Source organism: Oryctolagus cuniculus, chromosome 10 (assembly GCF_051225735.1).
Source record: "Oryctolagus cuniculus isolate XC-2025 breed Fujian yellow rabbit chromosome 10, ASM5122573v1, whole genome shotgun sequence".
Classification (NCBI taxonomy): Eukaryota; Metazoa; Chordata; class Mammalia; order Lagomorpha; family Leporidae; genus Oryctolagus; species Oryctolagus cuniculus.
The window spans coordinates 113702952-113845012 of NC_142876.1; the positions used below are offsets into that span (position 1 = coordinate 113702952).

Here is a 142061-nt window from a genome sequence, read left to right on the forward strand (position 1 = left end):
TGATTTTATGTAATTTTTAGTTATATAAATTCTGAAAAAATGATATATTTTCTTATGTAGCTGCAAAATCCTGATAAATTTATGGATACATAGAGTGCAATTATTTTTGATGAATTCAAGTGAAAATTTCAAGTGTAAAGAGTATGTACATACATAATGTATGGCCTTCAGCTGTAGCTTAACATGTGACCCCCCAATTATCTACAAATGTAGGTAAGCATATTATTTATTAAAAACACTTTAGGTGAAAGAGTATTAGATAATTGCATGAAATGGATAACCTGCCGTTGCCGTCCCTGTGAGGTTCTCCTGCTGAGCTCACCTTGAGAGAGCACCGTCCTCTCATAATTTGCCAGCTCTGTCGCTGTGTGGAGGAGCAGTGGTATGTGAACAGCACAGTAGCAGGCACTGAACACCTTCTGTTCCACAGTGTCATCTTTTTCCATTCCCAAGCATGTTGAAAGAGCAGGAATATGTTCATATTCTAAGGGAACAATTCCTTTTTTAAAAGATTTTATTTATTTATTTGAGAGGTAGAGTTACAAAGGAGAGGAGGGAGAGACAGAAAGGTCCTCAATCCACTGGTACACTCACCAGATGGCCCCAACGGCCGGAGCTGAGCCGATTGAAGCCAGGAGTCAGGAGTTTCTTCCAGTTTATCCCACATGGGTGCAGGGTCCCAAGCATTTGGGACATCTGCTGCTTTCCCAGGCTATAAGTAGAGAGCCAGATTGGAACAGGAGCAGCTGTGACAAAACCAGTGCCCATGTAGGATGCCGGCACTCATGCAGATGCATAGCCTACTATACCACAGCACCAGCCCCAGATAATTCTTTTTCACAGAGTTAATGCATGAACACTCCCTCCACCTCCACCAAACAGGTAGTTCTCCATAGGACCCTGAGCTTTCTGTCCTCCTCATGTGAGGAGGGGCATGGGAAGTAAGCTTTAAGTTTGTCTGGGATACCTTGTTCATGGCCTGCCTGTGGGATGCTGTCCCTGTGCAGTACAGCTCATTACTTGGATCAAGCCTTATAAATATGTGGCATAGAATATTGAAAAAAATCCCCACTGTGCATTTCCACAGAATTGTCATAAGAAAATCAAAAATATCAGACTGTTTCCTCTGCAACATATTAGAGTATTGTGGTTCTCTATCACAAGTTGATAAGGAGAAGCTGAACTACTTAGGCCACGTGATTCTTTAGCATTTAAGAATGCAGTGAGATTCACCAGTGCTATGGCTCACTTGGTTAATCCTGTGCCTGCAGCGCCGGCACCCCGGGTTCTAGTCCCGGTTGGGGTGCCGGTTTCTATGCCGGTTGCTCCTCTTCCAGTCCAGCTCTCGGCTGTGGCCCAGGAAGGCAGTGGAGGATGGCCCAAGTGCTTGGGCACCTGTACCTGCATGGGACACCTGGAGGAAGCTCCTGGCTCCTGGCTTCGGATTGGTGTAGCTCTGTCTGTGGTGGCCATTTGGGGAATGAAGACCTTTTTCTCTGTCTGTCTCTCTCACTGTCTAAGTCTATCTGTCAAAATCAATACTGACGCCATAAATAAGAGTGTCAATTTGTTAGTCAACAACAGGAGTCACTGTGCACTTACTCCTCATGTAGGATCTCTGTCCTTAATGTGTTGTTCAATGTGAATTAAGGCTATAGCTAGTACTGAAACAGTATTTTACACTTTATGTTCTGTGTGGGTGCAAACTGTTGAAAGCTTTACTTGATATATACTAAATCGATCTTCTGTATATAAAGATAATTGAAAACAAATCTGGATGTGAATGGAATGGGAGAGGGAGCGGGAGATGGGAGGGTTGTGAGTGGGAGGGAAGTTTCAGGGGTGGAGGGAAGCCATTGCAATCCATAAGCTGTACCTGGAAATTTATATTTATTAAATAAAAGTTAAAAAATTCTTAAAAAATTTGTGGTCCTCACTGAGTTTGAGTCTGGCTTGCAGGAGTGATGGGAGTGAGGGCACCCATGCACCTCATGTAGCACTCCCCCTCTCTATCAACTTGCCTGGACACCTTGCCAAGGCAGGGTATCCATCAACCTCTATGATTAAGGCAGCTGACTGTGGGAAGATCATGGTTCTTTCTGTGGACAGGGGAAACTAATGTAGATTGCCTGTTCCTGTGACTGTGGAATTCTGTGTGATAGGGTGTGCAGTCGGCTGTGGATGGGTCTTTGGGCAAACACCAAGTCTGAGTTCAGAGCTCAGGGTTCCACACTGAGATTGAGACGTGCGTGGATCCATTGTTCAGTTCATTCATCTGAATGGGGGAGGTGCCTAGGCACTGTGGGTTCACCATGGGTGGTTGGATCACCTTGGCAGAGAGGAGCTGACGCTGTGTCCAGTGACATGATCCTACCCTCCCCTCTGCTGACTGTACCTGGATGTCACCCTGGGTGTTTACCCCAATCTTGATCACTGGCTGGAGCCCCCTGGTCCAGCTGGACATCCACTGAAGGAGCAAACACTCCACAGAGGCATAATTCAAAGATAGAAGCCATCAGAGGAGAAAACCCACAGGTGGATCTACAAACGTTTAAAAATAAGCATAGAATCGCAAGAAACATGGAAAAGGATGAAAGCAGGACTCTCCTAAAGGAAAACAAGAAGACTTCCGTATTAGAATGTGAAGACAACAAGATGGGTCAACTGCCTGAAAAGGTATTCAAAAGCATGATAAGTTTTCTCAAAGACCTGGAGAAGCAAACAGAACTAAAGGAAACCACACATCACACAAATGAAAAAATTCTGATGGGCAATGGAGATATAGAAGAAAATTGTAACAAATATTGAAGATGGAGAATTCAGCATGTCAAATAAGTAGAATGGAAAGTCTTAACAGCAGCATTGGTGAGACAGAAAACAATTTATAGAAAGGAATTTTTAGATGCAATACATTCCATTCAAAAATCAAAGGATATTCTTCTCATATCTAGAAAAAGAACTACTAAAATTGATGTGGTAGCACAAAGACCCAAATTGCTAAAGGAGTCTTAAATAACAAAAAACATAGCTGGAGGCATCACAATAGTGTATTTCAAGACATACTACAGGATACTTATAATCAAGAGCCTGGTACTGGCACAAAAATACACACGTAGACCAAAGGAACAGAATATTCACATGGCTATAAGCACCTAATCTTTGACAAAGGGGCTAAAATCAACCCCTGGGTTATGATATCTTTGCCAACAAACCCTGCTGGGAACATTGTATTTCCATGTGCAGAAGTAGGTAACAAGATCCCTGCCTTGCACCTTAGACAAAAATAAATGCACAGTGGATCAAGAATCTTAATCTATGGCCTAATACCTTCAAATTACTAAAGGAAAAATCAGGAAAACTCTGCAAGACATTGGGATAGGCAAATACTTCTTGGAAATGACCCCAGAAGCACAGGCAAGCAAAGCCAACATAGACAAATGGATTACATCAACCTAGGAGGCCTCTGCATTGCAAAGCAAACACTCAACAGAGTGAAGAGGCAGCTGACCGAATGGTAGAAAATACTTGCAGAGTATGAATCTGATGAAAGTGACACCCAGGATCTATAAGGAGCTAAAGAAACTTCACAAGCACAAATCAAACAATCCAGTTAAGAAATGGGCAAAGGAAATGGACAGGCATTTTTCAAAGTTTCAAGTTCAAATGGCCGATAGACACAAGAAAAACTGCTCAGGATCACTAGTCATCAACATGAACACCACAATGAGGTTTCACCTCACTCAAGCTAAAATGGCTCTCATCCAAAAATCAGAAACACTAAATGCTAGGAAACGTGTGGGGGGAGGAAGATATGCTAATATACCTTTTGGTGGGAAAATGAACTAGTGCAACCCTTTTAGAAGACAGCATGAAGACTTCTCAGAAATCTGAAAATAGCTCTACCATCCATCCCACTCCTGGGAACTTACCCAAACGAAATGAAATCAACATATGAAAAGAATTACCTTTATCCTTGTGTTTATTACAGCTCAGTTTACCATAGCTAAGCTGTGCAGTCATGTAGATGTCCATAAGTAATGACTGAAAGAAAATGTGGTATATATGCACACTTTGTAATACTAGTTAGTCATAAAAAGAATGAAATCTTTTGTAAGCAAATAGATGCATTGGGAAACCATTATACTTATTGAAATGATCCAGTTCCAAAAAGAAATACCATGTTTCCTTTGATATGTGGTAGTAAATACAGAATTATATATGAATAATAAAATAGTATAGGAGTAAAATGGATATATTGTGATTGGATTGTTTATCTTAGCCCTTGTTTATACTCCTATGGAAGCATGGTTTTTCTACTTTTTACTTGTTCTAGAAAATGGTTAGTGATGCATTAAGCCTGTGATTACAGAGCACACTCAATTTGTTATTGCAAAAATCGATGAATAAAAAGGAAGTAAGGAATGGGAGGGGATTGAGGGAGGGAGAGAGTGTGATGGAAGGATGGTTATTTTAGAATTAATATATGTTAGACTGATCTTCTGTATATAAAGAGAATCGAAAATGAATCTTGATGTGAATGGAAGGGGAGAGGGAGTGGGAAAGGGGAGGGTTGCGGGTGAGAGGGACGTTATGGGGGGGAGCCATTGTAATTCATAAGCTGTACTTTGGAAATTTACATTCATTAAATAAAAGTTTAAAAAAAAAGAATTGTACCTATGAAATAAATTAATTCTTTTCTTAAAATCAATACAGAGACTATGCAGGAACTCAATCTAAATTTTGGAAATTTTCCAATTTTCTGGAGTAGAATTTGTATAGTAGTCTTTTTAAAAGTTAATATTTTCTGAAAGTATCTTTCAAATAATGACTTCATCTTCTCAATTCGTACATTCAGCAAGATCAGGTTTTAGCCTGTGATGTACTCATGAGAAAATGGGACAGTGTTTGTAAGATTGTCTACCTGTCTCCGTATTTTAGAGGTTCTGTGCTATCATTAAGCACATAACTTTGATAGTTTGCTATATCATTGCTGTACTTAACATGTCACCTATGTACTGTGTATCTATTTCTCCTAAGTTAGGCAAAATATACTGAGGGTGTTTTATGATAACATTTAATGATGTAAAATTTTAATATAACACAATAAAAGATTGTAATGGAAATTAAAACTCTTGTTTTCTTATGTATTTGAAACATGAGGATTCCTTTTATGTTATTTGAAATATGAATACCTTAAAAAACATTGAAAGATGATTTAAAAAATTTGAACTCCATGTATGTGAAGTGTATTTATATTTTTCACTAAAATGGGTATTCTGAAGAAAGACTACGCTTAGATTTCAAAATGCTTTGTCTGTCAAAAAACCTTATCTTTTAATTCCATGTTACTTGAACTCTTTGAAGTACTCTTGTGCAGGCCTTTCTTTAATTCAGTTCTTTAAAAACACAAGTAAACCTTTTTCATTCGAGTACATAATAGTGTAAAGATGATATGCTAGTTGGTTTCATCAGTTGTAAATTGTGATTGATGGATGTGTATGTCTAGCATTTCTCAGGGGTGTGTGTAAGAACAGGCAGGATGCACGACACCACAGACTTGGTATCATATCAGGAAATAAATTTTAGGTGGATCATTCTTCAAAAACATAGGAAGTCTTATTTTCCTATAGGTAAAATCCCCAAGAAAGAGCTTGAAACTTCCTTTTTTCTCAGAGTGTTGATAAGGAAAAGGACACATTTGGATGCATCCAGAGAAGCCACTGAAGTGTCTCCATGGAGGATCAGAGAGACACCTGAAGATAGGAGTGCACTCCCCCAGCTGTCTCCACACTGTGCTGGGTACACACTGCTCCTGTAAATATAGCTAATACGTATTTCTGTGTTGGTATTTGATTAGAAAACCTGTAAGACTTGAACATTCCACAAGAGAAACTCAAAGAAATGCTCTTAGCAAGTTCTCCCCAGCTGTGCCTGCTCACAGAGAATCCTGAGCAGCACAGCATAGTGTAGGAGAGTAGAGCATGTAGTGAACTCTTGTTATAAGGAGGATGAGCCGGAGACCCTCGTCCCGCACAGCTCCTAGGGGTCACAGTGCTGACACGGCACCTGCTCTCCTGTTGCACCAAGCCCAAATATCCATTTCAACACCAGAGAGAGCAACCTGCCCACACATAGACTTTTGAGGTTCAGAATATAGTGACTTGAACCCAGGCAAATCATGTGGAATAAGGTTCTGAAGAGTTCTCTGGTCACACCATACGAGTTAAAGAAAAGGCAAAGTGGCAGGTTTGGAGAACAAAAACACACGGAATAAGAGATAGAATGGGAAATCAGTGTTTCATTGAAAACTCACCACCGGGAGTTTTTAGAACTGGTCGTGAAGGCTGATGTTCCTTCAGGAGCAAATGAAACCATGAAGACTCCCTGTGCCACCCCAGTGAAGGAGGCAGTCCCCTCTGCTCCTGGCTTTGGATCAGCGTGGCACGCCGGCCGTAGTGGCCATTTGGGGGGGGTGAACCAATGGAAGGAAGACCTTTCTCTCTCTCTTTCACTGTCCACAACTCTACCTGTCATATAAAAAAAGAATACACCTGAAACAGTTGTCAGGGCAGAGTTGGCAGTGGTTATAGGAGTAAGAAAACCCTCAGCAGACCCCAGTGCAAGCTTTGTGCTTAAGAAATGGAGGGGGACAGAGACCGGGTGAGGAGGGAAGGGCATCTGTGTTCTGTCATTTGGATCATAAGCAGAGTCCTGCAACTCTCTCAGGACTGACGTGATGGATAAACACTGGAGTGTATGTCCAGCACGTTGTCATGTGCCTTGCATATTGAGAGAGCATGTCATTTTTGATCATTACCATGTAGGTCACCCACATCATCACAGCCAGCATAAGCTCTGGTCGGTGACACTGACCATACACAGGTCATGTACATCAAGGACTCCATGTGTACTGAGGAACACGTTCAATTTGAGTACATGAAGAATTATGAAATGGTCAGCAGAGGCAAACTTGTCACCAAAGAGATGTTAGAGCTGTGTACAGAGATTCTGTGACATAGACAAATTCCACCAGAATGAAGAGAAATCTAGGAAATTGTTAAGTAATTGAATGGCAGCATTTTCACAAAAAGCTCTGGGTGGGATTACATGTTGGTAAGGTCCAGCTCAGGATGCTTGCTCACTCTTGGATATAAATGGTGCCAATATTCGATGTGCAGTCTGAGAAAAATCAAGGGCACAGTAATTATCTTCATTCCAAAACAAAGCACAGGAGTATCCATGGGCTCTATCACTAAATAATTGCAGTGTCACACATGCCAGCCAGATAGTCCTGAGTCAGATTCCCTGATCAACCAACAGTGACGAGCAGCCCAATTTCCTGTCTGAACAGAGGAGCTGTCATTTATGATCACACCACATTCGTTTCTTTCTAACAAGCAGCAGTGATTATTTAACGTTTGTTTTAATAAATGCATGATAGGTGTAGACATGCACAATATTGCCTGCATCATCAATATCTTAGTTTGGGGTATAAAACACAAGTCCAGTCACTGACTTCATGGTATCTAAAATTTATTCTAGTATTTCTTCCTAATGGTTTCCAGAATAAATATCAGTGAAGGTTCCAGTTTATTTTATAAAATATCAATACACAAAGGCTGGAGAAAAATTTGGTCCTTCCCTACAGATGGTTGGCAAAGCACTGGCCTGGCATTGGATTAGAGGGCAACATTAGAGGATATGTTTTCATGATCTAGAGTGTGCAAATTTAATACTTCCTAAAATGACTCAATATTTCTACTAGATGATTCCTAAATTAGAAGATAGGAAAGATAAAGTCTCATCACTGTCTCTCCATGTCCTTTGTTTCAGTGTAACATCAGCCTCACTTCCCCATCATCTGTTTGGCATTTGCCCACAGCCTCAGAGCTGACTCCATCGATTTTACATCTGTGCCACAGGAGCAGGATAAGAAGGGTCTGCATGAGAACATACTGCAGCCATTGTGCAGGAAAGAGAGGGTTAACTTTCCATGACGTTGCCTCATCTGAAAGTTTTATTTTTTTAAGGCAGACTTTAACAGGTAGTTTAAAATGATACTTCAGTGACAATAGGTCTGATCTGATTTCACCATCATTTAAAAAAATCATCTATTATTTTTCACTTTATGTTTCTGTGTGGGAGCAAACTGTTGAAATCCTTACTTAAGGTATACTAAGCTGATCTTCTGTATATTAAGATAATTGAAAATGAATCTTGATGTGAATGGAAGGGGAGAGGGAGTGGGAAAGGGGAGGGTTGTGGGTGGGAGGGCCGGCATGGGGGGGGAAGCCATTGTAACCCATGAGTCGTACTTTGGAAATTTATATTCATTAAATAAAAGATAAAAAAAAAGTACAAAGCTGATAAGATTGAATGAAAATGTAGAATTGAACTCATTCCGTCATAGGTGAATGTGTGGTTGTGAATCAGTGCAATTTTAGTCTAAAATAGTGAGAAAATGTGTGCTTTTAGAGTTGACCAAGCCGATGAAAGTAATTTCATCAAAAAGGAAGAGAAGCTAAAATTGATTAGTTTACTGTTTTATATGCCAAATGAAATACTTTCGTGGGTTGCCATATTCAAAGACCAAATATCCTGAGAAGCCCGTTTCCCTATTGTATTAACAGAGAACAGTCCTGAGCTGTGGAGGTCTGTTGGAGCCCACGTCTCTTCTGAGGCTGCCACCAACCTCCCCGTAGTCCCCATTCGTCCCCATTCACCCCCTTCCTCGGAAGCCCCCTGCCCTAATGGCCCATCTGTGGAATAAAGAGCCACTTACCCAGGGTGACAGCTGGGGGATTCCATGCATCTGAGAGCACCCTGCAGAGTTTTAAGGAAAAGACTCTCTGAGCTCATCTCTCTGTGGATTGTCATTGGGGTGTCTGGGGAAAGGGGACAGATCCCACTGGGGACCACAGAACACACAGTCCCCAGTGGAACATGTCACCTGTCTCTGCATGTTCCTTTGTTAACTCCTGGGTAACAGTAATGTGGGGAGAGCTGAGCTCCAAACTTTGCTGTGAGTTCCCTGACACTTGAATGAGGGTCAGAAGGGCCCAGCCCTGTCGACAACACCATGTTCTCTCATCTTTATCTTGGGAGCACAGTCATCCTGACAAGTTCCACATTGTGCAGTACCTCTGCTTTGGGCTAAGGGAGTCCTGGTGCCTTATTGAGTTCCCCAAGGCTGAGGGTCCTCCTCCTGAGTGAGGGGCAGCCTGGACCTGTCATCCACCCCCTTCACAGCACCTGGTGTCCATGTGGCATAAGTCATACAGTCCGTGATCTCTAAGCTCTTAGTTTTGGTTTCAAGCTCTGTCTCAGATTAAATGAGAAGTGAAAATCTTAGGCCACCACCACCCATGTAGGAGACGTACAAGAAGCCCCTGTCTCCTTGCTTCTGCTTGGTCCAGCCCTGGCTTTTGTGGCCACTTGGGGAGTAAACCCTGGACTTGAAAGATTTCTGTCTTGGCAGGTGCCGCGGCTCACTTGGCTAATCCTCCGCCTATGGCGCCGGCACCCCAGTTTCTAGTACCGGTTGGGGTGCCGGATTCTGTCCCGGTTGCTCCTCTTCCAGTCCAGCTCTCTGCTGTGGCCCAGGAAGTCAGTGGAGGATGGTCCAAGTGCTTGGGTCCTGCACTCGCATGGGAGAGCAGGAGGAAGCACCTGGCTCCTGGCTTTGATTCAGTGCAGTGTGCCGGCTGGCGTGGCCATTTGGGGGGTGAACCAATGGAAGGAATACCTTTCTCTCTGTCTCTCTCTCTGTCTCACTGTCTAACTCTGCCTGTCAAACAAACAAAAAAGATTTCTATCTCTCCCTTTGTAACTGCCTTTCAAAGAAATAACTCTTTTATTTTTATTTATGTATTTTTCACAGGCAGAGTGGACAGGGAGTGAGAGAGACAGAGAGAAAGGTCTTCCTTTTCCATTGGTTCACCCCCTAATGGTTAGCGCTGTGCAGCCAGCATGCTGCGGCCGGCACACCATGCTGATCTGAAGCCAGGAGCCAGGTGTTTCCCCTGGTCTTCCATGTGGGTGCAGGGCCCAAGCACTTGGGCCATCCTCAACTGCACTCCTGGGCCACAGCAGAAAGCTGCACTGGAAGAGGGGCAGCTGGGCCAGAATCCAGTGCCCTGACCAGGATTAGAACCCGGTGTGCTGGTGCCGCAAGCAGGGGATTAGCCTATTGAGCCATGGTGCCAGCCAAGTACATCTTTTATTTTTACAAAGATCTACCCTGTTACTCAGTTTCAAGTGCACAGTGTAGTTTTAACTGCAGTCACCATGCTGTATGGGGGATCCTGGGACTCATCTGAGAAACCTCCATACCCCTTGGCCAGCATTTCCCCTTTCAGCCCCACTGCTCCCTCCAGAAACCACCCTTACTCTCCGTGCTTTTTTCAGTTCAAATTTATTGTATTCTACAAAAATGTGAAATTGCTCTAAATGATGTTTCTATATCTAATTATTTTTATTTTTATTGGAAAGGGAAGGAAGCAGAAAATGGAGATAGAAACAGAGATTAAAAAAGAGTTATTATGTCTACTGGCTCATGTCTCGGACAGCAGCCAGGTGGTGTCTGGAACTCAGTCTAGGTTTGCCTCGTGGATGGTGGCAGCCCAGTTTCTAAACCGTTCATTGACTACCCTCTGAGGTAGGGAGTAGCAGGAAGCTGGAACAGGAAGCCGAGCCAGGACTTGGATGCAGACCCTGTGGTAAGCAGTTTGTGAGTCATGAGCAGCGTCAACTACAGCAGCAGGTGTTGCCCCTGGACTGTGTTTTTTATTCCTGGAAATGGCTTATTTCACTCTGCACAGTGTCCTCCAGGCTCAGTTGTTATAAATGGCAGTGTATGTGTGTGTGCGTGTGTGTGTGCGTGTGTGTGTGCAAAATTCAAAAAGTTCATTAAAAAAGTTTAGTTGTTTTGGCAAAACATACTTGGAACCCTCTACTTTGTTCATAATGTGCTCTTTCCCCATTTTCCAAGAATGTTTGAAACACCCCTTATAATACTGCTCTGAGCATCCAGGCCCACCTTTTGATTGAACCTCTCTTCAGTTTCTGTAAGTGGACACCTAGAAGTGGGACCATCAAGTCACAGACTGTCAGATGCTTTTCTGACAACGGGAAGCTGAGTTTTCCAGGGCGCCTGCATTTGACTCCCCATCAATCCTACGGTAGTTCCAGTTCGCTTGCATCCTTGACAGCAACCATCTCTCTGATGTTCAGGGTCATCTGAGGAGTTGTGAACTGGTATCTCATACGGTTTTTACTTCAGATTTTCTGATGGTTGTTGGTATTGAATGTTTTTATGAGACTACTGTTCACTTGCATGCTGTCTTTTTTTTTTAACTTTTATTTAATGAATATAAATTTCCAAAGTACGGCATATGGATTACAATGGCTTCCCCCCCATAACGTCCCTCCCACCCGCAAGCCTCCCCTTTCCCACTCCCTCTCCCCTTCCATTCACATGAGGATTCATTTTGGATTCTCTTTATATACAGAAGATCAATTTAGCATACATTAAGTAAAGATTTCAATAGTTTGCAACCACACAGAAACATAAAGTGAAAAATAATAGATGATTTTTTAAATGATGATGAAATCAGATCATGTCGCTCCCCGTCTTCGTGGAGGAACGACACAGGACCCTGCGTTGTTTTTTCGTCTGCTCGGCCCTTCCCGGGTTTGCTGCTGGTTCTTCCCGGGTTGGCTACCATCCCTTCCACCTCCGTGGAAGGGCGGTTCCCCCTGCCACATTCCCCACTTCCGCGGGGGAGCGGCACAGCGCCGGCCGGCTCTCTCGGGGGCTGCACAGGTGTTCCCCTTAGATGTTCCTGGTGCATGTTGTCTCTCTCCTCCTTTATAGTCCTCTTCCACCAATCCCAACTCTGCTACCCACACGCTGAGTACGATGCTCTCCTCCAATCAGGAGCAGGTCCTGCAGCTTGTCAAGTTGGTGAGAGGCAGCTGGGTAGAAGCTGTTTCCTCCTCTCCCAGTGCCATATTGTGGGAGAGCAGATGCATAGAATAAGTCTTAATTCCAGTAACTTAGTCTAGTCCGAGTTGCTCCCCACAGATCAGACCTATTGTCATGTTTAATCCCAGTGAGAGTCAAGTTGGGAATTGATAATTTTTTCTTTTTTTTTTTTACAGAAGATCAGTTTAGTATACATTAAGTAAAGATTTCAACACTTTGCACCCCCATAGAAACACAAAGTGAAATATACTGTTTGAGTACTCGTTATAGCATTAAGTCTCAATTTACAGCACATTAAGGACAGAGATCCTACATGAGGAGTTAGTGCACAGTGACTCCTGTTGTTGATTTTACAAATTGACACTCCTGTTTATGGTATCAGTAATCTCCGTCTGCACCAGTCATGAGTTTCCAAGGCTATGGAAGCCGCTTGAGTTCTCCGACTCTTATCTTGTTCAGACAAGGTCATAGTCAAAGTGGAGGTTCTCTCCTCCCTTCAGAGAAAGGTACCTCCTTCTTTGAAGACCTGTTCTTTCCACTGGGATCTCACTCACAGAGATCTTTCATTTAGGTTTTTTTTTTTTTTTTTTTTTTTTTTTTTTTTTGCCAGAGTGTCTTGGCTTTCCATGCCTGAAATACTCTCATGGGCTTTTCAGCCAGATTGGAATGCCTTTAGGGCTGATTCTGAGGCCAGAGTGCTGTTTAGGACATCCGCCATTCTATGAGTCTGCTGAGTATCTCGCTTCCCATGCATGCTGTCTTTAGAGAAATATCGTATCTGGAATAGACTGCAGGTCCCTGCTCCCCCAGATTCATATGCTGACATCTGAACCATGGCTGCGTAGTAAGAGGTAGGTGTCAGGCACATCACCAGGTCCTTAGGGTGGAGCCAGAGTGAATGGGGTCAGTGCCCTTGTGCAGGGACCTTGGAGAGCTGCCTGAGCTCCTCTGCCAGGTGACGCAGTGAGAAGGCAGCTGTGCGTGAAGCAGACACTCAGTCTCCTGACACCTGGACCTTGGACATCTCCATCTCCAGGAATGTGAGAAATACTTGTCTATAAGCCACCCAGTCTGTGGGGTTATTGATGGCAGCAAGAGTAGACTAAGGTGAGATTCTCTGCTGTGTCTTTGATAAAGTGTGTTCATGTCTTGGGTACAGTCCCATAAGTGGGATTGCTGTATCCTATGAAAAGTCTGTTTTTAGTTTTTAAAGACATCTTCATACTGTTTTCCACAGTGGCCACACTAATTTCCATTGCTGGGCATGTATATGGTGTTCTCCTCATTCCACATTCTCGCTAGCATTTGTTTCTCTCTTTCATTTGGATCTCAGCCATTCTGACAGGGGCGAGGTGATATATCATTTTGGTTTTGATTTGTATTTCCATGTTGGGCAGTGATGTTGGCCAGTTGTATTTCTCCTTTTGATACTGTGTATTTAGGTTCTTTGCCCATTTCTTTACTGGACTGGTTGTTTTTTTGTTGCTCATATATTTTAGATATTGATCTTTGTTGGATTGGTGGTTTGCTAATAATTTTCCCATTTTGTTGATGTCTCTTTATTGATCACTTCCTTTGCTGTACAGGAGCTTCTGAGTTTGATGTAATGCAGTTTGTTTAGCTTTGCCTTTGCTGTCTGCTTTGAGGGTCTTTTCCAAGAAATCATCACCTACCCTAGTGTCTTGAGGGCTTCTCCTAAATTTTCTCCCAGAAACTTGATAATCTATGTCTTATATTTACACTTTTGATCCATCTTGAATTGATTTTTATATATGGTGAGAGGTCAGGATCTAATTTCATTTTTCTATATATGTACATAAAGGTTTGTCAGCACTCTTTTTTGAAGAGATTATCAGTTGGTTGTATGTACATGAATTTATTTCTGGGATCTCTGCTTTGTTCCACTGATAGGTATCAGTTTTATGCCTGTACCATGCTGTTGTAAATACTATGGCTTTGTAGTGTGCTTGGAAGTCAGGTATTGTGATGCCTCCAGCTTGAATTTTTGCTAAGGATCACACTGGCTATTCTGAGTATGTGTGATTCTATATGAAATTTAGGATTACCTTTTCTTACCTGCTATGCCACAGTGCTGGCCCTTAGGATTACTTTGTCTAATACTATAAATAATGTTATTGATGTTTTGATAGGGATTGTGTTGAATCTGTAGATCATTTTAGGCAATGTAGAGGCTTTATTAAAACCATTTCTTTTTATGTCCTTGCTGATTTCATGAGAGAGATTGATTGATTGATTGATTGAGATTGATCTCCCATTGAGTGGCTCACTCTGCAGTTGGCTGCAGTGGCCAGAGCTGTGCTGATCTGAAGGCAGGAGCCAGGAGCTTCCTCTGGGTCTCATGGGGGTGCAGGGGCCCCAGGACCTGGCTCATCTTCCACTGTTTTCCCAGACCATAGCAGAGAGCTGGATCAGAAGTGGTGCAAGCATGATTCGAACTGGTGCCCATATGGTATGCCGGCACTGCAGGCTGTGGCTTTACCAACTATGCCACAGGACCAGGACCCCTAATTGCTCTTTGCAAAACTTGTGCTACTATATTGAATTATATTGGTAAAAGTGGACATCCTTGTCTTGTTCTAACTCTGGGAGAAAATGCTTTCAGCTTTTCCCCATTTAGTAAATTGGCTGTTGGATTATATATATATATATATCCTTTATAGTTTTGAGGTTTATTCTTTCTGTACATAATTTTCAGAGGGATTTTATCATGAAGGCGTGTTAAATCTTATCATATGCTTTTTCTCCCATCTATTGAGATGAACAAATGTTTTTCGATATTCATTCTGTTGATACAATTTAGATGTTAATTGATTTGTGAGTGTTGAACCACCTTCGAATCTCTGGGATAAATCTCACTTGAGAATTAATTGTGATCTTTTTGATGTGGTTTTGGATTTGATTTGCTGGTATTTTCTTGAGAATCTTTGCATCTGGGTTCATCAAGGATAAAGCTCTATAGTTGCCTTTTTCTGTTTTGTCTTTGACTTTGGTATATATCTATGATTGTGATATCCCCTTGCTGAACTGAACCTTTTTTCCAAATATGTCCTTATTGTCTATTTTTATAATTTTGATGTACAGCCCGTTTTATAGCCTTTCACTTTGAGTTTATATGTGTATCTGAAATGAAGAATTTCTCATTATGCTGGTCTGGTGGTGGTGAATTGTCTGCTTTTGCTTAACTTGAAAATACCATTTTTTTTCCTTCATATTTAAAAAAGAGTATTCCTATAGGGAGACCAAATTGCATGTATTTATAGGTACCATCCTAAGAATACAACAATGCTTTGCTCCTTTGCTCTCTCCCTCCCTCAAGAACCTTCATTTCTTTCTTTTTTTTCTTTAATTTTTACTGAAACACTATTTTTAATTTACTTTATAAATCTTTGTTAAGAATTCATAAAATAATATGAAGAAAAAAAGATAAAAAATAAAGATAACCACAGTGTTTCTTGACAGTCAATACAAGTCATCCCTTCTTGAAGTGTGAATTTCACTTCTAGAAATTTTATTTGAAGTGCTCTATTAGTTCTCACAGATCATCTCGAACATATGGTATTTGTTCCTTTGAGATTTGCTTATCTTATTGGCTTGTCTTATGTATGATATTTTCCAGATTCATCCATTTTGTTGCAAATGACCAGATTTCATTTTTTTGTATTGCTGTGTAGTATTCCATAGTTTACATATCCTATAATTTCATTGCCCATTCTTCGGTTGATGGGCATTTGGGTTGATTCCATGTGTTAGTTATTGTGAATTGAGCTGCAATATACATGGAGGTGCAGATAGCTCTTTGGCTTAGTGATTTCATTTCCCTTGGGTAAATTCCCAAGGGTGGGATGGCTGGGTCATATGCTAGGTCTGTCTTCAGATCTTTGAGTTACCTCCATGCTGTCTTCCATGATGGCTTTACCAGTTCACATTCCCATCAACAGTGGTTTAGGGTACCTTTTCCCCCACATCCTCATCAGCATTTCTTGTTTGTTGATTTCTGTCAGGTTGATTTGTCCATTGCTGAACATGGAGTATTGAAGTCCCCCATTACTACTGTATTGGAGTATAAGTCTCCCTTTAAATCCCTTAACATTTATTTTGAGTAGCCAGGTGCCCTGTAATTAAGTGCATATACATTTATAATAGTTAGATTTCACTCTTGAATTGATCCGTTAATCATTATATAGTGCCCTTCTTTATCTCTTTGAACAGTTTTTGTACTAAAGTCCATTTTGTCTGATATTACAATGGCTACAGCAGCTCTTTTTTGGTTTCTATTGCCATGAAATAACTTTTTCCACCCTTTCACGTTCAGTCTGCCTGCGTCTTTGTTGGTGAGATGTGTTTCTTGTGGGCAGCAAATGGATGGCTTTTGTTTTATTAACCATTCAGCCAGTCTGTCTTTTAACTGGGAGTTGAGGCCATTTACATTCAAAGTGACTATTGATAAGTAAGGACTTTGACAGTTTTTCAAAAAATATTCCCATTTTTTACTTTGAATTTGTTTTAAACTTTGAGAGATTGTTGTCTTTTACCTTCTTTCATAGTGATGGCCATGTTTCTGTGTTGCTGTGTGCAACACATCCTTAAGCATCTTTTGTATGGCTGTACAGGTGGTGATAAATTGTTTCAATTTCCGTTTGTTATGAAAGGTCTTTTTTTCACCTTTATTCATACATGATAATTTTGCAGGGTATAATATTCCGGAGTGACAGTTTTTTTCTCTTTAAGACTGGAACTGTATCTTGCCATTGTCTCCTAGCCTATAGGGTTTATAATGAGAAGTCTGCTGTGAGTCTAATTGGAGGTCCTCTGAAAGTAATCTGGTGTTTCTCTTGTGCACATTTTAGAATCATCTCTTTATGTTTTACTGTGGTGAGTATGGTTACAATACATCTTGGTGAAGATCTTTTCTGGTCATGTCTATTAGGAGTTCTGTGTGCTTCCTCTACTTGGATGTCCATTTCTTTCTCCAAATTAGTGAGGTTTTCTGCTATTATTTTACTAAAAAGGCCTGCTAATCCATTCTGTCTTTCCACACCTTCAAGAACTCCTAAAACCCATATGCTGGGTCATTTTGTAGTATCCTGTATATTCCCAACAGTGGTTTTTAGGTTTCTAAATTCCTCTTCTTGTGTATATTTTGTATAATTTCCAGTGCTTTGCCTTCTGAGTCTGATATTCTTTCTTCTGCTTCAGTGATTTCATTGTTAAGGCTCTCCACTGCATTTTTTATTGGTTCTATTGAACTCTTCCTTGCATTTTGATTTCTCTTTAAGATCTCAATTTCACAGGAGAAATTTTCTTTCATGTCCTGAAAAGATTTCAGTAGTTTGTGCATTTGCTCTGATTACTTCTATGCAATCTTATGATGAATTTTGAATTCAGTTTCTTGCCTTTCTTCATTCTCATCATTTTCACAATCTGCTATTCAAGTGTTGTATTCTTTTGGGGGCATAATTTTTTCCTTATTCTTGTTTCTTGAATTGTATGTTTGTTGTTTGTCTTTTGTGGAGATACTCATGGGCTGTGGAGGCTTTCACCTTTGTACTATGGCTCTGTAGATAGGTGAAATGTCTGCTTTCAGTGACTATCTAGAGGCTTGTAGTGGGTGTGGTCAGGGAGCTCTATAGAGTTTTCCAAGGTCAAGGGTGTGCATAAGGTGATAAACCCAGGTTTGGCATGGTAAATCTTTTTCTTTTTTCTTTTTAATCAGAAGGGAAATTTATTTTGAGTTGAGCTGCTCTCCTCAAAGGATCAGTGCCTGAGTGCTAACCCTAGTGGGGATAATATTCATCTGCACTGTCCTAAGGACTACACAAAGGATCTGCAGTCTTCAATGTAAGTTCTGATTCCCCAGCAATGTCTCCCACCAGGTAACCAGGAAGCCCTGAGCATGTGGAGTCTCCCACTGCGACTGCCCCAAATCCCAGCCACACTGTGAGTCCTCCCATCCCATACACTTTCAGTTTTTTCGCAGACTGGTGCAGAAGTCTCATACAGTCATAAGCTCCCAGCCCCCTGTTAGTCTCCACTAGGCTGGTTGCTGGGCACAGATATGAGCTGGTGCAGCTCTTAGGTATGTCCAAAATGGTGTCAGCGCTATCAGCTCATTATAGGATAGCATTTTAAAGAGATGGGGGAGAGAGAAACGTGTCCGTCCTGTCCTCTTTTTTTTTTCTCCTCTAGTTTGGTAGGTACACTGTCCCCCATGGGTCTCCAAGCTGGGTTCCCTTTAGGCTTTTCCTGCATCTTTTTGCCAGGGGCTTGGGCTGCTGTGGTCTGGTCTCATCTCAATTTCCGACACTGGTGCGTAGGCTCTCAGCTGCTGGAGTCCTGAGTTACAGGCATCCTCCACGTACGTCCGCTGTGTCCCTCTAATTTTGGAGGAGTTTCACCTGCCATTTCCTCCTAACTCTTCCATTAGACTATACTCTGTCCACTTTTTAAAAACTATCTTCTCCTGGGCTAGAGCACTAAGCTCCCTCTCTACTCCACCCTCTTAGATGTCCAACTTTTCACTGTTGAGTCTGGGGCTTTCCTGGTAGGGGAGGGGAGGGAGGCATAGTCGCTTCCCTTGCTTCCCTTCTTGGATCCAAGCCATCACTCAAGCCCCTGTGAGTTCCCCATGCTTGAGTAAATATCGGAAGGAGACTGTGGAATTCTCTCTCAGCTAAAGCTTTGGGTGTCAGGGTGCATAGCAGTTTCTTCCTACCTTGATTTGAGAAGATGGCAACTCCTGGAGGGCTGCTTGCTTCACCAAATGCCAGACCACAGAGGCATCATTGACGTCTCTCCGTGTTGTCCCAGAATGTTCATTGTTTTATCACTTACCCACTGGAAATTTCCATCAGGCATACCTCCATAATTATCTTATGATGATTATCATTATATCTCCTCTGTAGTGATGCCCCTTCTCTGCTCATGACTGCTGATCTATGTCTTCTATTTTTATTAAATATAATGAGAATTTTTCCTTTTATTTAAGATTTTCTTAAGCTGCTCTTTTTATTTTTTGAAGTTAGAAACTCAAACAATTGGGGACTACTGTTTGTTATTCCATTAATAGTATACACTTCCCTCTAGGCAGTACTGGAGATTCATAATATACATTTTGATATAAGTGTTTCCATTGTCATTTGCTTAAACAACTTCTCTTGTGATTCCTTGATGCATGTTTTATTTAGAAGTACCTTGACTCTTTGAGAGATACTTGAGGATTCCCCAGTATTCTATCAAAGCTGCAGTGGACTGTGGAAGGGGGCAACTGTGGGGTTGGCTCTCATCTGAGGAGGGTGCATTCTGCACTCAGAGGAGATAGGGGTAGTTGGGTTTATGAAGCTACAGTATTTCTTAATACTGTGATGGAGTATCTTTGGGATCCCAGGATGGATACTTGGATGGAGTTCAGTGCTCTGGAGTGGGATGGGTCCCAACAATGACTTTCTCAATATGAGATCACACTGCAGCAGCCTGCACTCTAGTGTACAAGTACGGGTGTGCTAGCAGCTATTTATTACTACAACTACAATGCCCTAGACGGGCTTCTTAGAATTGAATGAGACTTGTTTGAGCCCATAGTTTGGAGGTTCTCAGTCCAAGCTTGGGCAGCCCCATTGGATCAGGCAGCTGGTGAGGCCTTCCCAAGCTGTATGAATTCTGTTCCTTTAACTTATAAAAAATATCTTAAGACTTTTAGTACAATGTGGAAGAGAAGTGGCAAGAGTGAACATTGTTGTCTTGCTTGTGTTTATGATCTCACAGGGAAATCTTTCAGTGTTTTAAAACCTGATGTTAGTGGTGGGTGTTTTTTAAATATATGTGTCCCATGTCATATGAGTTTAGTTCCTTTCTATTAATAATTTGTTGAGTGTTTTTAAATACAAACTGTGTTGGTTTTGTCAAAGACTTTTTCTGAATCTTTTTAGGCAATCATGAGTGTGCTTATTCTTCTACTGTGAGATGTTACCTCAGTTGATGGCTGCATGTAGAATCATCTTTGCATTACTTTGATAAATGCCCCATGGTCATGGTGTATTTCCCTTTTAACATGTTGCTGCTGCATTTGGTTTGCTAGGATATCCGTGACAGCTTTTGCATCTCTAGTTTTTCTCTAGAAATGTGTGTATCAGCTTTTGAAGTCAGGAACATACGAGTCTCATAAAAAGAGCTGGAAACTATTCCTTTTCCTTATTTGAAGCTTTTTTGGAAAATGCATACAGAAATTGAGCCATCATTTGGATGATGATATTCTGTGTCCCCTAAAGGTTGATGTGTGGGAAGCTTAGTCCCCAGTTTGTAGATGTTATGATAGGACTTCCAAGAGGAAGGGGGACCTCCAAGGGGGAGGTCACTGTGGCTGCTGACCTTGGAATGGTCTCTCTAATGAGCCAGTTTGTGGGGAGCCATTGCACGGCGTCCTAAAGATGGCGCCGGCTCCTTTCCCCCGGAAGGACTGGCGAGAAACAAACATCTCCTAATAAGGAGATGTTTGAGCTCCCTTCCGGCTTCCGCGTTGCTGTACCAATCAATGCTTGCCACTTGGCCGCTTTTGATTGGTGCGCGCATGGCTATAAGAGGGAGGGGAGAAAAAAGGGCGCAGTATTAGAAGTTTGAAAGAGGTTCCTGAATAAACTGCTGGAAGAAGAGTTCGGGTCGTGTCTTCCTTGCTGGTCGAGGGACGCGACAACTGGTTGCCCGTACGGGGAACATCTCGAACGCGAACTCAGAACTTCCTGCAGTCAGGGCAGCGCTGGTAAGTCCCCCGGGAAAATAAGGTGGGGATCCGCGATAAGAGTGGGCAGTCCTGCGATAATAGCGGGAGGGTAGTTCTGCGATTAAAGCAGAGGAAGTTCTGCGACAAAAGCAGAAGGAGCTCTGACCCGTGGCCAGGGAAGGAGCGCAATTTTTGACGATGGGTAATTCAGAGTCCCATGAAATTTTTCTGGCGCTGAATGCGCTGCTTCGGGAAAACGGTTTGAAACTTAAGCCTAGTACATTGCATAGGTTTTTACGTAACTGTGATACCATTGCACCCTGGTATGGGGTTTCGGGAAGCCTTACTATCCCTTCATGGGACAAACTAGGCAGGGATTTGGATTTTGCATTTGAACAGGGTAATCTTGAAGGGGGAGTGAGACCAATATGGAAGTTAGTGCGAGCATGCCTCGAGGATGAGCAGTGTAGTGAAGCTATTCTGAGCGGTCAAGCTGCCTTGGAGGAGCTTCAGGAAGAGCGCTCCGAGAGAGCTGCCGGAGAAAAAGGGAAAACTTTGAAGGAGAGTCGGAAAAGAACTAGGAAAAAACTGTACCCCGATCTTTCCGAGTTGCGCAGCCCCTCCTTAGTAAGTAGTTCTAGTGCAGAAAGTAGCTCAGAAAGCAGCAGTGAGTCTGAAGAGTGTGGCGATAACAAAGAGTCTGGTATAAAGCAAGTACGGGAATTAAATCGGCAAATGAGGAAATTGCAATTAAAAGGAAAAAAGGAACTTAAGCATGGTACTTTCAAGGGGAACTTAGGGGAGGAGCCTGAAGCCTCTCCTCCTCAGTATGAGCCTGTATCCGCGCAAGAAAGAGGGCGGACTTTCTGTCCGGGAGTCTGGAAACAGGTTGGTGCGGAGTTGTTAAGTGCCTATCCTGTCTTCCAAGATCCGCAAGGGCAGAGGTACGAGGAACCCCTCGACATAAAGATAATCAAATCACTAGCGGAGTCAGTAAGAGCCTATGGCATCAGCGGCTCGTTCACGCTGGCTCAAGTAGAAAATCTTCAAAGATACTGCATGACTCCAAATGACTGGAGCGGGTTGGCTCGTGCTGCATTGTCACCAGGACAATACTTAGACTTCAGAGCTTTCCTGATTGACTTTGCCAATGAACAAGCGGCAGAAAATGCAGCGGCAGGGAATCAGCATTGGGACAGAGATATGCTGCTAGGCATAGGGAGATTCGCTAACCAGCAGACAGGTTACCCACATGCAGTGTATGAACAAGTTAACAAGATAGCCATCAAGGCTTGGAAGTCTATACCCAACAGAGGAGAGGTAAGTGGGAATTTGACAAAGATTACACAGGGACCCACCGAGCCGTTTTCAGACTTTGCAGCGCGCATGGTGGAAGCTGCGGGTAGGATTTTTGGAGATCCAGATCGCGCCATGCCGCTGATAGAACAGTTGGTTTTTGAGCAGTGCACTAAGGAATGCAGAGCTGCTATAACACCATGGAAGAGCAAAGGGCTTCAGGTATGGATAAAACAATGCAGGGAAATAGGAGGGCCGCTATCCAACACTGGCCTTGCTGCAGCAGTCCTTCAAATCACGAAGGGCAATAGGGGATCAGGGAACGCTGGAGCATGTTTCAGCTGTGGAAAAATGGGACATATGAAGCGGCAATGTCCACAAAGGGGAAGAGGCAAAGAACAAAGACAGGAAGGACCAGGAATTTGTCCAAAATGCAGGAAGGGAAAGCACTGGGCCAATGAATGCCGCTCGGTAAAGGACATTGACGGCAACGTCCTTGCTTCTGGCAATGGTGGGGCGCGTCCAAAAAACGGGCAGCGGGGCCCTCGTCCCCAGGGCCCGCAAATATATGGGGCATTCGAGAGTCAGCATCAGGGCGCCCATCAGGACCAACAGCAGGGGAGGCAAAGTCAGTGGCCCAGCTTCAGACATCCCAGAGACCACGGAGAGCCACTGCAGGCTCTGCAGGCCTGGACCTCTGTGCCACCACCAGACTCATACTGACACCAAAAATGGGAGTGCAAGCCATTGAGTCAGACTTTCAGGGACCCCTAGAGGAAGGGACAGTGGGATTGTTGTTGGGACGTTCATCCTCTACCTTGAAAGGTCTCATAATTCATCCAGGAGTCATAGATTCGGATTATACTGGCATGGTGAAAATCATGGTTGAGTCCCCTAGAGGTATAACAGCTATTAATCCAGGAGATAGGATTGCACAACTTGTAATCCTTCCTAGCAAGCATTTGCAGTTCAGTGCATCAAAGAAACAACGAGGAAGTGAAGGCTTTGGGTCCACAGGCGTAGATTGTACCTTCTTGTCTTTAGAACTAGACCAGAGACCAACCTTAAAGATAAAAATAAATGGAAAGGACATTCTCGGCCTACTAGACACAGGTGCAGACCGTAGTATCATCGCCTCCAAGGATTGGCCTCCAAAGTGGCCTAAGCAGGCATCCTCACAATCCCTTCGGGGACTGGGATATTCAGAAACTCCTGAGATGAGCGCAGTAATGCTGCACTGGGAGGATGCAGAGGGACATTCAGGCACGGTGCAACCTTATGTTTTGGATTTACCTATCTCTTTATGGGGCCGAGACCTTTTGAAAGACATGAACTATAAATTAAGTAATGAATACTCCCGTGTTTCTCAAAAATTGATGAAGGATATGGGACACCATCCGAATTATGGAATAGGAAAATTCTTACAAGGAAGAAATGAGCCCACTGAAGTAGTGCAGAGGCCTTCTCGCCAAGGGCTGGGTTTTTCATAGGGGCCGCTGAGGAAGGTATTCCCATTACTTGGAAGCACGAGGACCCAGTGTGGGTTCCTCAGTGGCCTCTGTCCTCAGACAAATTGGTCGCAGCGCAGCAATTGATTCAAGAACAATTGAATTTAGGACACATTAGACCCTCTGTATCACCTTGGAATACTCCTATTTTTGTAATAAAAAAGAAATCCGGGAAGTGGTGGTTGCTACATGACTTGAGAGTTATTAATATGCAGATGCAGGTCATGGGGCCGGTGCAACGTGGGCTGCCTCTTCTATCTACACTTCCACAGGGATGGCCCATAATAATAATAGATATTAAAGACTGTTTCTTCTCCATACCCCTACATACAAAGGATTGTGAAAGGTTTGCCTTTACCTTGCCGGCGTGCAATCATGAGCAGCCTGACCAGAGGTATGAATGGGTTGTGCTTCCACAGGGCATGGCTAACAGCCCCACAATGTGTCAGCTATTCGTGGGTCAAGCGATTGGGCCTTTACGTAAGAGATTTTCTTCCCTAAAATGCATCCATTACATGGATGACATCCTCTTAGCAGCAAAAGACGAATTCGTATTAGATGATGGCTTTGCATATTTGATTCAGTTGTTAGAAAGTAAGAAGTTATTTATTGCCCCTGAAAAGGTTCAAAAAGGAAGCATTGCAACTTATCTGGGATCCCGCATAACTAGTACTCAAATTGTTCCTCAAAAGGTGGAATTGCGCAAAGATAGTTTAAAGACTTTAAATGATTTTCAGAGATTATTAGGAGATATAAATTGGGTTAGGGGTTATTTGAATCTTCCCAATTATGAACTTAAGCCACTTTATGTCATTTTGCGTGGTGATTCGGCATTGGACTCACCGCAGTGCTTAACTCCGGAGGCCAGGGAGGCCCTAGAGAAGGTAGAAAAGAAATTACAGGAGGCATTCTTATGCAGAATGAATGAAAATCTGCCATTGTCATTATGCATTCTCCCAACGCTTAGCCAACCTACAGGGCTAGTATGGCAGGAAGGTCCGCTTTTATGGATACATCCAAGGAGCTCTCCAGCCAAGTCTATTGAGTATTATCCGGCAGCGGTGGCAAAGCTAGCACTGGAGGGTTTGCAACAATGTTTACAATATTTTGGAAAATTGCCGTGTGAAGTGATTGTTGCTTATGATGCCAAACAAGTCAACGTCCTATGTGCTCTTTTAGATGATTGGGCAGTGTTTCGCTGTGGGTTCCCAGGCTTTATAGACAATCATTTACCAAAAAGTCCATTGTTACAATTCTTTAAAGAACATCCGGTAGTATTTCCAAAAATTACAGCCACTGAGCCATTACTAGGTGCTCCAAATATATTTACGGATGGGTCAAAAACAGGCTGTGGGGTTTATATGGTAGAGGGTAATGACCCGGTATTTCATCAGTTTCAGCCAGGCTCACCTCAAGTTGTGGAGTTAAAAATAGTTATTGAGGTCCTTAAGCAGTGCTCTTTTGCCTTTAATTTGTTGTCAGATTCCTTATATGTGGTGAACGCATTAAAGATATTGGAAACCGCAGGGCCGATTAAACCTTCTAGCCCAATTGCATCCCTATTACATATAGCCCAGCAGTTGCTTTGGTCACGGAAAAATCCCTTTTTTGCTCAGCATATTAGAGCCCACACAGGCATGCCTGGTCCTTTATGTGAAGGCAATGCGCGAGTAGATCTGTGTACTAGACAGGAATTCATCTTTTTTACTACTTCCGCAGAGGCTGCTAAAGCTTTCCATCAATCTTTTCATGTCAACGCGTGCGCTTTGCAGCAGAAATTTCATCTTTCCCGCGCAGATGCCAAACAGATTGTACTTGATTGCGCTGACTGTGCTGTTACTCGTGCACAACCTAGTGTTGGCGTAAACCCTAGAGGGTTACTGCCTGGGAGAGTATGGCAGATGGATGTGACCCATGTATCGGAATTTGGGAAATTGAAATATGTTCATGTCTCAGTGGACACGTGCTCAGGCATTATGTATGCCTCTCCCCTCAGTGGTGAATCTACACGTCAGGTGATTGCTCATTGTCTGGATGCATGGGCCGCCTGGGGGAAACCCCAGGTGCTAAAAACTGATAATGGCCCGGCCTATACATCTCAAACCTTTACCACCTATTGCCAAAAAATGGAGGTTCAACTTGTCCATGGATTGCCATACAATCCTCAGGGCCAGGGCATAATTGAGCGAGCACACCGCACACTGAAAGAATATCTTTTAAAACAAAAAGAGGGAGTTGGCTATAGCCGCACCCCGAGAGAGAGAATTGCCTTAGTCTTATTTACAATTAATTTTTTAAATTTGGATGTGCATGGGCACTCAGCCGCGGACAGGCATCAGCAACAAGGAAACCCAAGTAGAGGGTTGGTAAAATGGAAAGATCTCTTGACGGGCCAGTGGCGTGGCCCTGATCCCGTGCTGGCATGGGCACGAGGTGCTGTTTGTGTTTTTCCACAGGATCAACATGACCCGGTGTGGGTTCCGGAGCGAGCGGTCAGGCGGGTCTGCCACGAGGAGAATCCTGCTGTTGCTTTTGATACTTCTGCCTCAAATGCAGCGGACACTGGCGGAGCAGAGATGGGGGATTCTATCAGTATTCCCAAAGCCGATGCCGAATTGGTCCGCGGAATTTGACTACACCTTGGAGCAACTGCGCCTTGCCGTGGTCACCATCAACTCCACGCGTGTGGATGTCTCCTTCGCATCTGGACTGTCATCCCAGATCCAGCTGTCTCCAGCCTGAAGGAGTGGGTGGGACTTGGAGCTTTGACGGGGTTGCTGTTACTTGTTGTGTTATTTTGCCTGTGGTGTTTGTGCAGGATGAGGACGGCTCATTGGCGGGAATTGGCCATGATAGCTCAAGCCTTTTATGCCCTTGAGGCTGGACAACTGCCGCAAGCATGGCTGGCCTTCCTTGAATGCTAGGCATGGGTGCAGGGTGCGAGGCAAAGCACTGCAGAGAGAACGAGCCATTACGTTCTCTGGAAGGCAAGTCTGTCTGCATGTGGGTTGGCATCCCAGAACCCACCCCTGCGAAAAGGATGCTGTTCCAGGTGGATGCCTGGCAGTGGGGGACAGACCCCTACCTTCTCCTGTAATCCTTAGATGCCTAGTTCTAAAACAAAAAGGGGGAACTGTGGGGAGCCATTGCACGGCGCCCTAAAGATGGCGCCGGCTCCTTTCCCCCGGAAGGACTGGCGAGAAACAAACATCTCCTAATAAGGAGATGTTTGAGCTCCCTTCCGGCTTCCGCGTTGCTGTACCAATCAATGCTTGCCACTTGGCCGCTTTTGATTGGTGCGCGCATGGCTATAAGAGGGAGGGGAGAAAAAAGGGCGCGGTATTAGAAGTTTGAAAGAGGTTCCTGAATAAACTGCTGGAAGAAGAGTTCGGGTCGTGTCTTCCTTGCTGGTCGAGGGATGCGACAGAGTAGAATGCCAAATAAGGCACTTTGTGAAATACATGGTACCTGGATTTAAGTGTAAGGCAAAATAATCTGTCTTTTCCTCTCTCTCTTAACTCTGCCTTAGAGATAAATGAGTAAGTTATTTAAAAAGTAATATGGATTCAAAATGGTGTCAAGTAGACTCAAAAGGGTTTTTCCCTGAATGTTGGTGGATTCCTCCCTTGGAGGAGTGAGTTCCTTTGTATTGGAGAGCTTTCTGTGGGCTGGCATGGCACAGTGGGTTCAGTTTCCACTAATAACCCCAGCACCCCATACTGGAGCCACCAGTTCAAGTTCTGGCTGCTCAGCTGTCTGCTAATCAGCCTGGGAAACCAGTGGAAGATGGTCCAAGTACTTGGGCCGCTGCCACCCATGTGGGAGACCAGCATGCAGTTCCTGGCTCCTGGCTTTGGCCTGGCCCTGCCCTGGCTGTTGCAGCCATTTGGGGAGTGAACAAGTGAATGGAAGATCTCTCTTTGTTCTCCGTGTCTTTCAGGTAGATAGACATTGTTTTTTAAAAAAATTCTTTCTACTTTAAAAAAATGCTTCCTTCTGAGAGTATTGCATTATGTTGATATTTGAATGCCTCTGCAGACTCTGATATTTGTTGCAAATACAGTAGGAAATAGGACTTCAAGTTCTTAGGATTGTAGATTAGAATTGAATGGGTGAGCACCTCAAATTTGATGTGATCTCTATGAGTATTTGTGGTTTACAATATCCACAAGTCGGGGTGGATATTTGGTCCAGAAATTAAGATGTTACTTGGGACACCCACATTCCATATTAGTGTCTGGGTTTGAGTCCTGCCTGAGCTTCCAATTCCAGCTTCGTGCTAATGCACTCCCTGGAGGCAGCAGATGTCAGTGCCTTGCACAAGGGAGATGTGAATTGAGTTCCGGGCTCCTGGCTTTGCCTGCCTCCCAGCCCTGGCTGTTGCAGGCATTTGGAGAGTGAACAAGTGGATGGAAGATCTACCTCTGTTCTCTGTTTCTGTCCCTCTTCTGCCTTCCAAATAAAGATTTTTTAAAATGGGGCCGGCACTGTGGTGTGGCGGGTAACCAGCCACCCTCTTCAGTGCCAACATCCTGTATGGGCGCTAGTTCGAGACCTGGCTGCTCTACTTCTGATCCAGCTCTCTGCAATGGCCTAGGAAAGCAGCAGAAGATGGCCCAAATCCAGACCCAGAAGAAGCTCCTGGCTTCGGATCAGCCTAGCTCTGGCCGTTGCAGCCATCTGGGGGGTGAACCAGTGGATGGAAGACCTCTCTTTATCTCTGCCTCTCCTCTTTCTGTGTAACTTTCTCTCTTTCAAATAAATAAAAGCATTTTAAAAATAAAATAAAATTGAATAAATCGCTAGTGTATGTCCAGTCAGGCTCCTGGCAGGAAACAGATGGTCCATTCAAAATGGGTGCCTTGAGGAGAAGCTAAGCAGCATAGATATGGATAGGGTTAAACCATGAGGGCAGGCGTTTATTCTTGGGCTGAAGATACCAGTTAGGACATTCATGTCCCACACTGGAGTGCCTGGCTTGAGTCCAAGCTGGTCTGTGCTTCTGATCCAGCTTCCTGCTACTACACCTGGGAAGCTGTAGGTGATGCCCAGATGCTTGGGTTTCTGGCCAGCATGAGGAGATCCAAATGGAGGTCCTGGATCCTGGATTCCACCTGGCCCAGCCCTGGCTATTGGAGGCTTTTGGGGGATGAACCAGTGGATGGAAGATGTTTCTCATCTCTGCCTTTCAAATAAATAAAAATAAGTTAATTAAGAGTCATAAAATAAGAAAGCATCAAAGGACAGTTCTGGGTCCCAGCATGCCTCATGCCTGGAGCTGTTGTGCTCCTGGGCTTGAAGAGATCGGAGGAGGAAGTAGTTACTAGCAGTTGAGAAGGCAGCTGTGTGAAGAGTGCCAAATGCTGAGGACTGGGGCTTTGATGAAGGTTCTCAGTGAGTCCCAGCCAGTATGCAGGGAGGGAGCCAGGGACCAGGCCCCTGACCACACTGTCTAGTCGGCTGCTGCTGCCTGTATGAGGCCAGAGGCCAGGGACTCCCTCTGATGCTGACCACATATGTCAGCCTCCCGAAGCACACAATGGGATTGAAACGGCAGACTGGATGTGGGAGGGCAGGTGGCAGACACATAGTGACCACGTGGGACCTTGCCCATTCTTTCTCTCCCAGTTCACATTATCTTTTGATCAGGCACAGTTCACAAATGCTGTGTATTCAGAGAATTACTGTGGCTGGCCATAAGAACGAGTTCATCTATTTTTTTTTGAAAGATCGTTTATTTGAGAGAAAGAGAGAGAGGGAGGGAGATTTTCCATCTGCTGGTTCCTTCCCCAGATGGCTGCAACAGCCAAGGCTGAAGCCAGGACAGTAGCTTCATCCAGGTCTCCTATGAGGGAGACAGGAGCCCAAACTTGGGTCATCTTCCACTGCTTTTCCCAGGCTGTTAGCAAGGAGCAGAATCGGAAATGGAGCAGCTGGGATGGGAGATGATGTTGCAGGCAGCGGCTTTACCTGCTATGCCACAGTGCTGGCCCCGGGAATTCATTGGCCACCAACTTTTAAAATAATGTAATTTTTGTGTGATGGAAAACATTTAGGTTCTAGGGCTAACTGTGGCACTTAATAGGTAGGGTGAGCAAGGATACAAGGGTGACCTAACCATTGTAGAAAATGAAAGTTGAAAAAGCCCTAGTAACTGAAGCGTTATACACTATGAAAGTGTTTCACATGCCCTGTAGCTGCAGTTTACCTGACAATGAGCGAGTTTCACGTTTATGTTCTGGTTCCCAGCGCGAGTGTGTATCTATCCATGTGGGGCAGGTGGGCGTCCAGATCGGCAACACCTGCTGGGAGTTGTACTGCCTTGAACATGGCATTCAGCCCGACGGTCAGATGCCAAGTGACAAAACCATCGGTGGCGGTGATGACTCGTTCAACACGTTCTTCAGTGAGACGGGGGTGGGCAAGCAAGTGCCCAGAGCCGTGTTTGTGTACCTGGAGCCCACAGTGGTCGGTAGGTGCTCGGGTACCAGAGGGTGGGATGCCCGGTGTGGGCTCCCCTGCAGAGAGAACAGCTGTAGGAGCCCATGCTGTTGTCGAGTGAGAACCGAAAGGTTCACGATGCACAGTCTGACTGTGCGACTCGGCAACCCCTGACCCACAGCTGCTCTGCCAGCACACGGTGGGCTGCGGAGAGATGTGCCAGGGGCTGCCTCAGCCTTGGTCGGGTGGCTTCTGCAGACCCCGTGTGTGCTGGTTCCCTCCCTGCCGCCGTGCTCTGTGTGCTGGTGCATCTCCCACATGACAAGGTCAGCGTAGAGCATTCGTGTGGTTCTCCCAGCTTAGAGCACAAGGTCGTGTGAAGGAGAGCTGCAGAGAGATGGGTGTGCCAGGGGACAACAGTGTCACAGCCTGGGAGGCCCAGAGCACCTGGGCAACCCCGACAGGACTGCCCAGCCAAAGCCACACTGACCTAGGCACTGCCCAGTTTTAAATTATTCCTTGAAACAAATCGGTCCCCGTGTGAGGGGTGAGAGCTGCTCTCCCTTCACCGCAGCAGGGAACTCTGGGATTCCTTCGGTGAGTTGACCTCACCCGCTGAGATCCACGAAGTGCAAGGGTGGTTTTGCATCACAGACGTTTTCTGAGACACTTGCGCCCGTGGGGGCTACAGGGCACAGCGTGTGCTTTGTGGAACTGAGCAGGGCCGGCCGCGCCGTCTCGGTGAGTACAGCAGGCCCCGGCCTCCCTGGTCTCTCTGCAGACAAAGTGCGCACGGGCACGTACAGGCAGCTGTTCCACCCAGAGCAGCTGATCACCGGGAAGGAAGACACGGCCAACAATTACGTCAGGGGCCATTACACCATCGGCAAGGAGATCGTGGACCTGGTGCTGGACCGCATCCGCAAACTGGTAAGGGGCGCCCTCGTCCCGCACAGCCTTGGGTTGGCAGAGGAGGTGGCTCCCCAACACTCAGGCCAGGATCAGGAGCCTGACCTGGTCTGCAGAGGCCTCTGCGGAGGGTGCGTGTGCGACTCACTGTGGGTCTTATCGTGTGCTTCTTTGCTTCTGCTCTAACACGTGTTCACCGCAGAAGGTCTGAGTCTGTGTTAACTTGCAGAGGCTGAGAGAAGTGAGCCTGGTGGGGGGCAGGTGTGTGGCACGGCCTGCCCGGACCCGGCTCACGCTGTGTGGTTTCTCGCAGGCTGCAGGGCTTCTTCATCTTCCACAGCTTTGGGGGTGGCACCGGCTCCGGGTTCGCATCTCTGCTCATGGAGCAGCTGTCAGTGCACTATGGCAAGAAGTCCAAGCTGGAGTTTGCCATCCACCCAGCGCCGCAGGTTTCCACAGCCGTGGTGGAGCCGTACAACTCCATCCTGACCACCCACATGACCCTGGAATATTCCGACTGTGCCTTCATGGTGGACAACGAAGCCATCTACGACATCTGTCGGTGCAACCTGGACATCGAGCGTTCCAAGTACAACCTCAACCATCTGATCAGGCAGATCGTGTCGTCCATCACGGCCTCCCTGCGATTCGATGGGGCCCTGAACGTGGACTTGACAGAGTTCCAGACCAGCCTGGTGCTGTACCCCCGCATCCACTTCCCGCTGGCCACCTACGCCCCGGTCATCTTGGCGGAGAAGGCCTACCACGAGCAGCTGTCCATGGCCAAGATCACCAATGCCTGCTTCGAGCCGGCCAATCAGATGGTGAAGTGTGACCCTTGCCATGGCAAGTACATGGCCTGCTGCATGCTGTACAGGGGTGACATGGTCCCGATGGACGTCAACGCGGCCATCGCCACCATCAAGACCAAGCTCACCATCCAGTTTGTGGACTGATGCCCGACCAGCTTTAAGGTAGGCCTGGGCGTTGGGAGGTGTCACCCCATCAGTGGGCAGCAGCCCTCCGGGAGAAGGCATACTGTGATTAGCAGGCTGCGTGCCCTGACACACCTGGTTTGCGTCTTCATGCCCTTTGGTTTTTAACCTTGTCCACAATGATTTTCCCCATAGACAAAACTATGGATTCCACATTTGTAAGCTCTGATGAGTTCCCATGTATTGGGGGAGTTTCGAGTTCCAGAATCATCCAGATGGAAAATGACATGAGAAACCCAGAGCAGTGTGTCTGCCGTTTCCCACGTGGATGGCTGTGCTTCCTCTGATCACCCACCACTTGTTAGACGCTCTCAGCCCCCTTGATGACAGCTTGACACAGATGACCTATTTTTTTCTTTCAAGATGTATTTTATTTATTTGAAAGGCAGAGTTACAGAGAGGCAGAGGTAGAGAGAGAGAGCGGTCTTCCATCTGCTGGTTCACTCCCCAAATGGCCACAGCTGCCAGAGGTGGGCTCTTCCAGAGCCAGGAGCTTCTTCCAGGTCTCCCACATGGGTGCAGGGGCCCAGGGACTTGGCCATCTGCTGCTTTCCCAGGCACATTAGCAGGAATCTGGATTAGAAGTGGAGCATGGGCTGGCGCTGTGGTGTAGCGGCTAAAGCAGCTGTCTGCAGTGCCAGCATCTCATATGGAGATCATTTCAACTCCCAGATGCTCCACTTCTGATCCAGCTCTCTGCTGTGGTCTGGGAAAGCTGTGGACGATGCCCCAAGCCCTTGGGCTCCTGCATCCGCGTGGGAGAAACGGATGAAGCTCCTGTCTCCTGGCTTCAGGTCAGCACAGCTCCGGCCATTGCAGCCATCTGTGGTGCCCCTTTACCCCCGGGGTGCTGTCTTGGGGCAACTTCTGCTCACTGGAAAGCAAGGGAGGCGGAGAGGTGAGGACAGGACCACAACAGGCACCGCGACCTCCCTAGTGGGGCAGGGAAGGACCAGCTTCATCCTCTCAGCCCAGGGGACTGAGACGGGAAGGGAGGGGCTGGTGACCATGAGCACAGGGAGCCTAGGGCCAGGCAGGGTCTCTTGCTGCCAGTGGGGGCTCCAGGCCTGTCAGAGGTCCACCTTCGTGGGTGTGTGGCAGCCCCCTACAGCGGTTGTGGGGTGGCTGTCCTGAGCAGGGCCAGGCTGCCCAGGGCTGAGACACCTATATCCCACATCAGCTCTGCCCAGGACATCACCCTGGAACTGACCGAGTCTGAGTGACCTTCCTGAGAGATGCTCAGTGCTGTGAGTGTGCACCTGGGGCTCGAGGCACCTGGGACCCCCACACCACTCAGGGTCCCCCACCGCCCACCCTCCCCACCGTGCCCTGGCCTCCTGAGGTTCATGCGCCCCACCTCACCCCTCCTCTGTCAGCCAGACCCTGGCCATCTCTCCACCACTCTGCTCCTACTTATTCTCCAGGTTCTAGCACAACATGGAGGCAGAAGCCCTTATCCCCATGCTAAGGTGGGCTGCTGAGTCATGCCAGAGACAGCCCAAGATGGCTCCATCCCTCCAGGTCACCGGAGCCCACCCTCCAGCCACGGGGCCTCTCTCCCTGCATCTGTGGGAACAGCCTCCAAGTCTGCTTCCTGCCCCAGGCCCCACTCCTGCCAGCACAGACCCGGGGGCAGGGCCATAAGCTGCACCCTCCCTGTGGTCTGTACTGCGGGAGCCCACAAGCAGGTTCAGAGCCACAGAGACCACATCCCTGGCCATCCTTCAGACTAGGTCTTCGTAAGCCTTGAGCCTGGCCCTGAACCCAGGCACCTGCTGGACAACTGCCCACATACTAGCCTGGTGCCCCAACCCTGTGGACACAGCTCTGGAGTGGCGATGGCCAGGCTGTGTTGCCTGGGAGCATGGGGACCCGCAAGCCACCCCCTCTACTTAACAGAAACAGAGGCCTCAGAGTAAGAGTGCCCAGTGCTTACCCACGTCCAGCTCTGTCTCTGCCTGCAGTCCTGAGTCCCAGAGTCACTCGGCTCTGGCCAAATGCTGACCAGTGCCTGCCTGTGACCACAGCTGGGCTCAAGGTCGGGGCCCGGGGACAGGTGTGCCGCCTCATGTTGGGGTTTCTGACCCCAGTCCCACCCTGGGGTGAGCTGGGGTGCGGAGGACTCACTGCAGGAACCCAAGCCTGTCAGGGACGAGGCAGCCGCCCTCATCGTCCTCTTCTTCAGTCTCCAACAGTGCTACTCCTCGGCGTCCCTACAGCCGAGAGGGGACCCGGATAAGAAGTCACTGGGGGAGCTGTCTGCCTGCCCCCTCTCCCCGTGTCCCCAGGGAGGCAGGGTCTGGCTCTCACAGGCACAGTCCTTGAGGCAGGGCCCCACCTCCTCCCTCAGCAACCTGGCCCGTACCTGCTCATATTTCATGATGAGCGCTACTCTCTCCTGGGACCTCAGGGACCTCAAGGCATTCACATCCAATCTGTAAGACACACACGCACATGGGAGCCAGCACCAGGGAGCCCACGGGAATGCTGCCCTGAGGGCTGTCCCCCTGGTCAGAGGGGGGGCAGCCACACAGCCAGGCAGGCGGGAACCTGGTGGCTGGGTCCCTGGAGGATGACTTGTGCAGAGCTCAGGGACTAGGGACGGTGGGGAAGGACAGCCCCCACCTTGCCTCCCTTGCCCTCGGAAAGGATGCTCCTCCCCCAGCCTGGCAGCCACGAGTCTTCCAGGGAGCCCAAGTCTATGGGGCTCCCTGACACGCTCTCAGCTCCTGCATCTCTGGGGCTCTCAGAGCTGGCCTCCCTGCCCCACCTGATACCAGCTGACCCGACACCTATTCTTGAACCCGTGTCCAGACTCAGACTCACACCAAGGCCCATTCGACACTGGTGACCAGCAGAGCGGGACGAATGAGATGACTGTAATCACGCTCTACACACAGGGGCACCACTCAGAGCTCTGCCATGGAAACCGGCCTGGGAGACCAGGGCCACCCACCTAGGCGGGACCTTCCCCACGCCACAGCTCATGCAGAGAGCAAGTCCCACTCACCTCCATCGAGAATCCATGCGATTCTACCAAATGTGCCTCCTGCCTACACTACCAACTGGTCAGTTGGGCAGTAGACGCACTACTGGCCTCTGGTCGCCTCCCAGCCCAGAGTGCGCATCTCAGTGACTGTGACATCACAGAAGCCTGCCAGCCAATCCCTAGTGGCTCTGCTGTGGCAGGGCTCAGGGTCCTCAGGCCTGGCTTCATTAAAGGTCACCAGAAGTGGGGCCTGTGTTCTCCCCAGGGCCCAGGTGAGAGGGCAGGGCTCTGGCAGAACTGCCCCGGAACCAGGGGTGCCAGGGCCCTCTGCTACCGGCCGTAAAGGCCCCAAGTCCCAGGCAACCGGCACCTCTCACCCCTCCTTTCTGCCTCTGCAATTGTATTACAGCCCAACTGTGAAGGCCTCTTTCTTTGAACACAAGGTCACATAGGGAGCCCCACATAGACCTGTCCCCACACTCCGGGGCTGCCCCTGCCATGACCTGAACTGAGACTCCCGGGGGTGCAGCCTCCTGTCCTACCACAGGCCCCACCCCAGCACTGCCACCCTCTTCTGCCCCTCCTGCTCTGTTCCAGCCCTTCTTCCCTGGAGTTGTAGGAGGTGGACACAGGGGGTCCTCTGGGATGGAGGGCAGGGGAGCATGGCCCAGCCTGTCCAGAGTGGGAACCAGGGCCCTGTCCTGGACATGGGCCAGGGCTTCAGGCACAGAGCACTGAGAATTCCTAGGCACCAGCACCTGAGCCGCATGCTGGTAACACCGGGCTGCTGCTGACCATAAGGACAGGGACAGCACACGTCAGGCTGCAGGCAGGAATAGCCACAGGCCCGTGGCTCCCCGGGGTGCTGATCACAAGGTTGCTCCCCCTGGGAAAGTGGCTCAGCCCTCCCCCAGCACCTCCTTGGTCCCAGGCCCCACACTGCCCCTAGGATGCCACCTTGGGGCCACAGTCAGTTCTTTTCCCTTCAAGGGCCCACTGCTCTGCCTCTCTGCCCACTTCCTCTGCCTTGGGTGGAGACCACATGGTGCAGGGCCCTGGTCACCCACACACCTGCTGGCCTCCTCTGTGGAGTGTGAATGAGTGCACAGCCCTCCCGTCCCCTGGGCTCCCTTTCACTCCTGCAGAGGCAGGGGTCCCCCATTGCTTCTCTGTGGAGGGAGCTCAGTGAACACAAAGAGCAGGTCTCCCCTGGGGTAAGTGCTTTAGACAGAGTTTGTGGCACCAAGAGGGCTGTGGGACCTTTAAGAGGCGGGCAGAGTAGGAGGTTGCTAGGTGAGATGGGGTGGGGCCCTGGGAAGGGATGAGTGCTGGGCTCCCAGAATCAGGGCTGGGCCAGCCAAAGGTAGGAAATGCATCTGGGTCTCCCTCCCTCCTGGGTGATGGAACCCCAGTGCTTGGACCACCACCTACAGGCACCACCTGAACCCCCGAGTGTGCATTAGTGGGGAGCTGGAATTGCAGCCAAGGAGCTGGGAATAGGACCAGGCCCTCTGACTGGGGATGTGGGCACCCCAATCCAGGATTTCACTGCTGCCTGGTGCGCCCATCCTGACGCATTCTCTCTGTGAAGGCAGCCCAGGTACAAGTGTGGGAGAAACAGAAAAAGGATCAGCCCACCCTGCCCTCCCCCCAGCAAGCCCCTGGGGACAGGAGCGGCCACTCCACCCTGTCTGGGCCTCCCAGCAGCTCATTGGTCACCAGGATGTCACAGATGCTCCTCCCCAGACAGCCCTGTGCCGAGTGCCCTCAGTGAGTTGTGTCAAAGCAGGGGGCAGGTGGCAGATCCAGGCTCAGAGGGCAAAGACAGGCATGCGGGGGGCCTGAGACAGGCGGCAGCATCATGACCACAGGGCTGAGCCACCACAGACACCCAGATCCTGGGCCCACTGTGCGGGAGACCCCACACGGGGTGTGTTTGCGGGGTCACAGCTGCGTCCACAGTTGGGGGTTGGCACTGGGACCAGCTCAGGCAGGAGAGAGGATTGCTGGATCATGGCCAGGGGCGTTCATGCCCCCTGACCTTTAGGTCTTCCTGTCCAGTCAGGGACCTCTTCCCACCCCTTATGTCCCTTGGGCCTGGAGGTGGGAGGTCTCATATCCATCTACAGGTGGGCACCACTGCCACCGTGCACGGCCTCACACTGAGTAGCGGAGCAGGTCTCCCTGCAGAGGGCGGGGCAGCAGAGTGGCAGCTGCTGTGCAGTCTTGGGCACGCGCCCCGGCTCTGAGCCGCAGTGTGCTCACGGTGATGCTGGGACTCTCCCTGCCGCTCTGAAGGTGGCTGGCCGGCTACGCCCGGTTGGTGACGCGTGTGCCCTGAGGATCTCGGCCACGGCGATGGAGATCACACCCCCACCCACCCCGCCCCACACTGCACCCCTGCGGGAACAACACGGACAGCCCTGGATCCAGCCGCCACTGGCAGTCACGGCAGCCGGCCCCGCTGCACCGCCTGCCTCCCACACCCACGCCCTGTGTCCGGTCCAGCACTGAGCAGACTCTGTGCAATGCGAGCTTTTATTGTTGCCTCCTCCAATGAGAGGCCGGCAGGCAGCAGGTGGGGCTGCACCTGCTGACCACGTAGGCGCGGGATGGGCCTGGGTCTTCTGGCCGGGAGGGCTCCCTTAACAAAGAGGATCTGAGAAGATTTTATTCTGCAGAGAAGTCGGGACACCTGGTGAGGCCGGGGCCTAGAGACACCTGCAGGGCGCAGGCACAGGGCACTTCCTGGGGAGGAGCTGCAGCCTGGCACTGGATCTGGGCAGCTAAAGGCAGATCCTCTCCTGCACCCGGGTGCCTGAGAATCTCTCGTAAAAATCCCTCCCTTGATGAGGAATGAGGAGGAGGTTCTCTGTGGGGGGTGCAGGTGAGGCTGGGACAGGCAGGGGCTACACAGAAGGCCTGGCAAGGCGGCAGGGCCACCGGGGGCCTCCAGGAACACACAGACCCCAGTCCGCTGGCCCCTTCTGTCTCTGGTACACTTGCAGCCTAGCAGTGCCCATCCCCGCCTGTGCTCACCTGCAGTCAGGGTTCGGTCTGCTTTTTCCCCAGCTGTTGCCAGGCCCAGGAGGACAGGAAGGGCTGTTGGAGGCCTGGTTCCATGCTCAGGAGCCCCATATGGCCCTTTGGGGTACAGGGAGAAGGAAACATGAGGTCTGGGGTGGAGGAGGGCACCCGAGGGGTCAGGGTGAGTTAGTGGGATTTGAAGGCAGGCAGCACCCAGCACCCACGGCTTGAAGAATTTTCAGGCTCTGGCGCTGGAGAAGCTCTGATCAGGGAGGCCAGAGCTGAGGTCTGACACAAGAGGCAGGGCTGCCGTGGGGACAGCAGCCCTGGAGGGCCTCAGGCCTGCCTGGGGGAGCTGAATGGCCATGTAGCCCAGGGATCCAGGTGCACGCAGTCTCCCTTCCTGTACTTGCCCGCACCGCGGGGGTGGCAGCCCGCAACTCTGCGTCCTCATCCGGAGGTTCTTCCCACAGATTCCCAGGCCGGGCTGTGGTGGGCACGAGGAGTGCCCCCTCCCCAGGGCCCTGGAAGGAGCCGGTGTCGGGCCAGGCCCGGCTGGACTCACCACAGCACTGATCTTGTGCCCCTTATCCTCCACTGTCAGTTTCCCATCAACGCACTGCTTCATTGCCAGGGTGTTTTGCAGCACTACTGGATCACTTTAGTAATTTTGCACATAGGAAATATACTCATCGGAGGGTCCTGACAGAAATTCATAAACAGCTGTCTGCACAGCTGGCAGATGTCACAATCTGAAGAGAAACAGAAGGCATGGGTCACGGCAGGTGCATCCCTTCACCCGCCCTGGGAGCCAGCACTGCCCTGGAAAGCTGGCCCCCGCCCCCAGAGCACCCCCAGTCCAGGCGTCTGTGGCTGGCACCTACTGGCAACGGAGATCAGGAGCTAGGCAGCACTGAGCAGTGCCAGGCAAGCAGCAGGCTTCATGGTGCAGGTACAGCCGCTCTGACCGCGGGGCCCCTTTATACCTGCTCCGTGCCCCCAGTGGCACGGGAGGTGGCCTGTCCTCCCCCATGGTGGGTGTGTTCCCTCCCCGCCCCTCCCAGGCCACAGCTTGCATGACCTGCAGTTGCAGAGGGTGCACGTGGGTGTGTGTTGATGTTGGCCAAGTCCAGCCCTGGGTTAACACTGGGGTTGGCTCCATCTCCCTCTCTTTCCGGGGACATGACCACGGGCCCATGCCGGGGTGCAGGGAAGGCGCAGAACCAGTGGAAACCCTGCGTGGGCAAGGGGAGAAAGCGCCACACAGGGCCTCTGGAGCCCTGGGCCAGCTCAGCCTCTTGCACCTTGCTGGGACCTTGACGACCGGCTGCTGTGACTATGGGAACTGCAGGACACCCAGTGCCATTGTGGAGGGCAGGCCAGAGCGCAGGTTCTCTGCTTCTCTCTTGCACTCATGGCCCTGAAGGCTAGGGAGCACGGGGTAGACCAGTTGTCTCTAAACACCTACTTGGCATATGACCACATTCTGCTCTTTGAGGGTCGAGGGCCCTGGCTGGACTGGGAGAGATGCCCAGGTCCTTGTCTTCCCATGGGGAGAACAGAACCGGGACACACAGAGAAGTGCAGCCTTGTCAAAAGGCAGGGGTCGTGCACGACTTCTCCATCACTTCCAGTGCCTGCGCTCCACAGCAGACGCCCCAGGGGAGCCCAGCTCCCTTCTGTCCCTGGCTTCCCCGCACACACCCTCTCCCACCCTGCTGCCTCTGCCACCTCCTGCCCCAGTCTCCCTCCCTCGAGGGCCTCCTTCCATTTATTTTTTTAAATTTATTTGAAAACCAGAGTTACAGAGAAGCATTAACAGAGTCAGAAAGCAAGAGGTCTTCCACCTGCTGGTTCGCTCCCCAGATGGCCACAACAGCTGGAGCCGCGTTGATCCGAAGCCAGGAGCTTCTTCAGGGTCTCGCATGTGGGTGCAGGGGCCCAAGGACCTGGGCCATCTTCTACTGCTCTCCCAGGCCATAGCAGAGAGCTAGATCAGAAGAGGAGCGGCTGGGTCTAGAACCGGTGCCCATATGGTGAGGGAAGTCTTGCAGCTGCAAGTTCACCTCCTCCACACAGGGGAGCACAGCTGGGGCTGGCCGGAAGCTGGCCAGGAAGCAGCAGTGGGACAGGACTCTAGGCTTTCTGATCTGGGATGCCCACATCCTAAGCAGCAGTGGAACCCGCTGTGCCCCAGCACCTGCCCCACACGTGAGTTCTTGCTATGGCAGGACTGGGCTGGTGGAAGCTTGTGCTAAGGTGAGTTCCGCTTCCTTGGTTTGCTCTGCTCTCGTCCACCTGCACACGCTTGCCTTCTGCTGTCCACTGTGGCCAGGATCAGCAAGAGGGCCTGGTGGGGAGCGCTGATGTGCTTGGGGCTCCCCAGGGTGCAGCCCAGGAGCCCAAGTCAGACTCTTCCCCCTGTGAATTCCCTGGTCGCAGACATTCTGTAGGAGCGACAGCAAGTCTCAGCCCCGGCCCACACTCGCCCCTGCGCACACGGGCTCACCCTCCCCTGTCTTCAGTTCTCCGTGGTTTCCCTCCCTTGTGGAGGGATGGGAGCTCCAGGAACATGAGGGCTGTCAGAGGAGCTGAGGGCGTGGCCTGCTTCTCTGAAGTCTCTAAACACATTCACATGGGTAGGAGAGGACTTCAAAAAGATCATGGAAATTAGAATTTAAAGTGTAGGGGCCAGGGTGGTGCTACAGCAGGGTAAGCAGCCACTTGCAATAATGGCATCCCATAGTGGAGAGCCGGTTTGAGTCCCAGCTGCTCAGCTTCGGATCCAGCTCTCTGCTAACAGGCCTGGGAAAGCAGTGGAAGACGGCCCCAATATGTGGGCCACTGCTCCCGCATCGGAGCCACAGTTGGAATTCTGGTTCCTGACCTTGGCTTGGCATAGAACTGGATCTCAAGGACTTTTGGGGAATCAACCGGTAGATGAAGGATTTGTCTCTCTCTCTTTCACTGTCACTCTACCTTTTGATAAATAAATAATTCCCCCCCCTTTTTTTTAAAGATTTATTTATTTATTTGAAAGTCAGAGTTAAACAGACTGAGGAGAGGCAGTCTGCTGGTTCACTCCCCAGATGGCCACAACGGCCAGAGCTGTGCCGATCCAAAGCCAGGATCCAGGAGCTTCTTCTATGCCTTCCACACAGGTGCAGGGGCCCAAGTCCTTCTACTGCTTTCCCAGGCCATAGCAGAGAGCTTGATTGAAAGAGGAGCAGCTGGGACTAGAACCAGCGCCCTTATGGGATGCCGGTGCCTCAGGCCAGGGCGTTAACCCACTGGGCCACTGCGCAGGCCCCAATAAGTAAGCTGGGGCCGGTGCTGTGGCTGTGGCATAGTGAGTTAAAGCCTCCGCCTGCAGTGCTGGCATCCCAGCCCCACAGAGAGAGGTCTTCCATCTGCTGGTTCGCTCCTCAACTGGCCCCAATAGCCAGAGCTGTGCCGATCCGAAGGCAGGAGCCAGGAGCTTCTTCCTGATCTCCCACACAGGTGCAGGGGCCCAAGGACTTGGGCCATCTTCTACTGCCTTCCCAGGCCACAGCAGAGAGCTGGATGGGAAGTGGAGCAGCCGGGACTCAAGCTGGCTCCCATATGGGTTAATGCCCTGGCCTGAGGCAACGGCTGTCCCCACGGCAGCCCCTCTGTGTCAGACCTCAGTTCTGGCCTCCCTGACCACAGCCTCTCCAGCACCTGAGCCTGAATCTTCGACTTTTATATGACTTTTTCGTAAAATGCATCTTCCATTATGTTTTTGAAGGTCTTTTGTGAATGTGTAGATATTGCCTCACATTAATTTTTTTTAAAAAAGACTTATTTTAGTTATTTGAAAGACAGAGTTACAGAGAGAGAAAAAGAGAGAGAGAAAAAGAGAGAGAGAAAGGTCTTCCATCCGCTGATTCATTCCCCAAATGACCAAAATGGCCGGAGCTGTGCTGATTAGAAGCCAGAAGCCAAGAGCTTCTGGGTCTCCCATGCAGGTACAGAGGCCCAAGGACTTGGGCCATCTTCTACTGCTTTCCCAGGCCATAGCAGGGAGCTGGATTGGAAGTGGAAGAGCCAGACTTGGCCAGCATCCATATGGGATGCCAGCACTGCAGGCCAGGGCTTTACAGCCACTGAGCCACAAGCCAGCCACTCACATTAATTTTTAAAAGTGCAGGTTTTAGATGTCACAATATGTCAAAATTAGGGTCCGTGTTGTGGCTTAACGGGTAAAGCTGCTGCCTGCTGTGCCGGTATCCCATGTGGGCTCCAGTTCCAGTCCCAGCTGCTCCACTTCCCATCCAGCTCTCTGCTAATGGCCTGGGAAAGCAGTGGAAGATGACCCAAGTGCTTGGGCCCCTGCACCCAAATGGGAGACCCAGAGGAGGCCCAGCTGCCATTGCAGCCATTTGGGGAGTGAACCAACGGACTGAATTTCTCTCTCTCTCTCTCTCTCTCTCTGCCTCTCTGTGACTCTGCCTTCCAAATGAATTCAAGATTAAGCACTTTTGTTTTGTTTTGGCTGGAGGCACTCTATCACCAACAATGACAGAATACGGTTTGCTGGGCATCAGAGCAGAAAAGACACAATTATTTCGAGCCCAGGGAGAACCCTGTGCCAAACAGGATTCACATCCGGCAACTGCTTTAGGCAAAGAAGCACCCAGAGCTGAGCGCCAGCTGCCCATTGTCCACCTGTCCTCGGGACTGGGAGCTTTCTCAGCCTGTCCTGGGTTTTCTGACCTTGCCACTCTAGGGGAGGCCTGGCCAGGGATGACCCAATGTCCCCTACACAGAGCTTGTCAGGGGCTCTTCTTGTAGCTTGGACTGGGGTTGGAGAGTTTGGGAAGAAAACCAAAGAAATCAGGTCCCTTCTTGTCACCTGGCATCCAGGTGTGCATGACAGCTGTGGCTGACCACGGGTTATCACCAGAGGACTGTCCACATCTGCCAGGGAGGGGCAGTAGCTCCCCCTGCTGGAGTGGAGTCAGCCATTGACTACTTGGGTTCTCTCTCAGGAGTATTTGTCTCTTCTCCATCCGTCTGCTTATGCAGTTATCTGTTTGTATCAGGATGCACTCACATGTGGGGTTTTATTCATGGTTATAACCCGATATTAAGTTACTCGTCTTGCTGCTCACTGGGTTCCAGATAAGAGCACAGGCAGCTGTCTCGGGCTCGCTTCTGCTAGCGTTTCCATGGACACCCTCGTCTTGTTGGAGCCAACACACTGTACTCCTGCATCGGAGGCTGGGGGAGCTCTCTGGAGGGTCTAGGCAGAGCAGCACCGCCCCTGGCTGACCCTGCACGCGGGCCTGTAGGCTGCAGCCCTCGGGGGCCGGAAGGGCTCGGGACAACTCAGTCTGGGGAGATGCCTCTCTACCGCCACCGCCTGTGGGTGCTGATGGAGGTACGGGGCACTTCAAACCGCCCATGGGGCCCTGTTCACTGAGGAAGAAGAGGGTGCCAGGAGAAGGGGCAAGGCTGGAGCAATGGGAAGCAAGAAAGGCCCAGGACATCATGAGCTCCCATAGGGTGAGAAGGAGGCTGGAGGAAGGATCCAGCCAGTGAGAGCAAGGGGGTACCGCCAGCACCTGGGAAGCCACCCGGCCACCAGTCCTGGGCCCCCAGGCCTGATCCAGGTTCTCTGCAGCTACGATGCTCCCACCCTCAGCCCCGGGCTGAAACACAGGCACACGTCAGTGTTCTGGACAGCATGTTGGCCCCCTCTGGCAGTGTAGACATGACCTTGATGCCTCCTGTGATTTTTCTCTGCCCATTTAGGGGGATTAGTGCATTGGGAGGCAGAAGAGGTGGGTGGAGGATGTGGCTGGAAAGCCTAGGTGACCTCTCATCTGGGGCTCCAGAGCCTTGAACCAGGCCTCGAACAGTCCCTCCTGTCCTCTCGGGCCTGGCGGCGGCTGGGGAAAAACCAGACCGAACCCTGACTGCAGGTGAAGCGCAGGTGGGGACGGGCACTGCTAGGCTGCAAGCTTGTGAGATAGACGGGGCCAGCAAACTGGGGTCTGTGTGTTCCTGGAGGCCCCCGGTGGCCCTGCCACCTTGCCAGGCCTACTGTGTAGCCCCTGCCTGTCCCAGCCTCACCTGCACCCCCCACAGAGAACCTCCTCCTCATTCCTCATCAAGGGAGGGATTTTTACGAGAGATTCTCAGGCACCCGGGTGCAGGAGAGGATCTGCCTTTAGCTGCCCAGATCCAGTGCCAGGCTGCAGCTCCTCCCCAGGAAGTGCCCTGTGCCTGCGCCCTGCAGGTGTCTCTAGGCCCCGGCCTCACCAGGTGTCCCGACTTCTCTTTGCAGAATAAAATCTTCTCAGATCCTCTTTGTTAAGGGAGCCCTCCCGGCCAGAAGACCCTGGGCCGTCCCGCGCCTATGTGGTCAGCAGGTGCAGCCCCACCTGCTGCCTGCCGGCCTCACATTGGAGGAGGCAACAATAAAAGCCCGCATTGCACAGTCTGCTCAGTGCTGGACCGGACACCGGGCGTGGGTGTGGGAGGCGGGTGGTGCAGCGGGGCCGGCTGCCATGACTACCAGTGGTGGCTGGATCCAGGGCTGTCCGTGTTGTTCCTGCAGGGGTGCAGTGTGGGGCGGGGTGGGTGGGGGTTCGATCTCCGTCGCCGGGGCCGAGATCCACAGGGCACACGCGTCACCAACCAGGCGTAGCCGGCCAGCCACCTTCAGAGCGGCAGGGAGAGTCCCAGCATCACCGTGAGCACACTGCAGCTCAGAGCCGGGGCGCGTGCCCAAGACTGCACAGCAGCTGCCACTCTGCTGCCCCGCCCTCTGCAGGGAGACCTGCTCCACTACTCAGTGTGAGGCCGTGCACGGTGGCAGTGGTGCCCACCTGTAGATGGATATGAGACCTCCCACCTCCAGGCCCAAGGGACATAAGGGGTGGGAAGAGGTCCCTGACTGGACAGGAAGACCTAAAGGTCAGGGGGCATGAACGCCCCTGGCCATGATCCAGCAATCCTCTCTCCTGCCTGAGCTGGTCCCAGTGCCAACCCCCAACTGTGGACGCAGCTGTGACCCCGCAAACACACCCCGTGTGGGGTCTCCCGCACAGTGGGCCCAGGATCTGGGTGTCTGTGGTGGCTCAGCCCTGTGGTCATGATGCTGCCGCCTGTCTCAGGCCCCCCGCATGCCTGTCTGTGCCCTCTGGGCCTGAATCTGCCACCTGCCCCCTGCTCTGACACAACTCACTGAGGGCATTCGGCACAGGGCTGTCTGGGGAGGAGCATCTGTGACATCCTGGTGATCAAGGAACTGCTGGGAGGCCCAGACAGGGTGGAGCAGCTGCTCCTGTCCCCAGGGGCTTGCTGGGGGGGGGCAGGGTGGTCTGGTCCTTTTTCTGTTTCTCCCACACTTGTACCTGGGCTACCTTCACAGAAACAATGGGTCAGGGTGGGCGCACCAGGCAGCAGTGAAATCCTGGATTGGGGCGGCCACATCCCAAGTCAGAGGGCCTGGTCCTATTCCCAGCTCCTTGGCTGCCATTCTAGCTCCCTGCTAATGCACACGCAGGGGTTCAGGTGGCACCTGCAGGTGGTGGTCCAAGCACTGGGGTTCCATCACCCAGGAGGGAGGGAGACCCAGATGCATTTCCTACCTTTGGCTGGCCCAGCCCTGATTCTGGGAGCCCAGCACTCACCCCTTCCCAGGGCCCCACCCCATCTCACCTAGCAACCTCCTACTCTGCCCGCCTCTTAAAGGTCCCACAGCCCTCTTGGTGCCACAAACTCTGTCTAAAGCACTTACCCCAGGGGAGACCTGCTCTTTGTGCTCACTGAGCTCCCTCCACAGAGCAGCAATGGGGGACCCCTGCCTCTGCAGGAGTGAAAGGGAGCCCAGAGGACGGGAGGGCTTGGGGAGCAGAGACCCCCTCGTTACCCCACCTGTTTGACCCTGGGGCTGTGTCCCACCACACCCTGTCTGACAGATGCAATTCTATGCGCAGTGAGAACACAGGCAACACCAGGTGTCTCGGTCCACTCTGCTGCTGTGACAGAATCCCACAGACTGGGGCGCTGTCCAAGCCACACGAGCTGATTGGCTCACAGCTCTGGAGGGCCTTCGTGCTGCATCCAACATGGTGGCCAACATCCCATGGGGTTGCAGGGAGAGGCAGGTAGAGTCAAAGATGTAGAGAGAAAGAGGGAGAGAAGTAGAGGAACTTGCTTTTATTTTGAACTTTAATTTTTATTGTTTAAAGATTTATTTATTTTAAGGCCTCAGCCACTGGCCACTGCAGGCCTCTGGTGAGGGGAAAGGTGGATGGAAGCAACCACCCCCCCAGATCCACGAATTAAACATTTGTAGCAACACCTTGATAGTAAGGAAACATTTGTAGCAACAACTATGGGATCAGCACCCCGGGGAGCCGCGGGCCTGTGGCTACTCCTACCTGCAGCCTGACGTGTGCTGTCCCTGTCCTTATGGTCAGCAGCAGCCCGGTGTTACCAGCATGCGGCTCAGGTGCTGTGCCCAGGAGTTCTCAGTGCTTTGTGCCCTGTGCAGGACAGGGCCCTGGTTCCCGCTCTGGACAGGCTGGGCCATGCTGGCTTGAGGTCCTGTGCGGGTGGTGCTCAGCGGGACACTCCTCTGCCCTCCATCCCAGAGGACCCCTGTGTCCACCTCCTACAACTCCAGGGAAGAAGGGCTGGAACAGAGCAGGAGGGGCAGCAGAGGGTGGCAGTGCTGGGGTGGGGCCTGTGGTAGGACAGGAGGCTGCACCCCCGGGAGTCTCAGTTCAGGTCATGGCAGGGGCAGCCCCGGAGTGTGGGGACAGGTCTATGTGGGGCTCCCTATGTGACCTTGTGTTCAAAGAAAGAGGCCTTCACAGTTGGGCTATAATACAATTGCAGAGGCAGAAAGGAGTGGCGGGACCGTTACGGCAGGTGGCAGAGGGCCCTGGCACCCCTGGTTCCGGGGCAGTTCTGCCAGAGCCCTGCCCTCTTCACCTGGGCCCTGGGGAGAACACAGGCCCCACTTCTGGTGACCTTTAATGAAGCCAGGCCTGAGGACCCTGAGCCCTGCCACAGCAGAGCCACTAGGGATTGGCTGGCAGGCTTCTGTGATGTCACAGTCACTGAGATGCGCACTCTGGGCTGGGAGGCGACCAGAGGCCAGTAGTGCGTCTACTGCCCAACTGACCAGTTGGTAGTGTAGGCAGCAGGCGCATTTCAGAGAATCACATGGATACTCAACGGAGGTGAGTGGGACTTGCTCTCTGCATGAGCTGTGGCGTGGGGAAGGTCCTGCCAGGGGGGTGGCCCTGGTCTCCCATGCCAGGTTCCATGAGTGATGTGGTGGAGCTCTGAGTGCTGCCCCTGTGTGCAGAGCGTGTATACTGTTTTCTCATTCCTCCCGCTCTGCTGGTCACCAGTGTTGAATGGGCCTGGGTGTGAGTCCGTGTCTGGACATGGGTTCAAGACTAGGTGTCAGGTCAGCTGGTATCAGGTGGGCAGGGAGGCCGGCTCTGAGAGCCCCAGAGATGCGGGAGCTGGGAGCGTGCCAGGGAGCCCCGTAGACTTGGGCTCCCTGGAGGGCACATGGATGCCAGGCTGGGGGAGGAGCGCCCTTTCCGAGGGCAGGGGAGGCAAGGTGGGGGCTGTCCTTCCCCAACCGTCCCTAGTCCCTGAGCTCTGCACAAGTCATCCTCCAGGGACCCAGCCACCAGGTGCCCGCCTGCCTGGCTGTGTGGCTGTCCCCCCTCTGACCAGGGGGACAGCCCTCAGGGCAGCATTCCTGTGGGCTCCCCAGTGCTGACTCACATGTGCGTGTGTGTCTTACAGATTGGATATGAACGCCCTGAGGTCCCGGAGGGCCCAGGAGCGAGCAGCGCTCATCAGGAAATATGAGCAGGTACGGGCCAGGGTGCTGGGGGAGGAGGTGGGGCCCTGCCTCAAGGACTGTGCCTGTGAGAGCCAGACCCTGCCTCCCTGGGGACACGGGGAGAGGGGGAGGACGGACAGCTCCCCTAGAACTTCTCATCCGGGTCCCTCTCAGCTGCAGGGACGCCGAGGAGCGGCACTGTTGGAGCCTGAAGGAGAGGACGATGAGGGCGGCTGCCTCGTCCCTGACAGGCTTGGGTTCCTGCAGTGAGTCCTCCGCACCCCAGCTCACCCCAGGGCGGGACTGGGGTCAGAAACCCCAACATGAGGCGGCACACCTGTCCCCGGGCCCCGACCTTGAGCCCAGCTGTGGTCACAGGCAGGCACTGGTCAGCATTTGGCCAGAGCCGAGTGACCCTGGGACTCAGGACTGCAGGCAGGGACAGAGCTCGATGTGGGGCAAGCACTGGGCACTCTTACTCTGAGGCCTCTGTTTCTGTTAAGTAGAGGGGGTGGCTTGCGGGTCCCCATGCTCCCAGGCAACACAGCCTGGCCATCGCCACTCCAGAGCTGTGTCCACAGGGTTGGGGCACCAGGCTAGTATGTGGGCAGTTGTCCAGCAGGTGCCTGGGTTCAGGGCCAGGCTCAAGGCTTACGAAGACCTAGTCTGAAGGATGGCCAGGGATGTGGTCTCTGTGGCTCTGAACCTGCTTGTGGGCTCCCGCAGTACAGACCACAGGGAGGGTGCAGCTTATGGCCCTGCCCCCGGGTCTGTGCTGGCAGGAGTGGGGCCTGGGGCAGGAGTCGGACTTGGAGGCTGTTCCCACAGATGTCAGGGAGAGAGGCCCCGTGGCTGGAGGGTGGGCTCCGGTGACCTGGAGGGATGGAGACATCTCGGGCCATCTCTGGCATGACTCAGCAGCCCACCTTAGCATGGGGATAAGGGCTTCTGCCTCCATGTTGTGCTAGAACCTGGAGAATAAGTAGGAGCAGAGTGGTGGAGAGATGGCCAGGGTCCGGGCTGACAGAGGAGGGGTGAGGTGGGGCGCATGACCTCAGGAGGCCAGGGCACGGGGGGAGGGTGGGCGGTGGGGGACCCTGAGTGGTGTGGGGGTCCCAGGTGCCTCGAGCCCCAGGTGCACACTCACAGCACTGAGCATCTCTCAGGCAGGCCACCCGGACTCAGTCAGTTCCAGGGTGACGTCCTGGGCAGAGCTGATGTGGGGATATAGCTGCCTCAACCCTGGGCAGCCTGGCTCTGCTCAGGACAGCCACCCCACAACTGCTGTGGGGGGCTGCCACACACCCATGAAGGTGGACCTCTGACAGGCCTGGAGCCCGCCACTGGCAGCAAGAGCCCCTGCCTGGCCCTAGGCTCCCTGTGCTCATGGTCACCAGCCCCTCCCTTCCTGTCTCAGTCCCCTGGGCTGAGAGGATGAAGCTGGTCCTTCCCTGGCCCACTAGGGAGGTCGCGGTGCCTGTTGTGGTCCTGTCCTCACCTCTCCGCCTCCCTTGCTTTCCAGTGAGCAGAAGTTGCCCCAAGACAGCACCCCGGGGGCAAAGGTAAGGACAAGTCCTTGGCCATGGGCCAGTCATCTGGAAGCAGAGCTGGGTGGAGGGGCACGTGGGGCTCGGCAGTGGTGAGTGGGAGCGCCATAAGGTCCCGCGATGTGGTACTTACACGGCACCTGCTGACATCTTACCACACTCACCTGTCCCAGAACTGAGCCACAGCTCAGGGGCGTCTGCTGGCGGCCGCCCTGACTCATTGGCATGGTTGGGAGTGACCTGGCTGGAGCTCAGGGGCTCTTGCTTGACGACGGGGCAGCTCGGGTCAGAGGCCAGGCCACCGATGCTCCCCCAGACAGAAGATCTGGGGCTCACGGTCTGTGCCTTTTCTGGCTCCTTCCATTTGAGCAGCCACAGAGCTCCTGAGCTGCATCCGAGGGCCCCTCTCAGAGCCCCAAGCTGGGCTCACGCCATCCTGTCTCGTTTTCCAGCGTAAACAGGAGGTACGAAGGATCCAGAAGTGGATAAAGATGATAAAGAACCATAGTAAATACCGCGGCAGTGACAAGGTACCGTGGCGATGAGGGCCCCTCGGGAACACTGAGAGCTGAATTGGGGTTTGAGCAGTGCCCATTCCTGTGCCAGGCACCGCCTGCCTCTCAGATGCCCAGGGGCAACTGTCCAGCCCCTACGGACACGGGTCATGCCCACCCTTTCCCCATACACACAGGACACTGTCCTGGTAGAAAACCTGAAGTCACTGCTGAAGACAATCCCAGATGCAGGGCACGCGTGGTTCCTGGAGCCCTGTAGCGGCTAGTCCGTGCATGGCAGAGCCGGTGCCCCTGAGCCCTTGGCCCTCCAGTCACTGTGGGTCATAAGGCCCCCCTCTGGGCAGATCCTCCCTCTGCCAATACACAGGGAGCCCCTGGCTTCTCCCTCTGCTGTCTCACCCTGCGCTGCCTCCACGAGTGGCCACGTTCAGCACTCACCAGAGCCTCCTCTCTCCTGTAGTTTCAGCGCAGAATCTACAAAGGCATCCCTGCCCAGGTGCGCGGGAAGGTGTGGGCTGTGATGCTGGAGGTGGACAAGAGGAAGGCCCAGAACCCGGGCAAATACGCGGTACGGCTCTGCACTCAGCCCAAGGGGGCCCGGCCTGCTCGGGCCTGCTCAGGAGCCTGAGTCTCCGTGGAGGACCGTCCCTCACTGAGCCCTCGGGAGCCTCCTCCCCATCCTGCCTTCCTCTCCCTAGATCCTAGTCAGTGCCTCCTCCACGTCTCCTCAGACCCAGCTGGGACTGGACAGGTGTGTTTTGTGCCAGAGGCTTTAACCTGCTCTCTGCTGAGCTCACCTGGGCAGCTTGGCATACGGCCAGAAGAGAGGACTTGCTGGTCCCTGATGGGCGGGGGTCTCCCAGGATGAGATCACAATGGTGTGAGGTAGGGAGCCCCACAGGCTCTGTGCTAACATGGCCTGCCCGCAGCTGGCCGGCCCTCACCTAGGCCTGCCCACAGCTGGCCCTGCTTCACATGGACTTGCAGCCCCTGGCATTGCCCTTGCCTGGAGAGGCCGGTCCAATGGTCAGACAGCTCTCAAAGCTTCCGGGAAAGGAGGGAGGGAGGACTGGTGTGAGCAGAGGGCTGTCAGCTGCAGCTGGCTCTCATGGCCCCTGGCTGCCATCAGGGAGTAGGGCCCAGCCGTGTGGCCCACCCTGTATCCCCCAAGTCTGCAGTCTGGGGCTGGCCCTGGGAGCTGGGCCTGGAGACAGTCATTGCCCAGGCTCAGCTCCAAGCCAAGGGTGGCTTGCAATGTCGAGATGGAGATGAGACTCTCCAGCAGGGGGCATCATGGGGCAGTGGTCAGGCTGTGGCTGACTCCTGGAGGGCAGGGCCTGAGATGCCAGCGAGGAGGCTCGGAAGCCTGGCTGGGGGCAGACCACGTCGTGCTGAGAGCTGAGGCAGGCAGGGGGAGTGCACAGGCACCTTTCAGAGCCCCTGTCTGATGCTGACCGTCGGGGTGACGTGGGCACTGAGGCAAGTAGGGAGCCCATGACCCTCCCTCAAGGTGGGACCCAGCAAGGAACTCCCTGTCAGCCAGAAGAGCTGACGTGGACTTGAGGTCCTTGTGTGGCAATGGGGCTTGGGCAGTTCTTGAGGCTGCCCCTCCCCCTTGTCCCTGCCCTGCAGGAGATGAAAGAGCTGGCCAGGCTGGGCGCCACTCACTTCCATCACATTGACTCCGCCATCGCATGGACTTTCAGAAACCACCTGATGTTCCGGGAACGTTACGGAATGAAGTGAGGCCTCTGTGCTGGGGAGGACCCGCGGGTGGGAGGAGCAAGGGTCCTGGGGCACATGGGGTCCCTAGGGAAGATTGGGTGCAAGCCTAAAACAGTTCATTGAGCACAGAAAACAAACTTGCCTTTTCTATAGTACACAAACTTTCCCAAGACACTGTGGAGAGAATGAAATGAAAAGAAACACCAGGGGAGACAATAGTAGCAATCTATCTAATAAAGGTGTTGTTTCCAGAATATTCAAGGAGCCCTTCAACTCAGTCACAAGGAAGCAGTGGGCAGCCTCCCAGTACCCTGGGGACACAGGTTCAGGGGGACCCTTCATGAAAGCACACACAATTCACCTCCTCAGCGCATGAACACACGCTTATTCCCTACACCACAAAGGGGCACCAGCGCACAGCTGTGGGAGGGGGGGAACTAAAACCACTGAGGACGCCGGGTGCTGGGGAGAACGTGAGGCGATCGCCCCTCTGGTTCATTGCCAGGAACAGAGCACAGAAGCCCAGGCCCACGGCAGCACCGAGGGCCATGTCTCACAATGAGAAACACACCTCCCACACGAACCCCCAGCACACACGCACATTTACACAACCACTAGAACAGCCGAATGCACAGAAAACACACACGCATGCTTCAGGGTTGTGTTCACAGTCACTGGATGCAGGGGAAGCCTGCACGATGCTCAGTGGGGAGACGGAGAAGCAACCCGTGCGACAGCTGAATCCTAGAACGGGATTCAGTGAGAGGCAGGACGAGGCTCGGGCCTGGGCTGACCTGGAGGCCTCTCGGGTGCATTCTGCTAAGAGAGGAAGCGTCCCTCAGAGGCTACACGTGCTGTGATCCACTGACAGGACGTCTGCAAGAGGCCGACCCCTGGGACACACAACAGGGCAGGGGTGGCCACAGCTGGGGAGGAAGGGAGTTGGGCCACAGGGGGCTCATGGGGAACACACAGGCGACAGGAGCTGCTCCCTACCAGGCTGAACGTGCATGGGAGGCTGACTCTGCACAGCTTGGACCCACGGGACTGCACTCCCACAGTGGGACGCTCACCTGTGCCCTGAACACCCACCTGGGAAATGAAAGTGTACGTGACTGCGCCCTGGGAGGTGTGCGTGTCCCTGCAGGCGGCGCTCACCCACACGGTGGACAACACACAGGTGCCCTGATGACGTCACTGCACATGAGCAGAGTGTCACGGGCCCTGCGTGTGGCTGTCAGGCTCTGTTAGGCAGAGCTGCAGTGAGAGCCTCGGCAGCACAAGACACACGGCCTCTGTCCTCTCTCTTCCAGCCAACAGGCCTTATTCCACATACTGATGGCCTATTCCGTCTACAATCCCGTGAGTATTCTGGGATCATAGCGCAGGTGCTATCCCGGCAGTCCCTGCAGGGCACCCCTGGTCACAGAGATCCCAGCCTGGGTTGAGGGGTCTCTCTCATCCACAGCTCTGAGGAGGAGTGGCAGAGGCCAGGCTCCGAGCCTCCTTGGACCCAACCTCAAGTTCTGGGAGGAGAAAGGCAGCCTTCTCCTGGGCTGGTCTCCAGAACCCAGGAGCTTGGCCGTGTTGGGATGCCCCTCCCATTACTAGCATTCCACGCAGTGGGGCGGAGGGTGAAGGCAGGGCAGATCAGGTGTATGACGTTGCTCTGGGTCCCACTGATGCCATTACACCCACCAGACCCGTGGTTGGACCCATGGGCCTGAATCCCACTCTGTACAGCGCCACTGCCACAACCACTCACTCAGACTTTCCCATGCGTGGAGCAGGTGCAGGGCTCCATGGGTGACCCAGCAAGGCCTGGACATCCCCACCCCCTGACCTGCCACTGGCCAACCCTGCCTGGTGCCCTGGTTCCCAGGGGGGCCTGGCACTCAGGAAGCCCAGGCCTGCACCCATGCCAGAGGCACACCTCCTGTTCCGGTCCTGGTAGCACTTCCTGGCTTACTTCTTCCTCATGTGAGAAAGGGCCACCGGCTCACCTGCAGAGCTCAGGGGCCCAGAAGCTTCCATGGGCATGGATCTGGATTCCCACAGCAACCTGGCCCATGCTGACATCTTGGGAGTAACAGGTGTCCATACTTGAGCTCTCCCCCTGTGCTGCCTAAGCTCAGGCCCTGCAGGATTCCCTCCAGGAACTTGGAGAACTTCTCTGGGCTCCAATTCTTGGGCAGCTGACACCAAGTGGCAGGATTCAGGCACAGGGGCTCCCTCCCCAATCTTCCTAGACCCTTCGGTGGGTGACCCTGATCTCCCTGAGAGGTGGGCCATCCTAGGATATCATTCTTGCCAGGGGAGGTCTCCTAAAGGTATTCTGGGATCTTGCAGGAGGTGGGCTACAGCCAGGGTCTGAGCCATGTGGTGGCGCTGTTGCTCATGTATATGCCCGAGGAGGACTCTTTCTGGGCCCTGGTGCAGCTCATGGAAAGCAGGAAGCACGCGATGCACGGTAGGTGGATGGCGTGTGGGGCCCAGTGCATGCAAGTCCGTGCACGGCCCTCACTGGCTCCTGAATGTGCGGGACAGTGTCACAGTGTGTGTGTGTGGGGGGGCTCCCTAGAAGCCAGGGCTGGCAGAGGCCTCCCAGACTGAGCCAGCCCCCTTCTTTTACCACCACCCAAAGGCCCTGCAGCTTGGCCATGGCCATCCTGGGTGTGGGAACCTTCAGAACAAGGGGTCCTGTCCTTGTCCAGTGACTCAGGTCGATTCTGGCTCTTCTGCCTCACACGTCTGTACACAACTCTCAAGCACAGAGCCACACCCAGGGAACTTGTGGAAGGCAGCATCCCCTGTAGGGTCACCCCCTCCTCGCTCCTGAGTCTTGGAATGGTCAGGAGGCACCCAGTCTGACTGCACCCACCCCAGCGGGCTCCAGGGGGCAGCCAGGCCTGGGCTGCACACAGTCACCCACCTGCACCCACCTCCCAAGCAGATCCTCTGCCCTGGCCACGTTCATCCCCACCTGCCCCTGGTCCAGCCTCCCCTGACCCTCAGTGCTCAGAAGCACCCCACCCAGGCCTGGGGCTCTCCAGCCTTCCTAGGAGGAGGCTCTCACGTGGGGGTGTGGCTGATTCTACTCAGGTTTCTACAAACTGAACACCCCCAAACTGGAGCGATTCCAGCAACACCTGGGGCTCATTGTGCATCGCGTGCTCCCCTCCCTGGAGAAACACCTGGTAAGTTAAGCATCTCCTTTCTCCTCTTGGGGGCTCTGGGCTCATGGGACTGCTTCCTGAGCCAGGGGAGGCCATGTCCTCACAAAAACTTTCCTTGGTTACTGGGGTCCGCGGCAGCTTGGGTATTGGTTTGTTTTCCAGCACTTGGTCCCCCAGAGTTGGCGTAGATTGAAGGGAGACACTGTCCCCAGAGCAGAGTGGAAGGAGGGACCTGTGTCCCTTCAGGAACCTGCATGGCTGGGAGGGGGGATGCCCCTGCTGCTGGGCTTCCTGCACCCAGGGGCTCTGCCCCAGGGCTCAGATTAGAGGGAGTCAGGCCTGGGCCCTGGGCCCTGGGCCCTGAGCCCCCTCTGCCTCTGCCTCTTCTTAGGAGAAGGAGGGTGTGTGCCTGGAGGACTCCACCACCCACTGGTACATCCAGTGCTTCCTGGATGGGGTAAGTGCCCCGGGGACCCCTTGCCCAGGGAAGCTCCTGCCCCAGTGCCTGGTTCTCTGGTGCTGGTGGCCTGTGACTCAGCTCCCCCAGCCCCAGCAGACACAGGAGGGAGCCTGCTGTGCAGACCAGGCAGGCCCTGTCCAGCCCTGCTAAGGGTGGTCCAAGCTGAGGCTGAGCCTCAGAGCCAGCAAGGAGGGGACAGGTCCCACCAGGACCCATCCTGAGAGCCTGGCAAAGGCCAGAGCCCTACAGTGAGAGGCAGGAGATCCATCCATAGACCCCCCGAGGCAGAGGCTGGTGGCAGCACAGCCCAAGAGCTGACCCCTCCCCAGGTCCCTGGGGTGTCTGGCATCTCCAGTGTGGCTTCCAAAGTGTGCAGACCCCCAGGGTCCAGGACAGGACATGGTCATCCTCTGTGGGTCTGGTTCGCTGAGTGGGCAGGGATGTGGCCATGAGGCATGGCCTCCCCTCCCCTCCCAGGAGGAGCTCTGGCCTTCTTGTGTGATCAGCCTCCTGGAGTCTCCCTCTGTCCTAGGGGAGTGACACTGCACACCCACCCCTGTGGGCCATGCTGAGGCCCTGACGGGCGGGTCCTCCAATGCCTCTGTCCCCAGGTGCCGTTCCCCCTGGCTCTGAGAATATGGGATATATACATCCTGGAGGGCGAGCACGTGCTCCCGGCCATGGCATACACGGCCCTCAAGATCCATAACAGTGAGTCCTCAGGGCCCACAGAGGCCCGGGTGCTGGGGATGGAGGATCTGGGGGTCCCCTGCCTGTCCCTCGGGAGCAGGGCTTGAGGGAGGGGTGAGGGGGTTGGGGAGGCCTGGGTTCCCTTCAGGGTGGCACTGAGAATCCCCCTGTTGCATCCCCAATCCCAGGCCCCCACAGACCACAAGGAGAAGTGGCCAGGGTCATCGCACTGGAAATTGGCCCCTGAGCAGTCCCTCTAGTGCTTGGCGTGACACCCAAGGGTGTCCAAGGGTGTCTGCAGCCCATGTCTGGTGCTGGGACAGGGCTTGGAGCAGCCATGGTGGCTGCGCCATCCCTAGGGCCCCTCCCAGCCTGACACCCACCCCCATGTCTAGAGCGCCTGCTGAAGATGCCCCGGGACCACCTCCGGGAGTTCCTGCAGGTGACCCTGAAGCAGGCCTGGTCTTTGAGCGAGGATGCGGTCATCAGGCAGCTGCGGGCCTCCATGCGTGAGCTGGGGAAGCTCCAGTGCCTCCTGCCTCCCGAAGGTGAGTCCAGCACATGGCCCCATCCCATGCTCCCTTGGGGGAGTCAGTAGTGGGAGTGCCAGGCCCTGACATCCCCGCCCAGGGCCTCACCTCTTCCTGGTCCTCCTTGTCCTCCCCGGGCTCAGCAGTTCTGCTTTCTGAAGCTCTGACAGCATGGCCTGGTGGGGCCTCGGGCAGCTTCCCAGAATCCTCCTGTGGGTGCCGGCTCTCCCCTCATGACTCTGGGGCCGGGCCGTGGAGCTGTCCTCAGGACATTTGTGGCTCTGGCTCCTCGGCTGACCCCCACTCTGGAGTGGATTGGAGGCCCCGCCTTGAGCTACCCTGCCCAGGTCTGGAGCAGGTGCCCTGGCTCAGTGCCCCCAGGAGCCTGGAGCACAGCTGGACCCCCACTCCAGCAAGATGAGAAGTGGCCCTGCCTGCCCAGGGGGCCTCTCCCCAACTGACCCCACACAGGCTCCTGGCCCGATGACCACAGCTGTCTGCACACAGGACCCTCCTAGGACAGGGGTGGGCGGGGCTCCCACCTACATGTGTGTAGGGCTAGAGGGAGGTGGGGCTGTGGGAGACCCTGTGTAGTGATGTAAAGGCTGCCGGCACTGGATCCCCTTCAGCCATCTGAGAACCCCTGGAAGGCCCAGGTGCCCTGAGCCCAGTTGTGGGGGCCGAGTGCACTCCTGCGAGCAGGGCTGGGCACAGAGGCAGGGCTGGGGGCCCCCGCGGCAGAACACAAGAGTGTGGGCTCTGCAGCCCTAGCCTCGGGCCAACAGAAGGCAGCGGGACCCGGAGCATCGCTGGCCTCTGGGCTCTAGTGGGGAGGGGTCCCCGTGCTCATCCCCTGCTGCTGCTGCCATCATGGAGCTGAGCGCCTGGGTCCCCATGCAGAGCAGAGATGGGCTTGTCCCAGCTCTAGAGGCTCTAAGTGGGGGCCCAGGTGCAGGCTGTCCAGGCACTGGGGAGACCCCACTGCGCCTCCAGGTGCTGCCTCCCTGGGTGCTCATGGGACAGTAGCGGTGACAGCCCAGTCTCACCAGGAAAGAGACAGTGGCCCAGGGGCAGAGGACACAGGGCACCCCTGCCACCTCTTTAGAAACTGCATTCCCTGTCCCCAAGGGCCTGAACCGGACTCCATGTCTGCCCCACAGCCCCAGCTCTCACCCCATCATCTTAGGCTCAGTTCCTTTCCAGCCATGTAGGAGGGACTCAGATGCAGGAAATTCAGCCAATGCACTGTTAGGGCGCAGCAGGTCAGGTGGGGTAGGTGACGGGGTCCTGAGTTGGTGCCTGGGTCCCCAGAGATGAGAGTGAGGTGGGGAGTTCAGGGCCATCCACCCTGTGGGGCTGTGCAGGAGGAGCCGGTGGTGTCCCAGGGCTCCCCTTGCCCGGGCTGCACACACCCTCCCGTCTGGGGCCAGCAGCCTGGAAGAGTCCTCAGCGTCACACGTGGTGATGGGGACCCCAGGATGAGGTCGGGGCAGGCACCCTGCAGGCCAGACGGGGGCTGTGGAGAAGCAAACCGCATCTCTTCTTCTTCCAGCCAAGGCCATCGAACAGTGCAGCAGGCCCCTGGGGCAGGCACGCGTCCCCCAGATGCACGTTCCTGCCCCCACTGCTCCGAAGGCCAAAATCACCATTCAGGACACAGTGCCAGTGTGGGAGCAGACCAGGGGTCCCGCTACTCATGCAGTGATGATCCGTCCTCCAGAAAGCTTTGGCCTCCGCATCACCAAGAGGGAAGGCATGGAGGAGGAGGAGAGCTGGGAAGGCAGCCCAGAGCCCCTCAGCCTGGGCTCCCCTGTGGGGACCGCAGAGTCTCCAGCTGCGGCCAGCCCCACGGAGTCTCCAAAGTGCTCGAGGTGGGAAGGCCTGTGCCAGTGCGCCAGTCTCCCTAACCTGAGCGGGCCAGAGCACAGGGAGGACGACTCCTCCGACGCTGGCAGCCGGGAGGGCCTGTGGATGTGGGTTCCTCCACAGGCCTCAGAGCCCCCGGAACCAGGGTCCATGCAGGCTGTCCCCGCCTGGGGGCCACGGCTGAAGACTCCCCACTACTGGCATGGCAGCCCCACGCACTCTGGGGACAGTCACGGGCTGGAGCCGGCCAGAGCCAGCCCTGGGCTGGGAGACCAGGCCCACGTGCCCTCCCTGGCCAGAGGCCTCCTTACCTCTTATTCCTTGGGGCACCTGGATGATGGGTGCCTCCTAGAAGAGAGGCCGAGTCCACCATCTGTCCTGCCCAGGCTGGGCAGCAGCCTTCCATGTGTTTTCACGGCATCCTATACACTTGGTTGAGCGCCCACCCCCCAGGCTCTTCCTGGGGCCAGGACACCCTGACACTGGAAGACAACAGCCGTGCCAGGAGCCACTGTACTCTCCTCCCCGCCCCCTCCCCCACCGCCACCCTCAGGTGGTGCTGAGCCTGTATTAAATTGTTCCATGGAAAGGAGTTTGCTCCAGTTTGTGACCCCGGCGCCCAGCGGCAGCAAGCTTCCCCGTGTTCCTGGGGAGATGGGCGGTTCCACAGCCCCCAGCCCCAGGCAGAGACCCACTCAGGACCCTGCAGAAAATGCCTGAGATTCAGCTGTGCCCTGTGGGGACTGGGCCAGGGTGGGAGAGCAGCAGCCGTGAGTGCCCGTGACCTCTGGGACAGATCAGCACAATAGGAACAGCCATGGTTGGAGGGCCTGTGTCACCTCTGTGCTCTCCCCTAGACCTGGGCGGCCGTGGCTGCAGCATCCCTGGCTTGACCCCACATGGCTCTCCCACGTGGGAGAGGATGTGCACTGTGGGCTGGGAGGCGACCAGTGGCCAGAGTACGTCTACTGCCCAACTGACCAGGTGTTGGTAGCGTAGGCAGGAGGCACATTTGATAGAATCGCATGGATTCTCGGTACAGGTGAGAGGGACTTGCTCTCGGCTGTGCCTGTGTGTGAACACCACGGGAGTAGAGCCCTTGGCCCTGGGACTCAGAGAGGTTCTCCAGGAAGGGCTGCCGCAGCATGCAGGAGGGGCCTGGTCTGTGTGCTGAGCTCATGTGCTGTGGGCGGGAAGGGCCCTAGCACGCAGGTCACCTTGCTCTCCCACAAGCACCACTGTCAGAGGTGATCTCTGTGGCCGTGTAGCCACAGCTCTCAGCCGGGCACGCGGGCCATGGCTCACCTGAAACGCAGGGGCGGCTCCAGAGCCCTGTAAGGACTGGCGGTGAATTCGCAGACTCAGCATTTCCCAGCTCCTGCCCGGCTCCTGTCTCCCAGGACACAGATGAGGCCCCGCGATGTCTCTAAAGGTTGACCTGAGGGACTCGAAGTCCTGCCGGACTCCCAGGTGCCATGAGCAGTGCTGCTGAGCTGGCCTCTGCCTGTACCCCCAGCCACCCCTAACAGAGGACTCAGACCTGGGGGTTTAGGGGGCACAGGAAGCCAGAGCTGGTTTAGGGAGACCTCAACTAAAATCCGGAATGGGGAACCCCTGATGCTTCGGGAAGAGGCTTTCTCAGAAACCCTTCAGGGACATTGGAGGGCATTTCGCTGAAGTTGGAGGGGAGTCCTGGCCACTCTGTGTGGCAATAGCAAAATACCTGAAGCCGCGTTGCTTAGAAAATGAAAGAAGTTCACTTTGCCTGTGGCTTGACCAGCCTGAGAGCGTGGCACGGCATCAGCTTCTAGTGAGGGTCTCATGGCAGACAGCATCCCCCAGCAGGAGCCTGAGTGAGATGGGGCTGGAGGAGGACTGGGCCCTGTCCCTGATGACAACCCCAGGGCAGGCAACGTGGGGAAGACACCACTGGGCACGTGCATCCCCTCCTGGACCACCCGGGGTCCATCCCCTGCCTCGGCCCCTGAGTCCAGCTTCTTCCACATGTGCACTGTTGCAGTTGATTTCTCAACAATATTGCAGTGGAGTTGTTTCTGAGAGGAGGAGCCTGGTGGCGGCTAGAGGCATGGAGTCACCACACAGACGCCGGGAGTCGGTGAAAGTGGGCTTGAGGCAAGCAGCCCGCAGACTCGTTTATTTCAGTTAGTACAACAGCTTATATAGCCAAGACAGCCAATCCGGTCAAGGGGTGGTTTATACCCTAACCAATCACAGCCTGTTGTCAGGCAGTATTGGAAGCCATCCAATCACAGCCTGTTGCCAGGCAGGCTCCATTGCCAGGTGGGATTCAAAGCCATTCCTGAATAACTGACGCTCGTTTGCCAGCGGCCATCTTGACATGGCCTTCTCATTCCACCACATTTCCCCCTTTCATTTATTTTTGAGCAATGGGAGGCATGATTTTTGGCCATACCATTGTTGACCCTGTGTCCATGTGGTCTCTGTACGCGGCTGTGCCTGTCTTAGGTTGTCCCCCAGGGGATCTTACCCGTCGTTGACTAAACAGTGCTCAACACAGGAGACCACTGGTGTGCTTGCTCAGATGGGGTAGGAATGAGGAAGAATGATAACCAGGAATTGTGTGACCACACACAGGCTGTGGGCCATTTGAGTGGCTGACTAGAGCTAGTTGGGTATGAAGCATTACTGGATGTGTCTATGGGCAGTTTCCCAGGGTAGGATGAGAGGGCAGGTGCGTCTGCTAACAAGGCTGACTCTCAGTCTTGTTCAGCTGGTTCTGGTTGGCTGTCAGTTGCAGGCTGGATGTTTCTGGCTGGTACCCAAATGGGCTGTGCCGCATTCTCTGGAAAGACACAAGCATATCCTCGACCTTTGGTTAGAGAGGGTGTGGCCCCTTCCATTCTCCTGTCAGGGGTATTTCCACCTAACCATAGGGGCCGGGGTCTGGGATGGAAAGGATCCCCAGTGTTTATAAACTGGGCTGACCCCTTGGAATCAAAAGGAAGAAACTTGATAGTGAAAAGGACCTCAGTCAAAGCAAGCTGTGGGTCTGGGGACATACGGTTGTTTTTCTGTCCTTGTAAGAGATCTTTAATCGTCCTATGAGTTCTTTCAATGATTGCCTGCCCCTGTGGCTTGTATGGGATACCTGTGGCAGACTGTATGTTCCAGGACCTCAGGAAGGAAGTAAATTCCTGTGGTGTATATGCTGGCCCATTATCAGGCTTTATTGTCCAGGGGACACCGAGGACCAGCAGGGCTGACTTAACCGCCTTTATCACATTTCTAGCCTTTTCTCCGGATTGGGCTGCTGCAAATACAGCCTTTGAATATGTATCTCCCACCACATGGACAAACATAAGTTGACCAAAGGAGTTAATGTGGGTGACGTCCACTTGCCAGAGCTTCTTAGGAGCAAGGCCTCGCGGGTTCACTCCTGCTTGTAGCAGTGGGCCTGACGGGGCGAGGGGGCACAATTCTTGCAAGAGTGCACTAGGTGTTTGCATTGGCTCATTGTTAGCTCCGGGAAAAGTGATTTTGTGTTGCTTTCTGCCATATGAAGTTTTTGGTGTAGAATAGGGGCTTGTTCTAGGTGTCTGATGGCAGCCATGTTGCAGGAGATAAGATGATTGACCTTTTCGTTGCCTTGGGAAACTCACATAACAAGCAGAAGTATGACCTGCAAACTGACATAAGCACAGCAATGGAGTTTTTTTTCTGAACTTGAGCCTTGAAGGATCAAAATTGAAAGTATGCATCAGGAACTGAACCTCACCTGTGTTTAGATGGGGCCTGCGGAGTGGGAGAAGTCCTCATGAACTCATTATGTCAGAGTTCTCAGGGCTCCCTGGGTGATTTGAAGTGCCCCGTGCCTCCATCAGCACCAGCAAGCGGAAGCGGGAGAGAGACATCTCCCCAGTCTGAGCTGTCCTGAGCCCTTCCGGCCCCCGAGGGCTGCAGCTCTACAGGCCCCTGCACGGGGTCAGCCAGGGGCAGTGCTGCTCTGCCTAGACCCTCCAGAGAGCTCCCCCAGCCTCCGATGCAGGAGCACAGTGTGTTGGCTCCAAGGACTTGGGCCATCTTCTACTGCCTTCCCAGGCCATAGCAGAGAGCTGGATGGGAAGTGGAGCAGCCGGGACTCAAGCTGGCTCCCATATGGGATGCCAGCACTGCAGGTGGAGGCTTTATCTCACTATACCACAGCCACAGCACCGGCCCCAGCTTCCTGTGTTTAAAAAGGAATTATTGGGGCCCGCGCAGTGGCCCATGGGTTAACGCCCTGGCCTGAGGCACTGGTGTCCCATATGGGCACCGGTTCTAGTCCCAGCTGCTCCTCTTATGATCTAGCTCTCTGCTATGGCCTGGGAAAGCAGTAGAAGATGGCCCAAGTCCTTGGGCCCCTGCACCCATGTGGAAGGCACAGAAGAAGCTCCTGGTTCCTTGCTTCAGATTGGCTCAGCTCTGCCTGTTGCAGCCATCTAGGGAGTGAATCAGTGGTTGGAAGAGACCTCTCTCTCTCTCTCTCTGTCTCTTTCTCTCTCTGCCTCTCTGTAACTACGCCTTTCAAATAAATAAATAAATAAATATGTAAAAAGCAAAACAAAAAAAATATGTGACAGTCACAGAAAGAATTCTCTTGATCATGGGCTCTGAAGATTGTCCTGCTCAAAATACTATAGACAAAATAACCAACAGTAAAGAAATACTATAGACTTCTAAAAATTAATCAGATTCAAGAATTTTGAATCAGCAGTGCATGGTAGAAGTCCTGATGATAAGTGTCAAAGTCAATTAATTATAGGAAGTAAGTCTGGGTAATTACTCTATTTTTTTTTTCTTTGACAGGCAGAGTGGACAGAGAGAGAGAGAGAGAAACGTCTTCCTTTGCTGTTCGTTCACCCCCCAGTGGCTGCTGCGGCTGGTGCACTGCGCTGATCCGAAGGCAGGAGCCAGGTGCTTCTCCTGGTCTCCCATGGGGTGCAGGGCCCAAGCACTTGGGCCATCCTCCACTGCACTCCCGGGCCACAGCAGAGAGCTGGCCTGGAAGAGGGGCAACTGGGACAGAATCCGGTGCCCTGACCAGGACTAGAAACCGGTGTGCCGGCGCCGCAGGCAGAGGATTAGCCTAGTGAGCCTCGGTGCCGGCCTGGATAATTACTCTAGATAAAGACACTGTAGGGGCTGGCACTGTGGCATATTGAGTAAACCCGCTGCCTGCAGTGCCGGCCTCCCATATGGGCACTGGTTCCAATCCAGCTTGCTCTCTCTCTTTTAAAGATTTATTTATTTATTTGAAAGAGTTATCTAGAAAGATAAGGAGAGAGAGAGAGAAAGAGCGAGAAGTCTTCCATCTGCTGGTTTACTCCCCAACTGGCCGCAACAGATGGAGCTATTCCAATCCGAAGCCAGGAGATAGGAGCTTCCTCCGGGTTTCCCACATGGAAACATGCAAAGAGCTGGATTGGAAGTGGAGCAGCCGGGGCTGGAACCAGCACCTCTGCTGTGGCCTGGGAAAGCAGAAGATGGTCCAAGCCCTTGGGCCCCTGCACCCGCATGGGAGACTAGTAAGAAGCTCTTGGCTCCTGGCTTCAGATCGGCACAGCTCTGGCTGTTGCGGCCAACTGGGGAGTGAACCAGCGGATGGAAGACCTCTCTCTCTTCCTGCCTCTGCTTCTTCTCTGTGTAACTCCGACTTTCAAATAAATAAATAAATCCTTTTTTAAATTATTATTTTTTTTTTGACAGGCAGAGTGGACAGTGAGAGAGAGAGACAGAGAGAAAGGTCTTCCTTTGCCGTTGGTTCACCCTCCAGTGGTCGCCACAGCTGGCGCGCTGCGGCCAGTGCACCGCACTGATCGGATGGCAGGAGCCAGGAACCAGGTGCTTTTCCTGGTCTCCCATGGGGTGCAGGGCCCAAGCACCTGGGCCATCCTCCACTGCACTCCCTGGCCACAGCAGAGAGCTGGCCTGGAAGAGGGGCAACCGGGACAGAATCCGGCGCCCCTACCGGGACTAGAACCCGGTGTGCCGGCGCCGCAAGGCGGAGGATTAGCCTAGTGAGCCGCGGCGCCAGCCATAAATAAATCTTTTTTAAAAAAGACATTGCAAATGTTAAACATTAAAATTTAACCTATTTTGTTAAAAACAACCTTTTAAAGATAAAAATAACGTGGTTTTTGTTCAATTATTCCAGACTATATTCTCACATATAGGGGTAGTGATAGAAAGAATAGGAAAAAACATGAGAGGACAGAGTAAATACCTGAGATAATAGAGAAATATCTGTTCAAGTGCTTTTCAGTGCAAGAGTAGCTGGCAGAGGCCGGCTCCGGTGTGCCGGCGCCGCAGGCAGAGGATTAGCCTAGTGAGCCGCGGAGCTGGCCAATTTGAGTGAATTATTATGATCTCTTGTTTACAGAAGTCAATGGCAGTGTTTTATAAACAGTTAAGTGTATGCTGAATTTACTAGGCAGTGCAGAGTTCCAGCTTCAACTGTAATCACTGCCGGTGTCAACCATCTCATTATCATGGGCTTTACTGAAGGAGTAACTCACTGGAGAGAACAGAACTCTTTCCACCCTGGCCCCCTGAAGATTCAAAAGACCATTCCCACCACGGCAGAGCCTTTCAGTTCCTATGAGCAGGGCCAGCATCGTGGCCTAACAGGTAAAGCCGCCTCCTGCAATGCTGGCATCTCTCCCACACGGCCCTGAGTCTCAGCTGCTCCACTTCCGAGCCAGATCCCTGCTAATGTGCCTGGGAAAGCAGTGGAAGATGGCCAAATGCTTGGGTCCCTGCACTCACGTGGGAGACCTGGAAGAAGTTCTTGGTTCCTGGCTTCTGCCTGGCCCAGACCAGACCATTTGGGGAGTGAACAAGCAAATAGAAGATCTCTCTCTCTCTTTCTCTCTCTGTCTCTCCTTCTGCCTTTCAAATCAATCAATCAATCTTTAAAACAATTTTCCAATATCTTCTGTTCATCCCATGATCCCTGGAAGAGCCAGCATGTTTGTGGCAGCTCCAGTAACTTCTTTTGGTTGCTTGCAGAGCTGTTTAACTGGCAATATTTGTGATTGGGCACTATTAAACCTTCCTGCATTCCTGAGTAAGCCTTACTGCCTTATTGGCCATGGCTCAACTTCTTTTTTTTTATTTTAATTTGTCTTGGGTTTTACTTGGCAGCATTTTATTTGGAATTTCACCACCTGCAATATTAAGGGAAGTTACAATGTTTGTGTTATCTTTGTCACATTTTAGAGCCGAAATTTAACTATCTTACCAAAATGAATTGAGAAAAATTTTTAAAGCATTTATCTCATGAGTTTATTTACAAACATATCCAGTATGCTACATGAGTTCAAGAGTTTGATCCACAATCAATAGATCATACCTCTTGAACTGTTCTTCATTTCTAGTGAGTAGATGACTGAAAGAATCCTCATTTTTTAAATTTTTATTAACTTTTTTAAACATTTCATGTTTTGTTTGAAAGGCAGAGAGACAGAGACAGACATATAGAGATCTTCCATCTGCTTGTTGACTACTCTAAAGTCTGCAATAGCTGGGGCTGGACCAGGAGCGGGGAGCTCAATTCAGGTTTCCCATGTAGCGGCCGGGGCTCAGCCACTCGAGCCATCATCTGCTGTCTCCTAGGTGGGCATCAGCAGGAAGCTGGGATTGGAGGAGGAGCTGGAACCTGGACTCAGGTATTCTAATATAGGACGTGGCTGCAGCGGCTTAACCACTGCACCAAGGGCCTGCCCCCAGTGTGTTTCTTAAGCTTTAGGTGTCTTCGCATCAGGAAAGGAGTGGCAAGTCCAGACCCAAAATGCAAAGTCATCGTAATCAGTCATTGCTTTCTTTTTCCACTTAACGTGGCCAACTCTTCCCTGGGCTCTTCTGGGGGTTCCTACAGACCACAGAGCCTGAACCCCAGCTACTCTGCTCCAAAGTGGCCCAGACACCCAATGGGGATGATATGGCAGCACCATACTCTGTCTTCCTTTTTTTCACAACCTTGTTCTCTTTCTACCTTTTTATGTGGTAAAGTTTAAAATTTTTATTTACATTTGTTTATTTGAAAGGCAGAGAGACAGAGATCTCCTGGCCACTGATCCATTCCCCAAATGTCTGCAACAGCCAGGGCTGGGCCAGGCTGAAGCCAGGAGCCCCAAACTCAATTTGGGTCTCCTGTGTGGGTGACAGGGATCCAAATATTTGGGCTGTCATTTACTCCCTCCCATGGTGTAGGCGAGCAGGAAGCTGGAATTCAAAGTGGAGCCAGGCCTCAAATCCAGGCACTCTGATATGGGCTACCAGCATACCAAGCTGTGTCTTAACTGCTGCACCAAATGTCCAAAACAATGGTGCAACTTCTTTTAAAAAACAAACAAAAAATCTTCCCATTAGCATCAGAGTTGGGGGAGGGGGGAGAAGGTTACAGGTACAGATTCTGAAACTCTGCAGTCTTAAGAGACTGGGTGGCTGCAGCCTCATTTTGAGTATCCATCCCAGTGCAACAGGAGAGAAACAGGACTCATTTAGAAAAATATCAAGCTCCTCACAACTGGACACGTGTCCATTTCTAGCTCCAAACCAATCAGGAGCGAGGAGTGTCAGATCCTAACCGGCAGTGACCCCTGCTGCCCTGGTAGGGACTCCTGAACGTTCCAGCATGCCCAAAATGGCCTCATGTGAACTTTCCGGGGTGATGGTATTGAGCACCATTGCTGTGGTGTGTCGTGTGCAAAAAGAGTGAAAGCCAAATCAGCGGTGCCTGTGCAGATCACCTAGCTGGGTGCCAAATGCTGTCCTGTGCCCAGGGGTTTGAGCCAGATTGAAGTGCCGTGTGCACTGGGGGAACGGGCACGCCTTCCCACCCCCATGAAAGCACCTGTTCGGCTCCCATAGGACAGCAAGTTGACTGAAGCTCACCCTGCTGTGCTGTCCGCGTGTTGGAGCATGAGCGCCCCATAACCCCTGTCTGGGTTGCATATTGTCCCCTTGTCAATTTCTATCTGCAAGTGAGCCAAAGACCCTGGGCTTGGTAAGGCCACTGTGATGTACAAATAGTTCCACTTTCTGGAAGCAGGTTTGTGACAATGTTTCAGGATCACCTTTTGCAGCATGAGAGTTAGTGAAAGAAAAAAGACAAAGGCTGTCCCTTGCACTCTTCATTAAAAAAATTTTATATATTTGAAATGCAAAATGAGAGAGAGAGAGAGAACAGGAGGAAGGGAGAGAGAGAGAGAGAGAGAGAGAGAGAGAGAGAGAGAGATAGATATATCATTCATCTACTGGTTCATTCCCCTACTGCCCACAGTAGCAGGGCCGAGTCGGGCTGAAAGCAGGAACTACAGCAGCATCTCCCACGTGGGTGGCAGGAACCCAGCACCTGGGCCTTCCCCTGCTGCTTCTCCTGCACATCGCAGGAAACTGAACGCAAGTGCAGACGGACACCCCACGCAGGGGCTCCAGCCACCGCGCGGGCACATCGCCTGCCCGTGTTCTCCACCTCCTTTCAGGCTCGGGACCTTCCACGTCTCACCTGTCGACAGGCGTGTTGGCCTGCCAGGTATGTAGCCTGCTTCCTCGCCCCTCCCCCCAGCACCAGGTGAACACCATGCTCCCCATCAGCAGCTTCCTGCCTGACTCGCAGGCGCACACCTGTCCTTTCCCAAGGTCCTCCTGGGGGGACATCAAGCACACACCTGTGGGGCCTTGTAGAATCAAGCTTTTTTTTTTTTTTTTCTTGAAAAAAAATTTTTTTAAAGGTTTACTTGAAAGTCAGTTACCGAGAGAACTGAGCTTATTTTTTTAAAACTGGAGGCTTACCTGAACATCTTGCTCCCCCAAGTACAGAACCTAACAATTCCCATGCTCTCTCTAATCTGGTCTTCTACTATTTTGTTGGTTGCCCCAATCAGCCAATTAACACATTTCGACATAGAGCTTAAGAAACGTTGCCCCCCAACCCCCCATTGAAATACTAAGGAATTCAGCTGTAAAAGCTTCTAGGCCCAACATTTTTTGGGGGGTGTCGATGTTTCTTTCATTTTTTTAAAAAAATTTTTATTTATTTATTTAAGTGCTAGAGAGAGAGGGAAAGACAGAAAATTCTTCTATGGGCTGGTTCACTCCCCAGATGGCCGGAGCTGGGCCAATCAGAAGCCAGGAGCTTCTTCTGGGTCTTCCACTTGGGTGCAGGGGCCCAAGCACTTGGGCCATCTTCCGCTGCTTTCCCAGGCCATAAGCTGAGACCTGGATCAGAAGAGGAACAGCCGGGAGTTGAACCGGTGCTCATATGAGATTCCGGTGGCAACGCAGGCCCAGGGTTGAAAGCCACAGCGCCGGCCTGTTTACCTTCGTCTTTAGGGGACATTATTCTTCCTGCTTGTCTGCCGGATGACTCCTGTCCGGGACAGTGCTCAGAGCCAAGCTTGGCTGCGCTTCCTGGGGGTCGTCTCCTCCAACTCAGAACCCCGCGGAGAGCCCTGACTGGGAGACAGAGCCTTCCAAGTGAGAACTCTGGTGGCTGCTTCAGTCACAGGAGCTGCAGACCCCGGCCCACTCAGAGGACGGGGTCGTGCACACTTCCGCTAAGACAAGCAAGCCCCGCACAGAGACCTGGGGAGCGCGGCCCGCTGGACGCTGGGGGTGGACAGCCCAGCAGGCCCCGCGCGGCGCGCTCCCGGCGGGGAGGCCAGCCCAGGTCCCCAAGCCCCCGGGCGCCCCGCGGCCCAGGAAGCGAGCCGCGCGCCCAGCACCGCGGGGCCCCCACGCCCCTCCCCGCCGCACGGCGGCGCTGCGCAAGGCCGGCCGTTGTCCGGGGCCGTTGGGCGCCCACGTGGCTTCTGGACGCCTCGAGGCCGGCGCGGGGGCGGGCGCCATTACGAGAGGCCGGGGGCGCGGTGTGGAGCCGACCAGGAGCCCAGAGCGCGCCCGCGGCGGCGGCGTCGGGTGGGAAGACGAGGCGCGGCACTGGGGGGCGTGGCGGCCGGCCTGCAGGCGGGGGCGCGTCCAGGGCAGGAAGCTGGAGTCCCCGTCGAGCTGGTGGGCGCGGCCCCCGCAGAGGCCTGAGGGGTCTGGCGCGATGGCAGGGGCCGCCCCCGGGGCGATGGCAGGGGCAGCGCGGCTCGCCACGCCCGCCACGCCCGCCACGCCCGCCGCCGGGCGCGTGGTCCAGGGCGAGCGGGCCAGAGGCGCGGCGAAGATGCTCGAGGTCCTGGTGCTCAAGGTGAGCGAGCGGCCCGCGCACGGACGGTCGGGCCCGGGTCGGCGCAGGCGGGAGGCTGGAGTGCGGGTGGGGGTCGCTTCAGAAGGGGGCGCGTGCGCTGTTCCGGACGACCCCGGAGGGCGGTTGCTGCGAGCTGTCCCGTACTAGGTGTGCATGCCTGACTCGGGCACGTTGGCAGGTGTGTTGGTGCCCCGCACACCCCAGCCCACGTCCGCCCTAGGTTAGGGCCCTCGCGGGGAACCGTGGACCTGGCTCCCACCCTTCCCCCGCCGCCCTCGGGGCTCGGCTTCTGGGACCCCCCCTCCCCCACACGCCCTCTCCTCACACGGGTGTCCTGGTCCCCGGGGCGGGCATGGGCTGCCACCTTGGAGACTTGAGGTGCTGGGAGGGCTCCTGAGGAAGCCGGAGGGGAGGGGCTGGAGGAGGGAGTTTACAAACCAGAGCCAGGGTGTGGGATGGGGAGGGGCGCCGCGAAGGAGGGGGATGGGTGGTGTTTGTGTTCTGTGGATTCACCCGACCAGAGCGTCACACACCCCCGAAGCCGCTGACTCCTTGCAAGGAGGCCTGGCTCTCAGACTTTTCAATCTGTTTTATTTATTTGACAGAGTTAGGGACAGTGAGAGAGACAGACAGACAGAAAGGTCTTCCTTCCTTTGGTTCACCCCGCAAATGGCCGCCACGGCCGGCATGCTGCGCCGATCTGAAACCAGCAGCCAGGCGCTTCCTCCTGGTCTCCCATGCGGGTGCAGGGCCCAAGCACTTGGCCATCCTCCACTGCCCTCCCGGGCCACAGCAGAGAGCTGGACTAGAAGAGGAGCAACTGGGACTAGAACCCGGCGCCATATGGTTCGCTGGCGCCCCAGGCAGAGAATGAACCAAGCAAGCCATGGCGTCGGCCCCGGCTCTCAGACTTTGAAGGGATTTCAGGTCTCCCTGGGAGGCTCCTCTGCACTAGTCAGATGTTATCCATCAGTCCTAAATATGTCAGTCCCAATTCCTTCCTGTGAAAGGGCTCTCACCCATCCTGCCACGTGCACGCCCGTGGGTGCAGGACTTGGGCAAGAAGTGCTGGGCTCGTGCCCTCCTGCTTGGGAGCCCGTCTGTGTGTTGGGCCCTGGAACCTGCTTATGTCTCCCCTCAGCTCTGCCCGGCCTCCACTTATGACTGCGACCTGGCTCACCCTTGGAGCAAATCTTCTGTCCCTTATAGGAGTATGTGCCCCAGTGAGGTCCAGGTTCCGGCTGTCCTGATCCAGATTGATGTGGCATTTCCATGGATATGGTGCCCCCTCCCACCCTGTGCCCATCAACAGGTGATGGGGTACCCTCAGGGTGGTGTGCATGGAGGATGGGAAATTATTTAGCTTTCACATTAGTTAGTTTGGAGGTGTCCTCTTACACATGAGGATGTCATATGAAGTGAGGTGAGCCAAGCAGAAAGGCCCACGTGCTGTATGATTCTGTGGGCGAGTTGAATGGCAGCTGCCAGAGGTTGGGTTTGTGCGTACAGGGCAGAGATTCAGTTTTGCAAGGTGAGGAATTCTGGAGATGGCTGGTGCTCATGGTTGCACAACAGTGCCGGTCTACGTAATGCTACTGAACTGTACACTTAAAATTGCTCAAAAGGATGAATTTTATCTGGAGTTTGCCACAACTTTTTAAAAAGATTTACTAATTTGAAGAACAGAATGACAGAGACCAACAGAGAGGGAGGTCTTCCATCCACTGGTTCATTCCTCAAATGGCCGCAACAGCCAGATCTGGCAGAATCTGAAGCCAGGAACCAGGAACTCCATCCGGGCCTATCATGTGGGTGGCAGGGGACCAAGCACTGGGACCCCGAGGCACATTCCCAGGGAGCTGGATCAGAAGTGGAACAGGCGGGACTCGAACTGGTTCTTGGTGGTCATGAGACAGGAACCCGGCAGAGAAGAGAAGCAGCGACCCAGAAGACAGCAGCCTCCCTGAGTGACGCAGACAGAGGCGAGAGCTGTACCTGGAGAGCCGCATCACCAGGAGCCCTGTAGCAGGGCAGCTGTGCTGTTCCTGAAGAGTCCGGCCTGCAGGAGACTCTGCCACATCTGGCGGGGACGAGACCTCTCCTGGCTAAGGAGGGCAGAGAAGAGCTGTTGGCTGCCAGGAACGTGAGGAGGGGCTCGCACGCCCCAGCTGGTTAGGTGCCGCGTGTGATGTCTGCATCGCACCTCAGGGTGCCTGTTCAGATCTGACCGCTCAGCTTCTGGTCCAGCTTCCTGTGTGCTCACATGGGAAGGCAGCATATGATGGCCCAAGTACTTTGACCCCTGCCCCTGTGTAGGAGGTCAGAATGGAGTTCCTTCCCTCCTCCCAGACTTGGCTGTTGTGGGCATTTGGGGAGTGAACCAGCAGATGGAAGAGCTCTCTCCCCATCCCCCACCTTGCTCTTGCTGTCCATCTCTCTCTGTCACTCTGCTTTTCAAATACATAAGTACACACAGCATATATGAGGAAAGCAGCCCGGGCCACACACTTCTGTGTTTGAAATCTGGGAGGCCGTAGCACCCTGATGGCTGGGCACGTGGCCTTGGAGAGTGGCAGAAAGCAGTAGTCCTCGGCCTTCCCTGGGAAGCTCCTGGAGGAACTGGCAACTAGAACTGTGTGTGTTGCTGTCTGCAAAAACTGGGCCTGGCTTGCATTTTACAGGCTTTAGAAGCAGATTTTTTTTAATGAAACATTCTAGCAGCCTCAGCATTTAACATTAAAAAAATTATTTATGTATTTTCATTGGGAAAACAGGTCAGCAGAGTTCTTCCGTCTGCTGGTTTACTCCAGAATGCCCACAGCAGCCAGGGCTGGGCCAGGCCAAAGCTGGGAGCCTAGAGCTCAGTCCTGGTCTCCCACGTGGGTGACAGCGCCACAGTGCTTGAGCCATCATCTGCTGCCTGACCAGTAGGCACGTTGGCAGGAAGCTGGATTGGTGGTTGTGTGGCCTTGATGTGAACCACGCACTCTGAGTGTCCCAAGCCGTGAGCTGACTGCTGCCCCAAACGCCCACCCCTAAGAATGCTTTGTAAACGTCTTTCCTAAATTAGTCTTTGGAAAGTTTTCAAACACAAAAACAGCATCATGAATACCTGTGTGTACTACACCCACACTAACTGGTTGGTAACGCTTTGCTGCGTTTGCACTTCAGAAATATGTGTATGTAAAAATTACTTTTTCTTTTTTGGTTGAGCCATTTGAGAATGACTCTAGAACTCAGAGCACTTAACTGATTTTTCTAGGAACAAAGACCTCCTCTTATAGAACTATAATGTAATCATCACACTTGAGAAATTTAATGTTGGTGCAACACTGTTACCCTGATACACAGTCTGTACTCCCTTTGTCCTGATAAGGTCTACTGTAGCTTGTTTTTTCTGATAAAGAACCCAGAACTACACATGCATTTAATTGTCATGGCCTTGTAGAGTTCATTAAGGCAGTACATCGGTCTATCTTTGATGGTACTGAAATTTCTGAAGAATAAGGGCGGTCACTTTGCAAAATATTCCTTAATAATTATAACTATATTAATATATTTAGGTTAGACATTTTTAGTAAAAATGCTACATAAGTTATGCCACGTCAGAGGACAAGATGTTTTAAAAAAAATTGATGCTGGGGCCAGCATTGTGGTATAGCAAGGTAAGCTACCACCTGTGATGTCAGGACCCCATATGGGCACCTGTTCAAATCTCGTCTGCTCCACTTAAGATCTAGCTCCCTGCTAATGTGCCTGGGAAAGCAACAGAAGATGACACAAGTGCTTGGGCCTCTGCCACCCGTGTGGGAGACCCAGATGAAGCTCTTGGCTTCAGCCTGGTCCAGCCCTGGTCATTGCAACCATTTGGGGAGTGAATTGGTGGGTAGAAGATCTCTCTCTGTCCCCCTCTCTGCCTCCCTCCCTCTCTAACTCTGCGTTTGAAATAAATAAGTAAATCTTTTTTAAAAATTCAGATTAATTTAAAAATTTTAACTTTTTATTAGAAAATGCATTGGAGATGCAGAAAAGTGTGGAAAATAGTATCGATATTGGGACACCTACCAAACTCTTATCTATTTGAAAGGTAGAGACACAAGGAGAGACAGAGCTCTCCCATCCCTTTGTTCGCACCCCAGATGCCCACAGTAGCCAAGGCGGGGCCAGGCCAAAGCTTGGAGCTGGGAACTCAACCTGAGTCCCCCACACTGAGGACAGGGACCCAGTCACTCAAGCCGTGGTCAAGAGGCCTCCTAGAGTGTGCACTGATTAGCAGCAAGCTGGAATCTGCATCAGAACGTGGACGGAAACCTAAGCACTCCCATGTGGAACGCAGACCCGGCCTGAGGATTCACTGCTATGACAAAAGCCCACCCCTATTTTTTAATTGATGTATAATTTATTTACAGAAAAATTCATTCCTTTTTGTGTAGACTTCTGTATTTTGAAAAATGCATAGCATCGTGAAATCACCCCCACAGTCAAAATGCAGAAGCATTTCCTCACTTCCCCATATTCCCATGATGACGCTCCTTTGTAGCTGTATCTTTCTCTACCTGTAATGCTTTATAAAGAAGATTGTTTTCTGCTGCTATTAGTTTTTCTTTTCTAGAATGTCACAGAAATGGGTGCGTGCAGAATCCCAGAGCAGTAGTGGCCTTTCACTGTGGCTTCTTCAAAGACGACACACTGGATACTGCTTTGTGTTGCTGCATAGGGTCAGTGGCAGAGTAGTATTCCGTGGTGTGCACACACAGCAGTTTATACTCACAGGCCACTTGAGTTGTTTCAGTTTAGGGAGATGATGAACAACACTGCTATAATCTTTGCCTACAGGTAGTTGTATGGACTCGAGTTCATTTCATTTGGGAGAATAACTAGGATGGAATTGCTTGTGTTTTAACTTTATGAGAAACTGATGGACTGTGTTCCAGCATAACTGCCTTTTTGCATTTCTGTCAAAAATGTCTGAGTTCCCTTTTTCTCTCTCTCACTGTCTGACTTTGCCTGTCTAATAAAAGGGGGGGGGGGCGCAGCGCCGTGGCTCACTTGGTTAATCCTGCACCTGCAGCGCCGGCATCCCATGTGGGCTCTGGGTTCTAGTCCCAGTTGCTCCTCTTGCAGTCCAGCTCTCTGCTGTGGCCCGGGAAGGCAGTGGAGGATGGCCCAAGTGCTTGGGCCCTGCACCCGCATGGTAGACCAGGAGGAAGCACTTGGCTCCTGGCTTCGGATCGGCGCAATGCGCCGGCCATAGCAGCCATCTGGGTTGTGAACCAACGAAAGGAAGACCTTTCTCTCTGTTTCTCTCAGTAACTCTATCTAATAAAAAAAAAAAAGTATGAGTTCTATTTGCTCTTCATCCCTATATACAGTTAGTATTGTAAGGTTTTTTGTTTGTTTGTTTTTTAAAGATTGATGATTTTGACAGAGTTAGAGATCTTCCATCTGCTGGTTCACTCTTGAATTGGCCACAAAGGTGGGAGCTGGGCCAGGCCAAAGCCAGGAGCCCCGACTCCATCTGGGTCTCCTTTGTGGGTGCAGGGGCTCAAGCGCTTGGGCCATCCTCCACTGCTGTCCCAGGCACATTACATTACAGGGAGGTGGATTGGAAGTAGAGCAGCTGTGACTGGAACCCACGCCCTTTCTCCAGCGCCAGCCTCACCTGATGGCTGTAGACTCACAGCTGAGACTTGGACTTGAGGTCGGATAGTGAGTCCTCCAGTTGTGTTCTTCTTCCTCATGATTATTTAGGCTGTTCTAATTCCTTTGTCTTTTTTTTTTAAATAAAAGATTTATTTTTATTTATTTGAAAGTGAGAGTTACAGAGAGAGGTAGAGCCAGAGAGAGAGGTCTTCCCTCTGCTGGTTCACTCCCCAAATGACTGCAACACCTAGAGCTTATCTGATCTGAAGCCAGGAGCTTCTTCCAGGTCTCCCACGCAGGTGCCGGGCCCCAAGGACTTGGGCCATCTTCTGCTGCTTTCCCAGGCCATAGCAGAGAGCTGGATTGGAAGTGGAGCAGCCAGGACTCCAACCGACGCCTATATTTTTTGCCGCCGCTGCAGGCTGTGGCTTTAACCCGCTGCGCCACAGCACCAGCCCCTAATTCCTTTGTCTTTCCAAGGAGGATCTCATTATTAGCATGCTGATTTGTAACCACCCCTTCCCTGCAAAAATCCATCATTAAACCTGCTGGAATTGTGTTGTATTTCTAGATCACTTCAGGGGAAAACAGCCGTTTCTTAATTGTGGCCCCCACAGATGCTAGGGGGGTTCCCACCCCCAGCACTGCGCAGCATCGCATGAACGGCCTCCATTACTGTCAGCCACCCCTCAAGGCGCATAGTCCATGGTGCTGAGGGTCCAGTCGGGCCCTCCGCTGAGGTGGATGGACAACCCCTGCCCCAAGGGTGACCTTTTTCGTTTGATCAGTAATTTTTTTATGATCTTGTCCTCATCACCTATTTGTATACAAAAGTTGCTTAAAATTTTAAAACCAATCTAAAGAGACAAAAACTAAAGGATCGCTGCATTTATTTAACTGGGCAGCTGTTCCCTCAAGCTTCGGCCCTGCGTAAGTCAGTCCACTTCCAGAGTTTCTCTGCAGCAACCGGCCCTGCTGGTCTCTTTAGGGCTGACCCTCCTGTGTCAGAGGCTCAGCTTGTACGGTATTGCTGGATTTGAGCTGCACTCCAGTGTCAGCCCACCTGCCTGTCTGTGTTGTGGTGGGTCCAGGGAGCTATCTTGAGGACTTTGACTGTAGTAGGGGTGGATGGAACAAGGGTCTGTTTATTTCTAAGAGTTTGTTTTATCTGTTTGAAGGCTTTTTTATTTGATTTAAAGATTTTATTTATTTGAGAGGTACAGTTAGACAGTGAGAGGGAAAGACAGAGATAAAGGTATTCCTTCCGTTGTTTCACTCCCCAATTTGCCACAATGGCCAGAGCTACGCCGATCTGAAGCCAGGAGCCATGAGCTTCTTCCTGGTCTCCCACGCAGGTGCAGGGGCCCAAGAGCTTGGGCCATCTTCTATTGCTTTCCCAGGCCATAGCAGAGAGCTGGATCGGAAGTGGAGCAGCTGGGACTCGAACCAGCGCCCATCTGGGATGCCAGCACTTCAGGCCAGGGTGTTAACCTGCTGCACCATAGCGCCAGCCCCGAGAAGGCTTTTTTACAATAGAGGACTTTTCCCCACTTTGTGGCTTTCTACGTCTGGAATTTGCAGGTCTAACAAGCAAATTAGATACAACAGGATCTAAAACAAAAAGATTGAATCGTTATTAGAGTACCTAGGAAATGTGTTCTCTAAACCAGGAGCAGGTTTTCTCACAGAGAGAGGCATGTAGGCCTGGCCAGGTACGTATGAGGCCCGACCTCTGTCTTTACATGGGATAGTGGAAGAGACATCATAAGAAAGGTGTGAACCTCTTGAGGGAAGACGCCCTGTTGACTCCATTACCTAGGCGGCCTGGGAGAAGAGCTGGCTTGAACAGGAGGTTAGTACAGAAGAGGTGGCACTTCTGAAAGGAAGATTGCAGTCCTGCCTGTCTTGACCCAAGGCCTTGCCCTCAATGGCAGTAGTTATCTTGGAAGCCGGGCAGAGTAAAGGGCTCTTTGAGGTTGGAGCCAGTAGGATCTGTGGTTCTAACCTGGGATCCCTTCAGCCCCAAGGCAATTCCATTCACCCAGCTCTTGACAGAATTTGGTAGAGGCTGGCTTTTTTCAGGATGGCTGTTTGCCCCATCTCCTGGCTTTCCAAATTGAAGCCTGATGCCATTTGGGATGGACTGGCCTCACTGGGTCTCGTTGATGGCAGAACACTGTGTAAAGTAGCTATTAGTTGGCTTGACAGCTATCTTTACATTCCTCCTGCTAAAGCAGACCACAGAGGCATCCTCTAAGATGTCAGTTAAGGGGTTGTTGAGTTCTGTCCTTAATCTTTGGTGGCTGAGCTAGAAGTCTGTAGTCACAGGCATGTTTTGACAGTTTTTTTTTTTTGAAACAATGCAGTGCCCATGAGGAGAGCTATGTTCTTTAAGATCAAAACATGAAGATGGTTTCACTAATTTGTCTATAAATTTTGTTATTAATTTGCCAAGAACAACTTTAACTTAGACTTTAGAGGGAGCAATGAGCACTGTATTATACCTCTAACTATATTGTTTTTAGATAAATAGTATACCTTTATGGTTGCAAATACCTAACACAAGTGCAACTTGTTTGACCAGCAGACCCAAATGCAAACATGTCAATAACTTAAAAAAAAATTTTTTTTTAGTTTTTCTGTACCAACAAATTGAGAACAGCCTATTTATCATATTTATTTAAGTCAGGTGCACCAGAAAGGTAATTTGTGTTAATTTAGCAGTTTTTAATAATTTTTATATAGACACACAATCTGCACATAAGTATCTGGCTCCTGCCATTGGATCAGCCCGGTGCGCCGGCTGCAGCGGCCATTGGAGGGTGAACCAACGGCAAAAAGGAATACCTTTCTCTCTGTCTCTCTCTCACTGTCCACTCTGCCTGTCGGAAGAAAAAAAAAGAAAAGAAAAGACAAAAAAAAAAATTAATGGGGCTGGCTCTGGTGCAACAGGTTAACGCCCTGGCCTGAAGCGCCAACATCTCACGTGGGCGCCGGCTCCTGGCTTCAGATTGGCACAGCTCCGGCCATTGCGGCCAATTGGAGAGTGAACCAGCAGATGGAAGACCTCTCTAACTCTGACTTTCAAATAAAGAAATCTTAAGAGTGTTAATTTTTTTTTAATCTATGATGTCAGTGACCACCCGAGGCTGTTGACATGAGCTGCCTAGACTAAGGAAGCCTTTTGAGTCCACAACTCTCAGTATTTGGACAAGGCCAGAAGCAAAGTGGAAGTTCTCTCCTCCCTTTAGAGAAAAGTACATCCTCTTTTGATGGCTGCTGCTTTCCACTGGGGCCTCACGGAGATCCTTCATGTAGAACATTTTTGCCACAGTGTCTTGGCTTTCTATGCTTGACATGTAAAACAAGTCCATATTTAAACAGACTTTTAAAACTTTGAAACTTTTAAAACTCAGCTGTTTTTAAACAAGTAGAACTTAATGAGACAACGATTATCTCAGTAGGATACAAAAAGACTATTTTCCCAAATATCTATTAACACTTAAGTATTTCATCAACCTCATTGCTTTTACAGAGGATCAGATTTTAATCTTACGTCAAAAAAAAAAAAAACAGATTGATAACTTTTGTAGCTAACAAAAAAATTGTATAACCATTTAAGACTTCCACACACCTTTTGCAGCTTACCTAAACCGTTTTATCTTTTCCATTCCAATCTTACAATCCATGTCCTTTCTTTATCACTAAGAAGCACAGCTTTGACTTGGCAACCTTTTTTCCATCTGTTGATTTTCTTGATTTACATTGAAAATCACAATTTAAAAGAATATCCCGAATTTCAACCTTAGTTACTTCTGAGCAGTCTTGAATTATTTTTATTTATAGACAGCTTATGAAAACCTATTTGTCAACAAATCCAGAGTTTTTCATAGACTGTAAGGTGTTAAGAGTACCTAAGTTTACTTGTGGACACATGTATCTCATTTACCTTTACCCAACTTACATTTAGCAACTACACACAGATTGTTAGGGTTGGAGTAGCTGGGGTTCTGGCCTTTTGTACCCCCCTCCCCCCACCGCCCCGGGATGAGAGAACTGACATCAACGGAGACAGGCCACTTCATTAAGGCAAAGAGGGAAAAGCATCCTGTTCTAGAAAAGTCTGGTCTGGAGTGCACTTGGGGCTGGGGTTTTACCTGGTTAAGGAGGGAGTTTGCCACTGTCGCTGTGGGGGAGGGAGAAGACTTTGCAGCTGGTGGAAAGTGGAACTGGGGGCTCTGGGAAGCCTTGGGAACTTTCCTCAAATCTAATTAGAAAGCTGCCCTGTGCAGCTCATCTATTTAATTAGTTGTTTTGCAAGGAGTCTGGGGGAGGTTGCACCTGGTTCCCCAACCAGAGGAGGTTGCACTGGTTGTCAGAAGGAAGGGAGGAAATGGGGAGGGGGTGGGCTGAGGGCAGAAGGAATGCGGAAGGGGCGATGAGCCCTTTACAGATGACTGAAGATACTGGCATTGTATCATACTTTGAATTAATGTCAGAATTACATTTATATGGAATTTTATTTTTTATAAAACTGGAAATCAGTTTTATCAACCTGAGATCTGTTAAATGGCCATTTTTCATTTAGTCACCTGCTGTCTGGCAAGGGTTAACATCATTGCAGAACCTGTAATGGTTGCATAGAAGCCAATAGGGATTACAGTTGAAGCCTTCATAGGTAAGCCGATGACAGCCACATTTCATTCCCAGGACAGATTTCTCTTTCTTCTTTAGACCTTGGGAAAGCCTCTAGCACAACTTCAATGGTGTCAGCTAGAAACAAGTTTAAGTAAAAGACAAAGGCCTCTGCCACACTTGGGGAGGCTTGGTTCCTGCACCCTGCTTTGCTGTTGCCGTGAGAGCACAGGCTCTTGTTCTGCAGGGAGGGCTCTGCTCCGGCACTGAACCCTGAGCTGCTTCCTCTGCTTGGCGGGCTCCACTCTTTCCTTGGGGTGAGTGTCCAGGCTTTTTTTTTTTTTTTTTTGGAGGCCAGATACTAGTTAAAGCAGTGAAAACAGATTTTATTCAGTACCTCCTGAAGAGAGCTGAGCTCCATTACCAGTGGTGCAGAGGTGCCTGGGTGTTTTAAAGGGAGGGCTGGGGTTGGCACAGCTCAAGGGAAGAGTGAGAAGAGGTCATTCAGGGTAAATGCGTGATCCCAGCTGTGTGTGCTAGCTGGAAGTTATGGAAGTTAGCACGCTGTCTTCTTGCAGAAACTGGCATGGCGGCCCTGGCCTCATAGGAGTGGCTACTGAGCAGGGACACACTTCCAGATTTGTAAGCTTTTTTGAGTGAAGTCTCTAAGAATGGAAGGTTGGGGCCTGCCTCAGATGATAGCCTGAACAGTCAGTTCTTCTGGCATTGTGGAGCTTTCTCTGGCAGGCAGGCAGGCAGGCAGGCAGGCAGGCAGGCAGGCTTATTTATTTATCAATTTTATTTAAGAGTGACAGGGGTCGGGGGAGAGAAATAGCTCTTATCTACTGATACACTTCCCAAACGCCTACCATAGCCAGGACTGGACTGAAGCCAAAGCTGGCAGTAGGGAACCCATTCCAGGTCTCCTGCATGGGTAGCAGGAACCCAGTTGGGCCATCACTGCTGCCTCCCAGGCTCTGCATTAGCAGGAAGCTGGAGTCAGGAGCTGGAACTGAATATTGAATCTTTAGCACTTTGGTGGGGGGATTCAGTGAGTGTCATGACTGTTAGGCCACATGCTCACCACTCAAGCAAGCACTTTAATGAATAATTGCAGTCATCCCAGGGTTGTGGCCTTGTGCTGCTGGAAGCCGGAATCTGGTTGTCTCTGAGTGCGAAGGACTGAATGGAGCCACATGCCCGGAGTGCTGTTTCTAGGGGCAGCAGCTGTAACTGCGTGCTCCTCTGAGCCCTGCACTGCTCACGTACTCCATACTCCTTGCTGTCTCCCCCATTGCCGTTCAGGACTTGGCAAGGATGGGGGGGGGTGTTGATGTGCAGACATCAGGGCTCCCTCTATGGCTGTTTCAGAATTTCTCCCCCTAATCCTCACTGGCACTGACAGCTCTGATTCCTCGAGCCACAGTGTGACTTTGTGTTGAGTTGTTGCCACTCTGTACAACTGGGAGGTGTTCTGGGATAGTGCCCAGTGAAGTTCCTTCTTTCGAGGGTCAGCTCTCCAGTGTCTGTTGCTTTTGCTAGCTCTTCATTTATTTTGTGTTTTTTCAGGGTTCATAATTGTGATGTGTGTGTAACTTATAAACTATTTTGTCCTTGCCAGAATGACTGCTATTCATTTTCCAGTTATTTATTATGAGAATAGTCAAACATTCAGAAAAATAATATGATTACTAAGATGAACTCTTCTATTCCTGCCACTGGTAACTTAGACTCCATATCTCTGGGTGTTTCTGCTTCCATACCTTTTCAGTAGACAGAGTTAGGGAAAACCTCTGAAAAATCGTGCGTTCTGGCTGGATCTGTGGTTCACTTAGCTAATCCTCCGCCTGTGGCACTGGCACCCCAGGTTCTAGTCCCAGTTGGGGCGCTGGATTCTGTCCCGGTTGCTCCTCTTCCAGTCTAGCTCTCTGCTGTGGCCCGGGAAGGCAGTGGAGGATGGCCCATGTCCTTGGGCCCTGCACCCCATGGGAGACCAGGAGGAAGCACCTGGCTCCTGGCTTCAGATCGGCGCAGCACGCTGGCTGTAGCGGCCATTTGGGGGGTGAGCCAACAGAAGGAAGACCTTTCTCTCTCTATCACTAACTCTGCCTGTCAAAAGAAAAAAATCGTGAGTTCTTTTTTAAAATTTAATTTTATTGGCCAGTGCTGCGGCTCACTAGGGTAATCCTCCGCCTTGCGGCGCCGGCACACCAGGTTCTAGTCCCGGTCGCGGCGCCGGAGTCTGTCCCGATTGCCCCTCTTCCAGGCCAGCTCCCTGCTGTGGCCAGGGAGTGCAGTGGAGGATGGCCCAAGTGCTTGGGCCCTGCACCCCATGGGAGACCAGGAGGAAGCATCTGGCTCCTGGCTTCGGATCAGCACAGCATCCTGGCTGTAGCGGCCATTTGGGGGGTGAGCCAGCAGAAGGAAGACCTTTCTCTCTCTCTCTCTCTCACTGTTTAACTCTCCCTGTCAAAAAACAAATCTTGAGTTCTTTTTTAAAATTTAATTTTATTTATTTGAAAGAGTTACACAGAGAGGTAGAGACAGAAAGAGAGGTCTTCCATCTGCTGGTTCACTCCCCAGATGGCTGCAACGGCTGGAGCTGTGCCAGTCGGAAGCCAGGAGCTTCCTCCAGGTCTCCCATATGGGTGCAGGGACCCAAGTTCTTGGGCCATCTTCTGCTGCTTTCCCAGGCCACAGCAGAGAGCTGGATATGGAAGTGGAGCAGCCGGGACTCGAACCGGCACCCCTATGGAATGCTGGCGCTTCAGGCCAGGGCTTTAACCCACTGCACCACAGCGTCTGCCCCAAATCATGAGTTTTTAGTGATGTTGTCAATCAAACTTAATTTTGGGGTGACTGGTGCTGTGGCATAATAGGCTAAGCCTTTGCCTGTGGTGCCAGCATCCCTTATGGGCGCCAGTTCATGTCTTAGCTACTCCTCTTCTATCCAGCTCTATTGTATGGGCTGGAAAAGTAGTAAAAGATGGTCCAAGTATTTGGGCCCCTTCACCTGCATGGGAGACCCAGAAGAAGCTCCTGGCTCCTGGTCTCGGATCTGCCCAGCTCTGGCCGTTGTGGGCATTTGGGGATTGAACTAGCGGATGAAAGACCTTTTTCTCTGTCTCTCCCTCTCTCTCTAACTCTACCTCTCAAATAAATAAAATCTTTTAAAAAATTTAATTTTCCATTTTATAATTCTTTCCCCTAACAATAAAAATAACAATAGTAGATAACAATAGTAGGTAATAATAACAATAGTAGATAAGACCCATTCAGAGAAGTCAGTCTAAGTTTCATCCTTATTCTTTCTACTCCATTCTTTTCTCCTGTAGGAGGTAATCTGTATTTGTTTTGGTTCATCTGCTGTCATTTAAAAAAATATGAGCAGGCTGTATATATATTCATACTTATTTTTCTTACACAAAAAGAATACTAAAAATGTTCTGAACCTTTTATATATATGGATGGTTTAATAGGTATTTTAATAATAAGAATATTTTTAATATTTATATTTTTAAGCTACAGGAGACCAAATAGAACTGATTGCTTTTTGAGTTGTACTACATAATTGAGAATTGCATATTATTGATCACATGTTTTAAATTTTATCTTTGGCTCTTGGTATGACCATTTAAGAGAAAGGTAGTTGTCAAAAATGATAGATCACTTAAATTAGAAAGTTACATGGTTCTAAGGTTTATTTGGTTTTAAAAGAAATCATGCATGATTTTATAATCTTTTAAAAATTCTGCAGGTTGAAGATCCAGATTGCTTCTGGGTTATTATAAAAGGATGTAGTCCCTTTTTGGATCATGAAGTCGACTATCAAAAACTAAATAGCTTGAAGGGTTTCTCCAATGTTCTCTAATAACTTAATGGTGTCAGGACGTAGATTTAGGTCTTTAATCCACGTTGAGTGGATTTTTGTGTAAGGTGTAAGGTAGGGGTCTTGCTTCATGATTCTGCACGTGGAAATCCAGTTTTCCCAGCACCATTTATTGAATAGACTGTCCTTGCTCCAGGAATTAGTTTTAGATCCTTGATCAAATATAAGTTGGCTGTAGATGTTTGGGTTGATTTCTGGTGTTTCAATTCTGTTCCATTGGTCTATCCATCTGTTTCTGTACCAGTACCATGCTGTTTTGATTACAACTGCCCTGTAGTATGTCCTGAAATCTCGTATTGTGATGCCTCCGGCTTTGTTTTTGTTGTACAAGATTGCTTTAGCTATTCGAGGTCTCTTGTGCCTCCATATGAATTTTAGCATCATTTTTTCCAGATCTGCGAAGAATGTCTTTGGTATCTTGATTGGGATTGCATTGAATCTATAAATTGCTTTTGGGAGAATGGACATTTTGATGATGTTGATTCTTCCAATCCATGAGCATGGAAGATTTTTCCATTTTTTGGTATCCTCTTCTATTTCTTTCTTTAAGGTTTTGTAATTTTCATCGTAGAGATCTTTAACGTCCTTGGTTAAGTTTATTCCAAGGTATTTGATTGTTTTTGTAGCTATTGTGAATGGGATTGATCTTAGCAGCTCTTTCTCAGTCATGGCATTGCTTGTGTATACAAAGGCTGTTGATTTTTGTGCATTGATTTTATATCCTGCCACTTTGCCAAACTCCTCTATGAGTTCCAATAGTCTCTTAGTAGAGTTCTTTGGATCCTCTAAGTACAGAATCATATCGTCTGCAAAGAGGGATAGTTTGACTTCTTCCTTCTTGATTTGTATTCCTTTGATTTCTTTTTCTTGTCTGATGGCTCTGGCTAAAACTTCCAGAACTATGTTAAATAGCAGTGGTGAGAGTGGGCATCCCTGCCTGGTGCCAGATTTCAGTGGAAATGCTTCCAACTTTTCCCCATTCAATAGGATGCTGGCTGTGGGTTTTTTATAAATTGCTTTGATTATATTGAGGAATGTTCCTTCTATACCCAATTTGCTTAGAGTTTTCATCATGAAAGGGTGTTGAATTTTATCAAATGCTTTCTCTGCATCAATTGAGATAATCATATGGTTTTTCTTCTGCAGTCTGTTAATGTGGTGAATCACATTGATTGATTTGCGAATGTTGAACCATCCCTGCATACCAGGGATGAATCCCACTTGGTCTGGGTGGATGATTTTCCTGATGTGTTGTTGTATTCTATTGGCCAGAATTTTATTGAGGATTTTTGCGTCTATGTTCATCAGGGATATTGATCTGTAATTTTCTTTCAGTGCTGCATCTTTCTCTGGCTTAGGGATTAAGGTGATGCTGGCTTCATAGAAAGAATTTGGGAGGATTCCCTCTTTTTCGATTGTTCTGAATAGTTTGAGAAGAAATGGGATTAGTTCTTCTTTAAATGTCTGGTAGAATTCAGCAGTGAATCCATCTGGTCCTGGGCTTTTCTTTGTTGGGAGGGCCTTTATTACTGTTTCAATTTCTGTTTCAGTTATGGGTCTATTTAGGTTTTCGATGTCTTCATGGTTCAATTTTGGTAGATTGCATGTGTCCAGGAATCTATCCATTTCTGATAGGTTTTCCTGTTTGCTGGCATACAGGTCCTTGTAGTAATTTCTGATGATTCTTTTTATTTCTGTGGTGTCTGTTGTTACGTTTCCTTTTTCATCTCTGATTTTATTGATTTGGGTCTTTTCTCTTCTTTTTTTAGTTAGTTGGGCCAATGGGGTGTCAATTTTGTTTATTTTTTCAAAAAACCAGCTTCTCGCTTGGCTGATTTTTTGTAATGTTTTTTTGGATTCAATCCTGTTAATTTCTTCTCTGGTTTTAATTATTTCTCTTCTCCTACTAGATTTGGGTTTGGTTTGCTGCAGTTTTTCTAGGTCCTTGAGGTGCGCTGAAAGCTCATTTATTTGGTGCCTTTCCAATTTCTTGGTATAGGCACCTATTGCTATAAATTTGCCTCTCAATACTGCTTTTGCTGTATCCCATAAGTTTTGATATGTTGTGTTGTTGTCTTCATTTACTTCCAGAAAGTTTTTGATTTCTCTTTTGATTTCTTGAATGACCCAGTGTTCATTCAGGAGCATGTTGTTCAGTCTCCATGTGTTTGCATACTTTCTGGGGTTTCCTGAGTTGCTAATTTCCAGCTTTATCCCGCTGTGGTCTGAGAAGCTGCATGGTATGATTCTAATTCTTTTAAATTTGCTGAGACTTGCTTTATGGCCTTAACGTGCTGTACACTGAGGCTTAATGCTAAAACGAGTACTCAAACAGTATATTTCACTTTGTGTTTCTATGGGGGTGCAAACGACTGAAATCTTTACTTAATGTACACTAAACTGATCTTCTGTAAAAAAAAAAAAAAAAAGAAAGAAAGAAATTATCAATTCCCAACTTGACTCTCACTGGGATTAAACATGACAATAGGTCAGATCTGATTTCATCATCATTTAAAAAAAATCATCTATTATTTTTCACTTTATGTTTCTGTGTGGGAGCAAACTGTTGAAATACTTACTTAAGGTATACTAAGCTGATCTTCTGTATATTAAGATAATCGAAAATGAATCTTGATGTGAATGGAAGGGGAGAGGGAGTGGGAAAGGGGAGGGTTGTGGGTGGGAGGGACGGTATGGGGGGGGAAGCCATTGTAACCCATGAGTCGTACTTTGGAAATTTATATTCATTAAATAAAAGATAAAAAAAAAACAAAAAAAAAACCAAAAAAAACTAAATAGCGCCATGAATGACTTCTATAACAGCATGTGTAAAGATATAGAAATAAAACCATTAATGTTGGAAGAAGGACAGGTATGTATCTGAATGCACTTTATTTATTGTATCTTTATTATTATTTGAAGATTTATTTAGTTGAAAGGCAAAGTTAGAGGGACAGATAGATCTTCCATCCTCTAGTTCAATCCCCAAATGGCCTTAATGACCAGGACTGGGCCAGGCCGAAGCCAGGAGTCAGGAGTTCCATCAGGATCTCCCACGTGGGTGCAGGGACCCAAGGACTCAGACCATCTTCCTTTGCTTTCGCAGGCTCATTAGCAGGGAACCAGACTGGAAGTGGAGCAGCCGGAACTGGAACCAGCACCAGCCTTTAATTATCCTATCTTGAAACACTAATCAGGATGTAGGGGTGGGTGTTTGGCCAGGTAGTTGAAACACCACCATGTTAGAGTGTTTACATTCGATTCCTGATTCTAGCTTCCTGCTAATACACAGACCCTGGGAAGCACCAGATGATAGCTCAAGTAATTAGGTCCCTGTTACCCACCTGAGAGACCTGGATTGAGTTCCTAGCTCATAGCCTTCGCCCTCTCCCCCGGCTGTTGTGGGCCTTGGGGATTGAATCATTGGGTGGGAGTGCTCTGTCTACCAGATAATTGTTAAAAATATTTCAGGAGCTTAGAATGATGAATGTGATTAGAGTATTTTAACGTTCATGGCTGTTGCCTTGTGTTAGGTTTTTGGGTTGCATGAGACTCAGGCTGATGGTGGCAGGGGGTGGTGCTTGTGTAGGTCCAAGTGGGGCCTTGGGATAGATGCCATCCAGATCCAGGTGTTAGGGCCGTCTTCCTGGCGGTGGGAGCCAGGGCAGGTATAGGGACCTTGGCAAAGAGGACCTGGGGTTTTCAGTTCTGGGCCAATGCCTCCCTCTTTGGTTGCTCATGGCTTTGACCGACTTGGGATTGTTTCTGCTCTGTGCTCCACATCAGGGCTTCTTTGCTTTCGTGCAGCCTCAGCCACCATTGCTGTGGTCTGATTTTCTCTTGGGTCAGCCACGTTCCAAGTGTGAACTTCAGTAATAGCACGGAGGGGAAGGACATGAACACTCGTTAGGAGGGAGACAAGACCTCATCTGAATTCCTTCCCTCGTGCCCACAAATGTCCTTAGTGACCAATTTGTTATTTTTCCATACCAGTGACATACTGGAGGGATGGAACGGGGTCAGTGGTCCTTTAAGTGTAGTCTTGTTTGGGAAAGCATGATGGGCTCCTCACAGTGAGCATTTACCCAGGAGGTTAGTGCTTTCTCCCTGTCCTTTTGTGGAGAGGTGGTTAAACAGGACACTGTGAATAGATTGAGGGTCACTTGTTTTGAAGAACAGGCGTGCTGTTACCTTCACGTGGGTTTAACATGGGAGAGAGTGCCACTTGCAAGCCATGCTAGGGTGACCCCTCCTTCGTGGCACTGCTGTGAGTGTTTCACTTCATGCTCTCTCCATTCAGTGGCTGTCACTGCCCGAATCCACTTTCATTTGTTTTCTTTTTTTTTAAAGAGTGATTTATTTATTTGAAAGTCAGAGTTACGCAGAGAGGAGAGGCAGAGAGAGAGAGGTGGTCTTCTACTCCCTGGTACACTGCCCAGTTGGCCGCGACAACCAGAGCTGTGCCGATCCAATGCCAGGGACCAGGAGGAAGCTCCTGGTGCAGGGGTCCAGGGACGTGGCCGATCTTCTACTGCTTTCCCATCCATAGCAGAGAGCTGGATTGGAAGTGGAGCAGCCGGGGCTCGAACCGGCGCCAATATAGGATGCCAGCACTGCAGGTAGTGGCTTTACAGGATATGCCACAGCACGGGCCCCTCATTTGTTTCAATATGGTGATTTCTCCCACTCCTTCTGTATTGGTGAGCTGGAATTCTTCCTGTTTAGCACTTTCCTTTCAGCTGATCTCTGCTTTCTGGGGGCCTTTTCCTGGGAGACAGTGCTCAGTTTGGGCAGCCTCCTACACCTGTGTCATCTCCTGTAAGTGGGGTACAGGCTGAGACGATGTGGAGAGGAGCCTTTAGGGCTGTCATCACGTGACTAGAGGTTTTACTGCTGAACGTAATAAAGCCTGCCTTCTGTTTTGCAGGTCTGCGTGGTGTATTGTCCGGAGCTACGGTGCTGGTGCAGGGCCGTCATTAAGTCAATCATGTCTTCAGCAGACCATTACCTGGCAGAGTGTTTCCTTGTAGACTTCGCCAGGTACATTCCAGTAAAAGCTAAAAAGTACGTATGTGTGTGTTTTTTTTTTTTTTATTTAATGAGCATAAATTTCCAAAGTACAGCTTATGGATTACAAGAGCTTCTCCCCCCCGTAACTTCCCTCCCACCCACAACGCTCCCCTCTCCCACTCCCTCTCCCCTTCCCCTTCACATCACGATTAATTTTCAATTATCTTTATATATAGAAGATCAATTTAGCATATGTTAAGATTTCCACATTTTGCTCCCACACAGAAACACAAAGTGTAAAATACTATTTGAGTACTACTTACAGCATTAATTAAACACCTAAGAGTAATTGTGTATTAATTACAGAGTTCAACCAATAGTTTTAAGTAGAATATAAAATGCATCTTTTGTATTGTTGTGGCTTCCCCCCAACCCTGACCTCCCTCCCTCCCATGGCCCTCCCCTCCCCCACTCCCTCTCCCATCCCGCCCTTCATCACGTTTCATTTTCAATTACCTTCATATACTGAAGATCAACTTAGTATATACTAAGCAGGGATTTCCACAGGCTGCACTCACACAACCGAACCAGGTATAGGGTATTGTTCGACTAGTAGTGTTGTTTTTAAGTTTCATAGTAAAACACATTAAGGACAGAGATCCTATACGGGGAGCATGTACCCAGTGACTCCCGTTGTTGATTTAACAATTGGCACACTTATTTATGCTGTCAGCAATCACCCGAGCCTCTTGCTATGAGCTGTCTAGGCTATGGAAGCCCCTTGAGTTCACCAACTCTGAATTTGTTTAGACGTATGTGTGGTTTTATGTCTGTTTGCCTTACTCTCTTTAAGGAGATAATGATGAATTTTAAAGGAGAATGTCAGTTTTTAAAGTAAGGGGATTACCTTTTGCAAAAAGAAGACATTGAGAGTTTTTGTGCCTTAAGAAATGAAAACTTGGGCCAGGCATTTGGCGCGGTGATGAAGTCACGACTTGGATGCCTGTGCGTCACATCAGAGTGCCTGCACTTGAATCTCAGCTCCACTCTCCACTCTGGTTTTCTGCCAGTGCACCCCCGGGAGGCAGCAGATGAGGGCTCAAGTTGACCCCTGCCACCCACACGGGAGACTGAGTTCTGGACTCCTGGTGTCAGCCTGGCTGTTGCCGCATTTGAGAAATGAATCAACCAGTGGACAGGCATCTGCGTTTGTCTGTCTCTGACTTTCAGATAAATAATGAAGGAAGACTGCAGGTTTCCATTCTGCGTGCATGACTAGGGGAGCAAATGGTCCTAATGAGGACAGAGAGAGTGACTGTGGCCTTTCTCCACTTGCCTGCCTAGGGTGGGGCAGGGCAGGTTCAGGCTGTTCCCTTCTCGTCTCCTGGGTGCCCTGTGCCAGCTGCTCTCTGGCCTGTCCTCTTAGTTTGCACGTGGGATGGGGTGGGTCCTTCAGTGCGGTTTGCCTCACTACCAGGAGGTAGAGAGAAACTCTCCGTGTCTCCACAGAGGAGGAAATTGATGGCCACCCTCAGGTTGCAGAGAGCAGATTATATACTCAAGTGTGTATTCCTGGTTGTTCTGCGTCACAGAGTAAAGGTGTGGCTATCACGTAGGGTGCGGAGACAGTTCAGGCTCGTCCTGACTGTAACCTTCATTGACTGTGGGACTGCATGTCACAGCTCACTAGAAAACATTAGCACATCACTGTGTTCCTAAAGTTGTATTGATAAAATGCATGAAGTTTTAATAAATGGTTTCTGGGGGTGGGGGGAACATGCCAGCACACGAGACTAGTGCTGTGGTATAGTAGGTTAAGTCTCTGCCTGCCGTGCCAGCATCCTATATGGGCACCCGTTCACTTTGAATCCAGCTCCCTACTCATGGCCTTGGAGAACAGCAGAAGATGACCCAAGTGCTTGGGCCCTTGCACCCACGTGGGAGACCCAAAGTAGCTCCTGGCTTTGGATTGGCCCAGCTCTGGCCATTGTAGCTATTTGGGGAGTGAGCCAGAGAATGGAAGACCAAGCTCTCTGTCTTTCCCTCTCTCTGTCTATAGCTTTACCTCTCAAATAAATAAATGTTAAGAAAAAGCTAGCACAAGTCACTGTTGGTGTTTAGTGATAATTGTCCCATGGTTTGTCCCAGAGTAAGAGGATGTCCATTTAATAGGCAAACACAAGGGCTCTTATTCCAGTGCAAAAAGAGCAGAGCCAGCTAGCCTTTGGTGCAGTAAGAGGTGTCTCTCACATAGAGGAGTTTCGTGGCAGAAGGGCTCATCAGACATGGAGGATTTGCAGATACTTAAGGGAAAAGTAGGTGCCTCCCCAGCTTGGGATTCTGCACCTCTGTGACCATAATTGTTATAAAAGTACTTGGGGTCAGCGCTGTGGCATAACGGTACAGTCACCAACTGCAGAGCCGACATCCCATATAGGTGCCGGTTAAAAAGCCCAGGCTGCTTCACTTCTGACCCAGCTCTCTGCTATGGCCTGGGAAAGCCAAGTCCTTGGGCCCTGCACCCGTGTGCAGGAAGACCTGGAAGAAATTCCTTACTCCTGGCTGCAGATCCGCACAGCTCCAGCCGGTGTGACCAATAGGAGAGTGAACCTGTGGATGGAAGACCTCTCCCTTCCCCTCCCCCTCCCCCCTCCCCCTATTAATCCCGCTCTCCCTTCCCCCCTCTCCCTCTGTGCAACTCTTTCAAATAAATAAATCTTTTTTTTTTTTTTTAAGTACTTACTGTGTTTAGCCATCTGGGGAGCTTTTCCTTTTGTATTTGGTGTTTTGAGTTTATTTTTGGCAAGAAAATCAAACGATTAAGTAGAGCTCTAACCTGTCTAAGACAAAGGGTAGGGCTTCAGGGAAGAGAGCTGCTTGATGGTGAGGAAATATGTTGACATGTCTGTTGCTTGCCTTACTTGTCACCTCGCCGTCCATCAGCTGTTTTGTGCAAAGTTGGCAAATACTAATTTTTAAAACATCTGTTCATAGACAGCAATGTTGGAGTAATTCTGGTCACATAGTAAATGGAATTTATTTCACAGGCTTATTCATTGTTATTCAGTGTTTCCTTTTATTTTTCACTTTTTATGTATTTGAAAGGCAGAGAGAGAGAGAGCGCACGTGCCTTCTTGTTTCACTTCTAAAATACCTACAACAGCCCTGGGTAGGCCATGCTGGAGCCAGGAACTGGAAACTCAATGTGGTCTCTCCTGTGGGTGGCAGAGACCCAGCCACCTGCTGCCTCCCAGGGCCTGCACCAGCAGGAGGCTGATTGGGTGTGGAACAAGAACTGGAGCCCGGGTGTTCTGACTCGAGATCAGGGCATCCCAAGCAGCATCCCAGCAGGTAGGCCGCATGCCTGCCCCTGTGCAGTATTTCTGTTCCTTCTTTCCCTCCTTCCTCTCTTCCTCCCTCCTTCCCTCCCTTCCTTCTGATTTGTGGTATGAAAGGCAGAGTGACAGAAAAGGAGAGAAAGAAAGAGAAGTGTATCTTTCATCCTTTGGTTTACTCCTGCAAATACCCACCACAGCCAAGCTGAAACCAGGAACCCAGAACTCCACCTGAGTTTCCCATGTGGGCACAGGGACCCAAGTACTTGAATTGTCTTCATGATGTCCCAGGCGCATTAGCAAGGAGCTGGATCGGCAGTGGATCTGGGCCCAAGCTGGCACTCGCATGGACACTGGTGCCGTGGGTGGCGCCTTCACCTGCGCCACAGTGCCAGCTGCACAGTGTGTCTTAACCTGAGGAGCCTCACCAGATACACTCTCCCTGAATTCCTGCCCCTGTGCCATGAAATTTTGATGCCACAGATACACTGAATCACTATGTAGGATCTCTCTGCTTTTACAGGAAGATTTTTTCCACCCTCCAAGAAGCAGTTCTGTCCCCTTGGCCAGATGTCTCCAAGCATCTGTTGGAGGCTGTGTTAGAATCAGAAAGGCATGTCTTTACTTTGTTTTACGGCAAGCATGTTACTGACCTAGGTGAACTATAAAGGAGTCTGTTCTGTGTTGTGTGTTTTATAATGGAACTCTCTCTGCTTCATTTGTCAGCATCCGAGTTGCAGTGGAATCATTTATGCAGCTTCCCTACAGAGCAAAAAAGTTCCGGTTGTACTGCATGAAGCCTGTTACATTGCACATTGACTTCTGTGAAGACAGCGCCGAGATTGTGTAAGTACAGGTTCTGAAGTCACAGGAATCATGAGTAAACGCCTTCAGTTTGTGTCTGCATTTATGTGCCATCAGTTACCCGCTAGCAGGTTTTGAAGGTCTGGGTTCTGCAGGAGGCAGCCTCTGAGTTGGTGCTGGTCAAACTGGCTGTGAGTAGAATTCTCAGGCACCCCCTCCCAGGCCAGAGCTCTGTGCCTTTTGACTTAAAAAAACAACTTATAAAAAGTAGTAGAGGCCGGCGCCGCGGCTCAATAGGCTAATCCTCTGCCTTGCGGCGTCGGCACACGGGGTTCTAGTCCCGGTCGGGGCGCCGGATTCTGTCCCGGTTGCCCCTCTTCCAGGCCAGCTCTCTGCTGTGGCCAGGGTGTGCAGTGGAGGATGGCCCAAGTCCTTGGGCCTTGCACCCCATGGGAGACCAGGAGAAGCACCTGGCTCCTGCCTTCGGATCAGCGCGGTGCGCCGGCTGCAGCGCGCCAGCCGTGGTGGCCATTGGAGTGTGAACCAACGGCAAAAGGAAGACCTTTCTCTCTCTCTCTCTCTCTCTCTCTCTCTCTCACTGTCCACTCTGCCTGTCAAAAAAAAAAAAAGTAGTAGAGTAATTCTAAAGAAAAGCTTTCATGAAATAAAACTGCTGGAGCATTAAAAAAATGTTGACCACATGCCTGCCTCTGTCCCACGTCTTTCCTCCTGGAGGCCTCTGTGGGCTGTGCAGGCTTTGACCTTCCCACCCTCCATTGGTGCACTTACATACCCATGTGATCGTGGATCCTGCCCTCTGTCAGTGCCCGTACACACCCCTGTGCGCCTGGATCTCGCCCTCTGTCGGTGCACTTAGACACCCCTGTGAGCCTGGATCTCGCCCTCTGTCGATGCACTTACATACCCCTGTGAGCCTGGATCCTCCCCTCTGTCCGTGAGGTTAGACACCTCTGTGGGCATGGACTTTCTTAGGAAGAGAACAGGCTCTCTTGTTTGCAGAATTAACTTAGGAGTAGCTGTGGAGATTCTTTGCCAATCCATATCCCTCTCCTAACCACTTTGAGTCTTTTTCATGGGTGACTATGACCGATGTGGTTATTGGATTTAACTGCCCCCCCCCCATTTGATCTTTAAAATAACTCTTGGAAGGAATGGATCTTGTGATACAGCCGATTAAGCCACTGCTTGGGGCACCTTTGGTTCCATACTGGAGTACCTGATGTAAGTCCTGGCTGCCCACTTCCAGGACAGCTTCCTGCTAATGCCCTATGAGACAGCAAATGGTGGATCGAATCCTGAATACCTGCCACCTGTGAGGGAGACCTGAGTGGAGTTCCGGGCTCCTGGTTTCGCCATGGTCCAGGCCCAGTTGTTGGAGACATTTGGAGAGTGAACCAGTAGATAGAAGATTTCTCTCTCTCTCTCTTGCCCTCTCTGATGCTCTGCCTTTCAAATAAATAAAAATGAATAAACATTTAAAAAACTAAAATAACTCTTGAAGTATGGTGGTAGCATATCTGATAGATCCAAACAAGAGAAATGTAAATATATTATTCTGATCTTGACTTTTTATTTTATTTTTATTCCTTCTAAATACTGGTTTCTCCTGATTTTCTACTGCCTATACCGTTTCCTATGATTTTCTTTCCAAAGCATAGGCAAGATGTAGAAAGGTTAAGTTGATAGAGATCAAATGGGAGGTGGCGAATGGGTGCTCTAGTGGGCAGAGTGAGGACCATAGCAGCCGCTTCCCCACAGCTGCCCCTACACTGTTGGCTTAGCCGACATGTACTGATCCCTCTCTGTGCCAACCTGTGGAGACGCAGTGATCTCAGAATCGCTGCCCTAGGGAGCTTGTGTTTTGATTTGTCACAGGTAACTGATGTTGCAGCAGACAGTGCCAGGTGGTGAGCACAGGTCACGTCACTGGGGCCCTGGGATGTGAGTTTGTGTTGGTGCAAGCAGCAGTGCGGAGAGAGGTGTGTCACAGGAAGCAGCTGGGGTCTTTATCCCCACCCAGAGCAGGGCCAGAGCTATGTTCTCTGTTGTGTGCAGCGTGTGCTTGATTGGTCATGCAGAAAGAGCCCTGTGTGTGGTTTACAAAGCAAGGTTAGTGTACTAGCCTTGGGGTTTTGTTTAATGAAGTTGCCCTGTTCACTGTTTCAGACCTGCCAAGAAGTGGGACAGTGCCGCTATTCAGTACTTTCAGAATGTCCTGAAAGGTAAGCCTGTGCGCACTCAGAGCCTGCTTTGAACTGCCGCCGAGGTCGCTCAGCCTTCTGTGGGTGCGGGCTTGGCCAGGTGCCTGCCTGGCTGTTTGACCCTCTTGGCAGGTTTCCCTAAGTACCTGCAGCTGCTTCTGCCCAGTACTCAGCACCCCTGCAGCTTTGTAGGTGAACGGGGAGGTCAGTAGCTGACAGCTGATCAGAAAGGGGCCTTTTGTGTGGGGGATGCCTGCACGAGAATAGTGTCCACTGCTTTGCTTGCATAGAAGCTGCAACACTGCAGAGTAAATGGACACGGATGTTATTAGACCAGCAGTTGCTGGAAAGCCTAGCTTTGTTCAGTGAGCGAGATTATAGGAAGTGGGTGTTTGCTATATAATAATCAGTTGCTGATTTAAGATGTGTAAAGTGTCATTGACAACCTGTGTAGTGGCTCTCTTCATTTCATGTCAGTGTCTCTTGTGGCATCTGTCCTGACCCCGGCAGTCAGAAGCCTAGTGACTCTGTCTGCTTCTTAAGGCTGTAGGCTGTTCAGAAGAGTTAGGGAGTGTGAAATGCCTGTGGGACGGCCTGGTACCTAATTGAGTCCTGCCTCCTCTTCTGAGCTGTCCTGCAACACTGGGGAAAGGAAAACCAAGTGCTCTGATGTTGGAAGGAACTGGAGGTTGGAAGGGTCGCTAGATTTGGAATTTGGGCCCTTGTGAGCTCTCTGGGGCTTCTGGGAAGTGAGCATGGGGGTTTGGATGAGGCCGACCATTGGGAGGACCAAGAAGTACCCTGGAGGGGGAGGCATTTGAAGGGTGGCAGGAGGATGCTGTTGATGGGATAAAGGGCTTACTTATAACACCACTGGCCGAAGAGCCTTTTTCACGGCTCCTGGGAAGACTTTGGTCATTTTGGCTCTGGGAACTTTTTCGTGGTTGGCAGAGATTAACAGATGGGAAATAGCCATGATTTTCTCAAGAACGCTTTTAATGTCAGCTGATTTGGGTTTTCTTTTGTGCCATCTAGCAACTACCCAGGTAGAAGCCAAATTATGTGCTGTGGAAGAAGACACTTTTGAGGTTTACCTTTATGTAACCATAAAAAATGAAAAAGTAAGTTGTATTTTAAATTTTAAATTCTATTTTAAATTCTACTTTAGTAAAACAGTGAATAAATGCCAAGTAAAACAGTGTAATTCATGCAGCATAGAAATCATCTTAATATTTCAAAGTCTTAAGTTAAAAGTAGCCAGGACTGTGTATTTTCTATTGATTATTTTTAAAAAATACTTCATTTTATTTAGTGATGGGCAAAAATTATTATAGTAATAAGTCTGAACTGTTGTTTCCTTACGATTTTTAGAAATGACTCATTTGTGGGCCGGCGCCGCAGCTCACTAGGCTAATCCTCCGCCTTGCGGCGCCGGCACACCGGGTTCTAGTCCTGGTCGGGGCGCCGGATTCTGTCCCGGTTGCCCCTCTTCCAGGCCAGCTCTCTGCTGTGGCCAGGGAGTGCAGTGGAGGATGGCCCAGGTGCTTGGGCCCTGCACCCCATGGGAGACCAGGAAAAGCACCTGGCTCCTGGCTCCTGCCATCGGATCAGCGCAGTGCGCCGGCCGCAGCGCACTGGCCGCGGCGGCCATTGGAGGGTGAACCAACGGCAAAAGGAAGACCTTTCTCTCTGTCTCTCTCTCTCACTGTCCACTCTGCCTGTCCAAAAAAAAAAAAAAAAGAAAAGAAATGACTCATTTGCTACCATGTCAGTTCACTGCTCTCACCTGCTCTGGGGTTTGTTCACAGTGTATTTTGTGGCCCTTTAAAGGATTCACATAAGCGCAGAGAAGGAGATGGCACACATGAGCCCCTCCTGAAGTACCTGCTGCTGCCCTGGTGCAGTTCTGCACCTGGGTCAGAGCGGCAGGGTGGTGTGGATCCAGGGCCTCCGGGAGCCCACACACAGTGCCTTCCTCATGAATTTAACTTTTTTAAAATAATTTTGGACTTTCAGAGGAGCTTCAAAAATAGTATGGAGCTATTTGGATGTGGTTTACCTTGTTTTCCTAATGTTAGCGTCGTACAGAACCGCAGTGCAGTCAAAAACTGGCAGATTAACATGAGTAAATACTGCTAAAGTGTCCTTGGCCCTCACCGGAGTGTTGCAGTGTTCCCACTGGTTTCCTTTTTCTGGTCCAGGGTCTGAGCCAGGCCTCCAGCTTGCCTCCAGTGTCCTGTCTGGTTAGTCTCCCAGAGTCGGGAGACAGTTCTTCAGTCTTCCTTCATGGCCTGGACGCTTCTGAAGAGTCCTGGTCAGTTATGCTGCAGAGGAACGTTCAGTTTGACTTGGCCTGATGTTCTCATGATCAGACTGAGGTTGTGCGTGTTGGCAGAGAGAGAGAGAGGTCTTCCATCCACTGGTTCACCCCCCAACTGGCTGCGACGGCTGGAGCTACGCCGATCCAAAGCCAGGAGCCAGGAGCTTCCTCTGGGTTTCACACACAGGTGCAGGAGCCCAGGGACTTGGGCCATTTTCTGCTTTCCCAGGCCATAGCAGAGAGCTGGATCGGAAGTGGGGCAGTTGGGACTAGAACTGGCACCTGTATGCCATGCCAACACTGCAGGCAGCAGCTTTACCTGCAACACCACAGCGCCAGGCCCTATCAGACATTCTGAATTTGCTACGGTGAGGCTTACTTTTTCCATCATTCCTTCTACAGTTTTAAAACTTTAATTATCTTTTTTAAAAAGATTTATTTATCTATTTGAAAGTCAGAGAGAGAAGGAGAGACAGAGAGAGAGAGGTCTTTCATCTACTGGTCCACTGCCCAACCAGTTGCAATGGCGAGAGCTGAGTTGACCTGAAGCCAGGAGCCAGGAACCTTCCCTGGGCCTCCCACATGGGCACAGGGGCCCAAGGACCCAGGCCATCCTCCAGTGCCTTCCCAGGTCATAGCATAGAGCTGGATTGGAAGTGGAGCAGCCAAGATCCAAACTAGCACCACATGGGATGCGGGATGCTGGCACCACAGGCCTAGGCCCTAACCCGTTGAACCACAGCACTGGTCCTTTATTTATCTTTTTTTAAAAAGATTTTCTTGGCCAGCCCCGTGGCTCACTAGGCTAATCCTCTGCCTGCAGCGGCGGCACCCCGGGTTCTAGTCCCAGTCGGGGCGCCGGATTCTGTCCCAGTTGCTCCTCTTCCAGACCAGCTCTCTGCTGTGGCCTGGGAGTGCGGTGGAGGATGGCCTGAGTGCTTGGCCCCTGCACCTGCATGGGAGACCAGGAGGAGGCACCTGGCTCCTGGCTTTGGATTGGAACAGTGCACTGGCTGGCAGGCCATGGCAGCCCCTTGGGGGGTGAACCAACGGAAAAAGGAAGACCTCTCTCTCTCTCTCTCTCTCTCTCACTGTCTAACCCTGTCAAAAATAAATAAATAAAATAAAATAAAAATATTTTATTTATTTGAGAGGTAGAGTTATAGACAGAGAAAGACATAGAGAAAGGTCTTCCTCTGCTGGTTCACTCCCCAAATGGCTGCAGTGGCAGGAGCTGAGCTGATCTGAAGTCAGAAGCCAGGAGCTTCTTCCAGCTCTCTCACAGGGGTGCAGGGGCCCAAGCACCTGGGCTATCTCTCACTGCTTCCCAAGGCCATAAGCAGAGAGCTGGCTTGGAAGAGGAGCAGCTGGGATGCAAACTGGACCCATACAGGATGCTGGTGTGGCAGGTGGAGGCTTAGCCTACTGTACAGAGCACAGGCCCCTATTGATCTTTCTGTTTCTTTGAAAGGCAGAGAGACAGAGATCCTCAATATCCTGGGTCACTCTCCAAATGCTGTCATTGACTAAGCCTGGGCAGGCCAAAGCAGGGAGCCAGGAACTCAATCTGGGTCTCCCCGTATGGGTTACCAGGCCTCAAATTCTGGAATCGTCATCTGCTGGCTCCCAGGGTCTGCATTAGCAGGAAGCTGAATTGAAAGCAGAGCTGGGTTTCAGACCAGGCACTTTGATATGGGATGCAGGCATCCCAAGTGGTGACATAAATAACCACTGTACCAAATGCCTGCCTCTACATTTTTAATGAAAAAACTATCCCTTCTTCCTCACTTACGGAGTGTATTCAACAATTTCTGTTAGTATGGACTTTGGATTATTTGTTTTGTTTGGAAGGTTGTAATCCCCTCAAATTATCATTACCATCTTGCTCAGTTGTCTCAAGTTTGGGTCATTAAGGGCTTCCTTGTGTTCTTCCATTGTGACCCTTCATTGTTTACACACAGTTTTCTGGGGCCCCAAGATGCCCCAAGATCATTTTCCAGACCCAACTGTATAATCAACCACTTCTTCAAGAAATTCTGGTTCCTTTTGTTAAAAAATGACATTTAGATACCCAGATGAGGGCATAGGTGTGTTTGCTGCTACTGGGATGAAAGAGATTGTCATTCCTCTCAGCAGAAAGAGTTAGGAATACAAACATGTACACACACACTTTATAACTGTGTGTACATGCACACACACACATGTCTTTATTGCTAACCTATCCATCTATACTTATGTTAAGGACTCTGATACTTTGATTTCAGTCCAACAACCTAACCCTCCCCTTTCCTTTTTTTTTTATACTTATTTATTTGAAAGACAGAGACAGAGGGAGAGATGCAGAAAAAGAGATTTTCCTTATGCTTGGTTCACTCTCCAAATGGCTGCAATGCCCAGGGCTGGGTCAGGCTGAATCCAGAAGCCAAAAACTCTAACTGGGTCTTTACATGGGTATAAGGGGCAGGTTCAAGCACTTGGACCATCTTCCACTGCCTTCCCAGGTACGTCAGCAGGGAATCGGATTGGAAGCAGAGCAGCAAGGACTTGAGCCAGTGCTCCAGTAGGGGGTGCTGACATCCACAGATGGTGGCTTAACTCGCTGTACCCCAACACTTGCCACTTTCCTTGTTCTTGACACTTTATTTTAACAGTATACTTACCTGATTGACGTAAAGAAATCTCAAATGCCAACATTGCTCTAAGAGATTTGTCTTTAGCCTATTATATACAGCAAAAATACTGTTTTAAAAGTTACTGATGTTAGTGTTTTTCTTTCACAACTTCTTCAATGTTAGTGTTTATTTTGCATTTTGGGTTTCTCACATTCTGGTTGATTTTTATCTGTTATTTTTCATTGTTTATTTTATACTTTGGTGAAAACAAACAAGCAGAAAACTATCAGATTGTTGATTATGAGGGCCAACCTTGTAAGATGTCTTTGTTTTAAAAAGCCTTTATTGACTGCTTTATTCTTGCTGTTTAAAAATAAGTCTTTCTCACCACATGGGTTGGTGTGCTGATAAGACTTGCCTTGACTGAAGGCTGGGAGGTCTGTGCTTAACTGAGGGAGAACTTAAAATGGATGCATGAGGTCATGATTGCCAGAGAAAGAGGATTAGGGCCAATAATCCTCTTTAGGCTCACAAAGGAAACACCAGCATGTGTCCCAGGGTGTTCTGTTTTTTGGGCTGGCAGCTTTCTTTCAAGATGATTTTAAGATACTTCCATGTTGTTGCGTGTGTCAGTGGTCTCCTGTTGTAGGGATGTGATATGTGTGCATTTATTCCTGCACTTATTGATGGTGTTTGAGTTGTGGCCAGCTTGGGGCTGTTACCAATATTCATGTAAAAGTCTTCCTGTGGACCTGTGCTTTTATGACTCTTGAGTAAATACCTAGAATATTATTTTGGGTGGGCCGGCACTGTGGCACAGTGGGTAAAGCCATTGCCTATAGTGCTAGCATCCCATATGGGCACCGGTTAGAGTCCTGGGTGCTTCACTTTTAATCCAGCTCTCTGGTATGGTCTCAAAAAGCAGTAGAAGATGGCCCAAGTCCTTTGGGCCCCTGCACCCATGTGGGAGACCTGGAAGGAGTTCCTGGCTCTTGGTTTAGGATTGGCGCAACTCCGGCCATTGCGGCCAGTTGGGGAGTGAACCAGCAGATGGAAGACCTCTCTCTCTCTCTCTCTCTCTCTCTGCCTCTCTGCCTCTCTGTATGTAACTCTGACTTTCAGATAAATAAATAAATCTTTTAAAAAGAATATTATTTTGTGTAAGTTATGGATAATACTGTAGATATTTAGGAACTGCCAAATTGTTTTCCAAAGTATATCATTTTACATTTCCAAAGGCAATGTATAGGTTCCAATTTCTCTGCTTCCTCTGTTTTAAAGATTTATTTATCAGATTAGATTAAGATGGCAGAGTAGAGAGGGAGCTTACTGCTCTAGTCCAGGAAAAGATAGTTTTTAAAAAGTGGGGATAGTGCAGTCTCAGGGAAGAATTAGGGAGAAAGCGACAGGAAATTCCATGCAAATTAGAGGGACACAGTAGGGAGGGTGTGGATGCCCACAGTTGAGGACCCCAGCAGCCAAGAGCATCAGCACCAGCTTTGGAGACTGAGGTGAGACTAGACTGCAGCAGCTCAAACCAGTGGTGATAAAGCTACAGGAAAAGCCTAGAGGGAATCTGGCTTGGAGCTCTGTGAAGGATGGCATACCTGCCAAACTAGAGGAGGAAAAGGGGGGAGCATGTTTCTCTCTCTCCAATCACCCTACAACGGCATCCTGCAAGAAGCAAATAGAGAGCAGGCACTATTTTGGACATACATAACAGCTGCGCCAGGTTGTGTCTGCACACAGGACCAGACAAGCAGAGACTTCTGAGTCTGGTGGGGAGAACTAATGGGGGCTGGATGCTCATGACTGTGGGAGGCTTTTATGCCAGGACTGTGAGAAGAGATAGGCTGTGTGGGAGGGCTCAGGGTGTGGCTGGGACTTTGGGCAGTCACTGTGGGAGACTCCACATGCTCAGGGCTCCCTGGTTACCTGGTGAAGGACATTGCTGGGGAATCTACTTATACCAAGGCCTGCAAAGATCTTTGTGTGATCCTAGCTAGTGCCCAGGCACTGGTGTCGTTGGAAGAGAGGAGGTGAGCTGAGTCTATGCCAACAGAGCAGAACAAACCTCCCCTCTGATTAAAATAATAATAAAGACTTACCACACCCAACCCAGTGTCACCTAAGATACTCCCTTCAGCCTGGAACAGAGCCCCTGGCCATATCCACCTTGTGCCTCTAGGTATCTGCTGAAAAAAAATACTCCACTAATCCACAGAGGCATAGTCCAAAGATAAAAGCCACCACAGCTAAAAACAAAGAAATCAATGAGTTAATCTTAAGAAATGCCAAATAAATGCACCAATTCAAGAAACAGGAATAAGGAAGACAACATGATGCCCTCAGAAGATCATAACACTTCAATACTAGATTGTGAAGATGAAGAGATTGAAGAAATGCCAGAAAGAGAATTTAAAAAAATTGATCGTAGGATTACTTAGAAGTTATCAGAAGCAAATGCACGAACTAATGAAATCCATACATGATGTGAAAGAATATTTATCCCACGAAATTGAGATCTTAAAGCAAGATGAAATTTTGGAAATGAAGAATTCAATAGAACAAATAAAAAATGCAGTGGAAAGCCTTAACAACAGAATCGATGAAGCAGAAGAAAGAATATCTGACTTTAGAAGACAAATTGCAGGAAATTATACAGTCATATCAAAAGTGAGAAGAAATTGGAAAACTAAAAAGCATTGTTGGGAATCTTAAGGATCCTATCAAATGACCCAACATACGGGTTCTAGGAGTTCCTGAAGGTGTGGAAAAAGAGAAAGGATTAGAAGGCCTTTTTGGTGAAATAATAACAGAAAACATCCCCAATTTGGAGAAAGGGACATCCAAGTACAGGAAGCACATAGAGCTAATTAGACATGACCAGAAAAGATCTTCACCATGACACATTGTAATCAAACTCTCCCAAGTAAAACATAAGGAAAAGATTCTAAAATGTACATGAGAGAAATGCCAGATTAATTTCAGAGGATCTCCAATTAGACTCACAGCAACCTTACCATCAGAAACCCTATAGGCTAGGAGAGAATGATGAGATAAATTCCAAGGCTTAAGAGGAAAAAAAAAACTGTCAACCCATAATACTGTACCCTGCAAAGCTGTCATTTAAAATGAAGGTGAAATAAAGACCTTCCGTAACAGAAATTGAAAGAATTTGTCACCACCTGTCCAGCTTTGCAAAAGATGCTTAAAGATGTGCTACACACAGAAACACAGAAACATGGGTATAACTGTTAAAGAAGATGAAGGCAGAAAATCTTTCAGTAAAAATACAAAGGAAATCCAAAGGAAACAATAGGAATATTTATGGGAAAATGGCAGGGTGAAATTTTTACTTATCAATAGTCACTTTGAATGTAAATGGACTCAACTCTTCAGTTAAAAGGCACAGATTGGCAGAATGTTTTGTATTTGTTGCCTACAAGAAACACATCTCACCAACAAGGATGCATGTGAACTGAAAGTGAAAGATTGGAAAAAGATATTCCATGCTAACAGAACCACAAAAGAGCTGGTATAGCCATCCTAACATCTGACAAAATAGAATTTAACACAGAAGCTGCTAGGAGACAAAGAAGATCCCTATGTAATGATTAAGGGATCAATTAAACAGGAAGATGAACTGTTAAAAACATATATGCACCTAATTACAGGGCCATTGCTATTTAAAAAAAATGTTAAGGAATCTAAAAGACAATACAGTAATAATGGGGGACTTCAAAACTCCCTTTCAGCAATGGACAGATCACCAGACAGAAAATCAGCAAGGAAACAGTTAATTGACAATATAGACCAAATGGAACTAACAGATACCCATAGATCTTTTCAACCTACAGTTGCAGAATACACATTATTCTCACCAGTGCATGAACTTTTCCAGGATTGACCACATGCTAGGCCATAAAGCAAGTCAGCAAATTGAAAAAACATTGAAATCATATCATGCATCTTCTCGGACCACAATGCAGAAAAGCTGGAAATCAGCAACTCAGGAATCTCTAGAACATATGCAAACACATGGAGACTGAACAGCATGCTCCTGAATGAACAGTGGGTCATTGAAGAAATCCAGAAAGAGAAATAAAAAAAAAAATTTCTGGAGGGGCCATTGCTGTGCTGTAGCATGTAAAGCTGCCACCAGCAGTGCCTGCATCCCATGTGAGTGCCGGTTCAGTCCCAGCTGCTCCAATTCTGATCCAGCTCTCTGCCATGGCTTGGGAAAGCAGCAGAAAGTGGCCCAAGTATTTGGGCCCCTGCACCCACGTGGGAGACCTGGAAGAAGCTTCTGGCTCCTGGCTTCAGATTGGCACAGCTCTGGCCATTGCAGCCAACTGGGGAGTGGATCAGCACAGCTCTGGCCATTGTGACCAATTGGGGAGTGGATCAGCACAGCTCTGTCCATTGTGACCAATTGGGGAGTGAATCAGCAGATGGAAGACTCCTTCCTCCCTCCTCTCTCCTCCCTCCTCCCTCCAGCAGATGGAAGACTCCCTCCAGCAGATGTAAGACTCCCTCCTCCCTCCTCCCTCTCCCTCCCTCCTCCCTCTCCCTCCCCCTCCCTCCCTCCTCCCTGATCTGTGATAATTAACGAAGCACCTAAAAGACAATCAGTTGAAGTTTAATTGACAGGCAGAGAGAGAGTGTCTTACATCTGCTGGTTCACTCCCCAGATGGCCACAATGGCTGGAACTGAACTGATCTGAAGCCAGGAGCTTCTTGCAGGTCTCCCACATGGGTGCAGGGGCCCAAAGGCTTGAGCCATCTTCCACTGCTATCCCAGGCCGTAGCAGAGAGCTGGATCAGAAGTGGAGCAGCAGGGACTCAAACCAGTGCTCATATGGGATGCCCACACTGTGGGCCACAACTTTACCTCCTATGCCACATCGCCAGCCCCTAAGCTTACTTTTTTTTTTTTGACAGGCAGAGTGGACAGTGAGAGAGAGAGAGACAGAGAAAGGTCTTCCTTTCGCCATTGGTTCACCCTCCAATGGCCGCTGCGGCTGGCGCATCACGCTGATCCGAAGGCAGGAGCCAGGTGCTTCTCCTGGTCTCCCATGCGGGTGCAGGGCCCAAGCACTTGGGCCATCCTCCACTGCACTCCCTGGCCACAGCAGAGAGCTGGCCTGGAAGAGGGGCAACCGGGACAGAATCTAGCACCCCGACTGGGACTAGAACCTGGTGTGCTGGTGCCACTAGGCGGAAGATTAGCCTATTGAGCCAAGGCGCCGGCCCTAAGCTTACTTCTAAGGGTACAGTTTAAAAACTTGCCATGGGACCCCAAATCCCCTTAAGCTTGGTGGTAAAAATACCATCTTAAATGTTAAAGTGATTGGATACAATTTAACTGTCTCGTAATAATAATAGATGAAATTAATAAGGAGTAAATACTCCAACATGAGAAGCAGTCCACACAGCAGACTGATTGAATGACAGTCACTGTAAGTAGCATTCTGACCTCAGAATAATCCTTTAAGGCATTCTGGTCTGGCTGAAAAGCCAACAAGAGCATTTCAGGCATGGAAAGCCGAGACACTGTGGCAAAAAATGTCCTACGTGAAGGACCTCGGTAGGTCAGATCCCAGTGGAAAGAAGTAGTTATCAAAGAAAGAGGTACTTTTCTATGAAGGGAGGAGAGAACTCCTTTGCTGATGGCCTTGTCTAAATACTGATGTAGTTTGTGGATTCAACAGGCTCCAAAGCCTAGGCAGCTCATGTCAAGAGCCTTGGGTGATCACTGATGTTATACATAAGAGTGTTAATTGTTAAATTAACTACAGGAATCACTGTGCACTAACTTCCCATGCAGGACCTCTGTCCTCAAAGAGTTATAATTATGTCTGAGTGCTCACAAGAGACATATCATTCTTGGGTGCTTTTTTAAAGTTATTAAATTTCTAAAAATAAAATGAAATTAACTTCAAGATACGATGACTTTGAAAAAGCCCTTGTCTGGACTGTTGAGGAACAGTTTTTGTTTTGTTGTGGTTGTTCCAATTGTTGAACTGTTTACTTAATACAGAGTTGATCTTCTGTGCATAAAGTTAATCAAACTGGAGTTCAGTGGAGAATGGGACTGGGAATGAAAGAGGAAGGAGGAGGAGGGGTGGAGTGTGGGTGGGAGGGCAGGTGTCATGGGAAGAATTATTATACTTCTAAAGTTGTACTTATGAAATGCATGAAGTTTGTATTCCTTAAATAAAATGTTTCTTTGGGAAAAAAAAAGATTTATTTATGTATTTGAGAGGAAGAGTAGTAGAGAGGGAGAGAGATCCTCCACTGATTCACTCCACCAAATGGTTACAACAGTCAGGACTGGGCCAAGCTGATGCCAGCAACCTGGAACTTTGTCCAGGTCTCTTACATGGGTGGCAGGGACATGAGGGTCATCCTCTGCTGCCTTCCCCGGCACATTAGCAGGAAGCTGGTTTGGAAGCGGAGGAGCCAGGACTTGAGCTGGCACTCTGATACAGGATGCCACAGCGCTTAATCCACTGCACAGCGATGACTGCCCCTCTCCACTTCCTTTCTGATGCTCTGTGCTTGTTCTGAAAGATAAGTAGTGGTGGCTCCCGGTGGTTTAAGTTTGCCTTTCCCCAAAAACAAAAAATGTTTTCACATCCTTTTTTGCCATCCTCTGTCGTCTTTAGTGACATTGAGACCTTTTGCCCGTTTTCAATTGGGTAGTTCTCTTTTCATTGAGTTTCAGAGAGATACATGTTCTCTCTGTATTTATTCTAGGTACATGTCTATTCAGGCACCTGGTTTTAAAATGTTTTGCCCCGTCTTGTCACTGTCTTTGGAAGAGCAGAGTTTTCGTTTTGATCAAATCTCATTTGTCAGTCTTCCTTTTATGGTTAATGCTTTGTCCTTGTTTTCCCACCAGATCTCTGCCTGGCTGGGTGGTGTTGGCTCTCTAGTGCCTTTTCGAGGATTGTATTTCACACAGATCATTGCTGTTTTCTTAGCAGGAGGATCGGTGAGAAGTATTCAGTTCACCATTACCACAACAGAAGTCCTGAGATCAGCTTTTACCATGTTGTGTTCTGTAAAGTCCTCTTGAGTTGAGTCTGAAATGCTTTCTTCAGTCATGTGACCATCCTGTCTTACCCTTCATGAAATGTGTTGCATCTGCAGGTTTGTGTTAATGACGACCTGGTTGCAAAGAATTTTGCTTGTTATGTGTCACCCATGGAGAAGCAGCAGCTGGATTCTGTAGAGAAACCAAGATTAAATATGAACTCAGCCTGCTCCAAGAAACTCAACCCAGCTCTTACTCTTTGGCCAATGTTTTTGCAAGGAAAATATTTCCAAAGAATGGAAGGTGAGTGAATTCTCTGACCAACTTGTATTTCTCTCAGATTGTTCACGACCTTACTGTATTGATAGGAGTTATTGTGCCAACTTTTCCCCATGTGGAGACATAGACTTGGACTGTTTAAAGTTTAATCCTGATGAGTCTGAGATAGGTTTTAAGGTCCTGAAACTGCTACAGTTTGTTTACGTGAGACCAGGAAGAAACAATTCTGGTTTCTTGTTAACATTATGTTTTCAGAAGTCCAGATGTCTGCAGCTTAAAGTTATTTGCAAAGTAAGTTTTTGAATAAGTTTTAAACACACTTTAAAAAAATATTTATTTATTTGAAAGGCAGAGTGATGGAGAAGGAGAGTTGAAAAAGATCTTCTGGGGCCGGCGCTGTGGTGTAGTGAGTAAAGCCGCCACCTGCAGTGCCAGCATCCCATATAGGTGCCAGTTCAAGTCCCGGCAGCTCCTCTTCCAATCCAGCTCTCTGCTGTGGCCTAGGAAAGCAGTAGAGGATGGCCCAAGTCCTTGGGCCCCTGCACCCACGTGGGAAGACCCGGAGGAGGCTCCTGGCTTCATTCGGATAGCACAGCTCCAGCCATTGCTGCCATTTGGGGAGTGAGCCAGCGATTGGAAGACCTCTCTCTCTCTCTGCCTCTCCTTCTCTCTCTGTGTAACTCTTTCAAATAAATAAAATAAATCTTAAAAAAGTAAATAAAAAGTAAAGAGATCTTCCATTCACTGGTTCACTTCCCAAATGGCCACAACAATCAGAGCTGGGCCGGGCCAAAATCAGGAACCTGGAACTCCATCAGGGTCTCCCATGTGGATGGCAGTCTTAGCCTGTACCTCACAGCAATCAATTTATTAGATGAACATCTTTAACTTTGCTCAAATATTCATCAGTTCTAAGGAAATTGCAACCTCGAAATTGCAATCTGTTTTAGCTGTGAAACTCAATTTGAGGAAAATCCACTTTTCAGTGACTTTAAATCAGCAAAAGGAATATCCTTTGGATAGTGAGTCAACAGATAGAAGATCTCTCTCTTTGTCTCTCTTTGTCCCCTGTACTCTGCCTTTCAAATAAACAAAATGTCTAAAACTGGGGGCAGTGTTGTGGTGTAGTGGAGTGGGTTGAGTGGCTGCTTGTGACATAGAGTGCCAATTCAAGTCTTGGTGATCCAGCTTCCTGCTAATGCATATGAGAAGGCAGCACAAGATGGCCCAATTGTTTGGGCCCCTGCACCCATGTGGGAAACTCGGAAAAGCCTCCTGGTTCCTGGCTTCGGATCGGCCCAGCTCTGGCTGTTGGAGCCATTTGCAGAGTGAACCAGCAGGTGGAAGACTTTTCTCTGTCTCTTCTTCTGTCTGTAATTCTACCTCTCAAATAAATCTTTTTTTAAAGAGTTATTTATTTAAAATGTATTTTTCTATAAGGTATGAAGAAGGGGTAGTTGTAGACTGTGGAAATGATTTTTTAAATGTCACTCACATTCCTGTCCCCACCCAGGTATTTTGTTCTTTAAAGCACCAATAAGAACAGAAATCATGTAATTTGGAGTTTTATTTCAAGCTTTAATCCTAAAATTTGTTCTTTTGATCAGATTCTCATGGTTTAAATTTGCTGACACATTCTCTGCAGCATACGAGGTGCAAGGATGTTGTTGGTGACCTGGAGCCAACTGCTGCAGTGCTGGGTGAGTTCTACTACTTTGGCTTATTTCATAGGCAGAGTAAGAGAATACTCTTATCTGTCTAAAGCTTATGAAGGTTGTTTAGAGGGGCTGTGGTAGCTTCTCGCGCTCTCGCGCTTGCTCGCTCGCTCTCTCTCTAGTGGAGCCAGTTTGTGACATAGGTGCTGTCAGTGGTAACTGGCCCTATGGTGCATCCTTAGAGCTTGTCTGTGTGTGGTACGGATTTTTCTCAGCCTGGCCTAGGCCAGTGGTGTGTTCTCAGGCTGTACATATGCTTTTGTGGCTGAGTTTTCTTTCAAGCAATCAAGCGTGTACAGGCAAGGAAGACACACTGAGGAGGGCAGAGATCACCAGTCTTTGATTTCATATCTTGTGTAGATATTTGATTAATTAGAATGTTGCACCAGGGTGAAATCTGTTGGCTTCTTTCTTTTTTTTTTTTTTAAGTTTTTATTAATCTATTTGAAAGGTAGAATGAAATGTGCAGCCACTTGCAACGCGCACATCTTGTATCGTAGTGCTTGTTTGAATCCTGTTCCTTTGCTTTAGATCCAGTTCCCTGCTAATGTACCTTGGAAAACTGTGGAATCAGAAGATGACCCAAGTATGTGGGCCCCTGTACCCACATGGGAGACGCAGATGGAGTTACAGGCTCCTGGCTTCAGCCTGGGCAAGTCTCAGATGTTGTGGCCATTTGGGAACTGAACTAGCAAGTGGAAAACCTCTCTCTCTCCCTTTCGAATAAATAAATAAATCTTTTTAAAAAATATACATGGTTCATACCTTACAAGTGGCTGCTTAATCTGCTGTGCCATAATGCTGGCCTCTCATGCATATCTTTGAAAAGGAAAATGTTATAGTGAACCAACAAAAGCTGATGTGAAGTATGACTAGATGGTTATGTAAAAAAGCAAAATTGTTAGATGTTGTTTATGCATGTAATTATTTTCCTTTAATCCTTGTAAAAAGCTATTTTAACTGTATTTCAATTAATTTTTGCTATTTCTCTTTGAAATTGCCTTATATAATTTTATTTTAATTTTTAAAAATTAAGTTATTTGAGAGACAGAAAGGGCAGGAAGGGAGAGAGCTTGCCCCCATGTGTTGTCTCCATGTGCCTGTAACAGCCCAGGGCCAGGTTGGGGGGTGCTGAAGTCAGGAGCCAGGAACTCAGTCCAAGTCTCTGACATGTGTAGCAGGACCCTGATCACTAAAGCCATCGCTGCTGTCTCTCAGGGTCTGCATTAGCAGGAAGCTGGAGTCGGGAGCCTAAGTCAGGCATTGAACCTAGGCACCACAATATGAAACATGAACGTCAGTTGCTAGGCCAAATGCCCATTCTACATTACATATATTTTTTAAAACCAAAGAGTAATGCTTTGCTAATGGTTGGTCAAATAAATAGCATAAAATGGCTGTCATGGAAAGTGATTTTCTCCTGTTCATACTTTTTTTTTGGAAGATTTTTTTTTTTTTATTTGAAAGACAGAGTTACAGACAGAGAGGTCTTTCATCCACTCGTTCACTCTCCAGATGGCCGCAATGGCTAGAGCTACGCCAATCCAAAGCCAAGAGCCAGGAGCTTCTTCCAGGTTTCCCACGTGGGTGCAGGGGCCCAAGCACTTGGGCCATCTTCTGATATCCCAGGCCATAACAGAGAGCTGGATTGGAAGAGGAGCAGCCAGGACTAGAACCGGCGCCCATATGGGATGCTGGTGCTTCAGGGCAGGGCTTTAACCCACTGCGCCATAGCACTGGCCCCTCCTGTTCATACTTGTCTCATCCTAGGTTGCTCCCCAGACATAAACCTTTTTATTTTAAAGCTCTTTATTTTGATATTTAATTCTGAACTTTAAAAATAATTACATATGTGTATTTTTTACTGTTTTGAGGCTTGTCAGCTGTAGACATGGTCATGATTTCTGTGACAGATGAGCTCCCGTACCCCTGTCCACAGTCATTCCTTCTAAAGACCTTTGTGAAGCACTTACTCTAAGTCAGGTGCTATTCTGGCGATTCATCTGCTTCTGCGGAGTTTGCATCCATCTTCTCAGTAGAAGTATTTTTAGAATAATCCCAGACATTCTAAAAAGTTGGAGAACATTGTAAAGAGTGTTTTTCCCAAAACCACTAAAAAAAAGTTGCTGCCTTAATGTCCATCGTTCCCTAATACCTGAGTGTTTCTTCATCAGACAAGGACATTCCCCCAAATATCCACAACAGCCATCAAAAGCGGAATGGAATGGTAGCAGGCACCCGTGTGACCCTGTAACCCTCAGACCCCAGTCAGATTCTGCTGATAGTGGAGGGATGCGGGTTAGCGCCACTGAACTGCTTTAGTGATCGTCTCCTGAGTGCTGTGCCATCGGGAGCTGTTCCCCGGTCCTTCCTGATGCCTTACCTGACTGTGCGCCATGTCCTTCAGCCTTGCCTTGGGCTGTTCATCCCGTCCCGTCCTGCCAGACGACGCAGGGTTTCCCTTGGCCCTGTTCCTGATGGAGTTCACTGTATCACTGAGGAAGGTGGAGCCCGCCGGGCTTCTCCACTGAAAGCTGTGCTCTTGCCCGTTGTGAGGGCTTTGCAGACAGGTGCTGGGAAACCATGTAAAGACTTCTGTCCCTTGTATTTGCTCATGTATTCATGAGCATATTAATGTGGGTTCCTATCTGTAACAGAAATCAGCAGCTCTTCTAAATTGCCCTTGCTTCCTTTCATAGGGAATGGCATTTTTCAGCCAAAATCTGGGAGCCAGGTGTGGTTGTTAGGGTACCATTGCTCTGAGGCACTCCTGTGGACAGAAGCAAGGATATGTATGTCTTTGGCATGTGTGTACATCTGTACATCTATTATCTTTTCTATGTATTGAAAATCAGGAGTTGGGGCCGGCGCTGTGACACAGTGGGTTAAAGCCCTGGCCTGAAGCGCCAGCATCCCATATGGGCGCCGGTTCAAGACCCGGCTGCTCCACTTCCGATCCAGCTTCTGCTATGGTCTGGGATAGCAGTAGAAGATGGCCAAAGTCCTCGGGCCCCTGCACCCATGTGGGAAACCTGGAAGAAGCTCCTGTTTCCTGGCTTCAGATTGGTGCAGCTCCGGCCATTGCGGCCAATTGGGGAGTGAACCATTGGATGGAAGACCTCTCTCTGTCTCTCTCTAACTGTTTTAAATAAATAAATAAATCTTAAAAAGAAAATCAGGAGTTGATGTGTATGTGTGTCCATACACACACATATTTATATCTGTCTCTTTTGGTGTCATTAGAAGTTAACTTTTTTTAAAAAAATTATTTATTGAAAAGGCAGAGTTACAGAGAGAGGAAGAGAGAACAAGTGACATCTTCATCTGCTGGTTCATGCCCTAAATGACTGCAGTAGCCAGGCCTGGGCCAGGCCAAAGCCCGGAGCCCAGAGCTCCATCTGGGTCTCATGTGTTTTTCAAGGGCCCAGGTACTTGGGCCTTGGTCAGCTGCTTTCCCAGGAGCACTAGCAGGGAACTGGATCAGAAGTGGGGCAGCTGGGACTCAAACTGGCACTCATAGGGAGTGCTGTCATCACAGGCAGCAGCTTAGCCTGCTGTGCCACAGTGGCCCTGATGTTAGTAACATGTTTGACGGATTTTTTTTCCTCCTTTCCTTCTATAGATTAGTGTTTCTTCATCTCTCATCCTTTTCTCTTAGCCTTCTTTTTTCTTTTGAAAAATTATTTATTTGAGAGGCAGAGAGAACACTTGCATTTGCTGTTTCACATCCCAGAATGCCTGGGCTGGACTGGGGTTGAAGCTGGGAGCCTGGGATGCTATCCGAGTCTTCTAAGTGGGAGGCAGGAATCAGATTACTGGAGCTGTCACCACTGCCTCCCAGAGTCAGCATTAGCAGGAGGCTGGAGCCAGAGCCAGAGCCAGGTGACCTAGGTGTCCTGACATGGATGTGTGTGTCTCAACTGCTAGGTTAAGTGCCCACCAAGCTCCTTTTTTTGTTTTTTGTGTTTCTTGTAGGCAACAAATAGTTGGGTGTTGTTCCTTAAGCCAGTCAGCCAGTCTGTGTCTTTTAACTGGACAGTTCAGGCCATTCACATTTAATGTGACGATTGATACATAGTGACTTTGCCCTGCCATTTTCCCGGAGATATATTCTAGTATATGCTTTGAGCTTCCCATGCTCTTTTACTGGTAGGTGTTCTTCCTTTCCCTTCTTTCATATTGATGGCTGTGTTTCTGTGTTTCTGAGTGTAGCACATCTTTAAGTATCTTTTGCAGGGCCGGACGAGTGGCCACAAAGTCTTTCAATTTCTGTTTGCTATGAAAGGTCTTTATTTCACCTTCATTCACAAATGAGAGCTTAGCAGGATATAATATTCTGGGCTGGCAATTTTTCTCTCTTAGCACCTGTGCTATGTCTCGCCATTCCCTCCTAGCCTGTAGTGTTTCTGATGAGAAGTCTGCTGTGAGTCTGATTGGAGATCCTCTGAGAGTAATCTGACGTTTCTCTCTTGCACATTTTAGGATCTTTTCTTTCTGTTTCACTGTGGTGAGTTTAATTACAACGTGTCGTGGTGAGGATCTCTTTTGGTCATGTTTACTGGGGGTTCTATGAGCTTCCTGTACTAGGATGTCTCTGTCCTTCTGCAAACCCGGAAGGTTCTCTGCTAGTATCTCACTAAAAAGGCCTTCTAATCCTCTCTCTCTCTCCATGCCTTCAGGAACTCCTAGAACCCGAATGTTGGTTTTTTTAATAGTATCCTGTAGATTCCCAACAATATTTTTTAGATTTCTAATTTCCTCTTCTTTGCTTTGGTCTGACTGTATCCTTTCCTGTTCTCTGTCTTCTAAGTCTGATATTCTCTCTTCTGCTTCACCCATTCTGTTTTTAAGGCTCTCTAATGTGTTTGTCATTTGATCTATTGACCTCTTCATTTTGATGTCTCTTCACTATCACACTTTCCTGTTCTACTAGTTTCTGCATTTCATTTTGATTCTTCCTTAAAATTTCATTTTCATGAGAGAGATTTTCAATCCTGTCCAATAAGGATTTCTGTAGTTCAAGGATTTGCTTTTGAAAACTTCTAAATGTTCTTATCATAAATTTTTTGAAATCCGTATCTTGCATTTCTTCTATCTCATCATCTTCATAATCTTTGCTTGGGGTCTTTTGTTTATTTGGAGGCATCATAATGTCATCGTTGATCTTGTTCCCTCGATTTCTGTGTTTATTGCTTGGCATGGTTAATTCTGTTTCCCTCACTGTGAGTTTTTTTTTTTTTTATACCATGTCTGTGTTAAGTGGACTGCCTGCTGTTGGAGGAACCTTGGAGGCTTGAGATGGGTGTGGCCTGAGAGCTCTGCTTGGTTCTTCAGGGTTACAGGTGTGCAAAGGTGACACGCTCAGGTTATGCGTGGTAAATCTCTCTTTATTTATGTATTCATTTATTTTATTTTATTTTATTTTTTATTCGGGAGGTAAGTAATATTGCAAGGCTGAGCAGAATGGATGGTATTTAGCTTCAGCTGGCTTCTACCCAAAGAGTCTGTGCAGGCTCGGTTTCTCCTGTGGACTCCCACTGGGTTGCCTAGGCTACTGAATTGTAGCCTTAACTCTCCCCTTTTATTATGTATATCCCAGCTCTTTGTCTCTTGCTGGCCTTTGCAAGGTTGGCAGAGAGTGGAACTTGTCTGTACCAGTATGCCCCCACCTTTTTATTTATTTATTTATTATTTTTTCCTTCTCTCCTGTGGTCAGTCTGTTGAACTTTCCCGCTTCAATGCCCGCTTCCCTCTAAAATTCTGTCCGCCATTTCCCCGCCAATGTCTCCGGTTACTGAGCTCACCTGCGCTTCCAGCGCGGATGTGTGGACTCGGAGCCCTGGGCGTCCCTCCTCTACCCGAGAGGATTATTTTTAACTTTATTTTAATGAATATAAATTTCCAAAGTACAGCTTATGGATTACAATGGCTTCCCCCCACCCCCATAACTTCCCTCCTACCCGCAACCCTCCCCTTTCCTGCTCCCTGTCCCCTTCCATTCACATCAAGATTCATTTTCAATTCGAGATGAGAGGATTTTAACATTCCTTGTCTGGATTTTGAGGAGCGCTGGTTTTTTGTTGTTGTTGTTCTGTTGTGTTTTCCCGCATACTATTTCCTGAGCCCTTATGAGTATGAAGCTAACTGAAAATACATCTTTGTAAATAAAAATTAAGAATGGGAACAGGAGAGGGAGAAGGAAGAAGGGTGGGAGGGAGGGTAGGATGGGAAGTATCTCTGTGTTCCTGAATCCATAGGTATGAAATACATGAAATTTGTATACCTTAAATAAAATTTAAGAAAAAAAAACCACGCCTGCTTATTTTTTTCTAAGGAAAGCTGCGGTTGTTACCGTGGCATTTACACAGGTAGGGCAGATGCGGTTAGGAAGGGCTATCAATTCTGGGCATGCTCAGATGGGCGCTCTCGCCTTGGCCCCCACGCACACGTGAGCGAGCCTGGGCGCAGAGCGCGGCGCCGAGGTAATTTGAAGGCCAGAGGCCTTGGGAGCCCAGGTGCTGGGGCAGGCGCGGGGCTCTGCAGGGCTGTGGGCCTAAGCTCCTCGCATGGCCAGGCCCGGCGCGGTGACCTTCTCTCCTCACCTGACCCTGGCTTTCTCGAAGCCGCCGCCTGGAGGAGACTGCGACCTTCCGGGAGCGCTGCGTCCCGGCCTCCGCAGGACGGCCTCAGAGATGGGGAGGACTGGTGCTGTTTGCGCGGCACCCGGCGGAGGTGCCCGGGTAGGTGGCGATGACCCGGCGGGCTGGCGGGCTGGTGGCGGGGTCGCGCGGGCCGGGCGGGCTGCTGCATCGCGCAGGCCGGGCGGGCTTCGGGCACAGTTTCGCCTGCAGCCTGGGCTCTGCGCCGCCACGCGGGCAGCGAGCTGGGACCGGGCTCTCGCGGCCCGGGGCGGCCTGGGGGCTCAGCTCCCGGCGTCGCGGCTCCGGGGGCAGGGACGCGGCCTGGCGACACGGATTGCGCGTTCTTGGCTGTGCCACTTCTGGACCAGGCCGAGGTGTTGACTTTCTTTTTTTTTTTCTTTTTTTCTTTTTTAACTTTTATTTAATGAATATAAATTTCCAAAGTACGACTTATGGATTACAATGGCTTCCCCCCCCATACCGTCCCTTCCACCCACAACCCTCCCCTTTCCCACTCCCTCTCCCCTTCCATTCACATCAAGATTCATTTTCAATTATCTTAATATACAGAAGATCACCTTAGTATACATTAAGTAAGGATTTCAACAGTTTGCTCCCACATAGAAACATAAAGTGAAAAATAATAGATGATTTTTTAAATGATGATGAAATCAGATCAGACCTATTGTCATGTTTAATCCCAGTGAGAGTCAAGTTGGGAATTGATAATTTCTTTTTTTTTTATTTTTTATTTTTTTTTTTACAGAAGATCAGTTTAGTATGCATTAAGTAAAGATTTCAACAGTTTTCACCCCCATAGAAACACAAAGTGAAATATATTGTTTGAGTACTCGTTATAGCATTAAATATCAATGTACAGCACGCTAAAAACAGAGATCCTACATGAGGAGTAAGTACACAATGACTCCTGTTGTTGACTTTACCACTTGACACTCCTGTCTATGGCATCAGTAATCTCCCTATGCTCCAGTCATGAGTTTCCAAGGCTATGGAAGCCCTCCGAGTTCTCCGACTCTTATCTTGTTTAGACAAGGTCATAGTCAAAGTGGAGGTTCTCTCCTCCCTTCAGAGAAAGGTACCTCCTTCTTTGAAGACCTGTTCTTTCCACTGGGATCTCACTCACAGAGATCTTTCATTTAGGTTTGTTTTTTTTTTTTTGCCTGAGTGTCTTGGCTTTCCATGCCTGAAATAATCTCATGGGCTTTTCAGCCAGATCCGAATGCCTTTAGGGCTGATTCTGAGGCCAGAGTGCTATTTAGGACATCTGCCATTCTATGAGTCTGCTGAGTATCTCGCTTCCCATGTTGGATCACTCTCCCCTTTATTTATTCTATCGGTTAGTGTTAGCAGGTACTAGACTTGTTTATGTGCTCCCTTTGACTCTTAGTCCTTTCATTATGATCAATTGTGAACTGAAATTGATCACTTGGACTAGTGAGATGGCATTGGTACATGCCACCTTGATGGGATTGAATTGGAATCCCCTGGTATGTTTCTAACTCTACCATTTGGGGCAAGTCAGCCTGAGCATGTCCCAAATTGTACATCTCTTCCCTCTCTTATTCCCACTCTTATGTTTAACAGGGATCACATTTCAGTTAATTTTCAACACTTAAGAATAACTGTGTGATAATTACAGAATTAAACCAGTCATATTAAGTAGAACAGACAAAAAAAAAACTAAGAGGGATAATGTATTAAGTTGTTCCTTAACAGTCAGGGCTATGCTGATCAAGTCACCGTTTCTCATAGTGTCCATTTCACTTCAGGAGGTTTCCTTTTTGGTGTTCAGTCAGTTGTCACCGATCAGGGAGAACATATGGTATTTGTCCCTTTGGGACTGGCTTACTTCACTCAGCATGATGTGTTCCAGATTCCTCCATTTTGTTGCAAATGACTGGATTTCATTGTTTCTTACTGCGGTATAGTATTCTAAAGAGTACATATCCCATAATTTCTTTATCCAGTCTACTGTTGATGGGCATTTAGGTTGGTTCCAGGTCTTGGCTTTTGTGAATTGTGCTGCGATAAACATTAGGGTGCAGACTTTCTGTAGTTCTGAAGGCTTGGGAGGCGCGGAGTGAGGTCGGTGGGCTCTGCTGCCAGCGTCACGTGGGTTTTGGGGCGCAGTGGCCAGGAGTCTCGATTCTTTAAAATGGTCACACAGTGAGGGGATGGTCGCTTCTAAAATTCGCTTTTAACAAGCACGGTTTAATATTCCATGTATTTGAGAGGGAGAGCAGGAGGGGGGAGGAGTTGAAGGAGCCACCATCCCCTGGCCATATCCTGCAATGTTCCCAAAGACCTGGGTGTGGGGCAGCCAGGGCCTGGAAATGCAGTCCAGGTCTCCCCCGTGAGTCGCTTGAGCCATCACAGCTGCCCCCAGGTCTGCGTGGGCAGGAAGCTTGGAGTCAGCAGTCCACGCTGCCCTCCAGAGTGGGACACCCGTGTTGACCACCAGGCTGAGCACCTGCTCCTTGGCTCCGAAGTTCCCACGGAGAAGGTCTGTAACTGGGTAAATTCCCCAACCTAACTGAGAACTTTGCCTGCTGCGGTTGCATTTCAGGATATTTAGGAATTGGTTCCCAATAGGACAAAACCTTTTGATTGCTAGATTCCCAGCCAATGCCACTGACTTCTCCAGGTGAAAGGGCTTCGTTCAGACAGGTGCGTCTCATGGGGTGTGCTCCTGTGGCTGGGTTACTAGTTACAGCTCCTTTTAGCCTTCAAAATGCCTATGATACGTTTTGGTATTACAGAACCGCATTTCAAGCAAAGAGCTTTATTTCTGTTAATGTGTTTTTAATCGTCTTTCATTGTGCTATTATAATCACTATAGCTTTGCAGTATATTTTAAGCCACATACTGTGCTCTTTGTTCTGTTGGATTGTTTTTGCTGTTGGGTCTTTCATGCATCAGTGAAGAAGCAAAGTGACTCCATTTTAAAACAATAAAAAAAGCAGCCTCTGTTACCCATAGCAGACCTGGGTCCTTGTAAAAGCAGGCCTTCAGGCATTCTGGAGATATCAAAGCTTACCAGGGACAGGTAGCTTGGTAGACCAAGGACAGCAAAGCAGAGATTGCTAAAGAAAGTCACTCCCTGCGCCCAAAGCTTCCGTGCTGTTAGCCCCCGCTGTAACTCCCTGTACCCAGAGCTTCCATGCTGTATGTAACTCTTTTTTCCTGCTGATGTAGCCCTTTTTTCCTTTAAAAACTCTCCCAAAGACAGGGAGCCTCACTCCTTCCTCCGCTGTGCTGTTTGGTTGGATGGAGTCCCTGTCGTGGCTTGTACTCCCAAATAAACCTTGCTTTTGCAGTTTGGTGTGATCGAGTCTCTGGGGGTCTCTGCGGGGATCTAATGATCTGGGAACAACCTATTTTTTGGTGCCCAACATCAGTAGTGTTTCTGGTTTTCTGGAATGTGCCCTTGGTAATTTGATGGAGATTGCATTGTGTCTGCATGTCAGTTTATATAATACGGACTTGTAAATGGTACTTACTCTTCCATTCCCTGCATATGGGAAGTTGTTCTATTTCTTCATGTCCTCTTCAATGCCTGTCACTAGTGATTCATAGTTGTAATTGTAGAGATCTTCTGCAGTACATTTGTTTTACAGTAAATTTGTTGAAAATTATTATCTTTTTAAAAGATTTATTAATTTGAAAGCAAAGGTAAAGAGAGGGAGAGACAGGAAAAGAGAGCTCTTCCATCTGCTGGTTCACTCTTCAGATGGCCACAATAGTCAGGGCTGGAGCAGGCTGAAGCCAGGAACCAGGAGCTTCATCTGGGTTTCCTAGATAGGTAGCAGTGGCCCAAGCACCAGGACCATGTTTCGATGTGTTCCCAGGGACATTAGAAGGAAGCTGGGTAGGAAGTGAAAGTAGCTGGGGTATGCACCAATGCCCATACATGATGCCAGCATCACAGGTGGTGGTAGTTTTATCTGCTACACCGTAACATGGGCCCCTTAATTATATTTTAATGACTATAATGATATCTGCTCTATCACTTCTCGGCCTTTTGGCTAAGATCAAGTGTAGCATCTGCTCTATGGTGATGTCTTCTCCCTAGTTCTGACTGGTGATCCATTCCTTTCTCCTATGTATTGATTCTAACAAGGATTTTATTTTCATCCTTGTAAAGATGATTGGCTTAATTTCTCTGTCAGTTTTTGAAAGTAGAAGCTCAGATAACCATCCAGAGACTGCTCTTTGTTGGAATATCATTTGATATTATCTATTTTCTTCTATGCAGTGCTTAGGCATCACACACATTGTGACATAGGTTTGCCATTTCGGGTCATTTACACAATTTCTGATTTCCCTTGGGATTGTTAGACTGCTGTGTTTTTTAGAAATGCACAGATTCATTCACAAATGTTTGAGGCTTCTCAGGATTCCTTTAGTTACTGATAGCTATTTGATTACCTTGTAGTTAAAGAATCTCACTTGTGTTAGTCAGACATTGAGACTTAGAGCTGGCTGCAGGACCAGAACATGGCCTATTACCACAACTACATATCTCATCCCAGGTTAGGTGTCCCAGCTTTAAGTGAATGATATCAATGCATCGGCACATGCTGCAGCAGCTCTATGTGTCAGATGACAACAGTGACTATGGGGCTAAAATTTCCTTAAAAGTAAACAAACTGAGCATTTTAGTGGTTGCCTCCTACTTGCTGCCAAAGATCAAAGAGGTCATTTTATATCTGATGAGAATATTGAGTGATGAGACAGTGGTGCAGTGGGTAGGTGTGATAATGAAAACCCAGGTGTGCTTTTTCTTGTACCTAAAGCAGGTCAGCGAGTGCTGGACCTCATGGTGGTCATGCATCATCTCAACTCCTGTTTCACTCACGCTGCAGATGGGAGAACAGCTGTGCCCTTGCCTCCTTCCTTTGTATTTGAGCTCTGTCACTCACAGGGCCACAAGCACCTGCTCTGGGTCCTGTGACTGGGTCAATTCCCCAGTGTTTCCTATGCCCCTTTCTTGTCCTTCTATCCTGTGTATGTCCTCAGATCACATCTCCATCTTGAAAACTCACATGTGTTTAGTCACTTAAAGTTTGTAACTCAGGACAAGCTCTAGTTATTATGCATCTGATTTGAATTGGACTCTTGGGTTTACCCAATACTTGTTGTAGGGTTAAGTTACCTATTTTTTACATGTCAACATGCAACAACATAAGTAGTTTAACAGAAAAAACCCTGAACTCCATAAATATCTGTGAACCTGGAGAGCACATCTTGTACACAACCATTAATCATTTTGAGGTCAAATATTTACTCATCTAAAGACATGTTAATTATTGAACAGTTTTTTAAATATTTAAGGTATCCAGATTTCATGCAATTTCCATGTACAGATTCAGGAACCTAATGATAATTTCCACCCTATCCTCTCTCTCACCTCTCCTCCTACCCTTCTTCTCCATCCTCTCCAGTTCTCATTCTTAAATTTAACAAATATCTACGTTAGCTTTATACTTATATGTCAAAAAAACACTAAGTAGAGTTCAACAAATAGTATGAAGAAAAAAACCACTGTTCCTCAAAGTCGAGAGAAGGGCTACGAAAAATTATTGAATCTCAAAGTGTAAATTTCACTCCTGTAGATGACATTTAAGTACTGTATTGGTTATTCCAGATCAGGGAAATCATAAGGTATTTGCCTTTTTGGGACTGGATTATTTGACTAAGAATCGTAGTTTCCAGGTGCATCCATTTTGTTGCAAATGACAGGATTTCATGGTTTTTTTTTTATTGCTGTGTAGTGTTTCATAGTGTGTATGTATCATAATTTCTTTATCCAGTCTTCATTTGGTAGACATCTGGGTTAAATGCATATCTTGGCTTTTGTGAATTGAGCTGCAGTGAACATAGGTGTACAGATATCTCTTTAATATGCTGATTTATCTTCATTTCATTAAATTTTCAGGGGTGGGATGGTTGGGTCATTCAACATTGGTTGTATCAGTTTACATGTCACCAGCTGTGGAGTAGGCTACCTTTCCCACCACATGCTTGCCAGCCTTATTTGTTTGTTGATGTCTGTATGACAGGCATTTTAAATGGGGTGATGTCAAATCTCTTTGTGCTTTTCATTTACATCTCCCTGATGGCTAGTGATCCTGAGCATTTTTTTATGTGTCTTTTGGCCATTTGAGTTTTGCCTCTTGAAAAAATACTTACTTAATACCTTTACCCATTTCTTGGCTGGATTGTTGTGTTGTTGAAGTTGAGTTTCTTGAGCTCTTCATAGATTCTGGATATTAATCCTTTTTCAATTGGCATGTTGGCAAATATTTTCTCCCATTCTCTCAGTTGATTCTTCACTTTGCTGAGTATTTCTGCAGTGCAGAAGCTTCTTAGTTTGATGTAATCCCATTTGTTAATTTTGACTTTGACTTCTTCTGCCTCTGTGGTCTATTCCAATCAGGACATTGGCATAGGAAAAGACTTAAGAGTTTCTCCAGTGTTCTCTAGTAATCTGATGGTAGCAGGTTGTAGATTTATGTCTTTGATTCACTTTGAGTGGACTTTTGTGTAAGGTGGAGGTCCTGCTTCATTTTTCTGCATGTGGAAATCCAGTTTTCCCAGCACGATTTGTTGAAGAGACTGTCCTTGGTCCAGGGAATAGTTTTAGCTCCTTGTTTGAATATAAGTTGGGTGTAGATGCTGGATTGATACCTGGCGTTTCTGTTCTGTTCCATTGGTCTATGTAGCTGTTTTATTTTAACTAGTACCAGGCTGTTTGAATTAGAACTTCCTTGTAGTAAGTCTCAAATTTGGTGTTGTGATGCCTGTGGCTTTGTCTTTGCTGTATAAGATTGCTTTAGCTATCCAGGGTCTCTTGTGTTTTCATAGGAATTTTACCATTGGTTTTTCTAGATCTAAGAGGAATGTCATTGGTATTGTGATTGGGGTTACATTGAATCTGTAAATTGCTTTCAGCAGTATGCACACTTTGATCATACTGTTTCCTCTGTGCTTTGAGCCCTGGACTCTGAGAGGCTGAGCACACCTCAGCGTCAAAGATGGGTGCTGAGCCCCTGTCAGTCCTCCAGCCAGGCTCAACATCAGTGGGGAATGTGGATGTTTTTTCATCTGGTAAAATCCCTGGATCACATGTGTGCAGAATACCAGCACGACCCTGCTTGTTTCACAATCATGTTGGGCATTTAGAAGAGTTTCTTCAGCTGGGACTAACATTGGAAAGGTTGCCTCTCCCCATCTGTTGCCAGATGAGTGCATGGGAATTGCTGCCATTGCCTGTGCTGATGAGATGGCGACTGTCCCTGAAGCAGCTGCTTCAAAATGGCACCCACCCTCTGGCAGCTGGTTGATGTACGCTGTTGTTAGGGTTATGGGAAGAGAGAGATGTGCCCCTATTCTTCTCTGCTGGTTGAGTAAGAACTGTGTTCCCCTCAGGGCTGTGGACTGGACTCCAATTGGAGTCTGCTGTGTCACTGTAGCTGTAACTACAGTAGCCTGGGCTACTACCATCTGATCTCATCTTGATCTCCAGAGCTGGTGCTTTCTGCAGCTCAGGGCTATTGGGTTCGTTTGTTTTGTGCATGCTTGTTGTGGTGCCTGTGCAGCCTGCACACAGATCCACAGCATCGCTCTTCCTTCCACAGAATGTACACTGTGGTTGTCCCTCCAACTATCCCATGAGAATGCACAGTCTCCACTTTTTTAAAAACCATTTTCTCCTAGCCTAGAAAAGGCTTCCCTGTTCCTATTCTTTCTTGAAATCAGGCATTAATGAAAAATTAAACACTTGCATGCCTTTCCAACATGGATTTGAAAAACTGGATCATTTGCTTTTCACTACTGATGAAAAACAAAGGTCCAGTGGTGGCATAGCCATTGCACACCAACAAATGGATGCACAGGCAAACTGGGTCGCTGTTCCACCACATCCCTGAGAAGGAGTACGCAATGCAGTCCATCAAGTACAGGAGCACAAAGATGACATGAGCAGCAGGATGGTCTGGGTGGCCCTGTGCTCTGGGGAGGCTCTTGGAGAGAGGCTGGTGCTGTGAAGATGCTGGGACCACCTCTTGTGCTTGCACAGGGAGTCACCATGTACCCACTTGAGACGGCCATGAGCCCTAAGAGGGAGGCATCCCAGAAGATCCACAATATGGAAAATGTGTACCTGGAAAGTAGCTCAGGGGCCAAAGATAGCAGGATTGAGTGACAAACATAAGACTGTGGGATGTACAATTTTTTGGTGTCAACTGTGGAGGTTAAGAAATGAGCGCTGATGGACAAATTGAAGACCCATAGGAAGAGAAACCCAGACATGTTTTGATGTGAGGATGTGTGCTGAAACTTTGCTAAACAGGAGCTCCTGGGGCTGAGGGTGACAGCCTGGAGGACACTCAGCAGGCAGGTGGTGCTCAGGGAGAGGCTCCGTGTCACCTGGTACGAGTAGATGACAACTTTACACATGATGTCATCCCATACCTCCTGAGACTCAAAAATGTCTGTGGCTATGACCCCCACAGTGATCAGCATCAGCAGGTGGATGAGGGCCAGGTGCCCAATGGTCAGGTCTGTGGGCCTGGGCCTGTGCTTGAGAAAGAACGAGAGGATTTGGAAGAGAAGGAAGGCGTTGGCTATGATCCCAATGCTGACTTCAGGATAAAAAACATTCCTTACGGCAATAAAACTAGAAAATAAATCTTTTTGCTCATTTTTAAAGGGGAAAAACATAGAGTAAGTCTGTTGAAAAAGTAAGAAAAAAATGGTTAATCTCGAGTATTACTTCATTTATCAGTTGTGACCACAGCTACTGTTCATGGAGATATCTGGATTAATCTCTGTACATCCTTTTTCACTTGGGAATACTTCAGTCTACCTCAGACTATCTTGGAAGCCACTGTGTTCCTAGCTGCACACCTGCCCATCATGATTGGAGCGTACAGCCCTTTCTGGACTCCCACAGGACCTGGACAATAAAGTGGTCACTAGATTAAAGGTTGTTTCATGATTTTTACCTTACTTTTAGTTTTTCACCTGAAGGGCAGTGAGTTCCTTCCCTTTGCATCTGCAGAATCCTCATAAAGTTCTGGATCCACAGTAGGAATGAACTCTCATAAGAATTTTAGGAAAGTAGGAATGAGATATTCATATGCAGTAAGTGGCAAGGGTCTGTCTATGCATGGAACTGTCTTACGTCTCTGTTAGGTTTATATTCAGTTATTTCCAGAGAAATTTTCTTAACACTTGAGAGTTAACATAAATGTGAGTTAGTGTGTGCTCTGAATTTAATTGTATCACCTGACGTTCACTCAACATGTGATGCTCTGTATGGGTAAGCGTGTCCCTTATTAGAGATGCTGTGTGTGCAAGGGTGTTACATATGTGTGTGAACAGGTGCAGGTCCTGTTACATACGTGTGAGAACAGGTATATGTCCTGTTACATACATGTGTGAACAGGTGCAGGTTCTGTTACATATGTGTGTGAACAGGTGTAGGTTCTATTACATACGTGTGTGAACACGTGCGGGTAACAATAGTCTCTGCAGAAACTGCAGGCACTGCTGTCCCTGTGATGGTCTCCTCCTCTCACCTTGAGAGAGTGCTGTCCCCTCATATTTTTTAATAGAAAGCTTTTATTTAATAAATACAAATTTCATAAGTGCACCTTTTGGGTTATAGTGGTTGTTCTCTAATTTGCCTGCTCTGTCCTTGCCTGGAGGAGCAGGGTCTGAACACCTTCTGTTCCATGGTTCCTTCCTGCTCCATTCCTGCCTCATAGAAATCACAGTGGATATGTTCACAGTCTATGTAGACGGATGATTCTTTTCTACAGAAATGATGATGGGACAAAGTTCTAAACAGTTTTTTGTGTCTTTCCTGTACCTAAAAAGAAACTCAACTGTTTACTATGTATCTATTTCACATAAGCTAGGCAAAATATTCTGATAGTGTTTTAAAATAATAACATTTAATAAAAAATAATTTAAGGTAATGCTTTAGAAAATTGCATAAAATTACTAGGAAAGGAAAATCTCCTTTTTCTCTCCATCTCTCTGTAACCCTTCCTTTCAAGTAAATTAATTAATCTTTAAAAACCATCAAAGTTCTATACTTCTATTTTCTTATATGTTGAAATATTTGAGAATTTCCTTTAAGTTATTGGAAATAGGTATAAATGTTTAAAATCTTGTTGTTTTTTTTTTAAATTTGAACAACACATATAAGAAAGGTCTTTAAAACTTAAAGTGCATATAGAATATGTATAGATTTCAAAATATTCTGTTTAACCAAAATATGGTTACCTTTTAATTCTATGGTCCTCGCATGCTTTGAAGTTCTCTTGGGTGTACTGTGCTTTAACTCAGATTTAAAAATATAACTGTAGCTGATAGAAGTATGGACATATAATATTAGAACACTGATCTGCCAGCTTCCTCATTATTGGTAAGTTGGGGTTGGTGGACAACAGAAGTTGAGTGTTTGTCAGGGGTGTGTGTAAGAAAAGGCAGGACAGATGATGCCACAAAGTAGGGATCATATCAGGAAGTACCATTCTCATGGATCATTCTTCAAACCACTGGAAAAGCCTTGCTTTGCCTATGGACGAAATTCCCCAGAAGGAGCTGAAAGACATCTCCTTCTTTCCCAGGGTAGTGATCAGGAAGAAGACACATTTGGATGCATCCAGGGTACCCACTGATGGTGTCTCTGTGGAGGATCAGGAGAGACAGCTGAAGACAGGAGTGTTCTCCCCCAGCTGTGACCTCACAGTGCTGAGTGCACACTGCAGCTGTCATTGCCAGATGTTTACATTTTTATTTTATGCACTCATTGAAAGGAAGCTAAATATATCTAATACCTGGTACTGTGTTATTTTATGAGAAAACATTCCTTAAGATGTGAACATTTCAGAAAAGAAAGTGTAGAAATGCTGTCAGCTAGTTCTCCCCAGCTGTGCCTGCTCACACAGCCCTGAGTAGCACACATGGAGTAGGAGAGTAGAGGATGGTACAGAAGTCTTTGCATAGCAGGAGAAGCCAGTAGACCCTCCTCCAGCACAGCTCCTAGGAATGGCAATGCTGACACCACACCTGCTCTCCTGATGCACCAAGCCCAAAATCTATTTTCCACACAGGAGACAGCAACCTGCCCTCAGAGAGACCTGAAGTTCTGAATACAGTGACATAAAGCACAGGCAAATCCTGTGGAAGAAAGTCCTGCAAGAGTTCTCACTCGCACAGGTTGCACCATAGGAGAGGAAGGGAAAGGCTAAGTGAGCAGGTTAGGAGAACAAAACATGCACAGAATAAGAAAGTCAACAGGAAGTCAGCATTTCACTGAATGCTCACTGCTAGGAGTTGGCAGAACTGATCGTGAAGTCTGATGCTCCGTGAGCAAATTAGCAATGTTAGGACTGTGTGCCACCCCAGTAAACAGCAGTCACTTCTGACACTGCATTTACCCCAGTCAGGCAGTCTTACCACACACTGCACCATCAGATGGGCCAGGCACAAGGTGTTACTGATCATGTCAATGCACCCGAGCCAGTGAACAGGAGAGAACTGGCAGTGGTAACAGGATGAGGAAAACCCTCTGCAGGCCCCAGTGCGGGCTTTCTGCCTAGGAGTTAATAGGTGGACAGAGACAGGGTGAGGGAGGAAGAGAGGGAGGGCGTGTCAGTTCTGTCACCTGGAGCATAAGCGTGGTCCTGCATCTCTCTCAGGACTGTATTAATGGATATGAACTAGGATTCATGTCTGCTCATTCTAATGTACCTTGGATATATGAGAGAGCTCACCTTTGTTTGTTGTTACCATAGTTTGTCTTCACCACATGGTCGACATAAAAGCTCTCTGGTGGGTGGCACTGACCACACATGGTGCATGTATGTTAGGGACTGTGTGTGTATGGAGCTGCATGTTCTCTTCGTGTACAACTCGAGCTGGAGGGTTATGAGATCTATGAAAAAACAGCTGACAGCAGCCAGCAGAGGCAAAGTTCTCCCAAATTATCCTCCTAACAAAAAAGAATGATTACTTAGCATTTTTCTGTTCTAGTAAATCATGATATGTATATAGCAGGCACAACATTTCTTGTATCATCAGTATATCAAATTGGGGGAAAACTTAATTCAAGCATGGACATCAAGGAATATGAAACTATTTCTTTTAGAATTTCTTCCTAACAAAATTTCCTCAGTATTTTATTAAATGTTAAAAGTTTAGTTTCTACTTTTTAATTTTATATTAACTTTTATTTAATAAATATAAATTTCCAAAGTACAGCTTTTGGATGATTTCTTCAGTATTTATCATCAGTGATACACGAGGACTTTTTCATGGATAGAGTAGTTATTAGGACACTTATTTCTGACATACTGTTATTCTAAAATTCAGAGAAAGGGAGAATTAAGTGTCCTATCTTCATCACTCCATTGTCATTCAGTGTAGTGGAGCCTCATTTCCCCATCCTCTGGTTTGGACTTGCTGCACATCCCGAGAGCTGACTTCATCAATCTGAACTGTGTGAAATTGCAGCCAGGACAAGAAAGCCCTCTGTGAGAACACACTGGGAGGAAGCAGAGGGATAACTTTTATCAAACATTCCCATTTGCTAAAAAAGGCTTAAGGTACTTTTCAGGACAAACTTTAAAGTGGTGTAAAATGACAGCTCAGTGTCCTGCAGATGAAAGAATAAAGCTGATAACTGAATGGAAACTGAGAATTCCACTTGTCCCGCGTGAGGTGTGGTTAGAAACAAGAACTGTCGTAGTAAGAAAATGGTTGGAAAATGTGCACTTCGTCAAGAGATAAACCAAGCTAGTGGATGTCATGTCACAGAAAGAAATGAATGTGAAACTGAAATTGATCAGTTGACTGTTTCATATGGAAAAATGTGCTAATTTTATGGGTTTCCAAATTAAAAGAGCAAATATCCCGAGAAGTAAATGTTCTCACTGGATCAGAGAGAACACTGCTGAGCTGTGGAGGACTGTTGGAGCCCACGTCTCCTCTGAGGCTGCTGCAAACCTCATTGTAGCCACATTTGCACCCATTCATACCCTGCCTAGGAACCACCGCACCCTGATTGCCCATCCATGGAATAATGAGCCACTTACCCAGGATGACAGCTGGGGGATTCCATGCACCTGAGAGCACCCTGCAGGGTTTTAAGGAAAAGACTCTCTGATCTCATCTCTCTGTGGATCTTCATTGTGGTTTCTGGGGAAAGGTGATGGATTCCACTGGGAGCACAGAACACAGAATCCCCAGTGGAACCTGTCATCTGTCTCTCCATTTTCCTGTATTAACCCCTGGATAATAGCAATCTGGGGAGAGGTGAGCTCAAAACTTTTTTCTGAGTTTCCTGACACTTGAGTGAGGGTCAGAAGGGGCCCAGCCCTGTAGACAACACCAATTTCTCCCAGTTTTATCCTGAGAGCCCCTTAGTCCAAACCATTCAACAGCACAGTGCCCCTTCCCCTGGCTGAGAGACCCCTGGTTTCCTCCATGACTTCCCTGATGCTGAGGGTCCCCTCCATTCAGTCTGGGGGTGGCCTGGTCAAGGCATCCATTCATACACACAGCACCTGGTTTCTGTGTGGCATTAGACACATATTCTATGATATCCAAGCTCTTAGTTTCAGTTTTCAAGCTCTGTCTCAGATCAACTAAGATAGAAAAAGATCTACGATGGCAGTGGGTGAAAACAAATTCCTTTGGAGACAGTTTTGTTTTTTGGTGACCTAGTGACCCCTGCTGTGTCCCTGTATGTGATGCAAGTATGCAGCCCCTGTCTGGTGATGGCCCAGACCCTGCAGGAGACGAAGCTCACACTCCTGCCCTCCGTGCACCGTGTGGCTGATGTGCTGAGAAGTCCATGCCCTGAGCCCTCCAGGGCAAGGAAAATGAGGACAGAGTGATGATGGAGCAGAGTGGGGGAGCCAGGATTCCCTGGCATTGAAGGAGCCCCAGGCTTTAGATGTGATTGTGCTCCCAAAATAGAGATGTCATACAGTTTTATCTGAAGCAACCCTGTGTTCACGTATTTAAATTTGTTAGGAAGGGAACACTTAGAAAAGTGTCTGTTCAACAGTTCAGTGCATTAAAAGCAAAATGCCCAGGAAACAGTGTTGCTCACCCAGCTTGTCCACCAAGCAGAGCAGTGAGACTGTGGGTTTAATACAACATGTGTCCATCCATAACCTGGGATCACTCGGGCTGTGATGGGTGAGATCCACCACCCCATTCTGCCCTGGCCTTTTCTGATCAGGGATATGGCTCATTAGGTCCATGGCTGCTGACCTGACAGACTCAGTGGCCATGGAACCCATAGGCGTGGTGACCCCTATGCCAGGCATGAAGTCCTGTTCTCCCTCTGCACATCCAGTTGACTCAGCAGCTGGCTGAGTGGGCTTTTACTCCAACAACCACCTGCCAACAGTAATTATTAGAAGCCTACATTGGCTTATTTTCGAGTTTGGACAGTTTTTTCTCTGTCACTCTGCTTTTTGAAAGGTTGAATGGCTTTATAGCTTACTATGACATACATGGCTGATAGCAAATTCCTCATTGCAAGACTTTGATGGAGCAGACAGAGGAGTGAGCACCAGGACATCTGTGGGCTGAAAATGTGCTCACAGATGAGCACCACAGTGCACCTGCTCCAGTCACCCATAGCCTTTGGGCAATCTGGACGAAGTTTTCTTAAAATTGTGTATTTTCTTAATTTGAAAGGCAGAGAAAGATCTGCCGTCTACTGGATCACTCCTCAAATGCTTGTAATAGTTTAGGCTGGGTGAGGCAGAAGCCGGGACCTGGAACTCAGTCCTTGTCTCCTTTGTGGGTCACAGGGATCTACTTGCATGAGCTGTCACCTGCTTCTCAGCAGGAAGCTAGAATTGGAAACAGAATGAGAACGCAAGCCCTGTTTTTCTGACATGGGTTGCAGATGTCCCAACTGATTTCTTTTTTATTTTCATTTCAAAGGCAGAGTTACAGAGAGGGGGGATACGGAGAGGGGGTGGTGCTAGGGGAAGGAGGAGATCAGTTGGCTGTATATGTGTATTTTCATTTCCATGGTCTGTCTTCTCTTCCACTGGTCTACCTGTCTGCTTTGATTACTGCAGCTTTACAGTACCTCTTATGATCAGGTAATGTGATGCCTTCTGCTGTGTCCTTTGCATTCAGGAATGCCTGACTGTTGGGGCCTTTCATTCCTACTTACACATTTAGTAATTTTCTTTTTCTAGTTCTGTGAAAAACATCAGTGTTACCTTAGGGAGTGGGTTGAATCAATAAATCAGTTTGTACAGTATGGATTTTTCTGATATATATTGCTTAAATCCATCAATTCTTTGTATCCTTTTCACATTCATTTGCCAATGTAATATAGCTTTCATTGTAAGGCCTTTTATACCTAAGATTTATGCTATTTTATTTTTTGTAGTGTGTGGAAATGGTATTGTTTACTTTTTCAGATAACTTGTCATTCATGTGTAACAATGATATTGATTTTTGTACAATTACATAATATCCTGCAACTTGCTGTATTTCTGAGTTTTAACTGCTTTTGGTGGTGTGCATAGGTTTTCCATAGATAATGTCATGTTATCTGCATGCGTGTGCACACATATACACACACTTGAAAAGTTTTTGAAAAATGGAATTCAAAGTTTGTTTTTGCTGAAATCCATGCATTGCTTTTGTCACGTGCTTTTCTGTGAATGTTTTGAACACCCCTTACAAAGCTGCTCTGAATATCTACCTACACATTTGTTTGAACCCATCTTCTACTGCTTTCACAGGCCATAGCAGAGAGCTGGATCAGAAGAGGAGAAGCCAGGGTTAGAACCAGTGCCCATATGGGATGCAGGTGCTTCAGGCCAGGGCTTTAACCCACTGCACCACAGCACTGGCCCCGATAAAGTTGTTTTTTGAAAAATATATTTATTATTATATAAAGAGAACAGATTTCATTGCAGTTCTTAGATGCAAGTCTAATAATATAATGATAGTTCTTTTCCTCTCCTTCCAATTTTTTTTGAAGTTTTGCATTAACATTTTCAGTTTACTTTACAATCGTGGGCTTACTGCTCCACTAAATGAAGAGTATAGCAAAAGTGAAAAACAGAAAGACTTGTGCTAAGCAGGAATATAGGCAAGGGCTATAAATAGTAATTAGATCCAAGATGTCAGTTTCACTCATATATGTAATGTTTTTCAAGGGCACTCCATATGTTAGCTACCACATATCAGAGAATACTGGTCACATTAGTCTTTTCAGATTTGATATTTCACTAAGCATAAAAGCATCCAGTTGCATTAATTTTCTTGTAAAAGACAAGATTTCACTTTTAAGGCAGAGAAGTATTCAATCGTGTATATGTAACAAATGTTCCTTACCCAGTCACCAGTGTATGGACACATAAGTTGATTGTGTGTCTTAGCTATTGGGAATTGAGCTGCAGGAAACATTTGCATGCTGATTGAATGTCCTTTCGGTAAATTCCCAGGAGTACGATAGCTGGATCATGTGTTAGATAGATATTCAAGTCTCAGAAAGTTCAGTACTGTCTTTCATACTGTTTGTACTAGTTTACATTCCCACATATGGTTAATTAGGGTATATTCCCCCCACCCCATGTCCTCATGAGCATTATTGCTTTTGATTTCTACCGTTGGGATTTTGATTTGCATTTCTGTGATGGCTAGTGATCCTTGGCAGTTTTTCATGTGTGTTGGCCAGTTGGATTTCATCCTTGGAAAATTGTTCATGTCCTTTGTCCATGTCTTAACTGGATTGTTTCCTTAGTTGTCGTTGTTGAGTTTGTTGAGCTCTTTCTATATCCTGCATATTGATCCTTTATAAGATGCACAGTTTGAAAATATGTTCTATTCTGTTGGTTGCCTCTTCACTTTGTTGAGTGTTTCCTTGGCTATACAGAAGCTTCTTAACTTGAAGTAATTCCATTTGTCTATTTTTGTTTCTGTTGCCTGTGCTTCTCTGGTCTTATCTAAAAAGTTTTTGCCTGGGCCTCTATATTGCATCATTTTCACCTATTACTTTGATGGTTTCAGGTCTTGGGTGTAGGTCCCTTGATGCACTGTGAGTTGATTTTTACATAGGATGTAAGGGAAGGGTGTTGTTTTCTATTTCTGCATATAGAGGTCCAGTTTTCCAACACCATTCGTTAAAGAGACTCCTCTTTGTCCAGAGAATGACTTCAGCTCATTTGTCAAAGGTTAATTGGCTGTAGGTACATGGAGTAATTTCTCGGGTTTATATGCTGTTCCATTTGTATGTGTATCTGTTTTTGTGTCAGTCCCAGCCTATTTTGATTCTGACAGCCTTGTAGTATCTCTTGAAATCAGAAATTGTTATGCCTTGGTTTTGTTTTTGTGTTTTAAGAATGCTTTAGCTTTTTAGGGTTTCTTTTGTTTCCATATGGCTTTTAAAATTGTTTTTTTCCAGATCTGGGAATGTTCTCAGTATTTTGATTGGGATTTCACTGAATCTGTAAAGTGCTTTGGGTTATATGGACATTTTGAAGATAGTCTTCCAACTCACAAGCATGGAAGATTTTTCCATTTTTATGTCTTCTAATTCTTTCTTCAATATTTTATAATTTTCATTTTAGACATCTGTCATATGTTTGGTTAAATGCATCCCAAGGAATTTAAATTTTTTAGCTACTGAGCCTGCAGTTCATTTCTCAGTCATGACATTTTTGTGTATACAAATGCTAATGATTTTTGCATGTTGATTTTATAACCTAAAAGTTTGCTAAACTCTCTTAGGAGCTCTAATAGTTTCTTAGTGGAATTTTTTGGTTCCCCTATATTTAGGATCATGTCATGTGCAAACCAGAATAAATCTATCCATTTGTACATGTCATCTGCAAACCAGGATAAATCTATCCATTTGTTCTTGATTTTCTAATTTGTAGCCACATGCCTGGTTGTAATATTTTCTGATAATTTTCATTTGTGTAGTATCAGTTGCAACATCTCCTTTTCAGCTCTGATTTTATGAGTTTGGATCTTCCTTTTGTGGTTAGTTGCACAAATGGTTTATAATTTTGTTTTTTTTTTTAAACCACCTCTTCATTGTGGCCATTTGTAGAGTCAATCAGGGGATTGGATTCCTCTCTTTCTCTGTCTCTCCTTCTCTCTCTTTATAACTTTGCCTTCCAAATAAATAAGTAAATCTTTTAAAAATAAACAGAAAGAGAATAAACTTGATGTATTCCATAGATAAAATTCTAAGAAGATAATTGTATTTTCCCCTCCCTCCCCCTCTCCTCAGTCATCTGTCGTTTCCCATAACTCGTGCAATAAGATACTTATAAATTCACTTTATAATCATAGGCTTAAAGCACCTCAAACAATAATGTTCCACAAGTAAAAAGTGGAAAGACCACTATTTGACAAGAATTTATACAGTTGACAATAATCAGATCACAAGATGCCAGTTTCTTTGTTATACTCTCTTGTATTCTATATTGGCTACCAAATATCAGAAAACATTTGTCTTTTTTGGACCAGCTCATTTCACTATGCATCACGGTCCCCAGTTGGATCCATTTTGTTGTGAAAGACAAAATGCCATTCATTTTTATGGCTGAGTAGTATTCCATTGTGTGTGTGTGTGTGAGAGTGTGTGTGTGTGTGTGTGTATATATATGTGTGTGTGTGTATATATATATATATATATAAAACTTGTGTTTTCTTTATCCAGTCATGAATTGGTATTTATCTTGGTTGATAACATATCCTAGCTTTTGTTAATTGAGCTGTTATAAAAATGTGGTAGAAATTACTCTTTGGTATGCTGATTTTATCCTCTGTGGGTGAATTCCAGCAGTGTGATGGATGGATCATAGATATTTTTTCTGATTTGTAAGGGTTCTCAACTGTCATCCAGAATGGTTGCACTAGTTTCTATTCCCACCAACAACAGATTAGGGTACCTTTTTCTCCAGCCTCCTGTCCTCATTGATTATTTTTTAAGTTTTAGATGGTAGGCGTTCTAACTGGGGTGAGGTGAAATTCTGTTGTGGTTTTTGCTTGCATTTCCCTGATAGTGATCCTGGGCACTTTTATTAATGTGTTGGTTGGACATTTGTGCTTCATTCTTTGAATAATGCCTGTTCATGTCCTGTGCCCATTTGTTAACTGTATTGTTTGTTTTGTTGTGTAATATAGTTTCATGAGTTCCTTATACATCTTGTATATTAATCCTTTATTAGATCCTTAGTTTGCAGGTATTTTCTCCCACTCTTTTAGTTGCCACTTCCCTGTGTCAAGTGCTACCTTTGCGTGGCAGAAGCTTCTCAGCTTGGTGTAATCCCATTTGTCTGTTTTGGCTTTTAGTGCCTGCTTCCAGGGTCTTATCCAAGAAGTCTTGGCCTGTGGCAATGTATTACTGAGGTTCCTCATGGATTTCCTGTAGTATGTTGGCAGTATCAATCATGTATTTAGATGTTTGATCCACTGTGAATTAGTTTTTGTATAATGTGTAAGGTAAGGGTCTTGTTTCATACGTCTCTTCAGCACCAAGTGTTGAAGAGACCATCCTTTTTCCATGGATTAATTTTAACTCATTTGTCAAAGATTAGTTGTTTGTAGATAGATGGGTTAATTTTTATTGTGTTCCATCAGTCTACATGTCTATTTTTGTGCCAGTGCCAGGCTCTGTGGATTATAACTGCCATGTAGTATGTCTTGACATCTGTTACTGGGATGCCTCTGGTTTTGGTTTTGGTTTTTAGAATTGCTTTAGCTGTTCTGGATCTCATATGTTTATATATGAATTTAGGATCATTTTTCCTAGGTCTGAGAAAACTTTCTGTGAAATTTCGATCAGAATCACTTTGAATCTGTAAATTACTTTGATTACTATGGATATTTTGATAACGTAAGTTCTGCTAGTCCATTAACATGGAGGTATTTTACATTTTTATCTTCTAATTCTTCCCTTAATGTTTTATAATTTTCACTTAATAGGTCTTTGACTTCCTTGGTAAAATGTATTTGACTACTTAAATTTGTGTAGCTTGTGCATTGTTTTGACTTTATGAGTTCTTACTCATCCCTGGTATTCTTGGTGTATTCAAAGGCTGTTGAATTGTATGTGTGGGTTTATATAGTACATTTGGCAAACTGTCTTATGAGCTCCAGTAATCTCTTAGTGGAGTCTTTTCATTCCATGATGTAGAACCAAGTCATCTTCAAACACGGATGATTTGCCTTCCTCCCTGTTAATTTGTATCCCTTTGATTTCTTTATCTTTCCAAATGACTCTTTCTAAAACTTCGAGAACTATATTGAATAGTAGAGGTCAATGTGTAGGCCTCCTTTTTTGGTTCTGGATCTTAGTAAAGCGATGGATCCAGCTTTTCCCCATTCAATGTGATGCTGGATGTGGATTTGGCAAAAATTGCCTTCATTGTGTTGAGGAATGTTCATTCTAAACCCAGCTTGCTGAAGACATCTATTATGAAACAATGTTGTATTTTACCAAATGCTTTATCTGCATCTATTGAGAATCATAGGGTTTCTAAAAAGTTGTTGAGAATTATTTTGTGGCCTATTACATGGTCTTTCCTAGAGAATGTTTCATGAGCTGATAAAAAGAATGTGAATTCTATGGCTGTGGGGAGAAATGTTCTGTACATATGAATTAGATCCATGTACTCAGTAGTGTATATTAGCTCTGTTGTTCCTTTGTTGATGTTTTTGTTGTTCCTTTGTTGATATTTTTGTCTCGTTGATCTATCCATTTATGAAAGTAGGGTATTGACGTCTCATTATTATTGTTTGGGGTCATATGTCTCTCTTTAGAACCAGTAGTGTGTGTTTTAAATAGCTGCAGAGGTAGGGAGTGGCTCTATGGCAAAGTAGGTAAAGCTGCTGCCTGTGGTGCTGGTATCATATATGGGTGCTGGTTCAATTCCTGGTTGCTACCCTTTGAATCCAGATCCCTGTTAATATGCCTGGGAAAGCAGTAGAAGATGGCTTAAAGCCGGCGCCGTGGCTCAATAGGCTAATCCTCCACCTTGCGGCGCCGGCACACCGGGTTCTAGTCCCGGGTGGGGCGCCGGATTCTGTCCCGGTTGCCCCTCTTCCAGGCCAGCTCTCTGCTATGGCCAGGGAGTGCAGTGGAGGATGGCCCAGGTGCTTGGGCCCTGCACCCCATGGGAGACCAGGAAAAGCACCTGGATCCTGGCTCCTGCCATTGGATCAGCGCGGTGCGCCGGCTGCAGCGGCGGCCATTGGAGGGTGAACCAACGGTAAAGGAAGACCTTTCTCTCTGTCTCTCTCTCTCACTGTCCACTCTGCCTGTCAAAAATAAAAAAAAAAAAAAAAAAAAAAAAAAAAAAAAAAAAGAAGATGGCTTAAGTACTTGGGTCCCTTCACCTGTGAAGGAGATCCAGAAGCTGCTCCTGGTGTTGGATCAGCACGGCTCTGTCATGACCATTTGGGGAGTGAACCAGTGGTTGGAAATTGTCCCTGTCTTTTCCCCTGCCCCCATAATTCTTTCAAATAAATAATTCTTTAAAAAAACAAATAGCTGATGTCTCTAGAATTGGATGCATATACATTTACTGTAGTCACATATTCACACTGAGTTGTTAAATAATAACCTTCTTTGTCTCTTATTTTGTCTTTTTTTAAATTTTTTTTTATTTTTGACAGGCAGAGTGGACAGTGAGAGAGAGAGAGAGAGAGAGAGAGAAAGGTCTTCCTTTTCCGTTGGTTCATACCAGAGTGGCTGCTGTGGCCGGCACACCACGGCTGGCACACCACACTGATCCAAAGCCAGGAGCCAGGTGCTTCTCCTGGTCTCCCATGCGGGTGCAGGACCCAAGGACTTGGGCCATCCTCCACTGCACTCCCGGGCCACAGCAGAGAGCTGGCCTGGAAGAGGAGCAACCAGGACAGAATCCGGCGCCCCTACTGGGACTAGAACCCGATGTGCTGGGGCTGCAAGGTGGAGGATTAGCCTGGTGAGCCACGGTGCCAGCCTCTTATTTTGTCTTTTTTTTTTTTTGATAGGCAGAATGGACAGTGAGAGAGAGAGACAGAGAGAAAGGTCTTTCTTTGCCGTTGGTTCACCCTCCAATGGCCGCCGCGGCCAGCGTGCTGCGACCGGCGCACCACGCTGATCGGATGGCAGGAGCCAGGTACTTATCCTGGTCTCCCATGGGGTGCAGGGCCCAAGCACTTGGGCCATCCTCCACTGCACTGCCTGGCCACAGCAGAGAGCTGGCCTGGAAGAGGGGCAACTGGGACAGAATCCGGCGCCCTGACCGGGACTAGAACCCGGTGTGCCAGTGCCGCAAGGTGGAGGATTAGCCTAGTGAGCCGCAGTGCCGGCCTTATTTTGTCTTACAGTCCATTTTGCCTGATATTAAGATAGATGTTCCTGGTAGTTGATTTTTATGTTCATAGAATATCTTTTGCCATCCTTTGACTTTGAATCTGTGTGCTATCTTTGATGGTGTAGCGTGTTTCATGCTGACAGCATATACATGGATCTTGCTTTTATATCCATTTAGCCAGTTTCTGTCTTTTAATTGGAATGTCTAGTCCATTTATGTTCAAGGTTATTAATGATATGTAGTGAATCAGTCTTGGTTTTTCCAGTAACAATGCTGCTGCTTTTGATATGCTTTGTACTGTTATGACAAGGCTTTCTAACTTCATATTCTTTCAGGATGTCGGTTATTTTTCTGTTGCTGTGTGTCACAGATCCTTCAATGTCATTTGTGAGGCTGGTCATGTTGTAACAAATTCTTTGAATTTTTTTCTTCACTGGATACAGTATTCTGAGCTTACAGTTTTTTTCTGTAGGGTCTGGGACTATATTGCTCCATTCTCTCCAGTCCTGTTGGGTTTCTGATGAGAAACCTACCATCTAATTGGAGATCTTTAAACGTATATGGTATTTATTTCTTGCACACTTTAGGATCTTTGTGTTTTACTTTGGAATGTTTGAATATATTGTGTTGTGATGAAGATCTTCGCTGAACATTTCTACTGTGGGTTGAAATTTTCTTCCTGTACTTGGATATCCTTATATTTGTTCAAATTCAGGAAATTTTCTGCTGTTATTTCACTAAAGAAATATTGCAATTCATTTTGCTTTTCTACTCCTTCAGGAATGTCTCAGATTTGCACTTTTTCAAAAGATTTTATTTATTTGAGAGGAAGTTACAGAGGGAAGGAGAGACAGAGAGGTCTTCCATCCACTGGCCCACTCCCCAAATGGCCACAGTGGTCAGACCTGAACTGATCAGAAGCTAGGAGCTTCCTCTGGATCTTTCCTGTGGGTACAGTGGCCCAAGTATTCAGAACATCCTCCACTGCTCTCCTGCAGGGAGCTGGTTCAGAAGAGGAGCAGCTGGGACCAGAACCAGCACCCACATGGGATGCCGGCACCACAAGTGGAGGCTTTGCCCACTGAACCATAGCATGGGCCCCAGAAACATATGTTTTGTCATTTGATGGTATCCCGCGGGGATGGAACATTGTCCTCGGTTTTTCTCTTGCTTTTTTCTGATGAAAGAGTTCAATAGCTTTGTCTATGTTTTGGAAATTCTTTCTTCTGCCTCACCGAGCTTTTCCTCCCTGGAAATGTAACATAAGGGTTTGTGGAGTGCCTCGGGCTTTTACTTGAGTTCCAGGGTGTGTGTGCTAGGTAGAGGCAAGGATTTCTAGCCACCTTCTGTGGGTGGGCTAGGATCTGGTGTGACACAAACGTTGGGTGTGCTGGAGCACCTGTGGCTACAGTGAGAGGTGGGAGGTGATTGTGGAATAGATTCATGTGTGCCCAGTTGCAGCCCTTCACTGTGCTGGGTGAATTGGCTGATTCACAGTCCAGAGTAACCTCATGGTGCCAGCACAACCAACCCACCCAGGCACACAAAAAACACAGAGCACAGGCTTACTCCATTTTCTGTCCCTCAGCTCTTCGGCAAGTTCTGTCTATAGCATGCAAGGAGCCCATATTTTTCCACAGACTGGTGAGGTGAGCAGGAAATCAGCTACAACTCATTTCTCTCTCAGCTACATAACATAAGCCTAGAACTCACGTCGTCATGAGAGTGCAGGGGCGCACTCTCCACACTGCGAGCTCCCCCATCCCGGCCCTGGCATCACCATAACTACCCATTGTTCCTCAGTCAGGACAAAGGGCAGATACACATCCACATCAGTCCATTGTGTCTGGTGCGTTGGTGGGAAAAGGGTGGGAGGCTACGAGGCCTCCCTTTCAAAGAGCAAAGTAGATGGCAAACCCCTGCCAGCTCCCAAGAATGCACTTGAAGGCAATGGGGACTGCGGAATTCTCCCTCATTCAAACATAGCCAGAATCAGGGGCTGCGGCAGCTCCTCTCACCCAGCCACGTGAAGATGGTGCTTTCCCTACAGTTGTTTTCTCTTCAGTGCCTTCTCCACTGAACGTGTCTCTCAATCCCCTGATAGTGACCCATCCTTTATTGCGCCAATGTCTTTCTGTGGCTGAAGTCAGTGTGGCTTTACTCTAATGTACCATCTTGGGTCTCACTTAACTCCATACATTTAAATGAAACCAGAAAGCATATTCTATAGGCAATCAATAGTCATTTGAACATCAACATATTTGCTCAATGAAAGAAGTGAAATTTATCAGTGAACAATTGAACACTTACTTTCCTTCCCCCACATGTATTTGAAAAACTGGATCATTCGTCTTTCACTACTGATGAGCACCAAAGGACCAATCGTGGCATAGCCATTGCCTACTAACATCTGGACACAGACGTGAACTGGGTCATTTTTCCACCACAGCCCTGAGAATGAGAACACAGTGCAGTCCATCAAGTACAGGAACACAAAGACGCTCATGAGCAGCAAAATGGTCTTGGTGGCCCTGTGCTCTAGGGAGGCTCTTGGAGAAAGGCTGGTTTTGTGAAGGTGCTGGGACCGCCTATTGTGTCTGCACAGGAGAATCACCATGTACCCACTTGAGATGGCCATGAGCCCTATAAGGAAGACATCCCTGAAGATCCATAACATGGAAATTGTGTGCCTCGGTAAGTAGCTCTGGGGCAAAAGAGAGCAGGATTTAGTGACAACTATGAGACTGTGGGATGTACAATTTGTGGAGGCAACAGTAGAGAGTAAGAAATGTGCACTGATGGACAGATTGAAGACCCATAGGAAGACAAAACCGCTGATGTTGTAATGTGAGGATGTGTGCTTGAACTTTGCCAAACAGGAGCTCCTGGGGCTGAGGGTGATGGCCTGGAGGATGCTCAGCAGGCAGGTGTTACACAGGGAGAGGCTTCGCATCACCTGGTACGAGTAGATGACCGCTTTACATGTGATGTCGTCCCATAACTCCCGAGACTCAAAAATGTCTGTGGCTATGAACCCTATGGTGATCAGCATCACTAGGTGGTTGAGGGCCAGGTGTCCAATGGTCAAGCTAGTGGATGTGGCCCTGTGCGTCAGAAAGAAAGAGAGGATGTGGAAGAGAAGTAGGAAGGCATTAGCTGTGATACCAATGCTGACTTCCAAGAAAAAGGTGTCTCTTACAGCAATAAAACTGGAAAGTATATTGGTTCTACTCATTTTTTGTGCAAGACAGGCATGTAGTAATGTCTGAGGAAAAAGTAAGAAAAATTATCTGTGATGGAATGAGAAAGCCATGCCAAGAAAGCCACTGGCAAACGAGCATCAGTTACTCAGGAATGGCTTCAGAACCCCCCTGGGAAACCACTTGGCAACGGAGACTTGAGAATGGCTTCAGAAACCCCCTGGGAAACCACGTGGCAATGGAGCCTGCCTGGCAACAGGCTGTGATTGGTTAGGGCATAAACCGCCCCTTGACCAGAATGGGTGCCTTGCTATATAAGCTGCTGTACCAACTGAAATAAATGAGCCTGTATGCTGCTCGCCTCTAGCCAGCTTTCACCGGACTCCCAGAGTATGTGTGGTGACTCCATGCCTCTTGCCTCCACTGCACTCCTCCTCTCAGAACAAATCCACAGCAACATCTGGAGCCCAACGTGCCTGAGACAGTGTGTCGGACTTGGTGGGGTCCCCCTGGGAAACCCTCCCTGAGAATCTACCTGGCAACAGAACCTGCCTGGCAACAGGCTGTGATTGGTTAGGGCATAAATTGCCCCTTGTCCAGAATGGCTGCCTCGGCTATATAAGCTGCTGTACCAACTGAAATAAATGAGTCTGCAGGCTGCTCGCCTCTAGCCCGCTTTCACCCGACTCCCAGTGTCTGTATGGTGACTCCATGCCTCTTGCCTCCACTGCACTCCTCCTTTCAGAAGGAATCCACAGAAACAATTATTCATCACAGATAATATTCATGTATCAGTCTCAACTTCAAGTTTCTCCTTTTGAAGATATGTTGATCATTTTCCATGCACCCTTTTCC

The 142061-nt window shown here is 48.5% G+C and overlaps 3 protein-coding genes, 1 non-coding gene and 2 pseudogenes across 4 annotated transcripts; 4 read left to right on the forward strand and 2 right to left on the reverse strand.

Moving 5' to 3' along the window:
• The first annotated feature begins 29791 nt into the window (after positions 1-29791).
• LOC138846707 (tubulin alpha-3 chain-like) lies at positions 29792-31842 on the forward strand (annotated as a pseudogene).
• A 17902-nt stretch (positions 31843-49744) lies between these two features.
• LOC127486211 (USP6 N-terminal-like protein) lies at positions 49745-58850 on the forward strand. The gene is made up of 10 exons (XM_089306764.1): positions 49745-49809; positions 50255-50362; positions 51427-51536; positions 52833-52881; positions 53869-53989; positions 54622-54716; positions 55087-55152; positions 55767-55866; positions 56241-56393; positions 57928-58850. Exons 1-10 carry the CDS (start codon positions 49771-49773, stop codon positions 58677-58679), a joined length of 1593 nt encoding a protein of 530 aa, XP_089162890.1. The 5' UTR covers positions 49745-49770; the 3' UTR covers positions 58680-58850.
• Positions 58851-69315: 10465 nt separating this feature from the next.
• On the forward strand, positions 69316-110345 carry LOC149124428 (putative ATP-dependent RNA helicase TDRD12). The gene is made up of 8 exons (XM_089304924.1): positions 69316-69459; positions 88554-88690; positions 92698-92817; positions 94963-95018; positions 96033-96118; positions 107088-107274; positions 108858-108950; positions 109497-110345. The coding sequence occupies exons 1-8, from the start codon at positions 69316-69318 to the stop codon at positions 109511-109513; spliced, it is 840 nt and encodes a 279-aa protein (XP_089161050.1). The 3' UTR covers positions 109514-110345.
• Positions 110346-119632: 9287 nt separating this feature from the next.
• Positions 119633-119822, forward strand: LOC149124429 (U2 spliceosomal RNA). The gene has a single exon (XR_016215182.1). It is a non-coding gene; the product is annotated as a U2 spliceosomal RNA (small nuclear RNA).
• Positions 123403-124351, reverse strand: ORYCUNV1R-PS1588 (vomeronasal 1 receptor oryCunV1R-ps1588 pseudogene; annotated as a pseudogene).
• On the reverse strand, positions 140294-141241 carry ORYCUNV1R1548 (vomeronasal 1 receptor oryCunV1R1548). The gene is given in 1 exon segment (NM_001167236.1): positions 140294-141241. A coding segment is annotated over 1 exon segment (948 nt).
• Positions 141242-142061: the final 820 nt, after the last annotated feature.

Excerpts from the sequence above, each read along its gene's own strand:
- LOC127486211 (XM_089306764.1), top strand. The coding sequence starts at position 49,771 with ATGATAAAGAACCATAGTAAATACCGCGGCAGTGACAAG. Across the intron at positions 55,867-56,240 it reads GGCCCTCAAGATCCATAACA|AGCGCCTGCTGAAGATGCCC; the intron begins GTGAGTCCTCAG and ends CCCCATGTCTAG. Across the intron at positions 56,394-57,927 it reads GTGCCTCCTGCCTCCCGAAG|CCAAGGCCATCGAACAGTGC; the intron begins GTGAGTCCAGCA and ends TTCTTCTTCCAG.
- LOC149124428 (XM_089304924.1), top strand. The coding sequence starts at position 69,316 with ATGGCAGGGGCCGCCCCCGGGGCGATGGCAGGGGCAGCGCGGCTCGCC. Across the intron at positions 69,460-88,553 it reads TCGAGGTCCTGGTGCTCAAG|GTCTGCGTGGTGTATTGTCC; the intron begins GTGAGCGAGCGG and ends TCTGTTTTGCAG. Across the intron at positions 96,119-107,087 it reads TAACCATAAAAAATGAAAAA|GTTTGTGTTAATGACGACCT; the intron begins GTAAGTTGTATT and ends TTGCATCTGCAG.